Raw genomic sequence first — 140,816 nt, 5'->3', positions numbered from 1 at the left:
AGTTCTCCTCTTGATGCCTCCTTCTCCTTTTTTTGTTGGGATCTGCAGACTGTTTATTTTACTTCCCTAAGCATTATTTTATATTTTGATACACAAAATAAACCTTCAGATTGTATCTCTGTCAGAACACTGAAGGTTATGAGATTTTCAAATGTAAGGTAATTAAGTTACCCAATCCCTCACCTACCATGGCCTTCTCCTCAGGGCTGTGGCTAGGAAGATACTGTGCAGAATTTCTCAGTAAAACTACTAGTGTCAGGAAAAAAACAGTAGCTTACCCACAACAAATTCCAGCTGATGAGAAGAAATCACGTGTTATTGACTGAAGCAAGGAGAAAAGCAGGCTGTCTACGAGCAAACAGGAGATGACAGATCCCACAATATAGGAACTATGACTAATGTCGTGTTCCTGTGCTGCACTTCATATTTCAACTTTAAATTCTAGCTTATCATGAGAACTGCTGCTACTTAATGCTACGTTATTGCATATGTTAAGTTCATATGCTTGCTTCTCAGGTTAAAAAGAAACCAAAAAACTATTCAGATACTTATTAATGGGATATATGGTCTCTTAACGTCTGGAATACATTGCTACAAACAGTGACAGAAATCAATGAATTTAATGTAAACACAAGTTCAAGTATTCCAGATTCCTGAAGTTCAAAACTTTGCAATTTTTAATTATTTTCATTATAAATGAGCAATTGTGAGAATGGAGAAGGTTAAATAACAAATTCCTAATAAATGTCTAGTAAAAGAACAGCTGATCTTAGTTTATATTTTTGATAATCCACAAAGATTAATTTAAAAAATGCAGTAATTCTTTGTTTGCTATTTTCATTATAATGCTGAAATGTCTTCTTATGCCTAACCTTTGCCTAATTCATTGTGAACATATATACATATATATATATTCAAATATAAAACGAAATCTGGGCAAATGTTGGGTCTGCTTTTTAATTTCACAATGTTAATACTGTAAGTAATTTATCAAACTAGAGGTATTTGGCAGACTCGTTAGAGGTAGTGACTCAGCAGCTCAAATATGTCCCTGAAGCAATGATCTAATAGACAGGTTCTTTTGTGTTCTAGCTTACTGGATTCCAGTTCTCTGTGACTTGGTTTTACCATTATAACATCCCAAGACTGGACATCTGCCTTGGGATCTTTACGTAAAGTCTCAGTGGAAAAGTGTGTGGAGATGTGGTGAGTGCTACCTTGACTCTCACGCTCAGTAAATGCCATTCAGTTTATGGACAGGACATGTTATTTGACTGACTTGGAAAGGCTACAGCATCTATCCCATTAAAAGGGAGTCTGTAACATTAGAATACCTTCTACAAATAACAGTCTTGGGGCATTTGAAGTACTATGCTGGAAATATTAGCGTGTCAGTAGGCATTTCATATATCATATTATTATAAAAAAAAGAAGCCTGTGTTTAGGTAATTAGAGTGCAAGCTCTCTCTGCTTGCAAAACATTCTTCTTCCCAGTCTCTGCCACTATTGCCTAATTCAGTTTTGGAGCAGGATGAAAAGGGAAACAGTGCTTTGTCTTTGGACCGCAAAAATGACTCCCTAGTCATCCTTCTGCCCCCAGGCATGCAAGGCACCCTCTGCACCCACTCTGCGCTGGAATTTCACACATTATCTTTGCTAATAACGCCCATGTAGTCAATGGGGACTGCAAAGTCCAAACTACCATTCAAGGAAAAGGGTGAGTGACTAAGTCTGTGGAGTGATTAAGAAGATATACGAAATTTAAGAAAAAGCCTGCTGGAAAAAAAAAAGCAGAAGCGTTGAAGAAGGAGTGGTGAAAGAAGGTCGGATGGATAAAACCAAAAAAAGGTGGAAGCAGGAGTAAATAACAAAGAGAAGGGAAATGGAAAGTTTTACAGGATGAAAAAATGACAGTAGAAGTCATAGTTGTGGAAGAAGAAAAGAAGAAGGTAAAAGCAGGTACAGAGGGAAAACAACAAATTAAACGGGTAAACTTTAAAAATATGAAGGAAGTATTAAATTTATTAAAAGGATCAAAAGGAAATGGGTGTGGAAAAAGATGGTGCAAAACTTTGACTTGGATTACTTATACTGTAAACAAGCATTTTTTGAAAACATGTTAAGCATTTAGCTGGATTTTTTTTTTCCTCAAGTGGTGCTTTTATGTAGCACACATATTATGTGAAAATGTGTGTATGGAGATAATCCCAACTACACTACGGGATAAGGATGAAGAATATAAATCATTAAAAGCCATGAATTTACAATCATTACATTCTTCCTTCATTTTCTGTCCTTTTTTTTTTTTTTTTTTTTTTTTTTTGTTATGAATTTGAACGCAGGCATCCATTAAGCTAAGAGTGGAACAGGATTTGCTTTAGCCTGTCTGGAATGGCTCCCAATGCTGCTCGGTTCAATAGTCAGTATGATTTAAGTCTGAAATTCTGCAGAACAGCTTAGGTTCAGGAAAGCCCAAGCACTGCAAATTCCTACTAAAGTAGTGAGAAAAGAGTACTGGGTTTTGTCCCTGGGTCTTATCTAAACAGTGGTTCCTGTAGCATTAAAAACAATCTCCAAATAAAGTAAACTACCTTCCCAAGTCAATCAAGGTAGTTTACTACCTTGCATTACTGACATAAACATTTCGGAAGACAAAACAAGAAGAATCGTTGTCAGGGAATGTACTATTGTCAGGGAATGCAGGGATGTGACAAGGAAAGCTAGGGCACAACTGGAATTAAATCTAGCAAGAGATGTTAAAAATAATGATTTTTTTTCAAATATATCAATGGTAAAAGGAAGATTAGGCAACACGTGGGTCCGCTGGTGAACAGCATGGATGCCCTGGTTGTGAAAGACACTGAAAAAGCAGAGTACTGAATGCTGCCTTCGCTTCAGGGCAGCCCTTTGGAATCCCAGACCCTAGAAACCAGAGAAGGTGCCTGGAGAGAGGAAGACTTGCCCTGGGTAGAGGAAGATTAGGTCAGAGAGCACCTAAGGAAACTTGATACCCACAAATCCATGGGTCCTGATGGGAGGCACCCCAGAGTGCTGTGTGAGCTGGCGGATGTTATTGCTAAGCTGCTCTTCATCATCTTCAAAAGGTCCTGGAGAACGTGGGAGGTGCCGGAAGACTGGAAGAAAGCCAATGTCACGCCAGTCTTCAAAAATGGCAAGAAGGAGGACCCAGGCAACTACAGGCCAGTGAGCCTCACCTCCATCCCTGGAAAAGTCATGGACAGCTCATCCTGGCTGTTGTCTCCAAACATGTGGAAGATAAGAAGGTGCTCAGGAGTAGTCAGCATGGATACATCAAGGGGAAGTCATGCTTGAGTAACCTGATAGTCTTCTGTGATGGAAGGACTGGCTGAGTAGATGAGGGGGAAGCAGTGGATGTCATATACCTGAATTTCAGCAAGGCTTTTGACACTGTCCCTCACAGCATCCTCCTGGGCAAGCTCCAGAAGTGTGGGATAGATGAGTGGACAGTGAGGTGGATTAACAACCCGTTGGATGGCAGAGCCCAGAGGGTGGTGATCAGTGGTGCAGAGTCTAGTTGGAGGCCTGTGGTTAGCAGTGTCCCCCAAGGGTCAGTTCTTGGCCCAGTCCTGTTCCATGTATTCATCAATGACCTGGATGAAGGCACAGAGTGCTCCTTCAGCAAGTTTGCTGATGATACCAAACTGGGAGGAGTAGCTGATACCGCAGAGGGCTGCGCTGCCATCCAGAGGGACCTGAACAGACTGGACAACTGAGTGGTGAGAAAACTTATGACATTCAACAGAACTAGAGGTAATGACCACAAACTGAAACACCAAAAGTTCCACAGGAACTTAAGGAAAAAAACTTTCGACAGTGAGGGTGACAGAGCCCTGGAACAGGTTGCCCAGAGAGGTTCTGGAGTCTCCTTCTCTGGAGATCCTCAAAACCTGCTTGGATGCAGCCCTGTGCCACATGTTCTAGGTGACCCTGCGTGTGCAGGGGGATTGGACTATATGATCTCTAGAGATCCTTTCTAACCTAAACAATTCTATGATTCTATGATTAGGATCTATCCAGTACTGCTTAGCAGTGAAACAATTTTAGAAGCTGTGCAGTTGTTCTTAATTTCTTAAGTTTCAATGGAGAAGGAAAGAATGTTATCTGTTGCTTTTCTGGCAGCTATTTCATAAAATTTAGTTTATTCAAATACAGTTAAAAGCATAAGAGTAACTTAAGATGTCGTAACTTTAGCTGTAGTGTTGGATCTTGGGACAGCCTACTGATTTCAGCTAGTACTTCCACTGAAATCACCAGTGTAAATAATGTGAATTTGTTTTGCTTACACAAGCAGAGCTGATTCCCCCTGAGCTTGGAGGAAAGCTTCCCATTGCCTTCAATAGGCTTTAGATTAAGTTGTAAGGAGCTACACAGGATAAGTACTGGTGTCAATATCCGGTACTTTGCCAGTAAAACAGGGAATTTCAGAATGTTTAATTCCTGGAGGAGATAGGACTGTTTATACTTTGTTTATAACTCTTATTATTCCCCAAAATAATTCCCCAAAATAATTTTCAGGAAAAAAAAAAAAAAAAAAAAGCAGAGAGGAAAGAAGTGAAGCAAAAGATTGTGGTTTTTTTTTGCTTTTTTTGTTTCAAAACGTCGTCATTTGTTGGAAACTAATCAGTTCTAAATATTCTCTAATGTATTTACACTGCAAAAACTGAAACATAACACAGTGATAGTGTAGAATGCTTAAGTGTTCTAGACCCCAAGAGACCCCAAATTCTCTTAGATAAGATTCCTGACTGGATTTTGGCATGTACTCTTAGAATTCATTTCCCAGTCATCCCTGCCCATTCATTAAATGCTTGTTTAGAAATAGTTTGAAATTTAACATTTGGATGTCTTCTTCAATATAAAGAAGCCATTTCTCCCTCTTTTAAAAGCCAAGCAAGAGCCATTTATTGAATGCTAATTTTATGGAAGATAAATAAGACATCCAACTTCTTGCAAGAGAATGCAGGATTTCTATCAATAAAGATCACACTGTAGGTGCTAATTAAAGTAATTTTTTTTTGTGGAAATGCACCAAAATTCTGGTAATGTTTCTTTTAATCATCAATTACTTTTAATATTTATAATTTGGCTAAGTGGTAATGCTTTCTGAATTACACTAAATTTGATTTTTTACAGGGGATGAACTTAAAAATAAATGTTTTATATACTAGACCAGAATTGAAGACCTTGTTTTATTTTCATGGTGTAGGCTGGACATATATTAAAATTATCATATGAAGTACCACAAGTGTTTAACCATTGAGTTCTTTAGATCAACAGATTTACCTTTATTTTTGTCTTCAAGCACATTCTACTCAAGTACATATACAGATAAAAGTAGCAAATGTCAACATTATTGTACATTACATTGATTATTATGGTACACTGGTATTTTTTTTTCTTGAAGATACAATGAATAGATTTTTTTTTTTTTTTAACCAATCAACAACCTTGAACAGAGAGTGCCATAGGAAAGAAAGTTCATCAAGACTGTGAATTTCCATGTGTAGAGAATGGAATTTGTCATTTTCCGAACCAGAAAGCACATTCATTTTTACCATTGTCAGCAGTGCAAATACGGGCAATTTACATATTGTTGTTAGGCATCTGCAAAAAATGTGACCCATGAGGCTTTCTTCTTTTGAAAATACGATTTTAAATTTCCCACTAGCTCTTCTTAGGAATCAAATAAATTCAGTTGGGAAACATAACTACAAAATGTCTTTACTGTAACACATTCATCTCATCCTGAATCCAACCCTAAGAAACTAATACTGTGATAGACTCAAGTTGCCTTTCCATGAAATGACTAAAGAAGTCCTCTTGAAAATTAGAGGGGTCTATAATTTGGCCTAAATCATTGAACTTCAGCTAGCTGGGCAGAAGTTGCTGCAGGCAAGCTGGAAGCAATATTTCATGCTCTGCTTTTGTTAGTGGGTGGAACAAGTTTATGATCCTTGGTGAGACTGCAGGTCCTCCAACCTGGGCATCTTTTCACATTAAGTGCACAGCAGTGCACTTCAATTTCACTTTAAATGCACAACAGATCCAAATGCATGAGATTTATTTTGATTTTTCCTCGAGGTATTATTTCCCTGGCAACTCTTTCTCTTTTTTCTACTTGTTTTTCATAAGAAACAACAGCACGGGGTGAGTAATTAGTATAAAAGACTATGGAGACAACAAAAAGTATAGAATATCTGTGGAGAAAATTTCATGTATCATGGACAAAGATAGATTGGTGTATGTATGTATAAACACGCTCTCTTAATATTTATTTTTTCTGTAGATCCTGTATACACATATATCTGTATATACACTAGTAATTTATTAATTTATTGTTTGCATTGGGATTAAAGATAACTGACAACTCATAGATGTGTACTAAAACAGAAGAGTGCTGTATTCAGAAAACAGCATGGAAAAACAGTGTGCTGGAGTGTGCAACAGCTCAAATAAAATATTATTTTAATAAAGCAGTTAAGAACCACTTTTGTCTATATAGATGTAAATATATTATAGTTTATAACCTTAACTGTAATTTATACAAATATTACGCATTTAACTTACTGAAGTAATAAAAACAAATTTTGCACAGTGCAGTTGGTCAGATCTTCAAAACAACAGTAAAGTTGGAACATCTAGATGAGGATAATGCTGCCTAATGAAAAATGAGCTGGCTTTCTCATCTAATGCTTTAATCTTGTATATCTGCATATTTTATGGCTGCTTAAACCGCGTCTAATACACCCATTTAGTCTTCCCTTGCAAAGTCATGATGCAATAAACTTTCAGAATTGCCCTCTGATTGATGTATACTGAATTGGCTCTCCATATCTAAACAAGAGAAAGCAGCAAGCTGGGGCAAATTTGATAAATCGTATTAATATGGTGTACCCTCCATCTTCTTTCACTGCCCACCGCTTAACAGCCTCCTCCTTTCCCTCCTGACCCCCAATGTGTGGTGTGTGGCCACCCCTCCACCTCACTGTGCTGTCACCTCCCAGACCATCTCAGCACTGTTACGTGTGGTGTTCAAGGGAGCCCAGAATAATTCCAATCTTGAATCATCTTGCAAATCCGTCAAGACTTCAGTCTTTCCTCCCTGTTGTCTTTGTAAACCAAATTGCTCTCTGTGCAAGTGATGGTCTCTTACCTTCATCCTCCCTCTTATCCACACCTGCCTCAGACTCCAGTTTCTTCCTGAGGACTCCCCAAAATTTGTTTGAAAATAGGTCTGCTACATGGGAGAGGCAAGCTGGCTGTGCAAGGCAAAAGAAACATTACTAGAATTTGACTAATCTGAGGGCAGTTATTTGAGGAGACTGAATTAACCTCTGTGGAAGTTGGAAAAATGAGCTGTCATGGAAATATCCTTCCATGTAAAATTTGGAGCATAGCTGTGTGGTTTAGAATCCGGAAACACAGCAAAGCAAATAAACTATCACCAAAGAAAAGTTTGGTGGCTTTAAATCATGTATTTTCTTACAATGTTAAGGGATATTTGATCCATTGTGGGAACACTGTGGATTTTATAACTGATTGACAAAAACATAGAGTGGGATTCATTTCATCTACTGATGAAAATTATTTAACTTTTGGATGAACTATCTAAAAGTTTGATGTTTGGTCTAACCTTACTTATACTGCCTTATTCATTAGGGGAGGGAGAAGTAGAATAGTCATTATATTTCTTCTCAATGTCTATAATCAAATGGGAGGAATTACTTACTGAGGATGCAATGACTAAAAGACTGAAGACAAGTAGCTTGGTGTGGACGCCAACTTTTAAGTTGACCAATGCCAGATGAGATAATTGCCATATCTCTCCCACAAATTCATTACATTTTCCTTTCTGCTTTTCCTTATCTTAACCATTTCTTTAGAATTGTGTCCTCTGTGATATGCTCTCCTCTAACTTAGAGGCCTATTAATTGTAATGTTTCATGTTATTTCTCTATAAAGGCTGTTCAAAATTGTTATGGTTAACATATTGGCTGTAACTGGAAAGGTTTGGGCAGTGGGGGATTCAGGAGGCATTGCCTGGGAGCAGGCCATGAGATGCCTTGCGCCCATCACAACTGGGTCCATCACAAATGAGTTCAGCCAGCTCCAACAGGAGGACTGCAGCCCTCAAGGGGGACCTGCGTTGCCTCTTGCCTCTCATTTAGCAGTAGCCACGAGGATAAATGCAGGAGGCAAGCGCAAAGGGATGTTGTTGGGAACACAGATGGAGACACACACTCGGAAGGATACACTCCAGCCTCCTCCAGAGGCTCCTTCTCCTCCAGAGATACCACGCTGAAGCAGGGAAACGCGAAAGGACCACAGCCCTCAAGACACCAGTGCAGGAGCAGAGGAGAACAAGAAGTGAAGCGTGGTGGTGAAGAGCAGAATGATGCAAGGTTGAGGTGTGGCAGAAGGAAACTGTCTGCACCAGCCCTAGCCTTGTCACTGCTTGGCACACAGCACATGGGCACGGCCGAGGGCAACGTCTAGTAAGAACAAGGGAAATGGAGGCTGTAAAGGGGGAGGAAATCGAACTTGGACCTGAAATTGGACTTGACTCCAGGAAAGGAGGAGGAAAGGTGCCTCCCTAACTGTTCCTTTAATACTTTCTGATTCCTTTTTCTGAATACTCAGATCAGCAATTAGAAATTTATTGCCAAGTAACATAAATTAAGTAAAAATATTTAACACTGCTTTGCCTGAGACAGCTTTGAAGGCCCTTCTGGTATTTACAAACTGCAGCAAACAATTTATTCTCTCTTACCCTGGCTGTGCCTCTCTTAGTATTGTTTCATGCCAGGCTGTACCTACTTCCTACATGAAAGAATGCTGCTCCCTATGCAAAGGTAAGTCCAAAGGTTCTTCAGAAGTTTCAGGTACAGCTGTGACCATAGCTGAAAGCAATGCTGTGAAGTAATAGGTCCTTTGAGGAGCTAACTCACTGTTGATTTTGTGAGCTGTGAGAATGTCATTTGTAGACATGCTAAGTTTCACAAGCTGAGAACACACTGGCAAAATCTTCCTCCTTGCAAACTGGTACTTATTTTTATGAAAAGTCAGTTAAATTTTTCTTTTCATATGTGTGTGTGTATATGTATATACATATATATACATTTTATATTATACAAGCCATGTCATGTTAATTGGCTATTTCTCAAAATAATGAGATATATTTTTATATGGTATTGCATTTTAAATGCAAGATGATGAGCTGTAAAGTGAATAATTAAATTTGAAAGCAACGAACTTGTTATATAATTCTTGACACATCCTGTAATATGTTTTAAGACAAGAAAGTGCAGTTTCCCAGTGCAAACATTTACATAAGTCTTTATCTAATCAGGATCACTATAAACTAATGATTCACAGGTTTTATGTCTATACACTCTTATTATAATATACACACAACCGTACCTCAAGCAAACTTAGGCACGCAAAGTTTCACATTTACAAAGGGAGACCAAGGTAAACCTCAACAATGGAGAGTTTGTCTTTGAACTCACACAGTTCATTTTACTCCAAAAGAAATTGTTTCAAAATGACTAACCACTGTGCATGGCCATGGTTTCATACGAAAAAAAGTCTCAGGTAGGATACTGCAAAATAAAAAACAATAAAATCTTCATTTATTTTTGAAAATTTTGATTAGCTATCTTTGTTTACCATGTTCAACGTCTGTCTGCAAAATATCATTAATTCTGTTTTCTTTTTTTCTCTATATTGTTTTGAGCAATCAAATTTGCCTGCAGATCTGTCAGACTTTCCAGACAAAAATGTAGATTATCTCTAAGATATATTTCTTCTTCGCAGTCTGGAAATAGTTCAAGAAACATGTATACTGTTGCCTGCTTTGAAGCATCATGTTGGAGCAAAGCATGTGACTAGTGAAAACAAACAGATTCTGTAGGAACAGTCTACAGAAAGGAGAAAAAAAAATGTAACTTTTAATATCTCTGCAGAGAAAGACCTGGGTGTCATGGTGGATGACAAGTTGATCATAAGGCAGCAGTGTGCCCTCGTGGCCAAGAAGACCAATGGGATCCTGGGATGCATTAAGAAGAGCGTCTCCAGCAGATCGAGGGAGGTGATCCTGCCCCTCTCCTCAGCCCTGGTGAGGCCACATCTGGAGTATTGTGTCCAATTCTGGGCTCCCCAGTACAAGAGGGATGTGGAGCTGCTGGAGAGAGTCCAGCGCAGGGCTACAAGGATGATCAGGGGCCTGGAACATCTGCCCTATGAGGAGAGGCTGAGGGAGCTGGGCCTGTTCAGCCTGGAGAAGAGAAGGCTGAGAGGGGATCTGATCAGTGTCTATAAGTACCTCAAGGGAGGGAGTGAGGAGGATGGTGCTGGTGTCTTTTCACTGGTGGCCACTGACGGAACTAGAGGTAATGGCCACAAACTGAAACACCAAAAGTTCCACAGGAACTTAAGGAAAATTTTCTTAACAGTGAGGGTGACAGAGCACTGGAACAGGCTGCCCAGAGAGGTTGTGGAGTCTCCTTCTCTGAAGATCTTCAAAACCGCTTGGATGCAGTCCTGTTCCACGTGCTCTAGGTGACCCTGCATGTGCAGGGGGGTTGGATTAGATGACCTCTAGAGGTCCCTTCCAACCTTAAGCATTCTATGATTCTATGAATATTTGGACCAAAACCTGAACCTAGACACCAGAATTTTGTGGCTCAGTTTTTGTAGCAAAAACCCTATTCCTCCTTTTTGTTGAAATATGGTAGGTCTACTGCAAATGTTATAAGTTGAAACACTGGGAATCACATTTTTTTTATCTCTTTATGCTCAATATGTCTTTGCCAGCTTAGTTGATAGTGATTGCTAGTGTTTCTTCAGACAACCACTTCAACAGTTTGGGATTATTTATGCCCTATCTGCAGAAATAAAATACCTAGGCTTTAGTAAATCGGCCATCAACTGATTGAAAGATTTTTTTTTTTTTTTTAAATGAGTGCCATGGCCATTTATAGCATTCGTTACTTTGTCATCCACTTCTTTTCTTTTCTTTACTGAGAAAGAAAATAGACCACAACTTAATTCAATCACCAAATGAAGGTTGGAAACAGACCCCACGCAACTTCTGTATTTCCTTTCTCTCTTATGAATGATCCTGGCACCTAAACAAAGAAAACTTGAAGAGAAGCAATCTGGCTTTCATTTTTGGAAAATATAACAATAAGCCAACAGCATGTTTATGGAGACAATCAATAACATACCCATCTCCAGCACTGTTCTGGCAAGCGTCCTTTGTCTCCCTTTCCCATTACGTAGGGTCAGAATTCAAGACACAAATGTGCTTTTCACTTGGTTCTCCCTCTGCCCTCCCAAGCTTATTGCTTATGGTAAATGAAATCTCAGTCTTCAGAGTGGTTATGCCCTAAAAGAAATGTTGCACAGTCCAGATGAGGCTATTCTGATCCCTTTCCCCACACTGCTCCTGGGAGTCTGTCTGGAGCACCTTCTCATGATCATACATCTCTGCTTTAGTCTTAGTGCAGCATCAGCTTGTTAGATGCTGAGTGCAAGAAGCTGCCTCAGTGGGGCCTCATTGACCGCTCTGACTCACCTCTGTTCCTGCAATACCATCAGACATGGGCTCTGACCTTAGCAGACTTAAACCTAAATCTTCACCTTATATCTTCTTCTGATACTGATTACCAGTTCCTCATCCAATTATGAAGAAAAAAAATTAAACAGTACCTCCTCCAACCATCTTCACATTGTAGCTCCTGTAAAATTTTGGACTACTGGGCTTTGTGATAGGACCTCAAGTCAACTAGAAATTTTGAGGTAGATTTGCCAAAGTTTTATCTTGGAAGTAACATACTGAAAACCACAGTCTTCCTACCCTAGTCTTTGAAGTGCAAAATCTTTATCTCCAATTGCTTCTAGAACAGTAATGAGCTCCCCACTGTACCCCTTGGATGTCTATGAAAATTTCTTTTTTGTTATCTATGTGCTCTGCTATATGTCTAGTACCTGTTTTCCTTATAGTGTTGCAAAAATCTGTTTGCTTACCTACACTTTGTGAGCTTCTCCTTGTGCCCCTGTTTGCTTTCAATGATTCTGTGATCCTTTCTTTTGGAAAGATTTGTGGGCAGAAGTAGCAAGGTGAGCTACCTTCCTTTCTGCTTTCCAGCCAGAGTCCCACCGATAAAGCATATAACACTAAGCACTCCTGGGAAATCAGAACACCTTCCTTATCTGTACAATCCAACACTTTACAATCATTTTTCTTAAGAGAATCTGAAAACATTAGTAGCACATTTTCCTTACTCTCTTCTGATCTTCCCAGCAGTACTGTGATGACAGTAATGACATACAATCTCATACCACGCACTTTAAGGCATAAGAGCCATCTCTATTCTTTTCCCTACAGTACAATTTAAGAGATGGAAATGAAACTTAAGATAAGTAGAAATAACCATGTTTTTGACAGTAGGTGGAAAGCAAAAGAGACAAATACATGGTGCATTTTCTTTAATTCATCTAGGTTTATATTGTTCCTCCTTTTGGTGGAACTCTTTTTAAGAACTGGAATTTCCTTTGGAAGAGCTTGTAGGTAACTGGATTGCTGCACAGCAGTTGACTACACTATTTTAAACAATCTTTGTTTATAGTACCCACTTGCCAATTTACAAGTGATTTGCAGCTTTTTTCCGCTAATGAGAATGCTTGGTGCAGTCTGTTTCACATGGGCATGTACTGCCTGTCTTCCATTTGGAAAACAATTTTATAGACAGCACAATGCTTTAATTATTTTGCGGATTTCATAACACTCCACTGGAAACACTGGATGTGTATACACATCTTGTTTTATTTTTACTTTTTTTGCTCTGTTTTGACATTCCTAATTTGTCTAGACACAACATCTATACCTATTCATTAATCTGACTTTTTCAGAACCAAAAGCTACAAATTATTATTCATTAAAGTTTGGTTACTTTAATGCAACCTTTACATGTAAACTTTAACTAATGTAATCTTTAATAATAAAGAGATAAAATATGACAATCATTCCAGAGGTGAAGAATGGCCATTGAAATTCTAAATGAATGTTCTACTTTTTTTTTTTTTTTTTTTTTTTTTTGAGTAGAGGCCTCATTTGCAGCACTAGGCTATGTCACTACTGGCATTATATTGACATATTTCACTATGCAATTCTACAACAATAGAAAACATATAGAACCAGCCTTGAGGTCGCTCTGAAATATTACTCAAGTTACCTGAAACAGCTATGGGGTGCCAGGCTTCATGCAGTAAGAAGTCAATAAAAACTAGAGCGAGGACAACAGGTCCCTCCCAGTATGACTGCGAAATGCTCTGTGATGTGAAGATGCTGAAAGAGAAAGTTTTATATTGTCTGTCAACCTAACAAGGCTGTAACTGCTATGACCTCAGCATTGAGATTGAAACAGAAGCAAACAGACAGTTCCACAATCAGAAAAGACTTAAAGCGCAGTATACAATAAATTTTAAGAAAAGACTTATTTCTTATAGTTGATCTACCATTTCCAGTCAGTGTTTACAATGCCTCAATTTCAGGCAATGTTTCTAATTAAACCACTCATGTTCACTGCTTTTTACATATTCCTAAAAAATTAATGTTAGTGCATCTTGTTTAGAACTGCAGTACTAATTATAAAAAGGAGGCTGCAGTCCAGACAAAGCCAGTTAAATTAAACTTTAGTTTAAAAGACAGCAAATAAAGCTTCCAGCACAATGCTATGCAACTGAGAAAGTCAGGCTTCACTGGAAATCCATGCTACGCATCAGAAGTGTTCACACAAAATTGAAGGTGAGATAACTACAGATGCAAGTTACAGGACCCAGGAAAAAAAATGCAATCCCTTATATTTTTGGTGGTAAAATCCCGTCCTGTCCACTTCTTCCTGTGACAGATTGTAATTACAATTCATTTTTTCTTATTTAAAAGATTTTTTTTTTGAGCTAGAATGGACTATATTCTAAATCTAACAGGTGTCCAGGCATCTCCTGCAGGTTAGAGCTTTTGTGAAGTTTATAATAACTGCTGAATGGATACATTATATTATTACCTGGAACTGCAGGTTAGAAATGTAAGTTAGGAAAGATTATTGCAACCTGTGGTACCGATGGCAGTGAAGCACTCTGGTAGGGATTTTAATTGCTATATGAGCAATCAGAACTAGCAATGCTGAAATTCAAGCTGCCACAGTTTTTCTGTTATCAATATTTAAGAGAACTTAGATATGGCTACTTGTGTTCTAGTAGCACTTCTCACTTGAAGTTAAGCAGCATTCCAAAATATCTCCTTGCTTTGTGCATGCAAACAAAGAGCTCCCTTGGTGCTTTATTGGTTAGTCTGAAGATTCTGGATTTCAACAGCATGGGGAGTGGGAAAAGGATATTTACACTATTCAACTTTACACACTTAATGCACTTCCTTTCCCCTCCTCACGTCCAATGTCTGCCAGATTTATATTTGCTGCAGCTATACACTTCTGCCTCCTTCGGGAACAGAACACCAGAAAACAGCACATTGCCTCTAGGTTTCTGATAAGCAGCGAGGAAACAATTTAAATTTGTTTGGCAAGTACTCAGCTAATCATTTCTCATGAACGATAGCACTATTAGATTTTAAACACAGAAAAAGTGTTTGTATATAAACAGAAGTGTTCTGCTTTAAAATGTCTGCAAAAAAATACTCTAAGGATCAGGCTCTGAATTACTTCATCACTTTTTTTTTTTTTTTTTTTTTTCCCCCACACACCTTTGAAAAATTATGGTCTGGGACTAAAACATCAATACTTGTGGTGAAATAACAACTGAAGAAAACATTAGAGCATACCTTTTGATTTTCAGCCACACACAAAATTTATCTGCAGAAAGCTAACAGTGGCATCAAAACTATTACTGGGGTGCAGAATATTAATGCAACAACAAGGAATCTGACTTTAGAATGGACAATGTTTGATTAGTAACTACAAAGACACTGGAATTTATAAATATATTACTTTCTGTAAGTTTCCTGCACTTACAATGACAGTTTTCATAAACCACATATACCTGAAAAATTCCTCTCCTTGTTCTGAAAAGCATGGAGTTACATGGACATTTCTGCCTGGAACTGCCATACTTGGCAGACAGCTAATGCCAGCATCAGCTAAAATGGTAGACAGGTAAACTAGCATCAGTCTTATATTTTGAAAAGAGACAAGATTTAGATACATCTATCAATGAAAAATAAGCTCTTCTGCATCTGCACATATATTTCCAAATACCTTAGAAGCCATGAAGCAGCACAGGCTTCTGAAATTTTATTCTATACCATATAACATGGCCATACACAGATTTATTAACCCCACTCTCTCAGATATAAGAACTAGAAACACATCAATGACAAAATGGGTTTTCTAATTCTTGACTGGTAAAAAATGCTACATATTCACTCCTGCCTGATGTTGTATTCCTTCATCAGAACAAATCATTCTGTGTTCTTGAAGTTATCCTCTTCTTGTACATGTAATAAGTTTAATATAACCCTTCTTAATGCCTTCTCTTTTATATTCTGCTAATATATTCCAGTCACTTTAATCACATAATTCACTACAACTACTTCTCCCCAGCTAAGTGCCATGAAAGAAAAGAACGGAAGGGCAATTAAATCTCCCCCTTATTTGTTACATTTCAGAATAAACTGGTCTACTATCTGCAATCAATCTATTTTTTCTTGTTTTTATATAAAAACTTTTGTATATTAAAATAATTTAACTTTATGAGATTTCTATTACATTTGTTTGCAGACTCATTTTCACAGTGATAAATTCTCTGGGGAAGTGTATTTCAGACCCTAGTTTATTATAAATGCTTATAATAAACACGATCTGCCTAGGGAATGGGGAGGGGCAAGTCAAAAGCACAGCTGAAATTTAACACCAGCAGAAATGGTGTTTGAAATTATAAGTTTGAGCAGTGATGTAAAGAAAGGATTGATTTGGACTTTCTAGAGCCATGTACTAGTTGAATTTCAGGCACAATTTATCCTTTTTTTCTAATATCGGATAATTTGAGTGCTGTGTGGAACAAGCTATCTTTTGTATACTCCTTTAATGGCGTTCTTATATCTTCTTCTGCAAGACTTAGACTCTGTGGCAGGCTATGGAAAGCCAAATTTACCCAGATATCCTAAAGGCTCTCTCAAATTACTCGAACAGAATATATTGTTCCTCACTGTGTCTCTTTTTCAGGATAGGTGTCATTTATTATCTAATTTATAGCATTAGCATGCTTCAGGATCAAACCTCCTGCATTTACAGAAATATGCATGTTAATATAGAAATATGCCTTCAAATTTGGCAGCATTATGGAAAAAAAAAGGGCAGATAAATACTTGAAGGAGGAGTTAAAACAGAGGGCAGATTAGATTGTTCGCTGGAGTATCATATCGCAGCACTGGATACCAGCTCCAACCAGACAAGCAAAATGAGTGCAGTCAGCATTCCAGAGAATTTATTTAGCACCAAAGACCAGAATTTATGATGAAAATAGTGTTTGAAATGGCACATTCAGGAGTTTTGATTAAGAACTTATAACTAGCATTTATTTCTACTGCCAGACATATTTGCAGGAGAGTAAAAAGATCAGTTTGTGAAGACTGAACCTTTCCAGCATGCACATTTCTTATGGACCAATAAGGACATTGCAGTGCACTACGGGAGTGATCCGTCATCTCTGAAGACGGAATAATTTAATCTTTTGTAGACCAATAGCAAGCTTCTTTGGGAAGAAAGTAAAATATATCAGGATGTTATGATTATTATTTTTTATGATTAGTAAGTGAAATAAGAATCAATCGAGTCTTTTATGATTTTGCCTCCCTTTAACAGAGAACTCATGGTTCTGGAAAGTAGAGACAGAAGGGGCTGGAGTGAAAAGCTAAACATTCACGAGAAATAATTAGCACTGGAAACAAAGAAAAATCTTAATTTACCTCAGAACTTGCACTTAAAAATACATATATTCAATAGAAGAATGGCCACTAGTTGAAAGATAGACATAAGCATTTACTCACAAAATGCAATTAACAAATTAATATTAAAAGTTAATTGGAATTCAAAAAAATATAAAAATCCATCACTAATTAAAGGCTGCATTTTTTTTTGTTTTGGCCTCCATCTTAAGTTAGGGAGTATTCACAAAGTAAGGTATCAAAAGTAAATAGAAAAATACACCTCCCTCCTTCAGCTCCACTGTGAACACAGGAAACACAACACTCTGTCTAATCCTCCTGTCTCTGTTTTCTCCTAGTTTAGCCAGGAAGTAAACAGTATTCAATGTCTGTTGACTCCAAATAGGCAGGATTAGGAAGTCTAATTAGCCTGCAAAGAGATGATTAGTACTTTGCAGGCTAATGCACACTAGATGTACTTAAACATGTTAATACACTTCTTCAAAAGAGGAAGGGTGGGTTGCAAAGCTCTGGCATGCTTACCTCTTATTTTTCTCCTAATGCAGCATACTGTGGTCAGAAGTACTGGCCTTGGATATGCATCAGAGCAGCTTCCAAGATAAAATTAATATATACTTAAGTCTCATTTTGCTTTTAAAAAGACACTCCTGTTTGAAAGAAGTCAGCTAGAACCAGAGAACAGACGAGAAATAGCACACCTTTCAAAGAGATAAATCCCTGTGCAGAAAAGCAGTAACAGTCACACAGAGTAATGAGAGCTAGAACGCAGCTTGGTGAGGCTGTTTGACTGAGAGTCCTGCTTCTAACTATTCTCGTGGTTCATTTAGGCTTGCACCCAAGCATTTTGTTGTCCAAGAAACTTCCAAAATACAAAGAAAACTTGGCCAAAGTAGACTCTGTACTGCAAAATACCAACTCCAGCCTTTTTCTCTTTCTTTCTTTCTTTCTTTTTTTTTTTTAATTTTTTAATTTTTTATTTTTTTCTCTCCCTCCCATCTAAACCAGTCTTGATTTGCTGAATTGTCTATTTTGGCAAAAAACTGTCATTAGAGAAAATAACCAGAGATGTGTCCTGCTAAGAAAGAATACATTCTGAATTAAAATGGAAAGAAGCAATGAAAAAAATCCAACATTTTGCCAATGTGAAATAAAGCTAAAAACTTATAGAAAGATTCCAGTGTGCATTTTTTTCCTTCCAGTCATGTTTACAAATTGCTTATCTTGCATAAGATGCTCAAGAAAAACACATTTGAGATTATCTGTAAGGAGGAGAAAAAAAAAAAAAAAAAGTTCTGCTGACTTTAAGGAATGTTGATGAGGTACTGAAGTAAGTGAATCCACGGCTACGCTGCTTTGAACAAGAACACTGGATTAGTAGAAAGCAGTGAGAAGGTCTGGGAAATCCCTATTCCAGTAGAAAATACAAGCAATTACAAAGCATGCCAGCAACTTCATGCACAGGCAGAAAGTTACAGCCGTTTCTAGGAAATGTCCATATAGGGGTATGCCAGCTGAAAATTTTGACTTTAATTCCTAAGCAAAGTTTAGAAACTGCAACTATTATAAAGGCAGGAAAAAAATATTTGAAGAGACACACACAAAAACCTTTGTAGTATACATATATTTCTATAGTATGTGCTACACAGACACCAGACCCTAACATTGTAATGGGCAGAATCACTACACATTGACGAAACTGTGACCATACAAACGTTGAATCTGTGTTAAGAAACTTTAGGAGCATGTTTTAGTAGCTAAAATTTTCACAATAAATTATGTTGCAAAATTCTGATCCGCTTATCAATATTTTTTTGTTTACAGCATTTTTTCTTTCACTTACAGCAATCTATAAGTTCTGCAGCAGCCTCACATTATTTTTCCCCATTTCTCTTTTACATGCTTTGCAATCACATGTCACCATTTCTGATCCTTCTCAAAGAACCTACTGCCTTTGTAGCAATTATAAGGATTTGTGGAAATCACATTTGCAGATATGCCTATAATGGTAGACATCTGCACAAGCATATCCTATCTTCCAAAGAGAACAAAGCAAGCCATTCACCAGCACCTCGCACTAACTGACATTATGTTGTAACTAGTAAAAACAAATCAGGAAGAAAAAAAAGAAAAAAAAAAAAAACTATACACAAGACTGAATTACCTGCCATTACTGTTGCCACATTCAGGAGTGGGACTGAGTTTCTTTTAAAGTGTTTATGTGATTTGTTTATGACTCATGACAACTCCAGGAATGAACAAGCTGGTTGCTTGCATGAAACAGTAATTGAAAGCAGTCAGAGATAGGCAGGCAAAATATAAAGAACAATGATTCTTGCACATAAGTGTTCATATTGCAGAGACTTTTCTGCACAGAAGTCTGTATATTTATCAAAAGGTTTAATTTTATCCCCAGAAAAGTGCTTAATTTCACCATCTTACTGAAAGACCTTCTAAAGCTTAAGATTTTTCCTACCATCAGCACATCAAAATGACACCAGTACCATACAGGCACCAAGCATATTTTCCTTCAGCGGATGATTCCTCACTGCAAGATAACTTTTCTTTAGGAACCAAAACACAGCGAACATTAATGCATTGCTTCTGTTATCCTCCCAGGAGTCCTACAGAGTCATGTGTGAAAACCTGTTTGTGCAACTTCCATTTCAAAATCCTTGAAGAAATTATTCAGCAGCTGTGCAAATGTCCTCTATTTATAAACAAAGCCACTGAGTTCCTATTTGACCTTATTTAAGGCTGCAATAGACATGAGGATTGCTGTAGTAGGCTCTTGGTACCATGAATAAAACAAGCTTCTTCTACAGCATTTCTTTCTTTTTGTCAAAAGTTCCTAGATATTTGTGCATCGGTCCAAACATTTAGAGACTGCCCATTGAGTAAGTGCCAGCAGCAAGGCCTTTGTTTCAGAGTGATGATGGAGGAATCTCCCAAGGTGTAGACTGACTCAACAGATTTCCCTTGTAGAAGTACTCCTGTCAGTTGCATGCCAAAAATCAAGAAAGTACTAGAAAGAGGGGTTATCATCCAAATAAATCAATTTTTCAGCAAATAAGACTGCAGCATTTCCAAGGGAAAATATAAACAGGAAGAGGCCAAAGTTTTCTGTCCCAAAATTAATCAATTCACAGATTATGAGTTTAGAAACTACACGGTTGGAGAACTAGCAATACCCCAGATTAGGCCCTACTATCATTGTTCTAGCTATATTTCACTGAACATCAAATAATGTGCCTCTTGTTTAAGGTTTTTACCTCAGTGCAGGAAACACTTATGCACAGGAGTACTCGGCACTGGCTCACTTTGGACCATTCACACAGATGAAGTTACACAGAGAATTAAGTGTTTGTAGGATAAAGGCCAGATACGCACACAGCTTCTGTTATCAAAGGGCTGCTGAGCCAAAGTGCACTGATCATGAGTTGGATGCGTGGTTTAAAAATACAGCCTTCATATCTACACTGCACAAAGAATTTTTCCCAGGACAGTGGTTACTCAATTCACCTAGCACTGATGGACTGGTTGCCTTACATAAATGCATCACATAAATGTTTGGCAAATTTTACAACAATTTACAGGGTTTTAGATATCGGTCAGGTCTTGCAAAGCTGTATGTTTCAGTGGCACCACACTTTGGGGAAAAAAAATTAAATTTGGGTCTTTTATATCTCTAATAAAAAGTTTCATGTTGCAAGTTTAGAGGGTGTCAGAAAAACCTTCTCCAGAACTCAAACTGACAAACTAAAAATATAGCTCAAGAATCACTTCAACATTACAATAGAATCACATCAATATATTATTTATCAAGGGGTTTTAAAATATCTTAATACTCTTTTGTCCCTACTGCCCTAAGCCATTCTGTAATAAGCTCAATTTTACTTTCAATAGCTTATCCATCTACTTAAGTCATCTCAGCAGCATTCTTTTGCATCTATTACTGCTTAATAACATTCATCAATGAAAAAAACCAAACCCATTATTTCCAGTGACAGCTTACCAACAGGAACTGAAGCATTGTCTAATGCATTCTAGATTTGCATTATTATTATAAGTGTTAAATCTAAAGAAGCCCATTTTACAGATGAGTTGAGAAAAAGAGAGGATGATTTAACCAACCCAAGAAACCACTGTCAGAACTTGCAACCTCAAGTTTCCATATATCTATGAAGATTAGTACATCTACCGTTCTATAGTTTCTTTACCAGGGCCATATTTTATCAGTTAACAGGAGCTATAATTTCCATGAAGCATCAAATTTGATTCCAAGGAGGGTAAGACACTTGCAAAAGCTATTAACATGAAAAGCAAGATGACAACTCATAGAAACCACCCCCTCCCTACAAAACCCTATGCATGCAAAACTTGCCAAGCAATAGAGTAAATCAGGAAACATCGATCTTTGTATTTCTACTAAAAACCTTCCAGGACCAGAGCTAACTTGTTACAGCTTATCAAGGCATTACTGCACTTGATCATAGTTTTTAAGTGCACATTTCCTTAGAATTCACAATCTCTGACTATATGTTATTTCAGAAGACATGACTGCATTCCAGTACTACCCTCATCACTGAAATGTGACACCAAATGACGGAGGAGGTAACAGAAGACACTTTACCAAGAATTCAGACAATCTTTTAAGGTTGTAAGGTTTATCTTTTGTCCTTCAAATTTAGTTGGTTTCTGAACTCCAAGACTTGGACACTTTGCTAGGCCTTGTTTGGTGATATGACTCTCAAGCGTTAAGTTCCACACATCATTGTGCAAATACTGTAGCCATATTGTTGCTAAGGAGCCTTTGAAGCTCAGGAGGGAAGCAAAAACCTCTGCTTTTGCGCTGTGGTCCACACCTGGTTAAACTAAGACCTGTTAATCTTCCCAAATTACGCGAGAAGGTCTAAACATGTAGGCTATTACTCATCCTTAGCACTGTATTAAATCACAACAATCTCCCTTCTAGCTATCGGAAAACCACAAAGCAAATACAGACAGGGAAGAAAGGGAAGCAAATGAAAACAAGAGGAAAGGACAAAATCAGAAGGTAGCCTTTTAAGGACAAACTGTACGTCATACAGTTATTTACACGGTTTCATATGTTTTCTAGAAAAAGCTCCCCATTATTAACCATTAATTAATATATCTGATAATTTATAAGGAGCACATTCATTCTGAGGATAAGAAGATACCAGAATGTCTATTTTTCTTCCTCTTTAGAGCTAAATTTAAAGTCTCTGCTTTCATTGCCCCAACTACCTTATCTTTCTCCTGTATTTTAATTTTGTTCTACAGATCACAGCAAAAAATATTTTTCACATTTTAGCACTCTTTCCCCCTTAAGATATTCTATCTATCTTCCTGTAATCTTTCACCTTAAGCAGAATCTTCTTCCTTTCCATCTTGCAAGGTGCTAACCAGGGCCTGCCCCAGCAAACAGCTAACACGTCACTGTGGACACTGCCATGGTCTCAGGCTTCTGGGTGAGAGCCGCAATATTTCTTCCATGCTCTTTGGAGGTCATTTTTGTGCCCTTTGCCATTATGAACAAGGTGAGTTTTCTTTTTCTCCACTGGCACATTGCATTTATTCTCTTTTAAGTTGTTTTTGATGCTCTTTACAAAGTTCTTATAATTTAGGGCATTGTATTCAGAACCATCACTATAAGGACATTTAAATTCCTCACTCAGATAAAATGTTCCAATTGGCAACATGACAATTACTCCTTTCTTAACAATTGTGAAATGTCAAATACAAATTCATGTTGTCTTCACTTTTGCTTGACTATATTTGTGCACTGAAAGGTGGCAATACAGTAAGAGAGAGAGATGCATAGCTATTTTGCCTACTAAATTTGGTTAAAATCTAAAATGCAAAGAACATAAAAAATCTGACTTTATTGTGAAAAACAATTGCTGTCAACGTTAGGATGCACCAGTGGTTTAGGAACTTATTATAAAACTTTTAAGTCTTCCAAAATCCGGATATCCAGGCTCTGGCTCTAATTCCATAAACTGCAGAACAAAGAATATTTTTAAAAGAAGCAAGAATCACTTTATAAGTGAGGGTGCATTGCAATTGAAGCCAGACTATTACCACAATAGAAACTATATTTAACCTTTTGCAAATGTAAAAACTTCTTCTAAATTAACATGTATTTTTTTTTTTAAATCAGGCTCCTATTTTACTGTTGACATAAGAAAAAAAAAGAGAGAAAAACAAACTTGTTTGGAATACTAAACAATGAAAAGCTAACCTTTGGTACTGTATTAGTGCACTAAATACTTAGCATTAAATCCAACGCTGCCAGAAAGGTCTATATATTCCTGACTTTTCCAATAGTTGTAGTTAATGTAACTACTATATTTTTCTGGATGGCATTTGGATGGTTCTTGACTGAATTTACGTGAATTTTGTTATTAAGACACTCATCACTCACCTCCTGCCCTTTCCCTTCCCCCAGATCTTTATTGTTAATGTCTGGTAAATAATATAGCATCACAACTACACTTACAACCACATCTTGGAATATGATTGCACTTGAGTGTGTGCCTTTGAAACTTCACCTACAATGGACATCTGTTAAATTTCTTCCTCAAATGACTTGAACAAAGGAACACCTCTGGTATTAATAAATTCAATTAGAATTGATTTTTTTTTTAAAAAAGGAAAAAAAAAGGAAAAAAAATCCACTTCCTAAAGAAGTTGCAAGACACCTCCCAAAACATTTTATAGGAATTCTCTAATATAATATGGAACCTTCCCTGCATCCCTGGTGTAAAGAAAGCTTAAATTAAGATTAATTAAGAAACAAACAAACAAACAAAAACTTATGAATAACAAAAACTGAACAGATTTACTAAAATATTTTACATAAATTGCAAAATTGAACATGGAATATTTGGCAGAAAAAATGTATTTCTCCTTTTTTTTATACATTGAAGTGGATTGATAACTCATAATGAAAAAGAGAAAGGCCAACAAAAATTTAAGTGGAAAAGAGTTATCAACTGATATGTGCAAAGAAATGAGTTTCTACTGTAACTCTATGTGTTGGGAATTGGTTTAAGAGGGAGGTACAGGCAAGCACTTTAATACTCAAAGGGATGCAAAATCAGCGGTTCACCACTTTAAACTCACACAGCATTTAACAATGGGGCAATAAAGTCCATTGTCCGGCACAAATTCGAATTTATTTACCCGGTATCTACCTACCTTCTCCTGACTATTCTCCAACATTGATTCGAACTTTCAGGCTGACTCACTTAAGTTGTCCCAATAAACATAAACGAATTTGAAATGTTTTGCTATTTGCCATTTGCTTCAGGCACCAGTTTAGATGACAAATATTCAAAAAGTGTTTATTCACATAGCAAAACATTACAAACACTGAGTTTTTTTCTCCAAGTTGAATCAACTACAACAATAATTAAAATTATGTAATTTAGAACTTTATGTCAGAGTGGCACAAACTGTCTTGGCTTCCATGGAAAACTGAAGGAACTAAATTGCATCAAATGACAGCAGCTTAAATATCTGGCTTCAAACATGGTATGGTGAAATGACTTATGGTTAATAAATTAAGTATGATTATTAAATGATAATTACTAAACTAATTATGATTAAAATATGATGAAGACAGAACACATTTAAATAAAGTATGCTAATTAAGATACCATGGTATGCACCTAACATGGTAAATTCTCTTAAAAAAAGAAAACCCAGATAGTTTCTCCATGAAATACAAAGATTTTTATCTCCGTTCCATTCAGTGACAATTGTTTTATTTTTTCTAGACACAGGAAATTTACACATTTTTAAGTTCACACCATTACTTATGTCTTTTTCATTGTTGATTCTCTCTTTTTCTAGATGTTCAGCAGAAACATGACCAAGAGACAGTTAAGAAATATTTAAATGTAGTTTGTAATTTAGTTATTAAATGATGTGATAAGGAAGGAAATAACTAAAAAGGCAATTGTACTTGAAAACCTTTTAATTAATACAAGTGTTATACCTTATCTGGGCTATTTTATGTGTTATACAAATCTCCCTAAGTTCTTTTAGCTATTTTATAAATAAAGAAAACATATCTTCCTCCTGCAGGTTCTTGAGACTAAAATTGATACCTATGAACAGCTATATGATCCACAAAAGAAAGGAATTCATGATTGTTAGATTAATGTAATACATATTTTTAACACAGATGAATGCCCCCCATCCTCCTCTTATTCAAAAAGCAGCTTTTCATACCGCCATATAACCCACAGTAATATATATGGAAGAACTTCCAGTAAATCAGTTTGACACAGAAACTAACTGAAGGATTTAACTTACATGAAGTGCTGTACAAAACACAGGCTCACTGCCCAGGTTTATAGAGCATTACTGTCCAAAACATTTAAAATTCTAAACTTCCCAAACCAATGCAAATCTAATCCAAACTACCGCCCAGGTTAGCATACCATCCCACAAAACAAACAATACCAGACCTGTTTCATTTTTTAAATCTTGCTCAACTAAATGCTTTAGGATACATTAATGAATTTGACACTACTTTTTTCAAACTCTCTGTTAAATAAATTCTGCTTTCTTAACAGACAGGATATGAGCAGGTAAATTTAATGCATCCTTATATTTTGTTTGGTTTTCTTTTCCTCCTCTTATTGCTTTAGATATCAAGTGTATTTTAGTCACTGGAAAGCAGCTCTGAAGGATACACACACTTCATCTGGCAAATTGGAAAGAAAGACATACCAAATAATCTGACATTAAAATGCTTTACATAAATCAGACATGCTTTAGGGTGTACTCATTTGTTCACACTAGTGTTTTTTCTAAAAAAGGACTTTAAAAATCCATCCATTTTTTTTAACAATGAAGAACTCTATAATTACAAGGACAGACCTTATAAAGACTTGAAATTCAATTTCAAAGACATTTTAATTAATTCTGTAGTCCAAAACGTCTCCACAACAAAGCAGAGAAGAATAGTGGCTGGAAATACCACACTCTGACACTAACTCCAGAGATTGACTGCAAGAATTGCTGAAGAAATGGTCTGATACAGCCTACTAAAGAGATGCAACAGCTATGAAGTAAATCTCCCTGACATTTCAGGTTGTTTAGAATCTTTGTCTTCTGGTTTCAGGATCATCTCCGATGAGATGATCTTTCTCTTAACTACTCATACCTATACAAAGTTTTAAATGTTCATGCAAAAGGAGCAAGAACCAATATCAAGACCACACACTGCAGTCCATAAAGCTGTGGGGGAAAGGAAAACATCATCAAATGACTGTCTGAAGCATCAAGAGATGGCTTTCCAGCATACTTTAAAATGAAATATAAATGCCTGCAAGTCTTCCTCAACTTTGACCTGGATCTCAGATGATACCAAAATTATTTACATAGTCAATGTGGATCTGTCGGCCCTCTCATGTGCTCTCATTTCAAGAGGAAATTCCTAAACTTAGTTACCATTTTAAGATTACTATTCCTAATAAATATTTGCTTGAAATAAGGAAACCAAAATCAGATTTTTAACAGAACACTCATCTGTTCAAGATTTTAGAAATTCAGCATTTTCCCAATCCACTAGTCTAAATATTGCAACATGAATTCTAGCTCTTGAGCAGCGTTCACTCAATATTCTTCAGTATTTTGCTTATATCAATCCACTGCATCCATACTTTTCTAGTTCCACTGAGCAGAAAATGAAAACTGCTTGAGATTTCTACTGTACCATTAATTGGTAATCTGACATTGAAACACTGATTTCACTGTCATGGGCAATAGGATTGAGAACTTTTGTATAACTCCATTCCCCTAACAGGTAGAATAATAAACTGTTAGTTCTTTAGGCAAACGATGTGAATCTGTTGGACAAAGGCTTCATTCTCTGCCTGTAATGAGCAACTTGAGGGCCTTCTGTAGATTCTGAACAGCAGTGCTCACATCTTCATATTGCAAAGCACTGCCAGCATATTTGCAATATTTTTGAGCTCTGGCAAAGTCCTCTGGAGTCAAACGGACTTCCCCTGCAAAAATAAAATTATAGTAAAGTTATAATAAAAGAAATCTGATGAAATTTCATCTCAGATTATTCTTCACGTATATTTGCAGTAGTATTACAAAGACCAGGGTATGTTGTTTCTTCTGTTAATTCTTCTTTCCATTCATATAATGGTCAACTTTGCTGCTGCCATTTGAAAAACATAAGAGAACCTTTCAAAGCACTGGTATTTATATGACGCAGTGCCTTTCATGAGTAAGTCAATACCTTTGAGAAAGAGCTGCTCTTCACCTAAGAAAGCAAGAGAGTGCTTTTTAGTCACAGTAAGTTACCTATTATCATGTTACAACCTGCAACAAACAAGGACAGTGGTTTCTGTGTTGATAGTTTAATTACTTTGCTCTCTCCCTCAGGAATAATACACTCCCTGTCAAAAACTGTTCCCTCTGAAACTTTTAGATGCACAAACATTTCTCACTGGAATATTTATTTGTATTTCATTTCATACACATTTTACTATTTCTGTTGGATCCAATTAATATTCGTTTCCACTGTTTACACCAGAAACAACACTTAAGGTACTCATTTTTGCACTACTGCCAAATAATAGCAAGAAAAATTCTCATAGTAAGTTATAAAACAATTATCTGTCATTTATTAATCAGAGTATTTTCTTAAAAGAAGTTCAAACATTGGGAAACCTGTAGTGCTCACCAAACACACATACAGCTTTCTAAAAGGCCATTAGGGACTTAGGCCCCAAGAAGCAGAATATCTGGTATGTGAAGAGCATCCCTGATGCCTGCATAATAAAATACAGGTATGCTAATGCCCCTTCTTGCCACCAATTCCCTGGAAGTCCTGGGGCTAATCCCGAATGGGGCCATTCCAAAAATGTACGGAAAATTCTAAAACCTTTACTTGTATTTTCTCAGTGCAACTCGTAAAGGACATCATCTTATGAAGACATTTAAGTAATTACAGATAATATTAAAAATTAACATGCATTTATTCAGGAGGTAAACCACAAGTATTTTATAGACCATAAACAATTTCATAGATTAAGAAAAAAACGCATTTTTAAACACACCACAGATCCGAACATAAAATCAGTTAAGCTATCACAGCCTAACTTTCTAAATGTAAGCGAGTACATGAAAATTCTTAAATGCATTTTACTTGCTACAATTCTGATCAGCTGGATCATTTTGTTTTAAAATAGAACTCTGCTGTTAGCGAAACTGTGAGAACATTCACTGAAGAATCTCAGTTCTTATCAGAGAATGTCTATTATACTCACTTTTCCTTTTCGCAATCTTATTATTTAACATCAGCTTTTGAGCAAATAGAATGGAAAGTATGTGAAACTAGATGAGATTGCTGGTATTCAAAACAACCATAAACAACAGAAAGCCGGAGGGTAAGTGCTCTTAAAAATAAATTTTATCCATTTTTAAAATACACTCTTGACTACTTATTTTCAACTTTGATAAATAAATCTTACCACGAAATAACCGCCGAATAAAGGCACATGGCGATTGAGTGAAATTATCACTGCAATGTATAGTAATTTAATGTTGAATCTGCAAAATCACATTAAATCTCTCAAAACACATATACATGTGTAAGTATGCGTGAATGTACATATAAACACAAACATACAGTTAGGTTATTTTGTGATCTAAATAATAAAATCACAGACTAAAAGCAGTTGAGGTCAATTCATAACTACATTACTTAGCATATTTAAGAAATTAAAAAGAACAAGTTCCCCTCAAAGTTGCTTTATATTATGGTGCCAAAAGAAACTAGAAAATCATTCTTTAAAAAATGGTTAAGGCATCAGTCCAGTATTCAACTAATTTATTGGAAGGAAGCCTAAATTCACCAGTCTAATCTTATTTTTACAGTATGAGCTCCATTAATGTTTTGCTGGCATAACGCCTTATTTATTATGAAATCTACTTCAGATGCTATTATGACATAACTTGAAGGAAAAAAGTTAACAATTTTAGATTTATAAACCAAAGTTTACACAGTAAGGGTGTTGATCTTTTGATGTGCTTCAGCTCCCACTGAAGTCAGCACCTCACAAGGGACAAACAGAATAGAAATAAAATAACTCTCTGTTCTTAAGTTTTCAAAATAACACAAAACTTAACACCGATGACTATAGCCAAATCACTCAAAAAAGTGCCCATTTAAGCAACTAATTTAAACTTATATATTCTAATGTCTGAGCTCCCCAAATTCTTAGATAGGAAGAAGCACACTGTACTTATCCTCAAACAAGCCTGCTTCTGTGTTAATCCAAAACTACTAGCACACTGGTTATATTTATTACTGAAATGCGACAGTCGTGGAATCCATAACTAATGTCAAAAAGCAAGAGTCCTTTAGTTTAAGAGAGGAATACAGAGCGAAACTGAAAGGCAATTTGACTAGAGATGCAGAAAAACAGAGCACGAATGAAAAGCAGTTTTGGAATGAATTACACTGAGCACTGATAGCGATTTCTGTTTAGATGTTTTTCTTCTTTATGCATTTCCCAAAGACAAGGAAGTCAAGCTAAGAATATTGCAATGAAATCAATGAAATATGGTGCCTACAAACAGTGAGGGCAAATAGATTTTTAGAACATTAATTACTAAAGGTACTACTTTTTAAAAGTAAATGATTTCTAAAAACAGATAATCTTTTGTCCCATTAAAACAGTTAAGATTCAGAACGTAAATTCTTAAGGATTTCTTAAGATCATAAAACATGCAAAATATAAAATTATTATTTCTACTTTATGTATGGAAAATCAAACAGCTTTATACGTGCAACTCTATATTATGCCACCTGTGGAAGGAAGTATATGTGAATATACGAAAGTTTTATAAAAGCTCCATGTAACATGGCCATGAATGCTTTTAGTGTTAGCAAAATCTAGAGTGGGTTTTTTTTTTTTTTTTTTTTTTTGCACAAACTACACAGAGAATTGCATGCATATACTATATGAAGCTGCCACATAGCTCTACATTTAGTTAGTAGAGACATAGTACCTAGCATGGGTAATTCCAAAGGCTTAGAATTGTTTAAGGTTTGACCCTTTTAAAAGCTAAACACTAAAACCTGTTCCAATAGGACAGGACAAGTATTGAATGCTTCAAACTGACTGAAATCAAAGAAATGCTGTTACTTTAACTTAGTTTTAGTTCGATAATATATTCCACTCTTTCCCATCAAAAGTTATTCTCCCATCAGAGCATTAAACAAATTGCTTTTCCCATGTTATGGGAAGGAAAGAAAATATATAATTTATTTTAAAAATATACATTTGATCTTACTACCACAAACAGTCTTGCAGGAATATGTGGAATATCCTGTTTGGCTATGTCTATACTAGTACATTAAACTGTGCCAGGGAATGTGCTTCAGCACTGGGACTTGACTGTCTACACAGTTGAACTGCTGGAACAGGCTTCAATTTGGTTTTGGCCCATGCTAGCTAACACTTTCCTAAACAATTCCTGGGCACAACTTGTGGTTAGAGCAGGCTAGAGACCATTCAGCATTGGCAGACTTCATGAACTACCTTGTTTAGGAGGTTTAAAAGTTTAATAGTATTGATGTAAATGGCTCTGTGCCAACTGTTCTCAATATTAAATATTTACAGGTATGTTTAATTTATTAGTACAGACATACACATTGCATCTAAATCATGAAGTGTGTTTTTTTTTTTCTCTTCCCTGACTGTGTTGACTCTAGAGATCTATTGGAGAGCAATACCACTCCCTTACTGCCTCCCAAAGGAAACTATATTTCCATAGGTATGGTATACACTAAAGCTATAACCTCAATATGCAGTCGGGATCTAGCCAAAGTACACACTGGGACTCAGGAACTGGGGAGGGCTCCTGGGTCTTAGAGTTTAATAGGTCCATTATAAAACAGGGGCATTTCCACACCTATTTGGAGCACAGTACTGGTTGACGAAAAAAGGTCTTTTTAAGTAGTAGTTGGAGAAGGATGATTTCTGATGATACTCTTACATGGCTTGCTGAAGGGAAGATGTTTTCGGTAATGGTCTGGCATGTTTGGATGGGATACAGGATGGTCACAGGCAAAGACAAACACCTCCCTTCACCCTCAAACTTCCAAATTCTAGGCGTGTAAACAAAATTGTGTTTTACCAGATTGCTGTTGACTGATATTTTTTTCTAAAGCTTTCACAACCAAGGACTGACTTCTAAGGGTGCACTTTTGCAAAAATCCTAATCATAATGTAACACCTGTAGTACTGTTAGAAGAATCAAAGTTGTAGTGCATGAGGGAGAAGAATTCAGGCATGCAAATATTCAGGTCAGATCAAAACAGAAATTAATCACTATGCTAGCAAAGGTACCTCTTAATTACAGGATATCAGTTATTTTGAATTGTCACAAATACAAGGTTATCTTAATTCATTATTATCTATATTTACATATTTATTAAAACAGGTTATTATAGGTAAATGATTGTAGGCAGCACTTCACTGATACTACTCAGATACCTAATACTAGAACTTCTGAAATTTAATTATTAAAGTTTAATTAAAAATTCTGACTTTAACATTTAAGAGTTACATAAACAAAACAGTAGGTACATACAACTAGGAATTTCAGAGCAGTTATCCAAAAATCTCTGGATGATTGTCTAGAGGATCCCAATAAGCTGATTATATGCATGAAAGTTTTGCTATCAGAACAATAGGAAATCTATTCTCCAACGAGCAGTTGCCACATGCAAGCTTAATTAATGCATTCAGCCACTTTGCTTAAGGAGTTATGAAAGCCCTTACAATAACCCAAAGAACTTCAGCACTAACACCAAGATGAAACTGCTCAGCTATAAGTCTAGAAGTGATGTTCTATCAATACGTCAAACAGTAGGATAAGCCTTTTGTTCTTCAAGAGAAGAAGGTGAACGTGTCTTTATCAAAGGTTCTCTCTCTTATTTTTCTGTAATCTTTTAAAGACTTTTTCTATTAAAATGACTTTCTAATATAAAGGTGGACACATCCTTAATCATTCTTATGGCAATACATACAGACCAAGCTGAAACTGAATTCCAGTCATAACATCCTTCTGATTAAACAGAAGGCTTTTTCAGTCCATTCTTTTTAAAGTCTGTGAATCAATGGTGACATATTTCTCAAAAATCTTAAAGGATGAAAATCACAGGGGCAGAACGGGGACAGGGACACAAGACACACAAAAAAAATACCATTACTTTACCTGCAGACTGAGCGTTGTAAAGGGAAGGATCTACAAGAGGAATATTCTGTGGAGGAGGCTGAATGGTGTTACTTGTCACACCTGCAAATCAACAAAAACAAAACAAAACTTCAGTTATTTTGATGTATAGCTTTTAAAAGTAAAAAGCTGACAAATTAAAAAGATAAAAACACTACAGCTAAACATAATGACTCAATGATTTAAAAGCTGATAGCTTCCCAAGACTGAAAACTTGGAAGAAACATGCCTAAAAATAAACAAAAAACCACCCACAAGCAAAATAAAATCTCTGCAAGATTAGAAATATTCTATAAAAATAGTATTCAAGAATTTATCAGTACACTAATTCATAGAAATTTGATTTCTAGCATAGAAAAGAATTAAGAAAATATAGGTCCAAAGGACATAGGTTACCCTAGAGTATTGAGGAAATGAATGCTGAAGAAGAGAAGAATCTGAGTGAGTAATTTTATCTAAGTTCTGCCTCTTTATATCAGAGGACGGATGTCCTGTTTTCTTTTTAAAGCACCATGCTCGTCGTTTCATTCTAGAAAGTAATTTTCGTTATTACTCTTAAAAAAATGATGAAAATTAGGAAAGCTATCTAGATTTAAAAGGGGAAGGGAATTGCTAGAGAAAATAGTCCATATTTGCTGTAAAGCATTCCTGTGTCTATACATATTTTTGAAGTATGTCCAGAACACAGCAGATCAGCATACAGCTATTTCTTGAAAATCTGCTGCCTAGGGAGATGATAAAATATCTTTCCTAGGATATCTGTTATTTCATGGAATGAAGGCTGTGGTTAGAACTATGCAATGCAAAGAATTCATCCGTACCAGCAAGCTACATATTCTAGCTTTCATATCTGACCAATATAAAGTATAAATATTTACTTAGACTGAATTTAAAAAACAAAAAACTTCTATATTTTAAGGATTTCCCTTTGATTAAGCTTTAAAAAAGGGCATCCTGAAGTTTCCATCACATGAAGTATTCTTGAAATGAGAAAATAATAATAATAAATTTCATATATAAATACATCTTAAGCAATCAAATATCATCTGGACTAGAAAAGAAAAAGGACTTTTTGTATTTTAGCAACTGTAATTAAAGTCATCAGGAGATAGAAGTATTACTTGTTCATAAATCATCTACGTTTTTTTAAATACAGATGCTGGAAAGAACATTTGATTTCTAAAAACCATGTTTAGTCCAAAAATGACAGAAAGCAAAAAAGGGTTTAGGAACCAATATGTTTACTAAGGACAAAATATCCATTATTATTACTGTTAGAAGTCAATCACTCTAAAGTACTAGGCACGGAAAAGGCAGCATAAAGCAAACAGAAAATAAAAACAGTACAAGCAGCACGTTCATTATATATGTTCTATATATGTATAGATGTTCATAATCTCATTAGCAGATATATGGAACTTTGTAGAACTTCAATGCATTCCTCTTTATGACAAACAAAAATCCTGTCTGTAGAAAAATTCTCTTTTAGTCCATACATACTTCTGGCAAGTGTTCTAAAACATGAATTATGTATTTTAAATATCACTTGAGAACATACAAATATAAAAAGTAATTCCTATTGCACTTGTACAGTATAAATTTATGAGGTTGCTTCTGCCATAGAGCATATTTACTATTTTACTTTACATGTAATGGAAAGACGGTAATCTTGGAATTTTCTTCTGAACAAAGACACGTAATGGCTTTTTGGATGTAAATTTGACATACCTGTGTTATGAGGTACTTCAGCTGGTGTGTTGGCTGGGGCATGGGCACCTGGTGGTATATGTATGCCAGTGTAGTTACTAGTTGGTATGTTGTTTGCTTCATAGGTAGATGATGATGATGATGGTTGAGTCGTTCCACTATGGAGAGTAGATGAGCCTGCTTCTTCTCTCTCAGCATCTGTTAAGATGATACAACACAGAAATTACTGGAATTGCTTTCTTACAAGCACCTGAGAACTTAAAACTCCTATTTCTTTAATTAGAAAAGTTGCCATCACAACGTGGCTTAACCCACTCACTGTTGATTTGATGAAGTATAAAAGCAATATAACATAGGTTAAGTATTGACAGCTCACATACTTTTAAAAATATATTTTATTAAAATGGAAGGACCTCCTCATTACTAGTCTGACTATAGAATAATCAGAGTACTACAGTCCCTTCACTTCACTCCTTCACCCTGTCTACTTTAACAGCAACTGAAGGAGACAATGCAAGCAAATAAAGTAATAAAACACAAACATATAATAAAGAAGACCTTTGGGAATGCAATACCAAACAAGAACACTAAGATACTAAATGTTACTAAGCTGAGATGTAACTTTATCCAGAGTATTTAGAGTACCTACAAAAATATTCATGCTCAGTGCACAAATAACATGTTCTTAATGATCTAGTCTAGTTTACTGAATATTGCTTTACAGGTATCAAGACTAATGGTCCAATATTATTCTGATGACCTAATTATTCACTGAGTGATTTGTGCTCTTAGATCTCTGTTAAATCCAAATAAAGTTAAATTTACTATGCACATATCAGTCCGCATCAGTGATGTCAGATGGAACAAACACAGTTTTTGGAACAGGCTTTGCTAATTGACAGTGCTGGAAAGGGAGAAAAAAACAAATATAGAAGCAAAAGTTTCATGAGTACAGAATCTGGCAAAACAATGTAAATTCTTTATGAAATTCTTTCTCATCTTCAGTTATTCGAGACAGTGTATTATACAAATATCTCTACCACTTAGGAATAAAACACTTTTGTTATAAACCCATTTAAGGTCTTATGCCCTCTCTTCCCCTCTCAAAAAAAATCAGTTACTATCTTTACTAAATACACTCTAATTCACAACACCCTTAAGTATAACAAAAGCCTAGATGAGAATAAGACGAGTGGATAATATCACCAATAGGTCTTTTTACTGAACTTTAATACAGAGACCATTAGAGAATACAATCTTGTTTTCTATTGCAAAGTTGTAATAACTTCTCTTTATTCATAGCATCCTAGTACTAATAACAAAATCTGAATTCACAGAGCAATACCAAGGACTTCTGTTTAAAAGTGTTAAAAAGTCAAAGAAATATAGAAGCAAAAATTATAAGATCTGTCAAGTGCTGCTACTAAAACTGCACAGAAAAACACAAAACACAGTAAAATTAGTCTGACTCTTGCAAAAATTACTTTCACTTGCTGCATTATGTAATTCCCTCTAGGGTTTTATTAAGCTATTTCTGACATATGCAAACAAACATCTGGTAGATTTTCAAAAGGCAAAAGATATCTTAAGGGTGCCAGATTTTCCTCCAGTATTTTTGGTAGTAATTCATATTGTAATATCATCTAACATGGATGGAAGTAATATCAAAATGTTAAAACTGGTGAAAAAAACAGTAAGATTCAAAAATAAATACCAAGTATGGTATCTTTAAATAACAATGTAATGATGGGAATAACCCAGGGGTAGCATGATAGATGCTTTCAATGTTTTTGGTGTCCATGAAAACAACTGCTTTTAAGAAATTTCAGAAAAGAAAGTCAGGCTTAACAAAATTCAAGAGACCTAATTTACACAGGATTAATGCAATAGTTATGACAGAGCTCAGAATGCTTTCTGCAGGTATGGCTGCCCAACTCTAACACAGCTATCAGTTGTTATAGCCTGTTCAAATTGTAACCATGAAGTGGCAAAACTGCACTTCACCGAAGTTATTATTTTGGCAAAAGATGTAAAAATGCCTAAGTCAGAGAATGTTGGAGTGGGAAAAACATGCTTTCACTATACTTAATATCTCAATTACCAAAAATTACCGGTAAGTACTTGCATAGATGCAAATCTTATTAAATACATATTATGTATTTATTTGCTTGGTCAGGCCTCATGGCCTCCTTGTGCCCTAACCTCTCTCTTCAGCCCTATCCCGATTCCTCCCAGTCTCTGGGATTTCATATCCCAGACATAACTCCCTGCCCCATACTTGGTCTTGGGTCAGTCTTGCATTACCTCCCGGTCTTCTTTCCAAGACATTCCCAGGTCTGGCTCCAAACTCTTTCAGTTCTCCATGGCCTTCAGTCATTCCTGCACATGCTCTATCCTACCCTAATTTATTCCCAACACTTCCTAGTTTCACTTCCCAAGCAAGCCTAATTTCAAGGCCAGCTCTTCCCTCTGCCCCTTGGTTCTCTCTCTTTGTATTTACTCCTCAAACCTGGACTTTGTCCTTCTGTCCCTCAATCAGGAAGCCACTTCGTCTTCTTCTTATGCTAAGTCTAGAGACTAAACAAGCTTCCTGCTCTTAGTGCCAGTTTCCCATTGGCAGCAGCTCAGAGTTAAAACTGCACAAACAGCATAACCTCTACGCCTTAGGATGCTCTGTGAACAGGGAACCTTTAGGGAATTCAGCTGTGAAATGCCAGTAAGCCCAAGTATGTGCAAACTGCAGTTTCTCAAAGGCAGACAACTTGGACAAATCTTAGGCAGATTTTTCTTAGAGACAGGAAAAGTCTTTCCCTGGGAAAAAAAAAAGGAAAGAAAAAAAATTTAAAAAGCCCAGTAATCTCCTGCCAACCTTTCTGTTCAAGTTTCAAGCCTCTTTAGAGATCTTTCCACCTCTTTCTCTGACCACCTTTCAGAAACAATTTAATAACTTTTACTAAAATTAATAAAATGAAATAAAAAAAAATCTGCAGACAATGGTGGCCACGGAAGATACGAACTTAAAAGAGTTAAAGTCTGGCAATTCTACAAACAAGATTAAAAAAAGTGTTTAAGCCATTCTTAACAACAGTGCCTTCAAGAGGCACATTCATAGAAGAGCAATATGCTTTTAATCAGGCATACGTATCAATAGATTAGGCTTAACTGTTTGAGTTGCTCAACACATATTTTCTTAAGTGATAAATCACTGTGCAACCAGCAAATGTTAGCTGCATTAAACATAAAAGTAGCTTTGCTTAAATTAACACCCATTTATTAGGTGTTTAAAGTGTCCAAATGTCACCAAAGGTCGTAAATACTCTTTTTGCAAAGTAAATATTAAAAATAGTATTAATCAAAGATTAAAGCACTAGATTAGCACTAGACTATTACAAGATAGAGAACTTCATTAAGATATGTTCTTGTAATATTCCTGCAGTTCTAGTTAGCCTTTAAAGAGTAGGGTTTGCAATTTTCTTAAGAATGGAGACACGCCAGGCTCCAAAACACTTAGCTGCTTCACAGACAGCTTCAGCTACATTCGAGTTTCTTCTCTTGGATCTGGGAACCTCATCGCTTTGTTTTTGGTGCTTAGATCTCAGCATAAAGAACCCATGAGCTCTCTAGACTTTCTTCAGGGATAGTGTAATCCAAACTCTTTTTTTTTTTTTTTTTTTTTTTTCTCCTCCGGGGAGAGGTGGTGGACAGATGGGGAATGTGTTGGTGTAGGGGAAGAAAGGAGGGGAGAAGTTTGGTTTTTATAACCAAGCCTTCACCCAAAGATAAAAATGGACTATTCTTAAGGCTTAGTGGCATTCCTTCTTAACCCTCTGGACTAAATCCATTAACTTTCAGTAAAACCACATGATGTCAGTGATTTGGAGATAAAGTCACAGAAATAAGCATTATCGGAACATGTGAGACTGGAACAAATCTCGCTAAATTAACCTTTATGTCCTGACATCTGTTATGTTACAAACATAACAGATGTTTGCTTAATTTGATCAGAATTTTTGAAAATGATTCATTTATATTACTTTTTTTTTTGGAACTATGGAACATAGTTTTTTTTACCTATTATCTTACTATATATAACAAGACATACACACACAGTAAAACTTGACCATTTAAAGTCTTATAATCAACTTCAGCAAAATATCATTTCAAATTTGTCTTAATACACCATGTTTATGACTCTACTGCAAACTACAGTGACAGCAAAATTCCAGTGTATCTCAGTTTGGTATAGATCATCAGCGACTTTTTCTTTTCTGAAGTCTGTGTTTAGTTACTTATATTATTCTGTCAAATCTTTATTACCACTACAAATGGGCACATGATTTGCATGTACTGTGCAGCGGTTTGCCAAGCATCATCCTGATCTCAGTGTCTTTTGTACATTACAAATTATTATGCTTTAGAATGCCAAGGAATAACAATTGGCAGTGAAGGGGAATGGACGGTCTAGCATAAAGATGCAATTCTTGGGATTTAACATCTGCACAGAGCACTACATTGAAAAATGGCAAAATCTAGTTTTAGGGAGTCTAGAGTTTTAGAAGGGTAATGTATTTGCCATCATCTATTAATCTTAATTTAAAATAATTTTATTTTCTGCATTCTGCTAAAATGTTTCTCTATAACTTGAGATGTTGCTAACAGATGCAGAATGCAAAGCTCTCTGGGAACGCTGCTTTTTATGCATTTAAATATATGGGTGTGTGGGGGTGGGTGTGGAAATACAGATACATAAATTTCACAACATTAAGGGACTCAAAAACTTATTACCTGATTGTACATTATTCCTTATCCTAAGAGAGACTGTAGCAGATTCATGGAAATCATCAATATAAATGTAGAATATTATATTTTGTATCACAATATAAGAGGTGACATTTAATGCATTTTATGATAACTAAACTTTGCACATTTAGAAACTTTCTCATATTTGAAATTACCTATTTCACATTAGTACAAAATCTCACTTGATGACCCAGGGCTACTTTAAATTACCTTTATTTGTACTCTAGACTTGTACTGCAACTGCATTAATACATCACACATGTCATTTCAAGTTTCCACAACCGCATCCTAACAAAAGCATTCATAAATCCAACAGCATAAGTATATTAAGTATGCCTATGCTACTGTAAAAACGTCTCCAAGAGTTACAGTATGGTTTTCAAGAATCACAAAGAAAATAACACTTTGGAAAAAAATGATAATTTGTCAAGTTACACAGAGCTAGTTTTATTCTGTTTAAACAGATTTTTTCCACTTGCAGGAAGAGGAAGAAAATGAGCAAGTAGAAAGGAATGGGGAAGGTCCAGTCATATATTTGAACAATGCTGCTTTTCTTCCTATGATGCACAAAGAAAGAATTGATATTTTCCTTTTGCAGGAATCTTCTAATAAAAATTAATTTGCATAATATCTGTGCCTCAGTCGTGTAATGTATCATGGATACCTATGATACACAGTTATCTTTAAAAATAAAAAAGCAAAAAGCATTTTTCATTTACTTGTTCAGAAAAATAAGGGTGTGAGAAATGATGCTGATGCATGAAATGCACTTCAAAAAATAATAGTAAAAGTATATACACACACAGAGATATGCATATATTTTGCGGGCTTTCTACAAACAGGAATGTTAAAATTTTGTCTCACTTAGGATTTCCATCTCTGATTTTGTATGTAAGTATAATTTGGTAATGATATTTTTACTATCATTAGTAAATGTTTGTAATTACCTGCAATGAAGACTCGAGTTTTAACCGGCTTATAGGTACCTTTATCTTTCTTTTTTTTTCCCCCACCCTTTTCTTTCTTTTTTTTTTTAATCAATTAAATTAGGGATTAACAATAATAGATTTTTTTGGTACACATGGAATAAAGGTGACAAATTTATTTCATACTTCACTGTAATACTGCCTCTAAGATATAAATGATAATGCAATTATTGTGGAGAATCACTTCTCAGACTTTTTTTGGACTACATTTGAACTTCAGAAGCACTCTTACACTGTCCTCCTCCCTATTGATTCAGTCCTCACTCCCCAAATATATTCTTATTTCCATATATAACTGAACAATTTAGAATCATAAAGTAATGTTTAAGTCCACCTGTGTCATACAGATAGTATTTATTTCCTATCACCCTCTTTCTTCACAGACAAAGAGGAAGGAAGCATGAAAATACAACTTTACAGGAGGAAAAGTCTGAAAATCTGAAGGACAGAAGCTAGTATCTTAATGTGTCAATATGTTTTAAATAACTAAAAAAAATGTATAGAAAATCACAATTCTATTTGTAACATTGTTTTTATACTACAGGTTCAGACCTGAAGAGCAAAGTACAGACTCCAATATGAATGAATATATATGTTCATATTGAGTTCATATATATCATTCAGAACTTAATTCTGCCACTTCACTATGATGTTGTCATTCTGTTGACTGTAGATGCTTATTGTTCCTTTTAACTAGAAAATATTAAATAGAAAGCATGTTATTTTAATCAAGCTTATCCGAAAAGAAAGAAGGGATTATTAACTTAGCTATTCAAATCATGAAGTCCTGTATAGTATGTATGCTACGAGTTGACCTGTGGGAAAAAGGAATCATCCCTATTAACTAAACTGATTGTCATCAAATTAGTAAATTATATAAAAAGAACTAAGCATTCATAACACACTAGGCACAGAAAAACTACAAACAAATGTGTAAAAATATTTAGAAATGTATCCTTTTGTTTAATGTCACAATTACATACTGTTTTGATTATAACATATTTCTGCAATGTATTACATTTTGCATGCAATATCATTAACTCAAAACCAAAATCAGTTTATATGCACAGCACCATTCCTGTATCTGTTTCAGGATACACAGTTGCACACTACATAAAAAAGAGCTGTCTTTTTCAGAATAGGGTGAGATAAGATAATCATGCACTTGCCAGAGATAGACTGGGAAATACGCGCTCTGTTACTTCAGATGGAGACTCGCTTGCATCTGCTCAACTCTGGTGGTGTCAGTTTAAAAAAAAAGCTCTGAAGAAGAATGATGCATATTCCTTTAACTATTCTTATTAAAGAGTTAAGACTTCTAAATTAGCAGTGGAGTGTAGACAGGTCTTAATTCATTAAATAGAAGACAGTAAAAGTTACAATGTGGGAGGTTTCAAACTATCTGTTCTGAAAAATGTTCATCTTGGTTAAGTCTGTCACCAGATCGAATGAGAAAGTGTCAGAAAATCCAATTTAAGGAGAGTAGGCAAAATTTGTTTTGAAAACTAAACAATATTAACATAGGGTGTCTGTATGAACAAAAAAACAACACACGCATGCCAGCAAACTGGCAAAAGGAAGCATAAGATTTGAAAGGAGGACAGCAGGCAAGTTTAAAGCTATGTATGGTTCTGGCCTAAATGTGACAATGCCTTTTGGACAACAACAATATTCAAAATAATAATCTCTACTACAGAGGAAAGAAAAAAGATAGGTTTTATGAAATAAATCAAGTGTTATAAAATATATAAATCAAGTGTTATGAAATAAATCAAGTCCAATAAAAACAACAATAAAAGTAGCAGAAATGAATAAGCAGAAAAAAAGACCCACCATGAGCAAAACATTAAACAGGGAAGCTGCACTTTCTGTTAGATGCTCCCTGTAGAAAAGTGTATTCCACCATTTTAGTCTGAGCTCAGCTCATCTGCTTTTTTACCTACAGGAAGAAAAGTACGTACCAAAGCCTTCCCCTTCCATTCCAATGGGGCCAGGCTGTGGAGTCTCTCCATTCTTCAAGCAGTTATGGATGTACGCTGCCTTCCATCGGGCATACTTTCTGTGCTGAACATTCTGGGAGGATAAAAGGTCAGATATTTTAACTGCTCATTTCTGTGACTTAATACATTCAAAAAGAAATATATACAGGTCTTCCACCCTGGCAAGAGATTAAAAACTTAAACTAACTCTTAAGCTAAAAACCTAAACTTGCTCTGCTACTATTTGACATCACTTAAAGTGAAATGACCCATGGGAAATATTCGGTGAATTGAAATACAGAAAGAACTACTCTAACGGGATCTTGACAAGACTATCTACTGTAATGCACAGAGCACTATTATTTTACATAAGTAATTATTATAAAGAAAACTTCTTATTTCCGCAAGTATAGAGGACTATTTACTTCAGATTTAAATATCTGAAACTGAAAATCCTACTCCTCCTGATCAAAGATACTGGATTTTTTTTTATTGACATGTTTTAAATTTCAAAGAGATATTTAAAGTACGAACATAAAAAGGTTACTGTAGTTAGAAAAAAAAAGGAAATTCTGAAAGCACAGATTTATTGCAATCTCTCAATTTACTGCAATCTCAAAGACAGATAAGTCCAATCTCTTTAACTCGGAGAGGAAAACCATCAACACAAAGTCATGGCTTTCTAAAAGACACTTTCTTTTACCAATCTTTCATGGCCAGGTTGTGTTACAGATGAAAGCACTTTATCATTCACCAAAATCTAAAAGCCACAAACTGCGGAATTATATTTTCAAATAAAGGTTTTTTTTCTAAAAGAACATTATACAGTATTTGACATTACATACATTATACAGTATAATACAACTAATAATACAACCACTTACTGACAAAATAATTTTGTAGCTGTTATTCTAGGAAAGTGAAGATGCTGTATAAAAGCAGTTTTCACTTTACTTCATTTTTCATTTTATTTATACTATCTATAAAATGTTTGCCTACTAACACATGGAAACAGGAACATAAATCAAAACACTCTACAAGACGAAGAATATAAAACATAACAAAGTATGCAAAAAATATATTAAATTCCAGTATAGGATCTCAGGACTGAGATGCCATTTTTTTTCCAGAAATTTGCTTTCTACATGTACTTCTGTATATTGAACCCAGACTCTTTAGTTTTCTTTCTCTCCTAAGTGGCTGTAATGCAACTAATAAATTCAACGGCAGCTACGTAGCTTAAATTTCTTAAAGGTCTTTAAAGAATTTTTTGAGCACCACACCAAAATAATGACTTTTAAAAAAAACAACAGCAACAACCAACAGATGAACAGCTAAACTACACTGTAACTTTTTTTCTAGTTTCCCAATGTTGAATACATTCTAAATTAGTTAAGAAACAGTTTTTGCTCAAGAGATAGAATGCTACATGACTGAACTTCAATAAATATTTCTATTACTAAATACTGAGGACATTCTAAAGACAACCATTTTACAGACATTTACCTGAAGTGCTCTGCAGAACAATATAATGAATCAGAACTCAGATTTTACATTTACTACAGAATTTACCATTTAGGCTAATATCATTACTATACCAAACCCTTCATTGAATTAAATTGTAATTTACAGAAAATATTTTTGCAGAGTCAAAATTGTGTTTCAGAATCATTGTGAGTGCTTTAGGTAGTCAACTTATTGGTTTTCAATGGAAGTTTTGCAAGAGCACAGCAAACACTTTCCGGCCACCAATATTTTATCCAAGATTTAAATTAGTCAAAAAATCCGTACATCTGACAGTATTTCCATAAGTCTTCTCTAAAATGTGCAAAAGAAAATATATAATTCATGGAAACAACAACTAAAGCTATATTAGAGAGACCGCTGTCTAGAATTTCTGCTTCTGCAGTGAACATTTTAATTTACTGCATTAAAAAATGTAATCCAAGATTTATTATATAACGCGATTTTCTTTCTGATACTGATTAACAATGCACCTTGAAGGATTCTATCAAACAGCAGGCAAGGAGTTGAAAGCTCTTAGATTTGTGTGTCATTATACATCTATTGCAAAGCCTGCAGTACCAACACTGAGAATCTAAATTTTGTTGCTTTAAGGTTCTTTTTTTGCCCTCTCTCAATGATAGCACTGCTCTTTTTTTTAAAGACTACCCTCCTTCAGAAAGATTATTACTGAGGTAAATAAAAATAACTCTATTAAACACACAGCCTCATAATGACTTCTACACAGTCCTACATAGTATTTTAATAATGTCTGCACAAATAAATGAACTGATGAAAAATGAGATGATATCCTTCTTCTTTATAAATTAAAAGGCACAACTGTCCTTTTAACAACAATACAAAAGTGTGATTTTTTTATTAAAAAAAAATGTTAGATTGAAACAGTTGTAAGCCATGGAAGTCATAGAATCCAAGTGTTCCCACCTTGGCAAGAACTCTATCATTAATACCTATATTGAAGTATACTATTGCACTACTATAGATTAAGTACATCAACATCAAAACCACTCACAGTCACAGCTTGTTATACGTTTTCAAGTTTACAGAACTTTTCTAAGAGAATTTTACTAGTGGAAACACAGAAGTCTATCACTCAAGTATGTGAGAAATCAAAATATTTATAGATAACCTATGTGAATTTGGGCATCCTGAGGCACGTTAAGCATTATGTGGTCAACAATTCCTGACCTGATCTCAGATTATTTAGTATCATTGCTATTTCTTATTGTTTATATTGTTGTTATTCTAACTTTAATTGTCTTTGAAATATATCAATAACAGCTTTCTGTAAGTTTTTATCCTTGCCATATGTTTTCAACTTTTCCGCTACATTTTCAAATAAGTTTATCATTCTGTTAACTTAGCAAGGAACATAACTTTCACTTTCCAGAACACAGAATACTTTATTAAGAGTATCTGTTCCCACATATCTGAGACTAATTCTCCTGCGGAGCATGAATAACAGAGAAGCTGACCATGCAGCTAGTAGAAAAATCTACCTTATAAAAGATCTTAAAATTATTTTGGTGTGCCTTAAAAAAAATTATGATCTTGTTCAACCAATTCTAGAATATTGTTTTAAAAAAATAAACTGCCACAAAGAACACTAAAAGTGGGTTTGTGTTAGTTACTTTAGCGAATAAATTTTCTGAACTAAAATACCAATGTCCTAACGGACAGATAACAAATCAGTTTTTCTGAAACAAATGTATAGCCTTCCAACTTCACATATCACCTTTTAAAGGCAGGGTTTGTTGCAACATCAAAAGCATCTATTCCAAATAAACAATTCCAACCATTAGCACTATAAAAAGTTCTTCCTTACAGACTGAAAAAGAAAAAAGTAAAGATGGAAAAGACCAGGAACCTTACATCATTTTTCCCCATAGTCATTTATACTTGCTCAGTATAATGCTGTGTTCCATAATAATGGCTAGATTTTGAATTCGACACAATACTTGTCAAGTCAGGAAGCATCTGCTGATAGATCAGAGTTATCTAGTATTTCATATGCAATTTATATGAATACCTAGAAAAATTATTTGATTTACCAACATGTATCTCACCACGCAATTAAAATTGGTGGTCTCTGAAGTTCATACCTACAAATTATAACAACACTTTAAGGAACTAAAAAATTAACTTCTTGTGCTGCTGTGCTATGAAAAGCAGTCAACTAGTGCACTAGAATCCGTAACACTTACCTCTTCAGAGAGCTCCCCAAACACTGTCAGAACATCTATCAGAAGACTTGCTGTATAGAAGGACTTTATCATGTTTCTGTAAAAAAAGAAAATATTTAATTTTCTTGGTAATGTCAGTATTTTAGGAGCACAGTTTAAAAGTTGGCAGTTTAACAGTATACTAGCTGATTTAAAACAAATCATTGATTTTTTTTTCCTTTTAATCAGACATTTACAAACTCCCTTCACAATATCTATCCTGACTACTACACAGAAAGTTTTCAGTATTTCTTTTTTAGAATTGCTTATACATTTTACACTTGGTTTCTAATTTGTATCAGTCTGGGGCCATAGAAAGCTTGCCAGAAGGTGGACAGCCTCTTGAAGAGGGGGAGAAGGAGGGTAACAATGTGCAAAGTTAGGAGACAGAAGTAGCAAATGATGGAAGCTTCCGAAAGAGAAATGAATGTACAGAGTTTCTGCAGAAGCAGAACTGGAAGCAGAGTTTCTGTTTCCAGGCACACTAAGAAAGCGGATTCAAATTTCTTACAAATATATTATTCAGGCAACAAAATAAAGATTTTTCACCTACTTATGAAACTGCCCAGCTCTGTCTTCATTATCTGCATACAAAAACATTTTCAAAGCATAATTCTCCACATGAGCAGAACCAACAATTTCCTGAGTAATAGCTTCATTATCACCAAATTGCTTTTTCATCTGAAAAAAGTTGAAAAAAATAGACATTCATTACCTTCTTAGACTCTAGCAATTTTATAATCTAATTCAAATATAGGCTGCTGCTGATTCAGACAAATCCAAGCAAGATTTAGAAAAGGAAACAATATACTAAATATTTTACATATCTACAGCTTCTAACATAATTAAAGCTAGCAGCAGCATGACGAAGAGAAAAATATAATTTCTTGGAGAAAAAAATATTATGAATTAGTAGTTCTGAATAATATCTTCTAGTACAGAATAATTTTAAATGAGAAACTAACTTTAAAAATAAAGATAAAAACATGCAACTGTAATATTGTAAAAGAATTATTACAGATTTTTTTTTCCTTACTATCTGGAATGCCAAGAATCCTGAAGTCTGAATGGAGATTCAACACGCTTAAATTTATATAATAATTAATGTTTGTTTTACAAAGGTACTTTAGGTCATAGTTACTGTATGTCTTCTCTCTGGCAAGATATCCACTACAGCACATTACAACTTTAAAGAGTCCTAGCCCTACCTTGACTGGTTTAGTAACCTATGGATTTACTGGAATTTTCAGCGTAACCTGTGTATTGCAATTCAAAGATCTCTTTTCAAAGATGCTAGAGTACAAGAAGCCTCAGGTTTCCTAATAAAAATCTGTAAAGCAAATAATCCTGTTAGAGTTACAACAGGTGGATTTACAACTTCTGAATAGGCTTACTGTTTGCACATATGAAAATCTCAAGCTATCCTTAGAGAACAAACACAGGAACACTGAGTGATATTAACCTTCAGGTCTATTTTGCCAGAATATTTTAAAAACAATCTCTGAATGACAGTTATTTTTCATGTGTGAATGTGAAGAAAATTTAATCAGACCGCATTTCTGTAATAATTTTACATTGAGGCCAACTTTTCAATGCACAGAATGCTGCCAAGAAAGCTACTCAATTTCATTAGTGAAATATAAATATTCTGAATAGTGCTTCAAATGTACAGATTTTTGTTGAATTAATATTCTACACAGGATCTTTAAAAATTATTAGTTTTTTTAAAAAGTGTAATTTTGTTTTTTTCGAGTTGGGTGAATCCTAGTCCAAGTTGTGAAATATATGTCTGAAATGAGACACTAGTGAAGTTCATTGAGATGATACACCTTACACCTAAAAAATAACTTATCACTAGATTTGATCTGATGTTCAAAGGAGATCATTTCAAAAGCACAAATGGCACTCAGTTACATACACTCCTAAAAATATTAAAGTTGTCCAGTTTGTTTACTTCTGAAATAACACTTCAGGCAATCTGTAATTCAGTAATTCATTTCTTATGTTTTTAATTGAGTCATAATTTAAACATAAAAATAGGGTTTAATTTCAGTACAAACATTTATGTTAAATAGTTACCTATCATAAAAGCAAAGCAGTACTGTTACACAAAATATTTCTGTTGAACATATACATTTTAGATCCAAAAATCACTATGTGTAATTAACCACACAGATATGGAAACTACGAAGTATTTCACAATAAAAGCAACTGGCAATTTCTAAATATTTATGTTGTTTTATCCTTTGTGAGTACAAAATTCAGAAATGTTTCCAAGCTTCTGTCTATATACATGAAGGTGTTTGAAACCTTTAGCATAGACATGCAAAACCCCTAATTGCCCCCTGCAGGTTAACTGCAGTCTGACAGCGACCACTATCAAATTATTGCTGAAATACTAACACATCAACTTGTCATGGCGTCCAAGCTTCTAACTAGTGTCGTTCCCCGCCCATCCCCCCCCCCGCCCAAAAAATCTCCCTTTGAACCGCTTAGAAGGACCTTTCTCCAGCATTCCACAACTTGGCTAAACAGAATAAACCTCAACAACTGACTACAAAACAAACCATCTGCCAGCATGCACAAATACTCCCCCTTCTAAAAGTTGCCACACAGACAATCTCACCAGGAACTGAAAGACAAGACTTAAAACAGATGCCAGAGGGTTTTTGCTGCTTTTTGTTGTTGTTGTTTTGGTCTTTTCATATTTGAAATGGCAAGTGAACAGTGCAGATACGGTACTCCAGAAGCTAGTCTAACTGATCCAATAACCTTGAATAATCCTTAGGGAACGAGGCTGAATTTTTTTTGGAATTTTAATATCACCTCTCCTGTCACTCCTTCCATCTTAGTATGACAATCAGAGCTATGAAGATGTTGAAGTTTCATGAAACAATATGCCAATGATTCACTTCACTTTACTCTTCTGATTGCTAAAAATCACTGATAAAATGTAGAGAACAGGTACAAATAGAAAAGATTCACATTCATTTGGGAAAAAAAAATCTGAAGAATTGAAGTCTTTTTCACTAGTTATAAACAAATTCTTCAGGCATTAGTACAGTTAGATTTTGAACAGAAACACCAAGATTAAACAAAAAAAAAAGTACCTCTGCTCCATTTTCCAATGTTCTTTTCTGCTTCCAAAAAAGCTCTTAGACCTTAACGCTCATGCACTAGCTACAGAATACTAACATAAAACAGCTACTGGGGTGTAAACAGTGTTTGTACCTTTCTTTCTTAGTTTAAGTCTACTTAAGGTTTTGGGGGGTCCTCTAAAAGACTGTGACTTAACTACATTTTATCTGTACAGATAAGACTGTGCTTACAAGAATTTGTGTATGATCTGTAAAATCTCCAATCTCTAAAAGAAGATAGGATCAGAAATCTTAATCTCCCTAAGTACGAAAATTTGGAACAAAAACTACAAAAGCACAGAAGACTAGGCTAGCCTCTACTACAGAAAAGAGAATAATTCTCAAAGCTTAATGTAATCAAGGATAAAAATCAATAAAAAGGTCTTTTCAAAAGGATGTGTTTACTTCATAATAAATGGTTTCTCATGAGACTATATTTGAATACAATATCCTTGTAATTCATATTGCCTAAATGAAATTACAAGATAGTGTTGGCTGTAATGAGATATCAAGAGGAAGAAGAAGCAAGAGTGGGAATGAGAGCTTTATCTCTTCCATCTATCTCTTATTAGCTCTTCTCACAATCTATTATACGACTTGAAAATATACACAGTATGCCTGCATATAGAATATTTGCACCAAAGACTTGCAGAAGCTTAAGCAGAAATTAAAGTAACACCACAAATAACTTTAGAGAAGAGCAATAAATACTACTCACAGCTTCCAGCTGATCCATAAGTTTGGATAAAAATTTACGGCATTCTGGGGTTTTACTATCAATCTTCATCCCTGTTTGCATTGCATACAAACGACCTTTAGGGGAGACAAATCAAGATAGAAAATAAAAGAGTGAATCTACGGCAAAACTCAACATCAAAGCAAGCAACATCCCTCCCTCCCTCCCTCAATACCTCTGAAAGACAAAACCCGTCTTGTGGTTTAACATCGGAGTCTTCCTCCGATAGTGCTACTGAGCACTAGCAGCTAAATCTGAATATGCTCAATTTTGCAGAAATGTTGGAAAGTATACTTTTGAGTTGTATTTTTCATTTTTCACAATGAATATTCCTGCTGATTTCAAATTGATGTTTGCATTGCTATGAAACAATATTAACTGCTTTTGCAAAAGATCACCACCCACAGATAATCTGCAACACTCTCAAATATGAGCTTGAATTCAATTTTTATCCCTGTGACAACCATTTTCAAAGAATTCTTTATATATAAATATAAGCATACACATATATATCACGCGTTTATACCCACACACATATGCATGTGCATTGAGTATAAATTGAGTAGAAAAAAATGGAATTTCCTGCAGTGGGAGCTAATTAGTTATAAAATCGAACTTTAACAAATGGAATTAACCAATTTTTATTTACATGTACATGCATACACAAATGATGTACAAAACAGCCAACCCATCTTAGGTAAAACAAGTAGTATTAAAATAGCCCTACAACAATGTTTCCAAATTTTCATATGATCTTATCACCAAGCAATTAACCTCTTCCAATTAAAAGAGCAATCAAACTACCAGAATCTGAGTTCTATATATGCACATGGCAGAATTTGACATGCTTCAGGAAAAAGTGAGCAAAATCAAAAATCTATTTTTTACTAGGACTAGCACATAGAGAACTGTGCTCTAATGTGTCCAATAATGGACAGAAACATTCACTAATCAACTTGAGAACATTTTTCACAAAGCATCCATTCTACTAACTCATGCTCCTGATCCTAAAGGAAGTCTTACAAAACATCTTCAAATGCAGAGTTTTGGAACTAAAACACTGTAACTTTACTGAATATTATCTCAAACTAATTTTTATGGCATACCCCAATGCCCTTCTTCCTGCAAGCTGCAAGAGCAACAAATGCAATGTTGAAATTACATTTCAAAATCAAACAGAGAAATCAAACAGAGAAATGTCTGCATAAAAAGATGCAGGGTCATATTTAAAGCACTCAGTTTAAGCCCGCTGCCAATTAAAATATCACAGTCATACAATGAGGTTAGTGCTTAAAGTCTTCAGTCAAACTTATTGTAAAATATACACTTGATTGTAAACTTTTCTGAACACGTTTCATGCTATAGTTTGTCCCTTAGGAATTAACAGAATGGATATTAGAGAAAGGGAGACTGCTGACACCAGTTGGTCATCAACAAGACTCGTTTATTAGTCGTTTTAGCTTGCTTTTTATACATTTCTTAATTAACCTCATGCATATTACAAAGCTTGAGCTCATGATTGGTTGCTAACGGTATTTGGTTGTTTATTCGAAAGATAACTTCTGTCTGGCCAGCCCAGATTACGATCGATAAGCAAGCAGCTTCTTCATTCTTCCTGCCTTATCCCCTCAGGGTTGTTTACGAAACTCGCCAAGGACAGAGTGTCCTTGCCTTACCAGCACGTCCTCAGCACTTCTCTCCTGAGGCCTAATCTCCCAGAAGCCCCTGCTTGCTCAGTTGCAGGCCTGAACCAAAGTCAGTATAACCATACTCATGTCCACGCTCTCGTAGCCAATTCCCAACAATTAGATCCATGGGCCACCTATATCAGAATTTTTTCTTTGACAGATGCAAATATTAGACATTTTCAGAGGAAAATATAGGAACTGAATGTTAGACTGATGTGAGTTAAGGTGATATCAATTCAGAGTACTTTTGACCACTACTGGTCACTGACCACTACTAGATAGAAATTTCTGATTTTCATACCTCTTCCACAACTCATAAAAAAACCTACTCATACATAAATGGAAATCTTCAAATTTTCTTTATTCTTGAGGATTAACTTGATCAGTATTAAAAGAGCTCCTTATTTGTAACTGTTACTCTTCAACATTGTAATGTATATGAGGATTTTTTTTCCCCACAAACACTGCAAAAACATCAATGTAAATACGGGAAGTAAAAGTATTTTATCAAAAAGGGGTGTATTTAAAAGCCTGTGACATCTGTATGCTTTGTAAGCAGCCCTAAAAAGTCAGCCCTCTTCCCTTTCAGGATTTCGGAAACCAAACCAAGCAAAACTCAAAGACCCCTTCAGGCACTCCAATTAACTACAGCAGAGGAATGAGTTGAATGCAAAGAGCACAGGCCAAAGAACAATAGTTACAGATAAGAAACACGTTTTTCTTGTCTATATACAAATTTACACCACGGATGACTTCAAGCAATGTTCCTCACCAACACCATTTTCCTGTTTACAAAGGACTCTGGGATCAATGTGCCAAAGTCCTCACATCATGGAAGCTTGGAAGGCTGTTCTCTCTCAATATGCACTGTCATGAAGCTATGGAAGTGCTTTAGAATAGCAGCTCTACAGATATTACAAATTGAGACATTCTACATAGAGACTATTAATGTCAGCCAAGCTATGGTTAAATGCACTCCAACTAGCACCACCAGGGGTAGTGATATGATGCTTGTGAAAACTACTCTTGCCAGAACACAACCAGAAGCATTCAATATTGAAAGGGAATCTTCACTGAGGGAAACACAAAACATTTTTGATTCAACGACTTTGTTTTAATGCAAAACTAGGCAACCTTCAGGGCATAAAATGCAAACCACAGCCTGTCAGTCAAAATCATCTGGAACATCAAGTTCAGTTCATGAGATGAAGAAACTGAAGAAAACTCATCTATTCTTAAGCATACTCTCTACAGTCTGAAGGTCACCACACCACAAAATGTTGCTAAGAAAAACACTTGAACACTACTGCTGCACTTGGAGCTGGTCTAGGTCAAAAGCAGGTGAGAGGCAGGAGAGTTGAAATACTTTGTCAATAAAGAGAGCGAGTGAATCCAAAAGAAATAATCACTCAAGGAAGAGTAGCCTCTCCTCTAACATTTTAACTTAAACGAGTATCCCTTTGCCTTATTACAAACAACAGGAAAAGGTCTGTCCTCTACTTCTAACTCTTCACAATTTGCATATAATTATTACGTCTCATTCTTAAAGGAAAAAAAAAAAACCTCAAAACATTTTTTCTATGCTTGCAGCTTTTGTCAGTCTTCTCTACTCCCTCTAATTCTAGATGAAGGTGATCTGTAAGAACATGGTGTTTTCATTACTACTTTTGCAGCTTAGCTGCTCAAAGTCTTGCACCTATTTTTCACTTGTGTAGTGTATGGCAATACCATCCCCACAAATATTACAGTAAGCATATATGATAGTGACAAATATCTGCTCTGACCTACTCAAGGACATTTATTATATCTGACTGCAGATGGGCAAACTCACTTCAACACTCAATACTCAACAATGAGCAAAATTTATTTTTTTCTTATGTTAATATCGTCATAAAATTTTAAAGTGGCAACTCATGGTCAGAAAACTGTCTTCCCTGTTTATCTTGACAGTCTCAATGGCAAGGACCTCCCCTGAACAAGAATCTCTGATTGCCAAGAAAGCCAAACATTAAGTCAAGATTTTTCCTCGTTTCTTAAAAACAAACAAACAAACAAAAACTCTTACATTCCTTTAAATCCTGATATTCTGGTTTCTATAATCCTGCAGAAGCAATGGAATGCACTATTACTGTGCTTGCTGAAGCCATAAATCCTGTTTTAAAGCAAATAGTACAATTTGTAAAAGCACGGAGTTAATCTCCTAAATGCTATGGATATCACAGAACGAGATACAATTGTAATACAGAGCTCAAGAGTATCTCAGTCAAATAAAATGGCTTTTTTAAAAAGAGCACTTAAATTTTTAAATGACTTGAGACACCACTCAAAATACCACATCGAAATGCTTTTGAAGTGCTTTCGATCCAGAACCCTGACCAAGTTGAACACTGCATAAAGTGTCTGTCCCTGATGACCAAATAACACACTATATACCCAAACAACTAGACTTTCAGAAGCTACTTGCTTGCTGATCTTTCATAATTAAGTTCTCCTGTGACAAGCTGGACTGCTGACAATTAAAACCATAGGTTGTAGCTGTAAGTTTTCATGTTTTTAAAACCTAAACAGAAATTATTTGAAAAATGTAAGTACTCTTGGAAATGTCTTGTAATTCTCATTTCCATTCACTCTTTTTAATGAGCATCTGGAACACCTGGAAAGAAATAAATGAGAGCTATTACTGATTCTTTTTAAGCCTTTTTTATGCAATTGACTTGATCCACAGATACCCTGCTACCTTCCTAATTTCCCTTCCATTTAAATAAATCATACAGCAGAAAGGATTTTGATGTGGTATAGTAGTGCATGCAAGAAGCATGGCACTGAAGAGGTACAGGAGGCTACCTATACCTAATGTCTAAATATTAATGTCACAAGTAGAGCTAAATTCACTTTGTAATCTTGATGAGCAAAACCAAAACTGTTTTGCCAATTATTAACTAAAAGACAGTTTTTAGTTTTTAGACAGGGCATTTATCTTCAGATTCATAAAGACTTGGCAAGTAATCATTCCCAGAAAAATGTTTTGCCAAGACATCTACAAAATTTATGTCTTGATTTGTTGCCCTTAATCTTTGTTCAGTAAATACTAAGTGTGGGTGTGCTGGAAGGAATTATACAGTGAGCTTTACAGGAACTTCTCTGCTTTTATTTATGTCACGTAATACCACACTATTTTTCCTTTGCTAATACATAGCACAATTTCAGAGTATTTTGTCTTAGTATGTGCCAGACATTCATTCCTAATACACAGTAAGTTATTCCAGATTTATGTTTGGATAACAACTGAAACTCCCCCAACTCTAACTTTAAACCAACTCTTTGCCAAGTAAAAATACTGGAGAACAAAAGTTCCAGCCAGCTAGTATGCACAATAGGTTGATTCTATCTTCTAAATTCTATCTGGCTACCTTTATCTTTCCTTGCCTGGCAGGACTAATTTCTCCACAAATATTTAATTCTATTTTATTACAGAAAAAATATTAAGGACTGGAATGTTTTCAATACTTTTCATTGACATTTTCCATAAGTAACATAAAACAGTAACAAAATAGTTGCCATCACTTAATCCAGATTTTGCTTTTGGTTAAGTGATGAAAACTTTTTCACTCCAAAATTTATTAATCACTCAGGCTCTACAGCTTTCTCTTTTTCCCTGCTCTCAAACTACTAACAGAAAAACATTTGTTAACTACTTAGTACAGGCAAAACAACAGCTGAAATACAAATGTGTGGGAGCAGGAACTCAAACATGAACCTGAATTATACTGAAAAAAATGCAAAACTATTTTCAAAAATAATGACCCTGCACAGAAAAAGAAAAATGAATTATTCTTCCTTTCAGGAACATGATACAACATTTACATAACTTTCCTGTGCAGATCATAAATACATGCTATTTCTATATGGCCAAACCAAAGTTGTCTGAATTAACTGAATTAAAATACTTTCAAAATAGATTTAATATCACTGAAACAGACAAATGTTGGAGGAATGTATACATTCTCTACATCATATAATGCCAAAGGAAATCGGCAAAAGAGAGAAAGTATAAGATTGACAGCATCAACTTAAACACACAAGTTTTCCTTATGAAGCAAATGATTTTTAGGGACAAATGCAAGTAAAAAAATAAATTCTTCTTGAAGAGAAAGCTGGGAGTTGGTGGGAAAGGAGAACTACACAGGAATTTTATTAGAAACAAAGCAATAACCTCCTTCTCCCCTCAGATTTTACAGTATTTAAATCCTTTAAATCCTAAAAGTGATTACATGCTACATAAAGTGTCAAGTCAAAACAATTTCAAGTCAAATGTATGTCTTTTACCTAAAGCTACTGAAAACTACAGTAAACTACATTAAACTCACTATTATCTGAAGAATAGCAACTTGTGAAAGTAGCAAACTACATAGACAAAACAATGAGAAAAAAGAACTAAAAAGAACTTAGGTTATTAAGCTTAGAGGACAAAACAAATCTACAAATCTAGTAACACCTACTGCAAATCTTAGGAAATGACTGTTTTCTATACTACCATTCTTCAGAAAGCTTTAAAGATTAATCTCTTACAAAATCTGAATAGAAGGTCACAATCTCATCATGATGATTTGTCGCAATCTCATCATGATGATTTGTCGCAATCACAATGTTGCACAACATTACCAGTATTTTTCAAATGTTTCTCTTAATATTCTAATTAATAAAAATAAAGTAGTTTTTCTGTTTTAATTAGAAATATTTTAATTACAAGATCCATAGAGATTGAGATCTTAATAAAGCAAAAGGTAGTGTTATCTACTTTGGGCTAGTTACACTCAAGTCATTCAGACAGACTCTAGGCATGAGAACACAGATCTGCAGTCCTACAATACATGTTTTAGCTTAGTTTAAACTGAAAAACAAACAAACAAACCAACCTATTTCATCTTCTTGGACTACTCAGACAAATAAACAAGAGCATCCTAAGCGGCACACTCAGAAGCACACTCCTGATGCTAGCTGCCAACAGTACCCGGGGCAACAATGGGGAAAATGTTGTTGTCAAGTTGAAGGAGGTTGATCCTTCCCCTCTGCTCAGCACTGGCGAGGATGCAGCTGGAGTGCTGTGCCCAGTCCTGGGTTCACCAGCACATGAGAGACCTGGACTTGCTGAAACAAGTCTAGCAAAAGGCCAGAGAGATAATTAGGGAACAAGAATATCTCTCATGAGGAGATGCTTACAGACATGGGACTGTTTAACCTCAAGTAGAGACACATTGGTAGCATCTTATCCAATTGGTATAAATACCAATGAAGGAAGTAAGGAAAACAGAGCCAGACTTTTCTCAGGTAAAGGACATGAGACAACACACAATTTGAAATACAAGATATTCCATTGAAACATCAGTTTTGCTTTTTTGTTTGTTTGTTTGTTTTTTTCCTGCGAGCATAGTCAAACAATGGACCAGGTTGTGGAGAGAGGTTGTGGAGACTTCATCCTTAGAGATACACAAACCCTAACTAGCCATGTGCCTGAGCAACCTGCGTTAGGAACCCTGCTCTGAGTGGAATGTTGGATTAGGTATTTTTGAGAGGCACCTTCCAGCCTCAGCAATTCGGTGAATTAAAATGCTAATATCAGCGCATCTGTCTTCAGAAGCAAGTAGCAAAAGCTAAGACAAGGAAAGGCAGTTCTAGCTTTACTTTCAGAGGTACAAGCCAAATGAAGCTGCACCAAAAAATGTATGTTCTAAACTGGAAAAATATGCAGGACAGTATAATTACAGTCGACTGTGTACAATTTACCTTTATCACTTTAACGTAAACACACTTCATCATTAAAATTTTCATCTCTAAAATAGATGTGTTTTATTTTATTGATCTCATTCCTATCTCCAGAGAAGATTCTTTTTAACCTATTGCCCAAGTAATCACAGCAAATGACAGACGTACTAGTTAACATTACCTTTAACATTAGATACATAACACCCACAGACCTTTAAACAAACTGCATTTACTATTATTCCAGTTAATGCTCCATTTATTTTTACTGTGCCTCCACAGTAAAAAAAAAAAAAAAAAAAAAAGGTAGTAAAAGCACAACTTTCCTATTTTCAACCCTTTGAAAGGAAGAGAAAGAACAATCTGGGACTGAAAAGAGAAAAATATGTGCAAAGCACAGGAAGAAAAAGTGAGAGGACTGTTTTTCATTATACTCATAAAACAATCAAAACAAGCATCACTGTACACTATGAAACGGATGTCTACATCTTAAACATTTGACCACGACTGGTTAACTTATGCTGAGCAACAAACAGATTAAATCTATTTTTCAGTACATAATCTCTAGCAATAGGCTTTACATCATCAGCAGGGTTAGTAGCATGGGGAATGCTTTTTGCCACCAGCATAACGAGAATGTGACAACTTTTACAAAGGTATTAGATAAAACTAGTATAAAGAATGAATATTCAAGTAAGAGAGCTCAGGGATTTGATCTTATCAAATAAGGAACGTATTTAAATTATCAAATGCCACGGTTAAATACAGTCCCTGAGTATGTGCAGAATCTCTCAAGTGAAATAGAGAAAGTATCACTATTAATTTCCATATTACTCCTGAATTATATGCTTTTAATTATTCATTCAAAAATGAATCAAAAGCCATGAAGCTGTTATTATTCAGTAAGCAACTGAATAAATAACAGCAAAGAACTGAATAAATTAGAAAGTTAACTCATCTGTCTATGTTTAGCCATCTGCTTTGAGGATGAATCATTAAAAACTTACAGTATTTCAACTGTTGATAAACTACAATAGGTCTTCTACTACACAATAAATTTACAATTTCCAAGGTCTGCATTAAGTCATGAATTTTATTTTTTCATCTTTTTTGGGGGTAAAATGCAGGGTTTTAATGGGTTTGCTTTGAGAAACTCGTCTCATGGATATGAGTAAGCTTGAAAGCCACTCAAATTTTATATTGATTTCCATTAAAAAAGGACAATTTTTCACTGAAGTGATTGTCAACTAGTTGTAAAAGAAACGAGTCTCTTGTGCTTTTCTTTCCTGATGGATCCTACAAAAATATGTACGTCTACCCAATATGATATCTCAGAAGGATACCTGCTTTCTTATCTGAAAGATGAATGTGATTGCTGTGAGAGATTTCTTAAAACCTGCTTAAACAGATATTGTCCACATATTTCAAACCAACACCTTCTGATGTTTAGCAGACTAAGACAAAACCCACTACCACTATTCCACTCTTCAGATGTTACTAGAATTATGTATTATTTTATGCTGTGATTACCAGATGTCCAAAAACTATTTGTACTTTAAAGTGTCAATATTCCTTTCAATGCTTTTAAATTAGAATATTAGAATACCAACGAATATACATGAAAATGTTTAATAAACAGCACTATTAACCATGTTTGAAAAACACTTTAGCAAGAGTACTAAAAGCTTGAAGCAATTGCTATTAAGATTTTTTTTTTTTTGCTCTAAACACAACTGCTGAAGACAAAATTACCTCTCAAATCATGCAGTTTTTCAAAAAACAACTTTTGAGTTACACTGCCTCTGGCACATTTTTGTTATTGCACAGAGCAGAGATTTCTTATCAAAGGCTGCCTCCTTGTGTTTGCAAGGTTACATCTCTTGAAGTACTTGGTCACTCCCATTTAAGTTAACATAAGAAATGTATTTTATCGACCACTAATCATTTATTTTCCTTTTGCTGATGGATCTATGTGGCCTTTATAGTTATTTCCTTACACTTATTGAACCTCATGACAATTACTGAACATGCATTTGCTACATATTAAATGACTATGATGAATGAAATATTACAGCTGAGAAAAAGTATTATACGCAGCGGAATATAGTTAAACACATTCTTTTAGATCACAACAACTGCAAACACTTCATTATCTACAAAGTGTGTTTATCTTTCTTCAAAATAATTGTCTGCTGCTTATCTGAGTCAGATAGGTCATGTTTCGCATGACCCAATAAACAAACTTGGTTTTGTGATACATTCCGTAAAATCTAAGAAGTAAGCCTTTGAAATCAAATATATTTATGATATATTTTGCTGTCAGACGCCAAATATATTTTTCTTGTTTCTGTCAATAACGTGCACTACTAATAGCATCTAGGACTAAAAGGAAGTAACGGTTTTCCGACAGCCTATGAAGTCACAGATCATGTGATGATGTGAGTCTCTAAAAAGGGAATTAAGTATGCAGGGTCTACAAGGACCAGTACATACTACAATATAAAGCAACTGTGATATCTTACGCAACACAGCAGCATCAATGTTCTCCTAAACATTACTCTGTGTATCATGCGGACAACTGTGTGGCAGTTGAAAAATTACAGAATGACAGGATGGTTGAGGTTGGAGATCATGTAGTTCAACTCCTTGTCCCTTCCTCCTGCCCAAGCAGCGTCACCTACAGCACACTGCCCAGCACTTTAGCCAGGCAGCCTTTTAATATCTCCAAAAATGGAGACTCTACAATCTCTCTGGGCAACATGCGCCAGTACTAAGGCACTCTCACAGTAAGAAAGTCTGCCCTTACATTCAGTCAGAACTTAATGTGCTTCAGTGTGCATTTGTTGCCTTTCACCCTATTGTTGACCACCACCAAGAGTCTGGCCCTATTCTCTTTACAGCCTTCCTGCAGATACTCACAGCAATGAGTATCATCAATAAGACACATATACAGCGATAATATCTGTCTGCCATCAATTTTCTCTTCTCCAGGCTTAGCAGGCCCAGGTCTCTCAGCATTTCCTGACAGGAGACATGGTCCATGCTCTTCATCATCTTTGTAACCGTTTGCTGCACTTGCTCCAGGAGTGCCATGTGTCTCTTGCATCAAGTTGAGAACTGCACACGGTACTCCAGATGTGGCCTCACCAAGGCTGAGTAGACAGGGAGGATCATCTCCCTCAACCTGCTGGCAATGCTCTTTCCAGTGCAATCCAGGATACCATTGGCGTTGCCACTGACAAGAGCACACTGCTGGCTCACAGTCACCTTGCCCACCAAAACTCCTAGGTCTTTCTCTAGGGAGCTGCATTCCAGCAGGACAGTGCCCAGCCCATACCAGTAGGGGGGTTATTCTACCTTCAGTGCAGGACCCTACACTTGCCTTTGTTGAACTTCAGTAGATTCCTCTCCACCCATCTCCCCAGGTCCTTCTGGACAGCACAGCCCTCTGATGGATCAGCCACACCTTCCAGTTTTGTATCATCAGCAAACTTGCTGAGGGTGCACTCTTGAGAAATGCACTCTGCATCCAGGTCATCAAGGAATAAGTTGAACAGGAAGGTATCAAGTATTAAGCCTTGAAGGATATCACTAGCTATAGGAACTAAATGTCACCAAGTCTTTGTGCCACTGATCACAGTCCTATGAGTTTTGTCATTTAGACAGCTCTCAATTCACCTCACTGCCCACTCATCCTGCCTGTACTTCCTGGGCTTGCCTATGAGGATGCTATGGGAGACAGTAGCAAAAGTCTTCCTGAAGCCAAGATCACAAGAACCACTGCTCTGCTGTCATCTACTAGACAGTCATCCCATCAAAGAAGGCCATTAGATTTATTATGCATGATTTTCCCTTTGTGAATCCTTGCTGACTATGACTGATCGTCTTATTGTCTTCAAGATGTATGGAAATGATGTACAGAATGAGCTACTCCATCAAACAAATACAAACAACTGCTTGTGCAGATAATCTTACTTTGTAAACTAGAGATTAATGTTTATCAAATTATAGTTTCTTATCAGTATAACCCAGCAATAGTAAAAAAAGGACCAGTCCTGCCTTGCCCCTAAGTCATAGCATTTGGTTCCTTTTCTTTGTCTCTGCATGAACATAGCTGAGCTGGTCTGGCTGAAAAACAGATTTATTGTTGTGATCATATGGTTACATCAGTGTTTGCTTTGGAACAGAATATTGTTGAGAAAAAAGACTGAAGGACTACAATATCTTCTTTTAGGCACTGATTTATGCTAGCTTAATCCTTACAATGAACTACACCCAAAAAGTCAGACTAAAAAGTTCAAAAAGTATATGTAAATAAAATGTGTGCTAAAAACTTGAAATCTGAATGATGATTATACATCTCTGGCACCAGTAGATGCTTAAAAGAGACAAAATTAAAAAAAAAAAGCAGTAAGTAGTTACTCCTGATAATTTTATTGCTAAGCTATAGTAGGTAACATTTTAGATTTTGAGGTTGCAAATAAACGTTGCCAGAATTCACTTATTTACAGTATTTGAGAAGCTGCTCTTATTGTCAGAAATATACAAACAGAATTAAACTAAAACACACATAAGTGAAGACGCTAGTCAATGTACGTCTGTACTGAACTTACTACGTAATGAAGACATGAATATAATGACCCAATCATATGGCTAAGGATGGCCCACTTCGGGCAATCTTCCAAAGTCACATAGACCTCAGGCACTCTTATTTTGGGATTGATACATCCACTATATGACCAAAACACAGATATTCACCACCATGTGTGAGCAGGCTTGAGAGAGACCATGCAAGAACACCATCACATAACCTGTGCAGCCCCCTTCTCTTACTGCCATATGACACCATCGTTTTGGTCGCACAGCACGCACACTTCTAGGCATACATGTACACAGCAGGTAGCAGAGGCGAACTGCTGGTTCGAAGCCTCAATAGAGCGTCTTCCGGTGAAGCCTTTAATGAGAAATGGTGTTTTCCTTTAATTCTACTTAATATCTGTGTTGCTTAGAAAATATTATCTGGTATCCTCAAGCCTTTTTATATACCTACACTTACAATGATACAATCTACTTTTAAAGGATGCTGTTCTTATTCACAGCATGCCAGACATTCAACTATATATTATACATGCTTTGGCAATAGTAATATTAATAATCAATACTTCGGGATTCCAAACAATTGCTCCAAAACAACACTCAAAATTAAGGCTTCATGCAACTTTTTTTTTTTTTCTTTTTGCGGCACACAAAAACTTCAAACAATAAAATGTCTTCTTACGAAACGAAAATTTTTCATCTTAGTTGAACATATCACACCCTAAGGAGGAACTAGGTGTCATCAGTGGAAAACAGGTTTAGATAAAACAATAATGAAACAGTACTTTGAAATGATGTCAACAAGCACTGATTCTTATGCTTTGTGTATCTGAAAGAACAAAGAATTTATGCGTCTCATTTTGAAGAATGGTGTCACTGCTTTTTACTTTAAACAGTAATGTACCAAGAAGGATATCCCTAGAATGTAGTCTTCAGCTATATGACAGATATACGGAAGTACCCAGAAAGAAAAGTAAACACAGGATATCTATACTTTCAAACTACTTAAAGACAATGCAAAAGACCTAACAGAAAATACTAATACAGGATTCAATAACATTAGTGGGTTTTTTTTCTGTACTCAAATTTTAACATGGAAGAAAAATAGGGATCAACTACCAAGGCATTTCTGTTTCAAATTAAAATCAAAATAAAATTCCATTTCATTACTTACATTAAATGCTAGGATTTTTTGAGTATACATATTTTATATGTATATATTTAATAGTAATCATACATAATAGTTTGTAGCTATTTACAGCCAGCTAAACTTACAAACTTTCCAAGCGTTATGATGAACAGTGTCAAGAATTGAAGACAAATTGTATTTCTTAAGCAACTCTGGTAACCCTATAGAAAGACCCCTCAGAGACAGCACCCTGACAGTTACTGATTTAGAAGCTACGAATTAATTTTGAAGATCTATAGTAAGGCAGGCTTTTTCATCAAAATGAAGACGGGAAAACAAACAAACACAAAAAGCACAACTAAGCTGCCAGCCAGAGGTGAAAAGGCTGACTTAACAGGAGATAAAGTGAACATCGTTAAAAGGATTAAAGACACTCAGAGTAGAACTGGTTCCTGTGATAAGGGACAGACAGAAGGATGTTCCAGCAGAAGAAAAAGCCCAAGAAGTGTCTCGACTGTTGTTTTTTAGGCAATACTTATGAGCACTATCAACGTAGAGAAGGCTGCTTTCTCATATCTATGTGCACCACTCATACATTTAGGACGTCGGCATTTTCGTCAGGAGCACTAATGGGCATAATGCAGCAAAAAAAACGCACTCGGGCTCGCTGCCGAGATGGCTCACGAGGAGGGCCTGGGAGCTGAACGGCCCGCCCAGAGGTGGCACCTTCTCCTTTCCTCGCTACACTAGACGGGCGCCCCGCGCAACGCAACGCCCCGCGCGGAAGCAGGGAGGCGCTGAGGTCGGCGCGGCACTGGCGGCACCCGGGCGGCCGCTGCCGCGGGGACCCACGACGGGCCGGGCCGGCGGGGCGGGGCTGCGCCGCGGCCGCCTCACTCACAGTAATATGCCACGACCGGCTCACGCTTGTCCAGCTCCTGCGCGGTTCGCAAATGATGCTGGATGTTCTTGAACTGCGGCGGCAGTGGAGGGAGCGCCACGGCCGCCATGGCGCCAATGGCGAAGCAGGCCCCAGCTCCCCAACGGCCACAACGCTAACCGCCAACGGCTCTCCCCGCGCCGGCCACTTCCGCTTCCGCCACGGCACGGCGCGCCTGCGCGGAGGGCTGTGTTGCGCAGGCCGGGGTGGGGGGGCGCCCCCTACGGACGGGAGGGCTGCGCCCCGCGGGGCTGAGGGAGGAAGATGGCGGCGTGGCCCGCGCAGAGCGGTTACAGCTGCGTGCCCAAAGGCGGACAAAGAGCTACAATTAAAACCCGTTTGGGGGCTGAAAAGTCGGAATTCCATTTCTATTCCGTTGTGTCGTGCTAGTCTGTGCCCCGTGGTCGAGCACTGAGTGGCAGATGAGTTGTTTTACTCAGCAGCTGCCCAGGCTGCTCAGATTTGCCTCTGGTTGCACCATTCTGCCTGTGGCCTGGTTAGTAGCACTGTGCTGCGCTGCGCTGCGCTGCCTCCCAGCCAGCCTGCCAGCCATGGAGGCAGCGCTTACAGCAGAGCTGCAACTTCCCAAAAACTTTTCCTCTGAGAAGTCCCCAAGGCCTTGTGTTTCTGCTGAAAGGGAATTGGGATTGTGAAAGAAATGAGGACTGTTGAAATAAAGTGGTTTAGAATGGATCTTATAAACTGGCATGTAATTTTAGCGTCTGTCATCTCCTTCTGATAGTATAGTTAAATGATTTCTTAATTTCTTTTATATTACTTTTATCTCCTAACTTCCCTCAAGTCTCCAATTGGCCACCGGTGGCACGAGAGAGTGTCTGTGTTCCGGAGTGGAGAGCACGATGTGCCCTGCGGGGAGGGATGGCTGCCGTGTCTCATAGCTGTCCTGGGAGAGGGCTGAAAAGAGAATGGAAACGAAATTATGACCGAACGTAAGAAGGGAAGAGAACTGAGCAAGGAGTGGCCATGGGACTGGGATGTGGTGGTGGTGTACTCTAAGTTGACTGGCCCAAAGCAACTGTACCTTGGATGTAAAGGCAATCACCTCACTTCACTATGGTGCATTGAGCTCGTTTTGCTGCAGCTGTTAGGGGAAACAATTATAAGGCTCTTTGTTGAGTGAGAGCTGAAATGTTCATAATGTCTGGCTAGAGACAAAACTAATTGCAGACACAGGAACTGGGAATTGATTTGAATGGTCGCTGTGAAAATGAGTCAGCTAGAATAAGGTGGAAAACAAGGAAAAAGTCAAAAAAGCACTTAAAATGTAACCCTAATATAAGCAATGAAATACCTCCTGCTATGTCCCGAGAGACAGGACTCTGTGTATTCACTGTGCAAAGAAAGAGAAGAAAAGAATCCCCAAATTTATTACATAACTTCTTTTGTAATGTAAAAAAGCCTCAGGATCATTACAAATATTTGCTAAATATTTGAGCTAAAACCAGACAGTGAGGATACCAATGCAACACAGAAACACATAATGTTAACAGGCATATTCTAAATCTCTAAGCGAGCAAGCATGGAAGGGAGATGCAAGAAAGCAATATAAATGAGGATAAAAGTGATGAAAATTTGAAAGATTAGAAGAAAGAAATATTTGAGGACACTTGAGAATACAAAGCATACCAGAAAATAAATGGTAAAAATAGGAAAGAAAGTGTGTAGAACTATGGGGAAATGGTTCTTCACAAGGACATAATATCCCCATCAGCATGTTCCAGAAGCTAATGATGGAAATTGAAACACAGGAAGCTCTATCTCCATGTGAGGAAGAACTTTTTTTTCCTGTGAGGGTGACAGAGCCCTGAACAGGCTGCCCAGAGAGGCTGTGGAGTCTCCTTCTCTGGAGATCTTCCAAACCTGCCTGGCTGCCACCCTGTGCCATGTGCTCTAGGTGTCCCTGCTGGAGCAGGAGGTTGGACTGGATGATATCTAGAGGTCCCTTCCAACCTCAACCATCCTGTGATTCTGTGAATCAGGCATAGGAAAAAAAAATGCACTAAAAACTATGATGTGTTTTAAGTGAAAAACTGAGACTGAGGTCTTAGAGAAGTTTCACAGGACATGAAAATATCTGCATCTGGTCTGTTTTAGAAAAAGAACACACTTTGAAATGCTCCAGATTTTGAACACTGACAGATGAGTGAGCAGTCCAGTCCTTTGAACCCCTTAAGGCAGGCTCAGCAGTGTTCTTGGTGGTCATGGGGAAGTCTCCCATCGGGACTCAGGGTTCAGACACTGCTCTGACTTTTCTAAACTGTTTTGAAACCTACCAAAGAGCATCAAGTAATGGAAATACCAAGCCCCAGGGAAAATACTGACAAGGTTGTGATTAAGTTAATTGTATTAAATGTGATTTGAATGCAATTGGTCACATCTGCACCTGGAGTATAGAAATAAACTCTGATCTTAGTAGTAATACTTATTTTCTTTTGTGTTTCAGTATTTTGAATACTTATTTTCTCTTTTGTGTGTGAGTATTTTGCGAAATACTTTGAGAAAAGATGAAATCTAAAACAAGTAATCTCATTTATATGACAATGGCTGCTTGTGTAGGTTAGAATTACAAGACTCAGACCTTGACTTTGCCAGGGACTGCTTACCTGTACACAAGGGACAGTTGATGGTGAAAGGCTTTATTTGATTTTTCCAGTATTTTCCAAATATTCCTGAAAGGATCCAAAAGCCAGCCCCTCGACCTCCATCTTGCATGCTTTTGTAGTAAATGTTGCCTAAACTGTGCTTTGTTTGTTTGTTTGTTTGTTTTCTACAGAAGTTAAAAATCTTTAAGGAAAAGAAAGCTGTCCTCTTCTCAGTGTGACAAACTTCAGAAAGTTAGAAAAGCACAAGGAATACCATGCTGGTGTAGAAAGGCTTTTGGAGAATATCTTTCTATTTGATGCTCTTAGATGCAGCATAAATGTGAAAAAATGCTGCAGGTAAGAGTACAGTCACCAATTGCGATGTCCACAACACCTGAAGTGTAGCAGAGACAGTTTTTCCAGATCATTTACAGTGGATTGGGACAGCTAAAGCTGGAATATAGTACAAGTTGATTTTTTAATTATATTTAAAATGTAGAAACACTTCGGTGACACAGTAACTGTAAAAAATCACTGTTATGTTTTGATTTGAAAAGCTCAATTGCTTTCTGAAAGATGCTGATAGTTGTTAGAAAGGCTGGAAAGCACAACTCTGTATTTTTTCTCAGATATACAGTTATTAAAAAGAAAGTAGTAATAATCTCAATCAATTATTACTTTTTATGAGGAAAAAGTACATTGATTTTTGCTGATTATTTTCTTAATATTGAATTTGTACAATTAAAAAAAGAGGGAGAGAATTACCTGAGGAATGATAGACCTTACCTAGTGGTAACAGAAAAGATTAACCTCCCTCTTGCCTGTGTCATAGCTGAAATGCAATGCCACACTTCCACAAGCAGCAAAGCACAAAGCACCAAGGCAAAGCATATAAACTGAGTCAAATAAAAGAGTGTGGAACCAGCCAATCACTGCTGGTGGCCTAAGCTGCAGATCACAGGGATATTTGACAAGAAATCAGAAATGTTGGAGGCCTAGTCTTTTTTTCATTATCCAAAATACTTATTTTATTCCACTTGTTTTAAAAAGAAGGGAGGTATATACCTTTGAAGGCTGGAGCAGATCTCTCACAATGATGGCTTAGAACACTCTGTTGTTCCTACTAATTTTAGATAAACATTATTTTATTCAGCATTTAGCAGTTAATCTGTTTAGCCACCTTTATCTGTATTCTGCCATTACCAGAGGAAGCTGGATCCTTTGAGCAAAAGGATCATTATGTTATTCTATTCATTTACTTGACATAAAGTAACAGCAGAATAATGACCACCACACCATCATCAAACCTAATGATATTCCTGAAAATTAAATTCCACCTTCTCCAAATGGGACATTTCTAGCATCCGGGCTGGTTTGCGTGCGTGTGCCCTCCTGGCTTGGTAGCACCGCTGTCGGGTGGTCTGTTTGCAAAGCCCTAAATTGCTCCCTGCCAGAAGCACAGAGCAGTCTGGAGCCGTGCAGAGCGGAGCAGGAGGGCAGGTGGGGATGCTTTGCTGCCCGAGGAGAAGCACCAAGTCTCAGCTCTGTGTGGCTCCTGGCTCAGTGGTGTGAGTTATCCTTATTGGTATGACATTACGAATTTTCAGCACTGTATATGCACAGAAGACTTCAGAAGAGCTATACATGCAAGCATATACATGTCCTCAACTCTTATGGTAAACAGAGACATAGTACCCAGTGAAACGCTGGAGTGTACCACAACTGCATTAATTTTGAAACTAGTGTGAGCTTTATAAGAAGATGGGGAGTGGAAGGTGTGGAGATTGAAAAGCAAATGAAGAGAAGAATAAACTTATTGTTCTTGCTCATATACAAGAGCTTATTTGGCATTTTGAGTAGGATTAAAAAAAAAAAAAACCCAACAGCCAAACCGAAAGAGCTACATTTACTTTTTCCAAAATCATGAGACAACCTCCTTCACAACTGGCTGCAATGTGACTTCAAGCTGAGAGTCTTCATTATAGAGTCACACACTCTATAATGTATGTAAATATGCATAGAAATATAGGCATGGGAGGGTGAAGATGAAAGTGGAGCATCGTTTTTTGTGTAGATCTTATATCTGCGATGACCAGTAGAACATACTACAAAAGCTACATAATTAGAATAACTCCTGTAAGGCATCAGAATGTTCTTTGTCTACAAAGATTTTGTCTACACTCAGTATCTACTTAAGTATCTGTGCACCAAATAGATTACAAGGACTGTGAAAAGCACATCAACATGTGTCATTTACTACAGCTCCTTCTTCAGATAGTTAATTAGATGTCTTGGGTGATTGTAAAGGGTGTTGTAGCAGTAAGTTGTGGCAAGAGTTTTAACATTTTGAATACAACCTGGTACTCCACTGCCTGTTGGAAATGCTAATGCTTACATATACTGAATGGACTAAAAGATATCTTGCAGTGATATCTTACAGTGATACGTGATATGCAGTAAAATACTGTCCTTTGTGAAGATATGACTAACTATCCTTTAATTTAAAAAATGTAATTAGCACTATTTTTTTTTGCTTGTTATTTATTTATTTATTCTGGTCATAATATATGTAGAGCTTAATTATCATCCAAAAGCATTTTTAATGTTCTCCCAATACTATGAAATTACCAAAGTAGCTTAGCATGCTGAACTCATTTGTAGTATCAGTAGTCCTTAATGATTTAAACCTTTTAAAATATGAGTTACTATTGAAAGACCTTTTTTCAAAGTACTTCCAAAAAATACCCATATTGGTATTTCTTACGAGCTCTTTAAGGAGAAATATTTGAAAGGCTGCTATGGGAAAGCTTAAAATTTCTTTATTTCTAACCTAAGATACATATTTCTGTTTTATTATTGTTATACTTGATGTATGATAATCATTATTTTTCATTTTTCCATTCACATTTACCTACAATGATCAGTAAGGTTAGTTCTGAAGTATTTGCTTTCTTTAATGGATTTGATTTCTGTAAATAGAAGCTGTATTTTAGGACGTATTTGGAGTAGAAAGCTTATGTGGGGCTAACAACTCCTTATCTGACTGAATCCTATCTAAGACCGTCAAATTGTTCTTTTTTTAGTAACATGGAAATGTTAGTGTTCATCTTGTGATAAAGATGCTAAGAAAAGAGTTAGCTGGCAATGTTCTGCTTTAGTTTTTGGAACATATAAGGAATACAGATGAATTTAAATAAGAATTGAATTCTGGAGAGGTTGTCATAAGGACCTGCTATGTAGCCCACTGGCAGTGCTCAAGACCTGCTGATCATCATGGAAGGTTCCCTGATAAAAATGTCAGTTTCTCAGAAATAGGTTCAAATGAGCTAAAACACAGAAATGTTATGTGAGCTAAAACACAGAAAGCCCTTTATCTCTGCACCGTGCAGAACCTAAACCCAGTGTTGTCTCTCTTGTCCTGATGTTCAATAATGTGTTTCACGACACCACACTAAGGGAATAATGACTTTAGATGGGAATAGAATAAGATGTTACTGTGCAGTCTTTCTGAATGCAGTCTACTAAGACAACTCCAACTTTCCAAGCAATTCTTCAGGGTTTTCTTAACAGAAAATCATTATTTGCTTTGAATTTGAAGAAATGACTGTTTGTTGGTTGTCTATTGTGCACAAATAGGATAGAAGATATTGGTACCACACTTGTGTCTAAGTGAGTCCTAAGCCCAGCTTTTATCTCATGACTGCAGGATCAGTAAAGTGCCATTTAGCGTTTTAATTAGTTTAAGTCTTACTGTATAATCACGGTGAAATAAATAGAAGTTAAACAAATGCATAAGGATGTACTTGGGCTTGGACTTTTGCTGAATAGACATGGAATATCTGTTTAACATTAAGAATGCATTTAAGTAGCCACATCTAGTTTGAAAATAAGCTGATGTCGCCAAGATAAGTTTCTGTAAGTCTAAAGAGAGTGTGCATGCCTAAGTCTTGGAGAGCGGCTGCTCATGTCAGCTCTCCACTTGACCTAGCCCTGGAGGCAGCTGGGTTTCCATTTTGGTTGGCAGAGTTCCCTGCAAGTCAAAGCTCAGGCACTCCCAGAGGTCACTGCTGGCTGCAGATTGGTGCCTAATTCCCAAGTAACCTCCAGTGCAATTCAGGACTGAGGTGGCAATTGCCTCACCTTTGACTAGGGCTGTTGAAACTGCTTCCTCAGTCCGTTTTGGTCACCTGCTTGTTTATGTCTAGCACAAAGAGGAGCAGGTAGGGGCACAATTTTCAGAGATTGTGTCTAGATGCAAAGGTGAGAGAAGGATGGATAAAAGATCTGACTCACACGGTTATGGTCTCAACCATGGCACTCAGTCTGGGGAAATGTGTGTTCATACTTCACCTTTTTTTCATCATAGTGTTAAAAAAGGTGTGTAATGTAAAATGAATATTTTGAAGGAAAAAAAAAAGTTGAGTTCACTGTGGCAAGGGATAAAGACTGTGTTAAACACATCAGGCGTCTTTAAGTAATTTCTTAGAACTTGTTCCTGTGCAGCCACAGTTAAACTCAACGCTGCACTTTTGAACTACCTAATCTGATAACTCATGTTATTTGTAATACTCTTGAAAAAAATCCACAATAGTTCTTCTTTCCATGGTAGCTCTTTTTGCATATTTTTCCCCACTGCATCCACTGGCATTGTCTATTAGATGATTAGTTTTCAGTGCTATTGTACTAGTGCAAATGTCTTAGAGGTTTTGTTTTTAAATGTCTAACCTTAGAGTCCTTAAAGTCTGGCCTTAGACATGTAACTTTAAAGGTTAGAGGCTTTCTAGCACAAAATGTTTCATATCTGGGATAGAGAGCCCATGTCTCCTTGTTTCTTTTTAAGGCACGACTCACATCAGGCTTTTGAACACACACAGTCATTTCCAATGACTGTATTTGAATAGATACAGAGATCTCTCATTCAGTTTTCAAGCTTGAACACTTAATTACAAGTGATTGTAGGTTTTCTGAATTTTCTTTTTTTTTTTTTTTTTTTTTTTTCTGTGACAGATATGCTTGGATCTTCATGGGATTGCATAAAGTTTATTGTGACGTGCAAATCTCCAAGCCTTGGAATCAGCTAATGCACAGCTGTGCACAAAGGCACAGGAGAGGAGCCCTCGTCCCTGTTGGAAGCAGCTCTCAGCAGAGGGCGTTTGTGAGATGTGTGACGTTACTCATTCCTGCACAGACTGATTTTGCATCTCTACGTTTGGGAATTACTGATGAGGTACATTTACCTCCCACGATTACAAGCAGACAGAGTCCCTGCCCGGAGATGCTCCCCCTGCGCTGGCTGATTTCATGTTATGCAGCTTCTTTCTCACTAGTGAGGAATACCTGTCACTATCTCTCCCTCCTTTGCTCCTGTGCTGAATATTGCGTCACAGCTGCGTGATGAGATTGTCCCTAGACTATAATCTGAAATAACATTCAAGGAGATGGATGCACTCTTTTGTTTGAAAAGTACATGATGAACAATTTGTCTGCAAGGATTTGAATTCCGGCTGTTTTATGTCAGGGTCTGTGGATCTTTTACCTCTGCTTTTCCCCTCTGCAGGAAATTATATTCATGCTGGTTAAGTATATTCCCCTGTCTTTTCACAGACATCCGTTGAATGACATCAGAAGCATAATCTAACTTTCTGTTTCCTTTGAGCTGGAGGCACTCACAGGCTTTAAAGCTTATTTCCTTGCCATTCAGAGTTTTGAAAATGCACAGTAGGTAAAATGAAGTGCTGGTGAAATTCAGGAACGTAAGTTCCAACTTAATACATTTCTATTTCCTCTAGCTTGGAAATTCCATCTTTCACTCTAAAGAACAGGTATAATTTGCTAGGATATCAATTGTCCTGGAGGAACAGGAATTTTGGAGTGCTACAAAAAATAAGGGGTCTATCCGCTTCTCCCCACACAAAATGAAGTTTATTCAAATAAAAGCTTTTAAAATGTTGTTCTGTCAATATTTCTGCAAGAAGACTCAGCTTTTTGATCTCCCAACTAAATCAATATTTAAAGAGATGTTGCCTGTAAACTATTCACCCAGTGGGAATCCTATTTATTGACACAAATCCATTTTCAAATAAATAACTGAAAGGATCACAGTTCATATACTGGGCTGACATGGTTAAAGCCACATATTGTTCTAACTGGAGGGAACTAAACAGAATGACTGGTATATTTTTTGTAGGAACCTTAATATCAGTGGTCTCAAAAAAAAATGCATTCAGTGAAGTAGAGGATACCAACAATTCTGAAAATTACCCAAGCCGAAAGTGTAGGTGGCTCAGGGAGAGGTAGCTGAGTTTAATATAAGGCAGAGGAAAACATCTTCAGCTTTGTGTGAATTCCTATCAGCTGCCAAGTAGTAAATGTTAAGACCGGCACTGTGTTCCCAGTGGGATTTCCTGGGTTTTCTAATAAACTAGTTATCATCATAGGAATCAGTAATTTACATAACTGCAGTGAAATATATATGGAGGAAAGTGAGAAGAGTCAAAAAAATCAAACAACAGATTCACGGAAATGTGACTTTTAAGAAGTAGTAGTACTCTTTATTTAATAATCTTAGGACTATGAGAGGTAATTTAAGATAAAACATTGATGTCTTAAGTTCAATTCCTCTACTAGATAGCAGGCTTTGGACAAGTCATGTTACACATATATTACACACTTTGCCCCTGGCACTTTAATCCACATAAGCTTGTCCTTCATGTCTTCATTTTTGTTTCCATGCACTGTCATATGCCCATAGAGCTTCAATGTTTAAATAACATGAACGAGCAAGTTCACTGCAAGTTCCTACATACTTCTTTTTGGGAAAAGGAAGGAAAAAATATCCTAAAAACAATAACAATGTTTCTGACAAATGCTGCTGTTCTTCTGCTTTAGCTCTTTGTATTGAAAATATGAATCCCTTAGATTTGCCCCTTTTCTGGCATATTTTTCTGGAACCTGGATTCATGGATTCTGATGGAAACAGATCGGACCATTTGAGAAGCAAAGATATGTTCAGACACTAGGAAGAAAAAAAAAAAGAAGAGAAGAGAAAAAAGAGAAGAGAAGAGAAAAAAGAGAAGAGAAGAGAAGAGAAGAGAAGGAAGGAAGGAAGGAAGGAAGGAAGGAAGGAAGGAAGGAAGGAAGGAAGGAAGGAAGGAAGGAAGGAAGGAAGGAAGGAAGGAAGGAAGGAAAGAAAAAGAGAAAAGCAGGGAAAGAAAAAGAGAAAGAAGGAGGGAAAGAAAAAGAGAAGGAAAGAGAAAGAGAGAAAGAGAGAAAGAGAGAGAGAGAGAGAAAGAAAGAAAGAAAGAAAGAAAGAAAGAAAGAAAGAAAGAAAGAAAGAAAGAAAGAAAGAAAGAAAGAAAGAAAGAAAGAAAGAAAGAAAGAAAGAAAGAAAGAAAGAAAGAAAAAGAGGGAAAGAAAGAAGGAAGGAAGGAAAGAAAGAAAGACCCTGCTACCTCATGGAAAAGAAAAAGACTCTGTGGACAAGTGTTACACTTGGAAGAGACAAGCAATGTTTAACGTCCGTTTTCATTTACCATTCGCGTAGTAAAGCATGGATAAATTGCACAGCCTATCGCCATTTCCATAGTAGAGACTAGTGCTAGACTTAACTTTACAAATCAAACCCTAAAAGTCTAGGGCAGCGAGTGTCTTTGAGCAGGACCTATTCAGAACAAACAGCCGGGCGAGAGAAACTAAATCCTTTCAGCCCCTACTCTGTCTCTACAAATCACCCTGTGTTTCAAGTGCTTTCAGAAGGTAAAACTGAGAAGATCCGTTCCTGGAAAAGACGTTTTCCCGAGGCAACCCCACTCGCCGCTGGACGCTGTGGTCCACTCTGCAGTTTTACAGCAGCTCTCCTGGGCGCTGGTAGCGGTGGGGACGCGGGCTCCGGAGGCTCCTCGCCCGCCGTCCCTTCCTCAAGGGGGAGAGGGCGGCTCCACAGCCGGCCTCTCGGGGCCGGATGATCGCATCCTCCTTGCGCTGCAGGAGGCTGGGAGGGCTCCTCCCACCGCCAGGTATAAACGGGCTGAGTGAGGAGCGAGGAGCGCTCGGATCCAGCCCCTCCGCGGGGCAGCGCGACCGTCCTCCCGCGGGGCGTTCAGCTCCGGCGCTGCTGGACAGCGGCCGGCGCTGCGCGGCCGCGGAGCGGCTTCGCTCCGGCGCGGCGGTGCCCGTCTCGGCGGGCAGGGGCTCCCGAGGCTGCCGCTGCTTTCGTGGTGTCGGCTTCCTCCGAAGTTCAAGGTTATGCCCTTGTGCCCATCAGGAAAAAGAGTTTGGCAAAATAGCTGGAAGGGAGCAATGTATTTGCTTTTTATTTTCTCCGCCTTTTCCCGCTGCACTGGCAGGCTTCCTCCTCTGCATTTGTGAGGGAAGAAAATTAGGCAGAGAAAAAGGAGGAGGAACGAGGTCAGGAAGGAAAGGAGAGAAAGTTGGCTTGCTTGCAGGGAGGTGAAGCTTTTCAGTGTTTCCCGCTGCATTTTTCACTGGAGTCCATTTTTTCACAGAGCTGGAGGATGGAAGGAGAGCTGCCGTCTGGTTTCACAGCGATGTCCCGTGGGGAGAATGGGAGCACCCCCTCAGAAACAGACACAGTCCTGCTGCCTCCTGCACGGGGCACGGCCATGCTCACCATCCGCTGCGTGATCCCCTCGCTCTACCTGCTCATCATCACTGTGGGCTTGCTGGGCAACATCACACTCATGAAGATCTTCATCTCCAACAGTGCCATGAGGAGTGTGCCCAACATCTTCATCTCCAGCCTTGCTGTTGGTGACCTACTGCTGCTGGTGACCTGTGTGCCTGTGGATGCCTCTCGGTATTTCTCCGAGGAGTGGCTTTTTGGGGAGGTGGGCTGCAAGCTCATCCCTGTCATCCAGCTCACTTCCGTTGGGGTCTCTGTCTTCACCCTCACTGCTCTCAGCGCCGACAGGTAGGAAAGCCGGGCTGCCCCTTCCCAGCTCTCTGTGGCTTGGGCTGAGGCTGGCCGGAACTGGCACAAAAGGTAAGGGACCCCCCCGACAAGTTTTCCCCGGCTTTCAAAGTCCTCACTCTGACGCATGAGCTGCTCACACTGCTCTTTCCCTCACTGACTGATTGCCTGTCTGGTAATAAGTTAAAAGGCCTCTGGAAGCAGATGCATCTGCAGCACTGACTTCCAAGGCACAACCTGTGGGAACTGGAATGTAGTCCTGGCTTCCAAGCTACACTGACATGTCAGGCAGACATGTCAGATGACATGTCAGCTGACATGGCAGCTACACTGACATGTCAGATATTTTTAATAGGTTTGTTTCTTTCTACAGAGAAAGTGTCTATGTGTGTGTGTGCGGAAGTCTGCATATGTGTGTGCACCTTACCAGGATAACAAGTCACTAGAGGTGACTTGTTTAGCTCTCTGAATTGAGATCCACCAAAATGTTTTGTTCTAATTATCACTCCTAAACTTCCAGATCATACTATGCATTTCAGTTTCTCCTGACCACATGGGAAAGGGAAAAAATACATAAAGAAACACTTCCACTTCTAGTATCTCTCAATTTAGGAAGAAACAAAGACCTGTACCCCAAGCTTTTCCTCCCAATTAATTTAAATGGACATACTTAAGGGTCTTCTATTAATTGGAGAGCTGTGGGATTGTGCTTCAGACTGCGAAAGACAAAGTATTAAAATGTAATTGACAACCTTAAATTAAATTAAATTAAATTATCTCTTTTTCCCCGCTTATCTAAACAGTTTCATTTCAGACAGAAATGAAAATGTTAAATTCCTTCTTTATAGGAAGTGTCTCTTTTGTTGTTGTTGTTGAATTTTTAACCAAACAAATTTTTGTTACACTGGCCTGTTATGTAAGGACTTAAATATGATAATATTTCTTCAAGCTTACTGTAAAGACTTCTTTGGACTTTTAACTCTTTATTTACGGAGTATGCTCTCGTGACATTTCTTTTTTAAAGCCAATTCACTAAATCGTTTGATTCCATCTAGGAGTACTATTCAGTGACCCTCAATTTCAGTAGTATTTAAAACAGAATCTGTGATACTTGTGTGTAAAAGCCTTATAATATATGTAGATGGATTCAAATTTTTGAAGAACAGATCAAAGAAATACTTTAAAGTGTTTGGGAATCCCTGATTACTTCAGTTAAGAAGTATACCTCAAACTGTCCTTGGAGAACCAAGCAAATCTTGAATTTTTCTTTCTGCTTTATTGCCACCGTTTAGAAGTGTGATTATGGAATCTTATTTCTAATGGGAAGAAATTATTTGCAAAGAAAATCTTATCTCTAGTTTAATACAATGAGAGGAAATAGTGGTGTCTGCGTGTTTAAGTAGATTTGAGCTTCCATTTTTGCCTTTTGTACCTAATTTTGTATTCTTGTTTTCAAATCAGTTAAATTTTAGCAGCTAATAATGCTCAATCTGTGTACACTGTATGCATTCAGAATTGCATATTGTAGACAGCAGCTACAGATGGTCTAATGTGATCATATAAACTTATAATAAATATAAGCTCCTCCAGCATTTTGGAGTCCACACTATATACAAATATCAGAAATGACTATATTAAGGACTTAATATCAGAAATGACTATACTAGGGACTTAAAGACTCTGTTTTTATACTCAATAACTGGAAAATTAACAAAAGAGGAAAAAGAAATATTGTTCTCCCATTCAGAGGGAATAACCATTGACTTACATGAACCGTATCTTTTTGCTAGGGAGTTCGATTCTCAGTGAAGCTGGCTGGACTGTTGGGTTGTCTTAATGGAATTTGAATTGGAATTTTTTTTTTTGTACAACTGAAATTTGTGCTGAACTAAAGAAGAGTCATTGGTGCTGAGGGTTTTTTTTTTTTTTGTCACACTAGTTTGTAGTTAGATGCTAACAGGGATCATCCTGACAAGGTTTAGTTAGGGAAAACAATATGCATAATTATGTTATCAAATAAGAAGTGAATGCAGCTTCTGAAAGCAAAGAGGTGGTGAGAAGGTAAGGCCTGGCTTGGGCCAGTAGCATCCCTGAGTAACTGAAGCTACTATGGGAATTGTAACTGCAACTGGGAAGCAAGGATATGGCTAAAAAGGTTCTATTATATTCCAGCACATGTTCTGTCTGGTATGCAATAATGTCCTCTCACTGACAACTTTCACAGAGAGTGTCCAAAGTAAGTTTTAATATCATTAAAATTGTTTCTATATTTTACTTGTTATTGCACAGAACTTTAAAGAAATGCAGACATGGATTACACTAAAGAAGATATTATATATATATAATAAATATTTATTTTTTGTTTCAAAGTGGAAAATAAAATTCTTTCTAAAGTTCTACAGGCATAAGCACTAAAAAGACACAATAGACAAATATTTAGTGTCCTATATAGTGTGCCTACCTGAATTAAGAGAATGGAGGATGTCTCTTTCTACAGTGTTATTAGCACTTATATTTAGGAAATTCTTTATTGGAAATTTTGTATAGCAAATTACAGGCATGTGATATATATAGCAATAATTGTTCCAGTAGCAATAATTTCTGAACTACCATCACCCACCAAAGGAAGCTGTAAGAAAGAAATGATAGTACTCCTTGAATATATACCTTTTCTAAAGTTATTTCCTATGGCTTTTTGTCACAGATGTCCCTTTCAGCATCACTAGCTCTTTCAGTGTGACTAACATTCACTTTCTGAGAACTTCATAAACTGAGTTTGTTTATTTTTGTGCATGGATACTCTATGACACTTATAGCAGTGCTTCTAGACTTCCCTAGGAAACACTGTTTAAAGTTAAAATAGGCAGCACACAGTGCACCTGCCTAAAATCTTGCCCCCATTTCAGGCAACTGGTGAGAGTGGTGGAGACTCCAGTCTGGCGGTAGAGATGATGCAGGGGCGGTGGTGGTACTGGCAGAGAAATGCGTTGGTGTCAGAGGGGGAAGCAATCCTCCTCTGGCAGGGTTGGTGGTACAGGAAGGCTGTGGAGGTTCTGCTGCACCAGCTGTCACATATCATTGCCACGTGGGAAAGGGAAAAAGAACAGCATTTCTTCTCATTGTGGCCACTGCTGCTGTTCATTTTCCTCCATTGGAGAAGCAAGAGCACATCCCTATAAACCTCAATATTTCTTTGGTTAAAATCCCAAGACTTATAGGTGATGATATATGAGAAAAAAAAAAGAAAAAAAAAAGAAAGGAATTGAGGTACAAAAAGAAGAAAATAGGGAACAAAAGGGGGACAGGGACCCCCAGAGCTGTGGTAGGAGAAGGAAATGGAAGTGGTGTTCCTATAAAGATTCCTTCTCATGGTGTTGTGGAGGGCTGTTTTTGTCAGGGCTAATGGGTGTTGGTGAAAAGGTCCTCGGACTAGGTGTGCTCTTGGATCAGGAGGTAAGTGGTGAGAGAATAATAGGCAGAAGGATTTCAGTATGACACACTTGAAGAAAAGGCATGCCAACATCTCTTTCTTACTAAAGAAAGGGCACAGTAAGGAATGAACCTAACTTGAGCAATGCTTGCCTTGAACCATATGATGAACTTGTCCACTGCGTCAAGGAGACTTTTTCAATTACAACCATAGTGCACCTTGAAGTTAGCTCAGAATAATAAAGTGAGGCTCCTCACTCTCTTCTTGGGGTAAAAGATCTTGCCAATTGTGGCAGGAGAAGGACTAGGGTGAGGAAGTGAAGAACTAGTATGAAGACATGTTTCCAAGGCGGTGTTCAGAGATAGAGGGCTGGATTTCCCATAGTTTGTTGTGTGGAGAGGTGGCTGGAGAAAAGTCTTTTAAAACTTTTAGACTGCCACAGCACACACCTCCTAGCATGTATTCCTCCTAAAAAGTGTGACAAAAAGACAGCCTGGAATACTTGAGTAATCTAATAACAGAATTTTTCACTAGTGACACCACTACATTTCTATATTTTAATAATAAATGTTCTACTTAAATAAATAAATATGGTTCCTGAGATATTTAAAAATGTGTTCTGTAGGTTTAAATAGCTGAACTATACGATCCAATTATTGTTTTAATTTTTTATTTGTTTTAATGTTGGAAGATTGCATTTTGTAATGCAAAAGCATAAAGATACTCAACAAAAGTTTGATGCAGGTTTAATATTATATTATCTACATCTTGACTTCAAAAAACTTTACCAGCTAAGTCTGCATGTATACTTTCTCCTGTTTTTCTGGAGACTCAAGGAAATAGTTTGAACACATTCAGAAGTATGAAAAGGGTAATGAGTTTAGAATTTTTGGTCAGAAAAAAAAAAGCCTTTAATAAAGATGATTTATTGCTCCTCTTCAGAATTCTTTTAAAATGTTGATCTTTTGGTTTGTAACATTGTGATTTAGGCTGAAATACAGTGATGAAAAGCCCTTTAAATCCCTCATTCCTCATTACATGCAGTGGAGCAGCTGAAGCAGGAAGGTGTACACGGTTTCCTTTTGAAATCTAACATCCAACATTTAGGGATAAAAAAGCCTTGAGAAGGAAAGTACCATTAAATGACATCCTGACAACTACTTATGATTAACCAAGCAATAAAGAAAAAATAATCAAAAGTAAAATGAAAGACTAACTGAATAAAAGGAAGATAAGGGCTTGATTGTACATAATAAACTGGCAAACAAAATCATATGGAGTCTGTAAGTAAAGAAGATATTTTCTACCATTCATAACATTTTAGCTTGAACTACCATTTAAAAGAACTAGCATTCATTTTTCAGACAGTGTCAATTGGATAACTGGGATTTGCTTGTATTGTGCTATTACCTCTTCTCTGCCTTGTTTTTTAGATAAACTTAGTTCAATTATCTGTTCTCCTTCTTAGGAGCTATTCAAAACCCAGCTGGATAAGATCCCATGCAATGTGCTGTAGGTGATCCTGCCTGGGCAGGGTGGGTTGAACTAGATGATCTCCAGAGGTCCCTTCCAACCTATGTGATTCTATGATATTAAGATTTCAGTAGGTTGAACTTCTTCCAGAAATAGTAGCAGCATTTTTTTGTCGTTACCCTCTATAATTGGATGTTACTGACTTAGTGAAACTTTTCCCTGCTAAAATATTTTAGTTACATTGTTTATAACCATTTCATGCAGCTTGATTGAATGCGATGAGAAATGCTCCTGAAAGAAAAGGGAGATGAGGAAAAAACAAAACAAAACAATCAGGAGAAAATTTATGTCTGGATTAAATTCAAGAATTATCTGTGCTGGGTTGGTTAAGTTTTTCTAAATCATACGATTCCAATCAGCTGCTGGAGAAGTTTCTCTTGTCACCATCTTTATGTTGTTGAAAATGGTTTCTTAGTGAATACCATTTTCCTTCCAAATTAGGTATAATGGTGTTTGTGCTATTCTCAGTGGTGTTTATCCTATTATCTAGCCTTGTGCAAATATCTGTTAAGTCTTTGCATATGTCCTTTGTATGCTCTTCATAAGACAACGGCTTAGTTCTCAGGACTGAAAGTGAAAAGTAGCTATGGCGTTTATCCTACTCAGTGATCAATACGGTATCTTTGTTCAATGCGGTATGTTTGTTGTACTTGAGAAAGCCAGCTTTGCTTTGACTAATGTAAATAATTTGGATCTTGCTAGTGTTCTACAGCCTTTTGTAGCTTGCAACCTAAAACCCAAGAAACTGCTGCAAAATTATTCCTTCTCTTTCCTTGATCAATTCAGTAATAGCCTGTGCTGTAACAGAAAAAAATAGCTACTGAAGAACAGAATCAGCTGGATTCCTATTGGACAGGGCTGAACATACATCTCCACAGATTTATTTTCCTACCTCTCTTCATAAGATGATACATATTACTACCTTATGCATGAGGTTCTTTGCAATGGGTTGAACTGGATTGGACCATGAAATCCTTAAGTCTGCATTTAGCAGTGCTCAGAAATAATGGGGATGATCAAATACATTCTACCAATGTTATCTGGGGAAAATATTTTGCTTGTTTTTTTCTGATAGTAAATTTGTTAGGAAACAAATAATAAGTTTACTTAGCTTCTATACATGTGCAGAGTGATGGATTTCTCGTATGTCCTTCCCCAAAGGGGACAATTTCATTGAATTTTTGTTCTAAATAGTTTAATTGCAGCTTAACTGATATATTCTCATATTATTTCTGCTGCAGGCAGGCACATTATTCTAGACTATTCCTAGTGTTAAAAGTTTCATGTGGTTTTTGTGGTTGTATGTGTACTAATGAAGCAAGTCATAGGCAATCATAACCTCTAGGCCTAAGTATGCACCTCCAGCAATAACTTTTAATCCCTGCCCAAATCCAGCCAAATTTGACAAAATACTTTCAGAGAGTAAGTTTTTACAAGTTTGTGAAAATTTGCAAAGACCAGAGGGAATATAATTTGGTGTTCACTGAAGAAAAAATTGTTTTGTAATTATTTTCCCCACATGCCTTTCAGAGATCAGAGAACACAGGCAGACAAACAACTCATAGGAGTGTAATTTGTTCTGCTGCATATGGATTTAATTGTGTATTTCTTATTTGCATAGCATATGCACAAAAAAAGTGATATGTGCATACATGAGAAAAAAGGATTAATGTTATTCTATCATATTATCATTATATTTTCTATGATTTTTTTTTGTCTTTCATATCACTATTGCAAATACTGTTTCACTTCTACACCTATTTTTAGTAGGATTTTGATTAGGGTCATGTTCGCTCTTTGGCTCCATGTTTGATTGTTTGTTTTATGAATATTGTTATATTCACTTTTTCATCTTTAATGTTTTTACCATTACTACATGGTTTTTTTCCACCTACATTGATTTCAATATGAAAAAATCATCAGAATTTATGAATAAAATGGAATTGGATAGAAATTTAAAAGTGTCAGAGTGGCACCTCCTAAATAAATGCAAATAAATGAAATGGCAGCTTTTACAATTCAGGATTTAAGATTCTTTGTCTAGATTCTTAGCAGATAAAATCTATCTCTTTCCCTGTTACACTAATAGAGATTTGGTTATTTAATTCTTCCTGGCTTGTAGCATTTCTGAAAATGAGCTGACCATGTAATATTCTCCTCAATAGCAATTTTATCTGCCATAGGCATGGCAGATTAATTTATTACTAAATTAATCAAGGAAACAGAAGGAATAGTTTTGTAACAGTAGTAAGTGTAAACTGGCACTGAAATGTTTTTACATTTTTTTTTCTGCTCCCAGGTTCTTGAGTTTCTGTAATTGATACTTCTTATCGACCTTCTGCTCCAGCACTCATGATTTTTTGAGGGCTGATCTTTTTTCAAGTACTTAATCAGTATATGCTGATCCCAAGTGTAACATATGTCGGACATGCAGTACGCAAGGGGAATTATATCAGATAAGCATGGCCATGGTGCCCAAAGGCAGGGGCACTAATGGATTTGGATTAAACCAATTTTGGGAAATATTTCTCTTTCACTCTACAGTGCTTTGATCCCTAATGGTCCAGAATATAAACTCAGAAATAATAAGTCAGGGTTAGGCAGGGTTTTCTAAGAACTCTTTTTTTTTTTTTTTTTTTTTTTTTTTTTTACAGTAGAATTATATTGAGGTGGAAATAATATGACTAAATGGAGAATAGATCGCTAGAGGACAATCCAAAGAATAGGTAAAATCTCTGGACTAAATGTTGCAATGCCTAGTCTCTAAAATAGGCGTTGATCTTCCCTTCTGTCTATTCAACTCACTTGAGTAGAATAAAAAATCCAGACTTACACATCAGTATTGGGATGACTTAAATGATTCAGAAAGTCAATAAAACCCAAGAGAAAAAAAACATATGCTGAGCTGCCAAGTCTGGGTGTTTATAGAACACAGCTTGGTAGGATTAAGATCTTCTCTTGAGGAAATGTTGATTTTGAGGCATTGGCTCACAGCCCTGGGCACTGCCCCCTGGATACCATGGCTGAATACCCTGATGCTCCCTTTTTACTTGGTGAGGTGGGTACCAGAGCCTTCTTCACTGTAGCTGTTGTTCCATGAAGGATAATGAGCTTGGTGTGCATCCTTTAACCACTCCCTTTCAATCAGCCGTCTTGGCTTCCCTCTGCTCAGTTTCAGGATCATAATGATGCCTGGATGCAGATGAGTTGGTCAGTCAGGAGAGTTCTGGGCATAGACAGCAGAGGAAATACTTGTATAATTTTGAAGTCAAGGAGAGAGGTACACAGGGCTAGAGTAGGCCAGCCATTGAGCAAAGCTTTCTGGCTGGTGTTCGTTGGACCAGCCACCTGACAGTCTGTGTCTTTTGCTATATGTGTGTGTACATACATGCATGCATATTTAGCAGTGGCAAACATAGACCTGGGCACTGGCAGTCGGCTGCCTGCTGAATTGTTAGAGCTGCCCATGGCCAATCAATATTCTCCTAAACAATTTCTGGTTTGGGAAGAAACGCGTGCCAGGGTGATTCCCAACAGAAATGTAAACAGTATTTGTTTGAATGCGTTGATCATGTCAGGGAACACTAGAGAATTTATTGGATTTGGGTATCGAGTACCTAGTCTCCTCCACCTGTCCTCCAGGCCCAAGACCATATTCTGACTCTTTTTAGCTTACTAATCTAGTAGCCTAAGTTCTCTATTGAATCTGCGTCTTAGGGCAATCTGCCTCAGGAGGAGAAATGGACACATGAATGGTGGTCCTTTAACTAATGCAGTAATGACTACACAGACATATACAAGTAGCAGTAAAAAGTCAGACTGCAGGCAGTGAAGTAGCCTTAAGATTTATACTAGTTTGTAGGAAATGTAGATAGCTAACATGACACCTCATACAGCTTGGCAAGAGAAAAGGACAGCAAAAGAAGAGACGATAAAAAGGAGGAAAAACAGAGAAAACTCTCCACTGTGCTCTGAAGTGCTTGTGAAAAGAAAATACATTTCAAAAAAAAAAAAAACCCAAATCCTGGGAAACTATGACATTGTTTGTTCCCAGAGAGGAACAATCATACAAAAGACTAAATTACCCTTTTTTGTTGAAGTATTATTCATAGTTTCTGAATCAACAGAGCAGAATATTTAGAGTGGAAAATATTTTTTTCCATTAGGAAAAGCTTTGTATTTTCTTCCTAAGAAACACAGAACATAAGCTATTGATATTCATTTTAATTGTATTTACACATAGTCTGCTAATCTTCATTTCAAACACTGCTCACTATATTGAGCTATCAGACATCTGAGGTGCTCATTTCTGGTAAATACAATTCTCTATAGTGAAGAAATAAACACAGACCAAAAATGTTGGAACTAATGATAAAAAATTTAAGAAATCAATTTTAAACTGCAAGAACTTTAACAAATAAATTAATTATATTGTAAATGATGTCCTCAGCCTTTTTGTATGCTTTGAAAGAAGTTCCCAGAACATCGGGCATCAAATGATTTTTCATTTTTCTTAACTAGATAAATTGTTCTTCTCTTAATGATGCAATTAGAATTAACAGAACTAGCCATACAGGGAAAAAAGGAATTGGCCCTATCCAAAATTTCTTTCTAGCTCAATGGTGTGGACTATATCTTGACACTGTATAAATACAGCTAAGCTAAATGGTGTCTTTCTGTATTTGAAATCTTCATGCAATGACATAATAAAATGCTGGTACAGATATGATCTTCATAAATATCTTTTGGATGCAGAAAAGAAGCACTGCAGCATGGAGACTTCCCTTAAAAACAGAAGCTTTATAATAAAGCCGTGCTATCAACCTCTCCTCTTCAAATTCTGCTTTAAAACAAAATTGAACATAAATCAGGGTAATATGGATCTATTTTGCTAGAATTAGGTCATTGGCAAGGGTTAAAATACATATTTACTATTAACATTGGACACTGGACTCAATAATCTAAATTTACTAGACAAGTTATGGATGGTAGCATCTTTGCTTTTAATAAAAGGGGAAGAAATCCTTTACTCTCTGTTCTAGTTTAAATGCTAATCTGTTTTAATAATTTTAAGTCTGAAGTTTCTGGAAAACTGCAGCATCTGTGATTCTGTTGCTCTCTGTCGGACTGATGGACTTTGCAGATTGTGAAACTTAAATGGACTTTTCTTGGGGACTGATATGAAAATTACTCTTTTTTGTATTCGTACACCCATATTGCAAATGGTTTCTTGGAAAATTAGATGAGGTAGAGGTTCTGATTGTGAATTCTGACCCTACATGTGTCAATTATCTCAATGGTAGAAAGACTAGGAAAATTCTGGCATTGCATTTTTTGCCAAACATTTCCTTATACTGCTGCTGCATGAGGCAGGAAGGAACAGAAATGTAATGGATTGATGGAAGAATGTTATTTTCATTTGTTATTCGGTGCTGTCTTGAAACCAGCTCCTTCAGATGATTGAAGAACATCAGAAAGCTTGAGGTTAATAGACCTGGTGCATTTTTAAGTAAATGATCTAATGCAGCTGTAAAGAAATAGAGGCAAAGCATGTAAACATGCTCTATCACAAGATCTACTTCAAGTAGGTCTTGAATAAGAGAATAAGAGAATACTCAGAACCCAAGGTAGCAGCAGGGCATGAATCCTTTGTACGGAGAGGAAGTAGACCTTTAAGTAGAGGGAGTTACAGTTTTCAGATTAAATCTTTGATATTGGCCCATTTCTTTGAAGTAAGATATTTGCTTCCTGCTTCATCCAGTAAGGAACTGTTATCTCTCACTGAGTTTAAAATAGGAAGAGGTGAGATATGTGGTGTTTTGCTAACAGATCTACTAGTTTTAGTCTTGTGATAGTATTTTAAAGTTTTGTTTTTGCTCTCATATCACCCACAGGAATGGAAATAAAAACAGCAAGAAGCACATATTTGGTCATTCCCAGAGGTTTTCAGTCCCCTAGGAGACCCTATTGCGCTTAGAGAACTATATGTCGTCAGACTGGTCCGTCAATATTAAACTTATGAAATGAATGAACTAGTATCCTATTTTATGAAACTTCATTATTACCATTTTTTTAATTTGCTTGCTGAGGACACGTAGGAAACTGGGTGATAAATGATGATCCTAATTGTGATACGTGATTATCAGGAACAATCATGAACAAGAAGAAAGTCCCTGATTTAGAGAGTTTTTAAGTGCGAAAACAGCAGCAGATGCAGACAAAAGAGGACAGGCAAATATTAAAGCAATTCTGGTTAACATGGTAAATTATAATCATAATCCAACCTAAGTATTATCTAGTTATTCTATTTTTTCTTTTGCTTTGTCTTTATTTGTTTTTGAAAGATATTATAGTTACCTATGTTAGCAAATGAGGCAGCATTGCCATGGAGGTACAGTTTAGGAGGAAGTGTGACTTCTTTGAAAGTTAAGTATTTGGGAGGGCGAGTGACATTATGAACTCAGCAAGGACAGGAATAGAGCTTTCCATACTTACTAGAAGCTGAGAAATATAATTATGCATGGCTTTGAAAATAAAGATGGGGAGGGGTAAATAAGAAATACTGGGGTTTACAATGTAACAACATGCCATATATATTTCCAAAGAAAGAGGATACTTTATTTCAGAAATTTTGGATTTGCATGGATGGAGATTGCTTTGTTAATAGACTGTACGGTCAAAACCAATAGCTTCAAAATGGGAAAGTATGTGCTTGTGTCTGTTGGCAGAAAGTATAGTTTCAAAGAAAATAAACTTATTATAAAAATATTTCCTGAGTTGGGATGCCTTGACGATAGAGGATATCCTTGACAGAAGATGCAAGAAGACACGATTTACATGAAGACTTTTAATTAAAACCAAATGCATATTTATAATTATTTCCTGATCTTCATGACAACCTATAATTTTCTTTTTTTTCCATCTGTTAAGTTAAGAAGATGAGTTTTGCTCACTAATTTGGCTAAATAATTTGTCCCCTTACTTTGGTTTATGACTGTTATTTTTTTTATAGACAAGAGGCACTTTGTCATTTGAATAGTCAGCGGTATGTCCCTTACACTGGTTCGATACAAAGGAAGAGGCTGGGTATTCATTTGTAGAACACGTCTAATTTCACTCAATTTACATTTCGTTTTATCTGTAACCTTTCTTTCTACTTTATGTCTTTTCAGAGATATAAACATGACAGATTTTGTAAAGTACTTAGTACCTTTTCGATCGCATTGACTTAGAGTACTGAAGAGGGGTGAGTCCAAGGAAAGAGTGTTATACTGTAGTCAGTTAAAGTAGCATATAGAATTTTGATAAACCTAAAAGAAGAGTTTTTCTGGGCTAGATCTGGCTATGTTTGTAAAAGATAGCCCCCTGCTTCAATGTCTTCAATTCAGTAGCAGCTCAGGGAAAATAATGCTATTTACTAACAGTAATACATACTGAAACACAAATATGTTGCACATTTCTGGTTAATGTAAGGGCCTCTGAAAAAGCCTTCCATTTAGATTTAACCAGACCAAATTCCGCTTAGACAATAACAAAATCAATTGTCGCTGTTCTGGGTAATAGGCCTATGATCAAAATAATTTGAAATATTGTCATGAGAAAAGAGAAGGAAAAAGAAGTTTAGTAATAAAGCATATGATATTTATCTCTCTCCCACCCTACAATAAAGATTATTGAGCTAACTCTCCCCCAGCCGTGAAAAGTTTTAAAGAAATTAGCAGATGTCAGTATTTGACGTCACCCCAGTTGAATGAAATGAAATAGATAGTCTGTCTTTATGTAATGAAATCAACACAGACATCAATAGGAAATAAATTCTTGACTAATAAGGTTAGTTTATGCTAGCGATACTTCAAATTTTGTGTAGAAGTTTCTATCCTTGCTCTGATAATATAAAAGATTTATTTTATGTCTTGTGGTCCAAGGAATTTCTCACTATGTACCAGAAGAAATGGTAAACCTAAATTATCAGAGAGAGTTTAATGAGTTTAATTTTCTACTAGATGATTTGGATGGTCCAGTAAAAATCCTTTCTTTGAAATCAGAGTAAATATGGACACAAATAACAATTATTTTTCACTATTTAGTTCTCATGGATTGCCTATTGCTAATTCAATAGAACTTGTAAATAATTCTTCATTCTGTATATTAAGGGTTCCTGATTAAGGGAAGTTCCAATACAATTTTAGCTCAAATATTCTCCAAATAAAAGTTTTTGAATCTACTGACAGTACTCTGCTCAGACATAACCATGGCAGAGTCAATTCCACCCATGATTTCCAGCAAGCTCCCAAGTTGCTGCATATATATATTTGCCACAGCTCCTTGAACACCTGGTCATGGTGTTGAGGGGCTATGAAGGGGCCAATCATCCAGAAAGGGTGTCTAGAATCACAGCTCCATTCCTCAGCATTACCTTGAACAGTAGTATTATGTCTAGCCACAACTCAAATCCTGGCGTCTATTTAGACATCCATCCATAGCCATATATGTGAGTTTATGTGTGTGTGTGTGTATTAGAATCTCTCTCAGCCCCTTCTCCCTGTTAAACTTTTATTTAGTGGTCAAAGAGAAATCACTTTCTCATTTTTACAAACCTCTGAAATTTCCTATCAGTTGAGAACTAAAAATAAAAAAAATTGAAGGCACAAAAAAAATCAGATCAAGCAGCTTTCCAAAATAACACAGCCTAGATAAACTGAAATGTTCTATTCAGTAGCCACAAGTTTTTAAGAAAAATGTTAAATGATAAATAATCTACATTTTGAAAACAGAAGTTTTTCAAAATTGGAATTAAAAAACTAAGTAAAATATTAAGATCATTTAGAAATATTTAATTTAAAGGTATTTGGCTTTTTAAAACTGACCTTTTTCTGTGGAGACTCATAGTTTATTATCAACTTCTGCAACAACAACAAAATATGTATAAGAATGCTTGCTCAGCTTCTGCTTCTATTCTTTCATTTTAATTTGTTTCTGATATGTCAGTCCTCAGCAATACTTACAAATTTGTCAGCTCTTAAAGGTATGTACATAATTATATATTATGGGACAGTTGCCCCAAATGCAGTATACAGCAGCAGGTTTCAACTATTTAATGTGAAAATGTTTACTTTATTTAAGAGTTTAATACTTCTGTAGAGGCCATCGGGAATTGTACCTGCCTGACTTTATAAAGATGTTTATATTCCAAACACAAGAGCCTGGATTCTTTGTGTGCAATCTGCATATGCAGAGATGCTGAGGTGGAAAAATAGGAGCCTCCACAGCAGTGGTTATTGCTAGTCTGACTAGTTAATGCTGGCTAGCTGATTTCTGTCCTCTGCTGCCAGGCTGGGGCTGGTGAGGTGGGACTGAGGCTGCATTTGTGGAAGATGTGACAGGCAGGAAGGAGTCATGGGCTGTGGGAGCCAAGGAAGAATGTGGCAGGACAGCGATTTTGAAAGGTAGGGTGTGGGTATGAGGAGTTGCTGAGAGGATTTGGGGAAAGAAAGAATGGAGTCATGGCTGCTTTTACATTTTCATATGGCGCTGAATGGGCACAGGCGGTATCCAGGGCTTCTGCTGCCCCTGCTTTGAGTATATACACAAATTAAGTTAGAGATTTAGAGAATGTAAGTTAGAGATAGACTGAAAAACAATAACATTTCAAATAAGAACAAAATACGTAAATGTAAAAGTGGCCTTGACCTACTCACAGTTCAGCCAAGATAAACCAAAGCCCTAACTCAAACGTATGAAGTGGCCTTGGACATTGCATGCTGATTTTGAAATGCTACCTTCAATTTATGTTTGCATTTGATCAATTTCAGGTACAAAGCAATTGTAAATCCCATGGATATCCAAGCATCCAGTGCAGTGCTATGGACCTGTGTGAAAGCAGTTGCCATCTGGATAATCTCCATGCTCCTGGCTGTTCCTGAAGCGGTGTTCTCTGAGTTGGCCCACATCAATGAAACAAATAATGCCACTTTCACAGCGTGCATACCTTACCCCAAGAGGGATAACATGCACCCAAAGATACATTCCGTGCTGATTTTCCTAGTGTATTTCCTTATCCCTCTTTCCATTATTAGTATCTACTACTATCATATTGCAAAAACTTTAATAAAAAGTGCTCACAACATCCCTGGAGAATACAGTGAACATTCCAAAAGACAAGTAAGCACTTTGCCTTTTATTCCCTGACAAAGATTGATGTACTGTATACGCTTAAGAAGTGCAAACAGTTAACAAACCCCTATAAAACTATAAAAACTAAGAAATACTGATTATTGGATTTCTCAGAGTTCAGAGCTTCCATGTGCGTGAGCTAAACCTAAGATTATCTGAAATATCTGCACTGTTTTAACTATTATTCAGTATGTAAGCCTATTATGTAAATGAATGTGAGCAAGGAAAATAAATTCAATATTAATGAATATTCCTATGATAAAAGGGAAACAGGAATTGGCATATTTGTTTGTATGTGGCAGTATAGCCATTTCTTGTGTTGTTACAAAGGAGGAATTTTTTATGTTAACTGTTGATGGCTCTCTCTATATGAAGCCATTCTGGGGAGAAATCTTACAGGAATTTTTTGAGAATTCTCCCTATTATATCTATGCTTGGAAACTGAAAGACTGACAGGCAGGGAAAAATTTTCTCATGCAATTTGGTATTCCTTTAAGAGCAAGGAACATTGAAAATAGGAACACAGAACACGAGTAGATTTTTTTTTTTTGTGACTTTCTGAGTAGACCTTTCTTGGATACAATCCTGAATTCAATTACACTTTTCTTAATATCCTTTCTATGATAGATGCCATAGATCTCAGTTTAGGTTCTGTGTAACTTTAAGACAAAACATTTTAATAATGAGCTCCAATGTAAAGCACAGCAAGCAATAAGATAGCAACAAGCTGTTTGTTAACAGAAACCTTTATATACAGACAAAAGCAAAAAACACACAAAAAAGTGAAAATTTTCACAAAGTATCTCAATCACTTTACAAAAATATTAATATTGATTTTTAAAAAAAACCTTATGCCAATTAAGATAATTTGAAAAGATTTTCTCTGCTGGTTTATTTTATTTTATTTTATTTTATTTTATTTTATTTTATTTTATTTTATTTTGAAAACTTATCACTCACTGAGATCTTTTTACATGTGTAGACTGTATAGAGTGTCTTTTAAAAAGAATGACTACATTTCCCTGAGTCCATTTTGGTCAGCATTTCATTTCCACTCTAGCCTGCTTCTTGTCAAATATGCATGCGTATTGGCACTTCATGGAATATTTTATCTTTCTGTGAAATATAGAGTCTTTTGGCTGAACTCTCAGGATGGAAACAATGTTTAATTTATATCACATTTCTGAAAGCACATGTATTTTCAAAATAAGAACATATTTTTTTCATTTTATTTAATTTTTATTTAATTTTTTCTACTCATAAGAGTAGAAGAATCTGGTGTACTTATGTATCTCCCAGCAAGGAGAAGTAAATTCAGGTTATTGCTATCAACTTAAATTTCTCTAGGCAATAGCACAGAAGAATAATATTCACACCATACCTTTTAGTCTGCCTTTGCAATCTGGCCCAGTACAATCCCACCAAATTAGAATTCTAGAATTTTATACCCAATTTCCTCATATTTTCTGAAACCCCCTGGTTTTAGTTTAAATAAATATACTTTCTTACATTTATTCCACGGATTTTGAAACCATGATGAATTTTTCAGCTTAAAATTGACAACAAGTAATTTATTCTAACCATTTGTAGCACTCTAAATATCTACACTGTAATCCAGTTATGCTCTAGCAATGCCGTTAGGGCGCGTTTCTTTCATCTCATTATTGATGCTTGCCCAAGCCTTTCAGCTTACCCTGGAATTAAGTTGCACCAGACTGCGCAATCTGTCTGATAGTTCTCCTAGGAGAGAGGTGCAAGCTGAGACCTTTCAGACAAAAGGGGATGTAAGCACCATCTTGTGGCTAACACCCTAGGTGTCTGATAATGTCTCTACATTGCAAAGCCACCAGTTTCTAAATATTCTCTTACTAAAATTAAGTTTCTAGCCAAGCACTGAGATTCCATCAGAAAATTTTAGATTTCATGGCACCCTTTGGTGTGTTCCTTAGGGCTAAAAGTCTTGGTACACTTGGTATACTTGGTACACGAATTACTCTTGCTGTACTTATCCATGGACCATATAGAAAAAGCAACCTTCTGTAACTGTGAACAGCTAGAGCCTTTCACTGTAAATAAGCTAAGAGAGGAAAATAAGAGTAAATGAGATAGAAAAAGTAATTCACCCCCTAAAGGAAGTTATTTTAATGATTTTATTTAAGATCATTGTTAGAGTTAATATAAAGTGAAATTCTACATTTCTTAATTGTCTGTTATGTCAAATAGTTCTATTCATTGTTGCTCATTTGTGTTTACTTTTTTTTTTTTTCATCTTTTTTAGATGGAGACTCGGAAACGTCTAGCAAAAATAGTTCTAGTTTTTGTTGGCTTCTTTGCTATCTGTTGGTTTCCTAACCATGTGCTGTACATGTACCGGTCCTTTAATTACAATGAGATTGATCCATCCGTAGGGCATATGATCATTACCCTAGTGTCCCGAGTGCTAAGCTTCTGCAACTCCTGTGTCAACCCATTTGCACTGTATTTTCTCAGTGAGAGCTTTAGAAGACATTTCAACAGCCAACTTTGCTGCAAGAGGAAATCTCAGCAACAGAGATCTGCCAGTTACTTACACAACTCTTCTGCCATTCGAATTACTTCCCTGAAAAGCAATAACAGGAACACAGTGACAAGCACAACACTCCTGAATGGACATAACTCCAAACAAGAAATGTCATTATGATTGAGTAGGTGTGACTTGGGAACAGATTTGAAATTTTACTTTGTGGTGTGTAACTCCGTTTTGGATCTCTCTATAAATTCTGGCCACCTGCTTCTCAGTACAGAGGATCCGTTAAAAGTCTTTCTGAATTCTTTTTGCATCTAATCTCACTTTCAGAAAGAAATGGAACATGTGTTGTTTATTGAGAAGACTAGACTGGCTGGCCTCAGATTGTTCCTCACAAAAGATGCTAACATATATTAAACATAAAAAAATGGTGTGAATATTAGTATAGCTGTTCTAATGTTACTTTAAAAAGTGTAGACTTTCTGATCTGGAAAATATGTACTTTTAATATTGATTCTGACTCATGTCTTATTGTAATAGATTTTGCATGATTTTTACCTGTGCTCTTTGTACAAGCATTATTCATTAAGACTAGTAAGCATTATGCGAACCAATTAAGGAGGCATTTGAAGATACATATTCTAGATTAAGATAAAAAAAACTAAAGGATTGATGGTGAGATCTTCCCCTCATTTAAACTTCTATTGTTTTATTCATTAGAGAAATTTATTCTGGATAAAATTTTACTTTTTGGAGATTCTGTTTGTTGTTTATCTGATAAAATTACGTTCTCTTTCAATATTAATAACTCGAAGAAAAAAAGTTTGGAACATGCAGATTTTCTGGAACTCAGTATTTAAAAGCTCATTTTTCTGTTTTTTTAAGTCTGCAGTACCATTATTTTAGAGTGTATACTGGGTGACGTCCTACTGCTACTACGATTTGCTGCTACTACTGATCTTGCTGAAATCACTACATAGCCAAAGCAAAACTAAATGAAATGGGATGAGTGAATATTAAAGACAATATAGTTCCAGGTGGCTTTTTCAAAGAGGATCTCTGTCAAGGCTTTCTGTAGCTACCATGAACCAACTAACTAACAATAAGGTTATTTAGAGACTTAGAAGCTAAGTCTTATGTAGGTTACTTATATCCTAGAAGTTAGGTGCTCAAGTATGCATCTATATTAATGTTTGCTTCTCAGAGCGGTCTCGGAGCAGAGAACCCAGTCTTCTAGGTGAAAACAAACTGAAGGATGCAGCTGACATGCACACCTAATTTACTCTGTCCACTCATGATCATTCAGGCTGTGGGGCTAGACAAGCTTTAGTCTGAAGTAAACTCCCAGTGATTAAACTTGGGTAGTTGGACATGTTCCTGTGTGCATGGTTTACTGGTATATGCATAGCCTAGGTACTGTTGAAAAGCTCAGCCTTAAAAGACTTTTTTTTTTTTTTCTTAATGAAGACCCTGGTGCATAAATTGACTATGCATTTCTGAAAATTCCAGCTGCCTAGAAGAGGCATTTCAAAATGGTTTTATAGTCGTTTTATAAATCTTGTGAGTCTCCCTACTTCCACAGACTGCATAGCCCTTCTTTTTTGGTTATGGAAACAGCTGCCCCTTTTCTTTGTCACTGTTCCCAGGAGAGCATTTTCAGGGTACACTGTCAGTGCAGAGTTGGATTTAAAACAGCAGGAGATGGCAGGTGAGGCTGTGGTTACAGACATCCAGAACAGACCTGCTCGATGGGCTTATGGCTCTCTCCCCTTATTCACATTCTCCTGTTGGGGAAGTTCTTTTGCAAGGTTTGCAAAGCTGCTTTCCAAAACACTCAAAGGAAGGTGGTGCAGCTGTAAAACTTCACATTTTTTCATGACTCTTTGTTTTCTTTGTAAGGCCAAATCTGCATCCCAGTCCGAATAAGTTGTTGAGTAGATGCAGTGACTGAAGTTTGTTGCTACAAAAACTCATGCTAGTTCAGGTATATGAGAGTTTCTAACCAGTGTCAGGGCTATACCAGCTCTTGCTGAAAGGGCGAATCATGTAGGAGCTGATTATTCCCTTCCCCCTCCGCACCTTGCACTATTCTCCGTGCCAGGCAAGAGATTAGTTGGGGCAGGGTCTTCTGCGGCTCAGCTCAAGAGAGGTGAAGCTCACAGAGCCTTTTTTGGGAGAAAGGTCAGTAAAGGCATAGAATAACACTTTCTGGATGAAATATTTTATGGCCAGTTCATAAGCCAAATGTAATTTTGAATAGCTCTTTCTCTCACATTAAATAGAACTGCTCCAGGATAGACCTGTGTCTGTCACAGTGCTGTAGACTACACTTTTGCAGTGAAAAATTGAGCTGAGTGGTAAGAAGGACACTGGAAGTATAGATCTTTTTTTCAGGATTAGTTGTTGGTCTGATAATTTCAAAAGCTGAAGTGGTAATACAGTATCTTATTAATGAACTTGCTGTTCCATTTTGTTTATGACTCTTTTGAACTAACTGAAGTTTAAGATTTTGTTACCTAATTCCTTGATATATTCAAGGCTAAAACACATTTTTTTAAAACAAGATTTGTGCCTTAATGCTTTTGGTAGTAACCATGTCGATTAAGCTACTTACCCAAGAAGATCAAATCTTTAGTATTCAACAGAGAAAATAACAAATTGAAGGTCTGAGTGTTGTTCAGTGTTGTCCAGTTGATAAGACGTGTCATGTATGTGACATAGTAAAAGATGTGAAAAACATTCAAATGACTAAACTTAGGAAGTGAAGTGCAGATAAGACCGTCTGGCCTATCTGACTCCAATGGCTCGGTGGCTTCAATTGCTGCTTCGAATCCTCTATATTAGGGGTTAGTCTGACATGATTTTGTAAATCTGGCTGGAGTAATCCAGGAAATTGTAATTTTTCACAGCCTGATATTGCCTTATTGCCCCTTCTCCTCCATTTTTCCTTTTCTTATTTTGCTCCAAGACTTAATTCTGTGCGAGCTCATACACTCTCAGAACTTCCGTTTAGTTTTATGCCATCAATTCCTGGATACCAGCCAGAGTCCTTTGTTCCTTTGTTTTGGTTAGTCATGCATCTGTTTTAGCCACAGATATTTTACTCCCACCAAACATAAAAACTTAAAGCCTTCCTTTCTTAGTTCTCAGTAGTGATTACTGTCTGTAATCATGTTTGCCTTTCATTTCTGCATTTATTTCTTTTTGGCTTCCCACTGCTCATTTTGTCTGGCAGTCTCTCTACACATCATAAAATTTCGTAGAACCTTTAAATTCATCTTATTTTTTATTTCCTAAAGGCATTTGTCTAATGTCAATGTTACCAGAATATAGAGGTGTGATACTGAAAAAAAAATATCTACTTTATAGTAGATTTGATGCTTGTGCTTGATTTATACTCTTATCAGTAGATGTTTTAAGCTGGTATGTGTGGCATGGACAGCATGAGTCCGACTTTTGGCAGAACTGCCCATTGTTTTTTTGTTGTGTGAGGAAGGTATTCTGGGATAGGCAATAACTTCTTTTTGTCAGTGTATCAGCGTATTTTTGGTTCATTATTTCCCAGACCTCATTCTCAAAGCTTATTTTGTGTAAGTAAGTAACCTGGATTGTATATGCCTTCTCTATGATTCCTGTAGCATCGCATGAGGAAATTGTTTAATCTGTTTGGAGCTTTGCTGGGTGTATTGCTACCACAAAATTCAAATTTTGAATGTCTCTGTTACTGTGCTTTAATACATATTGTATACAAATACAACTGTATGTATATATATATGCATGTCTATTTGCAGACAATTCTGCTAATAATTAAATATATGGTTGTAGAATGCAGTATATGAACTAATTACTTCTAACTCTGGAGTCAAAGAAACAAATAGACCTGTGAATGAGGTCATGTCTATTTTTCAGATACAGAACTGAAAATTATGCCAAAACAATTGCTAAAATACCTTTTGATTCTTTTTGTTTTCTACCGTAGAATTTTTTTTTTTAATTTCAGATACATCAGTTATTTTCAATCTTTCTCTCTGGAGTTTTGACTTTTTTTTCAATAATGTTGTTTGCAACCATTGAGGAAATTACCCACATCCCCTTATCACAGCCCTGCAAAAATGAGAGAATAGAAGTAATTACAGTTTTCTCTGTGCAAGGTACTTTACTTTTTAGACTAGTACTTGCCCCAAATAAGTTTTATACCGTCATGTTCCCCTGCTCTGCCTGAAACAGAAGCTGTAATGCTGCCTCCCGAAATGTGAATACTTTTGGACTGTGAAGTCGTAATTGTCTTCAACAAAACATATTTCACTACAATACAGAGAAATGTATTTCCTTTATCTATCCCACCTGTCCCATGGATCTTTCTCTAGACTTTGTGAAAACAGATTCACAGAAATATAAACGTCAAAGGAGTAAATTTGGGAGTTGGAGAGGAAAGGTTCTTTATCAGAATTTAAAGATACTAATCTTAAATTGAAGATTTGTTGTGGTTATTTATATGTGGTATTTAAAGATACTAATCTTAAATTGAAGATTTGTTGTGGTTATTTCCAGTATCATTTCTGTGTTCACTTATTTCTCAAATAGGAATAGAATCTGACGAAGACAGATGCATCCTCTGTGTTTCATTATTATCACTTTCCTACAGATTCAGCAAAGGAAACACAGAGACTGCAATCACGTTCCAGTCAGGGAAGGAATAACAATGCTTTAAATCACCTTTGTACCCCCAGGAACTGTGAGGGCTCCTGTGCCTCAGGTTAGCGTTGTGTCTCTGGTTCCTCTAATAGTCTTAGCTTCTGGACCACAGCACTGACAAAAAAGAAGGCAAACCTGAAGTTATTGGTGCTTCTCATTTCCCCTTCTTTTTTTGAATGAGACATCACTGATATTACTTCTAGGACAACAAATTCTTCTATTCCCATATAGCATCTATTTATTCATACACAGGCTAAATCCTAATGAGCAAGGGTCATTGTGAATCTGGAATTTCCTAATTTTGGAGTGCTTCATTTTGCTGCTTAAATAATGACCTTTTCACATTTTCTTTGAATATACTATATGATGTCTACATAGCAAAAGGCTTTTGTGGATTTAGAACATACTGCTGTGGTATTTTCTAACATATATTTTAACAAGACGTAATCAAGAATTGAATGCTGCAGAACAACAAGTGTTTGCATAGAAGGTCTTACAGTCCCATGTCCTCCTAGGAATATCCATTAGTTTTCTGTGGCAGTGCTCAGAGTGTGGATACAATTATGATGCAAGAACATACAGTATCAGCGTTTGTCGACATCTAGTTGCAGACACTGAATTGTTGACAGTTTGCAAGAAATTGTCAAACCTACAGTCAGACTGTATGACTAGAGAAGATACACAATGAATGTATTTTTAAGACTTTTATATATCAGAAGAAGAGAAGAGCTAAGAGGAACTTTTTGATGTAAAAGAGAAAAACTTTTTAGATCTTAAGGAGGCACGGGCTTAATTAACTTCATGTCTTACTGCCATTTGGCTAGTCTGCAAAATCTTATCCTCATGCTGATCATGCAGAAAATTAGGTGTTTTCTAACATAGTTTGCTCTTTAATGAAAACTATTTTGAAAATAAATGAGCTCTAGAGAAAATAGCTTCACCTAACAACCTGACCTAAGTATAGATCAAAATTTACTCATAGGACATAATAATTGTTTAATTAAACTTTATCATTAATGCTTCCTGTTAGACTTCAAAAATAAGCAGTCATGTCTGCTTTTAACATGAATTTTGACTGAAAATTTTACAGTGCATAAGCCAAGGACAGTTTTTGTACACGAAATGTCTCTTCAACTCTTTTGCCCTGTTGATCTTCTGTGTCTCTTATCTTGTGTTGCCACTTGTATGAGGAGAGGGTAAAGATGATTTTCTGCTGTAAGTAGTGGTTATGTAATTTTCTAATAAGAGGTGGAATCATATAAATTGGGATATTTTCTGCTGTAAGTAGTGGTTATGTAATTTTCTAATAAGAGGTGGAATCATATAAATTGGGATAGACTCAACCTCACAGTAGTTTACATTTTGCACAAATTGATGTATTGACCTATAGTGCTAGATGGTGACTCCTCAGAGTCTGTGCCTGCATGGCCGTTGATCACAAAGCACAGGGTCAATCTCTTAACCTCACTCATAGCAGCCCTTGAAGTCTGCAGGAACTCCTTGAGAGAAAAATGCTAGAGGGTAAGAAATTAACCTAGTAAAATATCACTGTTTGCTTGTCCCTGGACCCATAAGAGACGGCAAATCTTGCGCCGGTTCTGATCTACAGAGGTACTTCAATCTGGCCTAAATCCCTGTGTATACATAGGCATCTGTCCACTGGCATCACTAGCTGGAAAACCAGCTCAGGAAGTCTCAGAGATGCAAATGGCTGGATGCTTGGAAGGAGTGGTACCACACACATGTACCCTATTTTTATATCCTTTGCTAGGCATCTGTTTTTGACCACTGTAGGAGATACTACTTTTACAGACTTTTAGTTTAATTCAGAACAGTGAATTTCTTTATTTACTGATGTTATACATTAGAGATCTTAGGCTTCACTTGACTCTGTAATAAGTGGAAAGCAGGAGGTTAGAAACATTAATTGGTGTAACTGAGTACAAAATAGGAATTTTGCACCATATTTTCTGTGAAAAGCTTTCTGTACTAAAAAACTAAGATGATGCTGATGTATATCTTTACTCTCTCCTTTTTACTGTTTTTAACCTGAACTTTAAGACTAAGAAATTTAACATAAAATTATGCATGCTTATTCTTGGCAATCTAAAGCCATAATGAATATTTAATTAAATAGGAATTCATGCATAATTTTATTTAAAATTCTGCTCAAGTATATGTAAAATTCTTATTTTGCAGTAGGCATACTGTTCTCAATGAACTAATAGGAACTGCATATGAATACAGAGATGACAATAAGATAGTTATTCAACAGACTAATGGATAATAAATCAGAGCATACGAGCCTGAGTGTTCATTGCCTCAGCAGCTACCTCAATTCAGTATAATTGGGTTCTAATTAAATTTTGCTTTTAGAGGAAGGCTGCTGAAAAAAGAAATCTTAAGAGCTTTATTTTTCAAGCTGAGAATATGTTGGCAAGTGTTCATTGTAATAAGTCTGTTAAAAATCTGTTTGTTCATTTCACTTGGCCTCTGTAATTCCCACAGAAGGACACAAACAGCAAAGACCATCTGAAAACCCAACGCAGATGTCCAGCACTATGAATTTCCCTGGAATTGTCTAAAAAATATAAATTCATCCAAAGAAAATAAATGACATAAAAAGTTGCAGTTTTTTTTTCTATAAAATGTCTGTTTTTATATTAAAAGAAGGTCATTTTAAAACTATAAACAACAATACCAATCTGGTTTTGAAACTAAGCAAAAAAGCAAAACAAAATGAGATTTTGGTTTTAAATTCAGAAATTTATTTCGTTTGAGATATGGAAGAGGAGAAATGATTAAAAATGCCCAATTAATATTATCTGTCATTAGTTTTAGATCTAGGGAAATAAGTGAGTTTCCCTATGGGTTAATGATGAGTGGAACAGGCTAAACAAAACATTGAGTTCTGAAGGATCTGTCCTGTGTCCAACATTTTGCTAGACAACTCCATAATAAGCTAAATTATGTATGGATGTTCTTTACTTTGAAGGATGTTGCTCTGAGCAAGCACAACATAATAATTCAGGTGAAAGTGTGGTAAGTAAAAATGGTTATTCCATTGGTTTATAAGGCAAAATGAAAGATACTTTCAGGTAAATTCTTACACACTGCACAAGTGAGATCAGGGCACATCAGAACTTTTCAGTTTGTTCACAGAACTTGCATGAGGACAGAAACTTCAGAAAGTTTTAAAAAGGTTTCCTTCTTAGAAGGATAAAAAGCTACACAGAAGATATGGCCCAGAGAATGGTCTTGACTCATACAAAATTACAAAATTTCTTTGCATGTGAGTTTCGCGAGCTCTTCTTGAATCAAGGACTGTGCAGAATGTTCATCAAGAAACAGAAAAGATTTCAAGTTATATGAATGATATGACTTTTGAATATTTCTGCATTTAAAAAATATAGTTTATAAATTTTGCCAAGGGTATAAAAAACATTACAAGTGATGCAAACGAATGAAAAAATGTTGACTTTTCAGTGCATTTATTTTTCAATTTCTTTGCTAAATGGCAATAGCTATGAAAAAATAATATTACATAACACCAAAGTAATTTACATATATATGATGCCATTGAGTAGACAGACATTTAAGCCTGCAGAAGGTTTCTCTGCCCTTTGGAGAATATCCTTTCCTTTTTAGGTCTGATCAGAAGTAACTAATAGCTAACAAACAGCACAGCACTGATCAGAATATTCAACTTGATACAATCCCACAAAACCAAACAAACATCTGTCTTTAGAGAAAGCAATGAAGACACCTGTAAATTTTAATAGTGCACTTCATCCAGTATGTATCCAAATTAGGCTAGATATGTCTCCCACGCAGATGTTCATTCTAACTGCAATCCACCTCTCCTAGTACACGTGTCTAACTCCCCTTTTACAGACTGCATTGCACTGTAGATGTCTGTGCCCTTATTTGGGGAAATGCATATCTGGAATACCTGGCGCTCCAGGTTACAGGACGTTTAGTGTTGCACTAAAGGTGCTTGCCAAGCAATCACAAGTGAGCAGTCTGGTTTCTGTGCACAGTGCTGCTTCCTCATCATCATCACCATAATCATCTTTTGCAAAATCAGGGTGGAAACCCTGCTTATCAAAAATCAGCTACAGAATTCCCTTTCCTGCACATTACTGTCATCAGTGCTGAAAGCAGGAGCTTTTTTTTTTTTTTAAATCTCAGGCATCATTGTATCATGACCACAGTGTTTCATTCACTGATTGTACCCTACACAGTAGCCCCCTTTCATAATTGGCACTCAAAAAGGCAGCTTGGCAAATCCTGCGCTTTCCTGCACAGTCACACAGCTACTGAGCCTGCATACCAGGACATTACAGTGACATGCGCACTCGGAAGAAAAGTTGCTGTAACTTGAGATGGAAAAATACAGAGATGGAAAAATACAATGAAGGCAAAGGGAAGGAACCACAGGGGACACTCCTAAAGTTTCCAAAAACAAAAGACATCATTATTGCAAATTTTGACTTGGTTTCATTTTGGGGCTTCCAGTCCATGGGCAGTGGGCATGTACTTCATTCATCAAAGTCTTCCCTGTATTTTCTCATGATGCTGGGGATTAGGGCAAATGAAAGTCACTGGGGCACTCATCAGTTCTCCCTGGCAAGAGAGCCCAGGAGACGCCCAGGTACTGCCTGACATGAGCAAAGAGGGGGAACCCTGCAAAACATGCCTCATCGGAGCGTTTGAACAGAGATAGATCTTCACTTGTACATTTTCAGTACACACTTCTAATTGTACAATAGGATGTCAATGCTCTGCACAAGGATTTTCCATTCTAAATTAAAGTATTCTGATAGTTAGTGCCTTGGGAAACATCTGATTTTCTCCAATTTATGCTATGGTTGTTAGGACAGAGAATTCTTTCTCCTTACTTAAATTCAGTGTGCTTTTCAGCTCCAGGAAATAAAGCAAAAAAATCAAAGCCAGGAATTAATCTTTCATATTTTTCATTCCATAAACGTATTAAAAGAAAAGAAGAAGAGAAATATGATTTTCACAGTCTGTTGTTATGCCTCCAGGCTATGCTGATAAAAAGCATTTTGTTTTTCTTCTCCCTTCTTGTGGAAGTTCTAGTGTTTTTCCTTTTGGAAATGCTCCATGGTACGAACAGCAAGTTAAAACCACTTCTTGAAGTTGGGAGATGAAAACAGAACAGTAACTTGATGATACTCATAAGACTGTAGTTTTATAGAGGGAGTAAAGGAGACATCTGAGACCAGCCTTTAACCCTTAAGAAGCAGTATATGAGACTTTACAGACTATGCAGTACTAACTTTACCTACAGAAAGTTTATGTTCTTTAGGAAGGCAAATTATATAAGCTGTCTAGAGGCTACCATCTGTGATATGCCCTATGTGGCTGCTGGGGGACACAGTATGAGCCAGTCTTGTACTGATATAATGCTGGGATGCAAGTAGAGATTTCACGCAGTCCTGAAAACTGGAAAGTGCTTAGTGATACAATTATTCTTACAGCACCAGCCCCATTAGAAAATGAGTCAGTGAGGCTGGTTTTAAAACAGTTACTGAATAGGTGGACTTCTAGTGAAAAAGCAAATTCTCTTTTTTTGTGATTCTCTTAAAAAAGCAATAATGGTAGGACTTTGTGGTAGGAGCCTACTGTGATTTGGATGAGCACTTCACAAATGATATGGCAGAGAGAGAGGAAGGTAGATGAGAAGGTAGGTAAAAGTATTTTTAAAGTAAAGTCTAACATCTTGTATTGACAGAAAAGAATTTATATTTGTTTTAAAAGCCTTACTGAAACAAGACACCCTGAGTAGCCAGAAAATTTCAAGGACAGATCATATGCCTGAAATAACTCCCTAATTATCTCAGACAGAAAAAGCTAACTCAGTATCTTCTTACCATTCAAAAACTGCCTGTTACTGAGGGCACGCAAAATATTGACAAACCTCAGTCTTCCAGTGCATGAAGGTGACTGCCTTTGGCAAGCCAGGTCAGTCTGACTTTGCTCCATAAAATCAGCCTTGAGAGCATCAGAGACCATAATTTGGTCCCCATCTTGGCCATAGGTTGAGCACTTAGGCTTCAGGGCAGAATATGCTCAAGGCTCTCAGACCTGCAAGATGTGAGGACACCAACAGGATGTCTGCAAGCTGGTCCTCGGCCCTCTGAGGGCTGTGTGGGCAGGATGAGCAGACCTTATACTCCCTACAAATATCTGCTACGTCTCATATTATGCACAGATTGGAAACTGCCGTATCTCCCTTTACTCCTATGTAAGACCTGAGAGTCACTGATTTCCTTTGTTACCTTTGAGTACATCTTAAAAAAGAGAATCCTGGTCTATGTCAAAAGTTCAAAACCTCCCATAATACACACAGAAAAAAAAAAAAAACGCTATTAGGAGACTTAATACTAAATATATCGTCCAAATGAAAATGATAAAGCTCAATGGCAACTCTTTGAAAAGTTGTTAATTTAAAATATTTATGCTCTGGCTCTATGTGCTTGTATAACTGTGCTGTGCTAGTCATGTCTGTGGCCTAAGGCAGATTTAGGTTTGTTTTAATGTGGGTTGTTGTAAAAATGTTCCACTTCTCCAGCATAGTGAGCACTGACATGACAATTACAGCAGTGCTGTCTTTTCTGGCTGAGATGAGTTTTAAGATAAGTGACTCTCCATTTCATTTCCTCTTCTGTCTTATCTATTTATCCTGTAAATATGTGTATATGCAGTACTTCTTTTGAAGGTGTCTATTCTTTGTTGGTGTTTTAAGCACTAGTATAAAGAAAGCACTGCTAACAAAAATACTGCTGTGTTATCTACTTCTGAATTTTGGGTGCAATGTTAAACAAAAGTTTCATTACATCCTGCTCAAAATATCTGTTTCATAACTCTTACAGTCTTATCTGCAAATGCTGATGTATAAAATAAATGTTTTTTTTGTACACTCTATGACTCTCAGTGGTTTACAGACTGAGATAATACCACAATAAGAGTTGAGATCCTGAATCTTACTAATCTTGTGGTTTATTTCTAAAAGCACATTTTATAAGCTCAGACTTACTGTCTCCTGCACTGAGCAGACAAGTAGATGTATCATCAAATTATATTGACTTTACTCCCCTCCCCTCCCCTCGTGTCTCATTCACCTCCTTTTTTTACCTATATCTCAGCTAATTTGAAATTTGAGCCATGAACCTTAGCTCTCATTTGGAAGCATTTTTGATAAAACTATCAAAAAGTGTGTTGCTTGGTTCCTCATTCCCTCAAGTCTTTTCCTTGGGTAAAGGAGATAAATGAACTTTTGTGATGCTCCTCAGCTCCTCCTTAATTTACAACGATGTGATTGACTGTAAATAGCAAAGGCTTAATCCATTCCTCATGAACTGATGTTGCAGCAATTTTGCAAGCCACACATGAAGGAGTAAGCATGTATTTGAGGTGTTAAAAATCAAAACAGATACTTGTGAGGTAAGTAGACAAGAAATGAAACTTATGAGCAGAGTTTCCATATCAAAATGCTATTCACCTATTCTAACCAACCATCTTTTTTTTTTTTTTTTCCCCTAGTGATTGATGATAAATTTAAGCATGATATCTCTCTAATTAGATTCCTGATTAATATGCATAGATATGCTCTCATCCTAACTGCATCTGAATCCCATTTCATTTATCTCTTTAAAGAGACATATTCCAGTAAGGCAACCATGGAAGCCAGTAATCCTAGTAGGTGGTAAATCATCACTAGTTTACCAACACTGTACTGAATCAGAAATGAGCCTTTTCTAATAAGAGCCAAAACTCTCTCCTGATCATCCTGGCCTTTGATTGAAAAATGAGAGTGAACAGGGTGGGAAAGAGAGAAAGTGATTAATTTTCTCATTGACAGCTATCTAGATTAGAGTAGAAGACGTGTTAGGAGAGACTAGATATGGAGAGCAGAGAGGTGCAAGGAGGGGCAACACAGTAATGGGAACATTAAAGGGCACATGGAATCCAGCTGAGATAGGCAGGCAGAGACCAGACACTGATTCAGGATCAGTTTGTAGCCAAGGCACCACAGCAAGTGAGGCAGCAGGAAGATGTGGAAGAGGGAAGTAAGAAATGGTGTAGGGAAGATGAAGCTACTTAGTATGTTTGTCACAAGGCTGCTGGAAACACATGCCTTTTGGCTATGCTGAAGCTCTCACGGCTGCTCTGAATACAGCTGCAGTAGGAGATGATGGCTTAGTGATAAAATTGTGAAGCACCTATGGGACTTCTTCTGGCAGCTGTGGTTACAGATTAATTTGTTTTCAATTTACTGTGAATGGTGTTCTGTTAAAAGATCTATCTGGAAAGCAGGGAGGAAGGTTGCTCATTTTGAGGCCCTGGTGTGTGCCTCAAGCAGCCCTCTCTGGTGAATTCTTCATCTGAAAATAAATAGACAAACCTAGGGAGGAAGGTCTTCTGCATAGTCTCATGGACTAGGCAAGGAAACAATGTGAAGAGATTTGCTTTCATAGATTTACTTTTAATCTGTTTCACCTAAACTCTGATCTGAACTATCTCTATGTGAAGAATTATTTTTCACATGGTTAGTGTTTCCTTCACTAATATTACTTAACTGTATAAGCAGAAAACTGATCTGCTGATCAGAGACCAGCTGGGCAATCCTAACTGCTGGCTGACTAGGGAACCTGCCATGCTGAATGAAATGGTAGGAAGTTCACTAGAACTTGGTGATCCCAAATTTTGACCTAATGAGCTAAATTTTAGGCACTGTAAGTAGCAATTTTGCATTCTTTAATCTCCCCTCCCCCCCTTTTTTTTTGAAGGGTAGGGCACAGGTGAGCCTGGGGATGGTCCTTCACTGCCTTTCATTCCTACAGTGCCAAGCTGCAATGCCACAAGTTATTTAGACCACAGAGATTGGCTGCCCTTGTACAAATACCTGACTAATAGACACCTATCAGGCCGCTAGCTAATAGGTAGCAATTATTCTTTGGACAGTGCTTTGTGGGGTCTCCTTTCCATTTTAGCTCATTTATTTAAGAAGTACAAAGCAGCAGAATGCAGTTGCAGATGAAAACCCATGTAAAGTTGGTCTTGCCAGACTCTTTGCCACTGCTAGATGCAGTGAAGGAAGGTCTCGCATAGGGCTGGAGTGTGGATAATGACTTTTCTAGCTGCCAGTATTCACCTATGTAGCATTAATGTGAAGAAAAGTATAACCCTCTACATGCAAGCCTGTATTTTTTTGGGGGGAGGCAGGAAAATTATGTAAAGCAATGAAAATGTAGTGGGCAGTGGAATGGATCTATTATTTAATAGCAGATTGAGTTTGAAATTAAAGATTGTAAGTGTTCATAAGACACTTACATAAGTGTCTTCTTCATATTCTTTATAAGTTCTCTGTGCCTCCACTGTGTTGGATTCTTTCATTCAAAAACTGATGCTTTGGTTGATGAGTGATGATCTGTGACCAGGACAGCCTCAAAAAACAACTGAGTACAAAAGGATCTAACAAGTTCCTCTAATTGACAATGTATCTATTACTTTGTAACAGTGCTGTTGTCTCAAACTTCTTTTTCAATTTCAAAATTTTAACACTTCAAGCAAAACCTCCAATGAAAAGAAAAAGATTCCTGTTATCAAAGCTCAGAGAATTGATCTGAGGAGAAGATAAATACTTGCTGGATAGAACTAAGTCAGGCCACTTATTTACTTATTCCAAAGGGGAATTCACGGTTTTGTAACAAGTCTTTCTGTCTTGGATGAACTATCTAGTGACAGAAAAAAAAATCTTGCTCTATTTAATTCCAATTATTTTATTTGTTTCTTTACTATTGTGAAGACTTACATGTTGGGACCTAAGATAAAGCCTCGAGTTGTTAATGAAGGCCACTTTAAAGCATTGGGTGACATAGGTGTTAAGTGAGCAGATTTAGAAAATATTATCAGGATATCAGCTCAGGATATATTGCTTTCCTAACATTCTTTAATGCAATCTGCTAATTCATAGGACAACTACGACACTACTTTTCCGTCACTAGATTAGTTGATGTATTTCAGCTTCCACACTGTGAAAATGTCATTTTTTTCTCATGAAAACAAGACTCAAGGAACTACTTCCTCAAACAAGAGAATTTAGACTTTTTTTTCTTTTTTTTTTTCCCCCATCAAATTGATTGCAAATGATGATCGAAAGATGGGCAAACGAATATTTGGTAATGTAATAAGAAAGAGATAAATTGATGGATATGCAGTTACAAAAAAGAGAGAGTGAATATAAATGAAATATCTTTCATTTAGATCTCAATATGTAGATCTGCTTGGATGAGTTAACAGATATATTGCCTTTTCAGCACAATATTGGTTCATAATAATATTAAAAACATTTGATTTCTCTGACTGGGAAGAAAGCCAGTTCTACTCACAGGCACAATAAATACTGCTCTAATCTCCCTTCCTCTGTTTTATATCTGATATATTAGTACAGCAACATTTCAGCACTGTTTAGTCACTTATATGCGTTGGTAACATGGCACTGTTCCCTTACAGTATATCTTATTTTATTCTATAAACACTCAAAATGGCTACTTCAAACGCATTGTTAATCACCTTATTAACCACATTGAAACCACATAGTTTTTGAAAGAGCATGAATTTGCTCGTATTGCTCAGTACTATTTTTGTAACTTAGAATGATAGAAAAAGAAGAAAGGCAGGCAGAGAAAAAACAGAGAAAGGTTAGAGAATAAAATAAAAAATCATTCTAATAAAAGTATAATAAAATCATTTTTAAATTCATTTTATGTATTTTAATCTATTCTATTTCAGTTGGGGGAAATCTTCATATCTCCTTCTAAAGTAATGGAGTTATATAATTTTATGTCGGTTTAGGCATAAGGTTAAACAAGAAGGAAGACTAATTAGCTTAAATAAATTTAAAGGATTTTGCTAACTTCCAGAATTTTTTGTATATTAAGGAAATCTCAAATGCTGACTCTTTGTAGAACGGAGGTAAAAGGACAGAACTGGAGAGCCCTAAAATAATGTGAACTGAACAGACTTTTAGTGATCGGGTTAGTCTGTTCTCTTTCATAGCAAATTCTACTATCGATATTTTGTCTCTGACAAAGAGATATGAAGTCTAGCTTCAAACAAAAAAATAAACCCAGTGGTTGTGGTCCCATAATGTGCCTTGCTAATGGTATTATTTATCACGTGATTGATACACTAGTATTACTAAGCTTCCTTTCTTATAACTAACCTGAATATTTCTTCTGCCTATTAAGAAGAACGTACCTTATTTTGTTTCCCAAGGTAGAATAGATTTTTGTCCTATTTCAACCATTGATTTACATTTTTTTTTTTTGTCAGAATTGTCCCCATTCATTTTTTCTCTGAATAAAACATTAAATGAAGTCAGAGAAGTGTCTCTCCAAAACCCTGTGATTGCTTTCTCACTCCTTAGGAAATTACCATTAGGATTCTGCATTACATTAATTGAAATATTGACTTAGAGTCCTCTTCTATCTTCTTGAATACAATTGAAAAAAAGAAAGCAGCTCAGAGGAAGTTAAGAAAATATTATCATGATTTAGTTTGGTTTTCACACTGGACAATCCCAAAGTGGTTTATGTATTGATTTTCTAAAATGTCACTCTAATGAAAAGCGAAGTGCAGCTATGAGCAGAGTAAGCCATTAAACATTTTTAAATACCATGAAAAATCTATTACCCCATCCCAGAGCCTCTTGAAGTCTCCCAAAGGGGATGTGCTTTCAAAAAGAAAGTCAGTTTTATACAAGAAACCCCTTGCTGCACTGACAAAGGAGTCTCCCATGAGTTCATCTGCAGTGGCAGATACAACTATATGCTTTAAAAGTTTATATTCCTTGCTATTCAGCCCAGGAACATATATAAGATCATGAAATTGATCCTATGATTCCTAAAGAATTGTATATGCTGAAGATACGTATATGCTGCTTTCCTTTTTCATTTTCTTTTTCTTTTTGTTTGTTTGTTTGTTTTTTAGATCCTTGTAGTATTGAGCTGTTTTTTTTTTTTTTCTCCATGGGGCTGTAGTTGTTCTGTCCCCCTCTGCCCTCCTGCCAAAAGTTTTAGTCTTACACGCTTTCAGTAAGACCTGGAGCACCAGGAAGAGTGCTCACATATTACCTCCTGATAGCTTAGACCTCATTTCCTTAGAAATTTCCCAAAGAAGTATGAGGGAAAAAAGGAGGAACACAGTAGAAGTAGGACACAATCACTCATTAAAAAGTCTGTATTTCATTAAGCCAGGGTTTTAAACTCTTCCCTTAACTCTTTTGAAGCAAAAGCAAATGGTCACCCTGTGTTTTCTTCTGTCTATTGCTATTGACCATGTCTAGGTGTAAATAGAGTACATGGTAGCATATTTGAGGTTTTAAAATGTGAATGGAAAAGATATGCATGGCTTCATATCATTTCAAATCTGCAGCTGTAAAATGTGCCTTATTTTTTGAGCAAGTATTTTAGGCTAACATTTTAGCAAAGCTGAGTATTTATGAAAGACATTAACAAAATTTTCTCTACAGTAATATTTCAGACAAATTCATTCTCTTGAAGCAATTTGTTATAAAATAAACATCAATTGGAGTGCAAGAGTGTTAATTTGTACAGCCAAATATGATTAAAAATTAAAAAAAAATGGGGGAGTAAAAATATAAAAGTAAATATGTATATCTGTACATCTGTGTCTTCATCCTGTATCAGAGGACATAAAAGGAGAAGCTGCTCTTTCATTCAATATGTGCATATATACATATAGCCTGAATTATGTCCTGTCTGTGACCAAGTTCCTATTTGCTGTAAAAGTATGAATAATAGACACCTCCAGAATTAAAAAGAGCCATACAATCATTACTGCAGATAATTAATAGGACATCAGTTGACTAATTAAAACAAATCCTTAGCATTTTGATGTTCAATCTTGGTCAAACTAAAAGACAGAGTTTTTAGTCACATTTCTGGAATTGTTAGCATATTGAGCTAGTATATTTGTTATAGTTCTGTGACTGTAAATTGTCTAAAGTAATGGCAACAGAACATCAATATCTGTGACTGAACAAAAAGAAAATCCAGAGTGTCTTATAGTGTCCTATGAGTTCCCATTCCAAATCTGGTCATTTGTCTCATGAGAGGGGCCAAATATCCTTGACATATAGAAATGTCCATACACCCTCACTTGGAACCTGCAAAGAATGTAATTTAGATTCTTTGACTGCAGCATTTTCCTTCTAAGCTGAAAAAGAGCTCTGTAGAAAAACTGTATCTCATTATTTTCAAAAGCTACAAAGCAGCAGCTCTCTTTGCAATTGAAAAATTTGTTTCATCATTTTCTTTAAATGCTGTTCATGAAATGGAGACATTTAACAAGTGTTATGCATTAATCCAGGAATTGGCATTTTAGATAGATTATATCAGGTTTATGTGTATCAGTCAGTGACAACAAATGTTGGCTCAAAAAATATTCCATAGAGACAGCAGCTTATTTGTTCTTTTCACAGAATGCAAACGTTCAGTATTTGAGTGAAAAAATGAAAAATTTGAAGGTTTTTCATGGTATCTGATTGATTGTTTTATTTTTCTTAATAGTGCATTGTGTTAAAAGCAATTCAGAAAATCACATTTTATTGCATCTGGATCCAATAACTTATTTCTTTACTTCTTGTTTCTGTCTGTAAATAAGAGAAATTAGAATTTTGAGGCTTATTTTGGTTCACCTTTATAATTTTTTTTTAGGTAGAGTGTCCTGTGTTGTATTTGATTTTTCTTGGTTTTGTTAATGGAATAATCTTTGTTACAATTTACCACAGCATTTTGATAAGGAATTATTTGTTTTAGGAAAAATTACACAGGGTTTTCATTATTGTCCTTTTGCATAAAGCCACAATCCTCTCTGATTTTTAAGACAATGTACTCAGCAAGAGACTGAAATATCACAAAGAATGATCTTCTGGAGAAAAGAAGCCAAAACAGATTTCCCTTAGCAAAAGGCTTTTTCCCACATAAGCCTATACAGGCTTATCATTTCAGAAGCTGTTGATAGGGTTGAAACAAAATTAAAGACGAAAAATGTTAGTTTTCAAAGTCTGCAAACAAAGGTGTGATGATGTTTTAAATTATGATTTAGATTCAGAATTCATCTGAATTAATTAAGAGATAAAGCTCACATGTAAGTAAGTATGAACATTCTGGGGTCTGCTTGTGCTTATGTAACAAATGTGTTACTCCTATGTAAGTAGGAGGGTGCCTGGTGATGTGCTAGTTTTTGTGCACTGTGAAAGATATTTTCCGGTAACTTTCCCAGTTCCTAGAGGCTTACTGAACTGGAAAGATATTCTGCCGTGCTCGGTATTATTCCCTATACTACCTTGATAAATAATTCTGACATTTTTCTTATAGACAGTGTGTTATAACACTGGCTTCCTCTTCTTGAAGACCAGACAACATTATTTTGCTTGAAGAATCACAGTCTCCCTGGGGATAATAGAAAAAATTAGTCTAGATTCAATCCATAAAAAAGTAACGAGAGAGAATATGGCAGCCACTGCAATTTCCTCCAAAAAAAAAAAAAAAAAAAAAAAAAAAAGGCTCAGGATTGAAAGAAATCACATCTCGCTTGATAAAAGCAAGAAAAAGTCTGCAAAATACAAAACTTTTCCCTGGTAAGGAGTTTGATAAGTACTTTGTGACCTTCAGATCAAAAAATTACATTTATAGTACTAACAGAGCATGTGATAATCATATGAGAGCTAACCTGAAGCTCTCACAGCCTGTCATTAATAAGAAATAACAGGACAACTGATTTTCTAGAGCTGATATTTCCACTGAGAATTTTCAAGGAACAGTTTTCAGTTTAGCATGATTCAATATTTACATCAGTAATCAAGAAGTAGATAAAAATAATTCTTAATAACAATGTAAATACTACAGAGTAGAAAATGATGATGGCAGGATAGTCATACAAATATATTTCAGAATTTTTATAACAGTAACAATCCAAAGGGAAAAAAAAAAAAGCAAAACATAAACATAACTGAAGACAAAGCTGATGCTGCACATCCATAGTAACAGAATGCATTTCCCAAAGAGACAGGAGATTGAAAGTAAAATTATGATGTTTTATTACAGAAAAAAGCACAATGTTAGCTTTATTTATATGAGGATTGAATTAACAAATAGAAATATGGTTTTACCTTTATAAATGATTTTGTTCTTTAAAAGAAAGTACTGAATCCTTTGGTTATGCACATTTTAAGAAAGATGTTGGAAAATTGTACTTGAGGATGTGCAAACACTAGAAGTATTGAAAGGTCTGTAACATATAGCTTTCTTTTAGAGACTGAAAGAATACTTTGTTTACTACATCAGAAAGTACACCAGAGTGGCTGGTGGTGTGCATCAGTTGTATAAGTATCTTCAGAAAAAAAGGGCTTGGCTTATTGAAAAGCTTTTCAGCTCACTAGAAAAGAAAACATGATCAAAGAAAACATCATCTGGAATGAAAATTGAAAAATTCAGATGAGAAGTCAGTCAGTGATACAAATGACCACAATAATCAGCAAATATTAACAAGAACATACTTTTATTATCATAATTATTATTGCTTAAGGTATTCAAATGAAGATTAAATACTTTCTGAAAAAATATATTTTGGTTAAATTAAAATTATTGAGATTAATATGAGAATAATTGGGAGAAATTCAAGATACACTAGAAAACAAAGAATCTGATACTTTCTTATGATCTTCATGTTTTGAGTCAATATTTCCATGTTTACCATTTAAATCAGATATACTGGGCATGTAGTAGAAATACATGGAACAGACCTAAGGTGTGATTGTGTAGAAAGGAGTAGTGATGGAAAGGAAAAAATCTACTTTTATATGTCTCATGCAAGACTTTTATCTCTGTTTTCTTCCCTTTGTCCAATACTCTCCGGGGAGTTTCCTATCACTAAGGCTGTATAGAGAAGAATTTTATTTCCAAACCTTTGATAGCACTTATAAATTCAGCTGATGTATTTAGAAAGCATATTGGAAATGCCTGCTGCAAAAGCAGGGTGAGGCTGTTTCAAATATCCATTCAAAAACAGCTGTGAGTGATATATAATATAATCTAGAGAACAGTAATAGACCTCAGTGTTCCTAATTTCCGCTCCAACATGCAGTAAAATATAATTTTTAAAACCAAAAAAATGAGCAGATGGACAGTCATAAAAAATTTGTAATGAGCATCAAAATATTGCTGATAGCACTGAGATTCTGTGACCATGGTTTGGTGAGTAGAATATTTGCAATGCAGATGTAAGCTTTATTCTCTCAGAAAATGCTTTTAGATCGGCCTTGGACAATTCCTCCACCACCACTTTTTTAGCAAAAAATGTAGAATGCTAGCATGTTGATTTTCAAAAGAACACCCTAGGAAAAGAAAGCTATCCTAGACAAGCAAGTAGTGACCTAATTACTTTATAAAAGTTTAATACAAGAAAGGCAATCATTTTGGAATAGGAAGTCTCATTTCCAGACTGGGAGTAGCCAGTGATACCTAGAAGGTTTTTGTGGTTGTGATGAAACCATCTGATTAATTTATCATGTTCAGAAGCAGCAGATATCATGGAATATTAATGTTTAGGATTACTGAGAGCAGGATGGTACTACAAATAGTGGCCAAAGCAGAGATCTCCTAAGTTAATACTGATATTATGGATACTATGTTCACAAGGCGTGCAAAAATTAATTGCAGGTGCATTGCATTGCAGGTCAGATCCAGAAACAGTCAAGAAGCGTTGCGTCTAGGCAGTGTGTATTAGCTTAAAAGCTGTGTTATATTAACATAGCTTCTTGGGTTAGGCTTCATATGGTAGCAATAGTTTGAGGAATCTGTTGGCATGAAACATCTGGAACAGTGTGTTATACTGCAGCATTTGGCTCATTAAAATTGTGTATGTGCCATTTCTTTCCAGATCTTTTCAAGAAAGAATGCTCACTTGAGTCCTTAAGCATAACACTGTATCTAATCAGAATATTCAAATATAGCAGTGGAATAAAATATTGGCAATTAAATCATATACCCATCTGATGCTGGGAACCCTGAGATGATGCTGCATTGACTTCTCAGTCATGACATGTACAGATTGAGCCCTTGATGAGGTTTGCCAAAATCCTGCTCTTTAGACCTCTTAGGGGATTTTCTGTTCATCATTCCTACTGTCAAGCCAAGGTCCTCCCCACAAGAACATGCTGCTTCACTTTTAGATGAGGACATGCAGATAGTGTCCAAATGGGAGCTGTCAGCTGGAAACTCCTTTAAAATTAACCAGGTGAGTTTGTCTTGCAGCTAAGGACTATGTTCAACACAGCACAGTTGTGGGTCTTACCAGATCAACTGTTATGTGGATCACTAAGGCCTCAATATACAATTATCTTCTGGTTAGGACCACAACTGCCTGCAACTCCAATACTAAGGGAGAAATTTCCTTCTTGGATGCTCAAGCATGTAAAATGGATTGTTCACAGTGCAGCTTCTACTTGAGAACTGTTTATCTTTATCACATACTATGTAATATATGTGCCGTTTATTTTTAGGTCAATATCAGCATTTGTGTTTTTTACTAGCTCATTTTCCTCGATTTCTCTCTTTTTATCTCCCTGTTTATCCAAGACAGAGACAACCCCAAGGCTTTTAAAGTAATCAGGAAGACTTCTACACACAACAACAGAACATGAATGCATGTCTAAGAGTATTTCAGAATGAGTCTTCTACCCTGCTGAAGCACCATTTAACCCATGGCATGTGAAATGCAAGCAAAGATGGTACAGGCTCCATCAGAGCCATACAAAAGGGCATTTCTTCCAAGTGTGCCATTTGAGTAAATTATCTGTCATGTTTGGGGAGACGGTATTGAATAGGCTGAGAACATACAAAGTATTTTCTTTTCTTGATGGCACTCCAAGTTCAGTTTATAAAACCATTAAGTGCTGGTGGAACTATCTATCTGTTTTTGCATGTCTTTGAACTGAAAATATATCCAGAATTAGCTCTGATTTGAACTTATTTCAATAAATCTGCTTGTGTTATTTGCCTGTTCCAGAGCCCCATGCTTCTCCAAATAAAAATTGAATCATTTTCAAAACAGTTTTTTTTTTTTCTGGTTTACCATTGACCAATTTTATAAACTAATTCTACTTAAACATAACATCTTAAATTATGTGAAATAATTTCTAAGTAGAAGTTCTGATAGGTACATCCAGAATGGGAGTGACAAACCACTTTTTTTTTTCTTTTAATTGTGTGTAGCAAGAACAGCATCTATTTATGTCTACCTTCTTAAAAGTTTTTCTTGAGGATCCTGATATATCTGCTAGCTCTCATCATCTAACTTTTTCTGGTGCAAAGGAAATGCTTTATCAACCTACTCTGCAAAAAAAAAAAAAAAAACTAGTCTAATCCTCCCTACAAGACTAAAATTTGTGAAATTGGTGGCTTTGGTTGATTGTCAACAAAAACAGATGTGTCAGATTTCTCTGTGATTACGGACTGATTAACTATAACCAATATAAACAACTTTGCACTTTCTGCATTTCAGCTGCCATTTTCTCTGTCATGCTGTATAGCATATTGTCTGCTTGGATTTTAAATGGCTTATGAAACAAGATCCTATTAAATCTGTATGCATATTGATCTACTCTTCCTGTCTTGTCATGTTGTCATCTCATGATAAAGGTATAGACACAGCTGAGGGAAGGACTGCTGCAATTCTAGATACCTGAAGATAAAAAAACACTTTACCCATGTGTGAGATACTTCTCTCTTTTAAGCATGAATAAAAGCTTCTATTGAAAGGATAGATAAAGCCAAGTTAGTGGTGTTGTGAATATAATTAGAATCTAAATGATACCTACAGAAGTGCAACAATTTGCTTGGGCGGTTAGCCTGAGATAATGTGCTTCCCTGCCTGGGGATGTGACTCCACAAGCTCTGTATTTTGAATAATATTATCCATATAATTAATATAGATTGAGGAGATGTCCAGAATTATAATGAATATGAAGTAACTCTTGTGCTGAACAGATAATTATATCAGCAGGAAAGAATTAACCAAATTGTGTTGGGTTTTGGCAGGCACTAATATTCAATTTCATTTGTTCCTAGCTGGTATTGTGCAATCCAGTCTCCAGAGATGAGCAGACATGCACAGTACGCTCTGCCACCTGGTTCACCATTTTATCATACATTGTGTTTCCTCTATGGCAACAAGCTTGTGGTGGTAGCAACTCAGCAGAAAAACTCAGGAATGAAATTTATCTATCTGGACACGCAGGGAGGTTTTGAACTATTGCAATATTTTTAAAAGTTCATTTTTTTCCTTCCTTCACATGCATTTTAATAAATCAGAAGTCTCTGAAGCCAAGACATTAGAACTCAGCAGGAAGCTCATTATTCTGAGTCCAGCTATTATAATTTTAACCTCTTCTAAACGGTTAAAACTACTTTAAGTGCACTTCATCTGGGAACCTTTTGATATCAATAGTCTGTCCAATGTCTGTCACTGTACTCTTGGCAATTTCAAAGTACAAATTAGTTCATGACTTTCCTGTATGTCAAGGAACTAAATATTATCATAAGTGATAAAATACTTCTTAAAAGCAATGCCAAGAAAACATACTTCATTAGGTAAATAGAATATGCATACATGTTACAAAGACACAAAAGTCTCTTCCAGCTTTACAAAATTCCTAGAAATGGGTATTCTTTATAATAAATTGTATCTTAGAGTTTTAATTTAGACAATGTATGTGATTTAAATGTCACATGATTTACTTGATCCAAATCACAAGAAGTTCTATTTTGCCTTTTGAATGAAAAGAACCTCTGCATAAATCATTGCTCCCAAGTTATTATTTAACAGATAGGAATTTTTGGCAGCACAGATAATAAAGGGCAGCCATAGATTAGTTATTTAATTCTTATTTTCCAGTTTCTTACATGAAAAAGATACTATACAAAATTAGCCACATGAATTATACTTCTAAGAAATGGTAGTTAAGTCTTCAATACGTAAAGATTTTTTTTTCTTTTGTCTCTCTGGGTTACAAAAGAATCTTATTTTATGATCTCACAAACTTCTAAAGACTGTCTTGAAAGTTACTCTTACTTTCTTCACAGGAACAATTTTTCTATTGGTGAATAGTGATGTCGTTATTCTGTTAATGGTAGCTCTCAATAAGGAAGGAAAATGTTAGATCAAGAATGAATATAAGATTGTGAAAATTTGTGGAAAAGATACATGTATCATCAAGCTTCATTACTCTTGTGGTCAATTCTCTTCTCTGATACAAGTTTTGCCTGTAAATCTTGGCCAGCTTGTTGACTTTACACTTTTCCATTTTGGTTCTTTCCTCAGGATGGTAATATCAACATATCACTGAAGTGACCTTTACCTCTACAGCAGTACAGGCCATATATCTGCCTTAAACAATCAGTTTTTACCTGTCTCGCATACACACAGTACTCTCCTGCCTCCTACCTCTGCAGTCATTTTATTCAAATCGTTTCTTGTGTATGGATTTGCTATAAGGCATCTTCAAGGAGAGAATGACTTTTAAGAGGAGGCACCTAGTTCCATAATTAAAGAACAAATCCACTGCCTTTGGTGAGATTCTCTGTGTGCTGCCTATGCTGTGATTGTTGGTGGCACTTTGTCCAAATGCTGTATGAAGCTGATGTTGAACACACAGGGCCAGGAATAGCTTGTTATCCTAAAGAGAGGTGTATGGAGAGGAAAGAAAGCAGAACCATGACTTCGACTAGTTTTCATTTACTCCTTCAGCTGTTGGAAAAACTGATGCCATCTTCACTGCTCACTTGAACAAATACTTAGGACAAGTACAACTGAAATGGAAGCTACAGCTCTGTCTTTCTTTCCAGTTGGGCCAACTGAGTGAGTGATACTGTTTTAATCAATACTAACCAGTACTTAACCTTATTGAGTTCTCGTACTTTTTTTTCAATTATGACAATTCAATGCAATTAGGATCTGTAATTTGCTGACAGCAGTATGAGATGACTTTTTGAAGAGGTAAGGCCACCAAACAGTCATGTAAAGGTCTTTGGCATTTGCCTGGATGACCTTACCTCCTGGGTGAGAAACTGGGGGTTGTCCATGGCTAAGAAGTTATCTAGGACAGCAGGTTAAATACAGTGTACTATTTAAAAGTATCTATTTCTGTTTCTGTTTTGAAAAAAAAACATACTTGGCTATACCAAGTGCACGTACTCCAGGCCTATCACCAAGATCTAAGATCAGCAGCCCAAATAAATAAACAGTAAAGAAAACTACCAAGAAAGAGGCACCATGGAGGCATGAAAGGAAATTGAGAATACTTAAGCGTGAGAAAAGAAGCAATTTTTAGATGTTTAGACTTCTGCCTACATGTCAAGACTAGTAAATTACTATTGACACAACCAAAAGTCATTGAAGAAGGGAATTACCACACACAAGTGCAACAATTCTTTCTGACAAGATTGATGGCCTCAAGAATGTAACATAAACCCTTATATCTACAAAATACGCTGAAAGTGAAGAAGTAAACAGAAAACTGTCATCTTTATGTCCTTATATCATTATATCTATATTCTTTATTTCATTTTAAGTAGAATTATTTGTCTTTTTTAAATGATGAATATCTATGGTAGATGAAAATTCAGAATTATGTCTGATCATACCTAAGCTGGAAAAATCAATCCTGCCTCCCCCTTCTTTCTTTAGAAGATATCTACTCTTTTTACCTAATGCATGAATATTATAATCACACCCCACAATTCTCTCATTTTCATATCAAAAAGGTAGGGTAAATGAAGTATAAGAAACTCATCATGTCTTGCCTATCAAGCATGACTAGTGAGATGTTCTAAAGTATATATGAAAAATCTGCCATTTTGTTCTTGCCAGGAAATTATTGTGCAACAGTTTGTAAAATTTTAAGTGCTTCTTCCAAACAAACTAACAATGAGAAATGAAATACTGAAGTACAATGAAACAGAAAATACATCCTGTCCTATTATGAACTACTTGCAGTCTTATCACTGATACTGTCCTAGAAAGATGGAGAGATGTTGATTTCATCCAACACTGAGTGTTCAGATTTTGAATGTCAAACTTGAAGCATCTTTAGCTTATTTCTCACTGGTGCAATAAAATCAAAATCAGAAACCTGAACAAATCTTCTGTGGTGTATGTTCCACTGACTTGGTTCTGTGGGTCTATCTATTTCCATTACACTGTGATAGTCATTTTTTTGGTCACCAAACAGTGACATAACCCCAAACTTCCTGTGTAAAAGACCTATAGGATGTCTTTTTTTTTTTTTTTTTTTTTGGTGGGTGTGTTCTGTAGGTTATGCCTGGACTTGGGCATCAGGACAATTCACTAATATCAGGCTTGGTAGCCTGTGGTAGGCTGAGCTGAGGATTTGGATTCCTTGTCATATCTTCTGTCACCAAAACCTCATTGCTAGCTGTATTACTTTGCTCAGGGTGCGAGCTGCAATGGAGCATGAGCCACAGGAGGTTAAAAGGCCACAGATGCACCATATCATTCAATTACCCTAATTTGTACCCTCATCAGATTTTCTAGGTGACTGTTAATGGGAAAAAAAAAAGAAAGTGTTTCATTCCAAATCCTCACCTAATGGAAATCAGTGTCTCCAATGTGAATAAAGCAGTGCCCAAGTGTGCTGGCCCATTCTGACTTCTGTTTCTTGAAGTATATTTTTCTCCACATTAATGTTAAGGCCTCTTCCCTCTCCCTGCTGCTATTCTCTACATTATCAAAAGCACATTTTATTTATGTTCTAATAACTTCCTGGATAATTTGATATAATGTATCCCCAATGTAAACTTGCATCACTTGCTACTTAATGCAAATAACATAACTATCATAAGCCATGCATAATTTTATGTAAAGAACATTTAGCTGGCTATTCTTAGTATCCACATGAAAAGCCTCTTGAAAGCCACAGAATATGTCTTCTGGGCTAAATGTTGTTATACATCACAGAACTACTTAATTGTATAAAAGAGGGCAAGGGAATATATTTGCTAAATTTAGAAGAAACACAAGAATTTTTCTAAGCACAGCTTCTTTCAAAACGTATAGAGCTTTTGTGCTTTCTACTGTTTGAAGAAGTTGCTATGACGTCTGAAAACATTTTATTCCTTTGTTGTCTTTATATGTAAACTCATTCCATGGCTTGATGTAGGGCACCAAAACATTGTTCTGGTTGTACAGGAAATTATTAATTTCCTCTGTGTGATTCCATTTTTCAGATACTTGTTTTGTGATTTCCAGGCTCTGTTTCTTTCTTTTAGTTTCTTGACTATTTGTAGGGGAGGTAGGGGAAAATGCTCTCTCCTTTTATTATACACTTCTCTTTCATTATTTCTGCCCTGTTACCTTTGTGTGTCTCCTGTCTCACCTGGGTCTTTGGCTACTCTCTATCAGAATTTCATTGATATGAATTTTATCTTATGAAAGTCTTTTGAATTCATATTTTCTCTTAAAAGAAAAACATTTATTGAATTTTAATCATTTTACTAGTGAAATAACAGATTTAACAAATAAGATTTAACCTTTAGACATTTTTCTAACAAAAGCGTTAGAGTGAGGGCAACATCTTCTTGGGAAATCAGTAACTTTAACGAACATGTGCAATTCATTACCAGAACCAGAGCAAAAGATTGAATTTATTTGTTATCTATTCATCTAAGGTTTTGCTAACCTGTCTGTGTATTTCAGTTAAGCCAAAAGAAGCTGAGAGTCCCTGCCATTTTATAGAATTGGGTGTACATGCAAAAAGCCTGCATTCAGGCTGCTCACCTCCCTGCCTTATCCTGCATGTAGAAAATATAAGGGTCTCTCTGGGAAAATAATTTTTAGGGTGTCTTGTTCGCCCTGTGTCAGTGAGGCATCAACTCAAGGGCGGATGGGACAGAGCTTCAGGGAGCACCAGAACCCCTGAGTAGGAGTAGGGACAGGCAGTGGGGAAAAAGTGAGATTGGGATACCCAGTTTCCAGTCAAGAGAGACCCCAGAGCTGACCTTGAGGAAAAATACAATGTGGTGAATTGTCTTGTATCCTGACTCAAGGTACCAGTGTGCAGACAAGTTTACATCAGTTACTTTTTAACTACCCTCACATGGGAAAAAATGTCGAGCCATCAAGGGTTAGGTCAAAAGATATGAATTCAATTTAGCATGTTAAAAACAGTTCATAATGCTGAAAATATTATGTAACCTTATGCAGTTTATGTATTGTTCTGCATTATAGGGAGGTGAACTGCACTTCTTCATTTATTGAGAAGGTCCCAACACCCAGATGTCCTGTCAATTCATTCTGGGAGAAGAGTAATGAAAATTTATTGTATAATTTCCTTTTCTTTTCACTCTCCATTTAATGATGAAATTGAAACAAATACTTTGTGAGATCTCCTCTAGTTAAAAGAATTAGAGATACTGCTGCAGTGACATATTGTTTGCCTGTGAAGGAGGAAATCAAGGACTCACTGGGCAACAAAGTCATTAGATGGCACTTCAGCAATTTTCTAACCCCTTTTTTTTCACAGTAGATTTTGTGTAGAGAACATATCCTCCAGCTGATCTCTTGTCATTTTGTTTGAGTCTCAAAGTAAATGGTAAAAAGGAGACTCTCTCCCAGATGCATAAGTGGAGCCAAATTTGACAGAGCTACTGTAACTCCGCATTCCTGCTCCTTCAGAAGGCAAAGGCAACAGCTGGGTCACTCATGAAAGATTATGTCTCTTCTTGGGCTTGAGATATTAAAAAATATTCAGCATCCAGTGTAGAGAAGTGAATTATTCCCAGGAAGATTAATTCATTTAACCAACAATCAAACTAACCAAATAGTCATATGAACATAATTTAGTATATGAATTTATTCAGCATAAAGAACGTTAAATTCACTGTTATGGTGGTATAGTTACTGAAAGATTTCTCTTCTATGGCCTCCTCCCACTCAGGGCTATTAGTATGAAAACAACAACAAAGAAATTGAAAGCATCCATGTAGTTGATTACAATGCACATTCATTTTGTTTATCTATGTGGTCTCTTGGACACTAAGTTTCTTACTTTTGCTTTTTTTGTGTGTTTTTTTTGTTTGTAAAAGTTATTCTTAGTATAGTAAACAGGAATGGATCTTTCTTCTTCTGAAGTAAAAATGCCTCTGCCAGAAGGTTTTTAATCTTAATGAAAGGCTAAAAACTATTCCATGCTGTGATCTGTGAAATCTTTACCTTAATAAATCATTTCTACATTTGCTATTATATAATTATGTATTTCAAGATCATCCAGCACTGAGATACTTTCTTATCATTTCTGAACTCTTTTACTGGTGACATTTCCTTTCATTGAAGATTTTATACAATTTAGTGGAAATGATGAAATTTTTTTAGCTACAGAAAACAGTCAATAAGCTCTCAGAAACTGTCAGAAGACAATAGAAAGGACTGAAACTAGACAAGAATTAATATTGCAGAAAATGCTGGTACTTAGTTCGCTTATCAGCTCTTACAGAACATTTAGTTTCAGATGAGGGAAGCAAATTTATTTTTTGCTTTCGCTTTTAATGTTTCTGCTGATTTACGATCCTTCTTTATTTGTAACAGACCTGAGTGAATGTTTGTGTTCTACAGATGTGCCATACATCTCTGTGTACAAATGTTTCTTCCCTGGCCAGGCTTTTTATCTTTGGTGAGTTACTAATGCCCTCATACCTGATGGTAACAGTGTGTATCATAAAGATGTAGCTTCAAGATCAAGCTTTATTTATACTAAAAGATAGTTCAAATTATTACATTTTCACAAAACATTATAGCTGTGCTTTTTCCCTAAAAATAATCTGGGGGTTTAAGAGAGGATTTAGATGACATAGAGAAAAAAAAAAAAAAAAAAAACTTAGAAAGTTCCAGATAAGCATTTGTTAAAAAATAACTCCAAGTCTTAAGTACAGAGCTATTTCTTAGTGTAATGGCCGTCATGTTTGCTGCAGCTTGTAGCAAGCAGTGATGTTCCATATTGACATCACGGTCTGACTATGGTACTCCGCTACAGTCATTCCATGTGCCAGGAGAAGTAAGTATAGGGTCATCTTAATATTTCCTAACACTTTTCTGGAACCCTCATGAGATTGGTCAAGCCTATATGAGGAATTTCGTTCTTCCAGGGGGTGCCTGATCAGCTCCTGTTATAACTGCATTTCCTGGGAACCGGAGAACTGCTAGTGTCAAGACTGAGACTTCTTGTGCCGCAAATGAAGAAATTTACCCTGTCCAGTATAGGCGCAACTTGAAGATGAAGAAATATTACAGATCCCTCTGTCTTTTGGTAAAGATATACACTTTTGTTGTATAACCTTTGCTGAGACTAATAAGTGTTTGTCTATTGGGAAAAACCAAGATTTGTAATATTATTAAGCAGTATTTCAAAACACTAATTCATCTTGGCATATTAGTAATTGCTCTAAAACAGTGTTTCACATTATTATTTGCCTGCTGTGTTACAATTAGCACCATCCTAACAGCTTCAAGAGGCAAAACTAAAGCTGAACATCTGAGCCTAATTGCCATCCATTTCACACATTCCAGGAAAAGATACTTGTTGCTTTTGCCAGAGCTGAGAGCCAATAGAATGGCATGCATAATGGTCATTACAGTGTGCCAGTCCTATAAATGTAATTAGCTAAAAATGAATGCAATTTGATTTTTGGAGAGATAGCCATCTGAGATTAAAGGGCTGTTGAATTATGTTTGTGTGACTGTTTGGAAAAAAGAGAAAATTCATTTGTTTTCTTCATAGTTTCTAATTGTAAAGAGATACAAGCTTGATTTATTTTTGTCATTGCATTTATTATTAAGTGCAAACATGACACAGAAGGTAAATCAAGGGAGCATGAAAAAAAGTTATTTGTATTGCTGTAGTTATAGTCTCTCATCATTCTCTTATGCAATGATACACATCCTACACATAATGTCTTTCTGCAGTTATTTGGGCAATGGGAAGTGGCTTCCAGTAAACATTGTCAGACATGAAAATCTTGATTCTTGCTTATCTCAGGTCCTTTGTGAAGACTTAATCAAACAACATCACTGAAGAACATTTGAAAATCTGTATGGGAATTTTCAGTCTCGGTCTAAGAAAAGAGGAGCCTTGAAATAGAATTCGTCCTGAAATTTATTTATTTATTATGAGGAGCAAATTCTTCATTCATTTTCAGTAACAAGGATTCCTGTCACTGGAAAGAATACTTCCCTCCCTTTTACAGTCCACTTCTGGTAATAGACATACTGTTCTTCATGATGTTAGCCTTCAGTCCTGCTCTTTTCATTATTCTCCTGTTTGCAGATTTTCCCTTTCTCTTCCCTCTCACAGTTTCCAGTTGGTATCCTTGTGCTCTGATATCTGCCTGCTGCACTGACATTTTTTTACCAAAAGGGCAGACAAGTCTTTTTACTTTGATGCCACATTTTTTTCCCGTAATTTCATGACAAATGCTGTTTCAAGGTTGCCATTTAATTAGATTGAATTTAATTGTTTCCAGAGACAGATTCAGATGATCTTCAATGATATTCATTTGTTCCTAAAGACAGGTAAGAAAAGTATGAAAATATCATAAATATGAGGGAGGTTCTGTTATCTTCAGCACTGGAGTGCGTTCATGGGAGGAATCGGCTTTTTGAAGAACGTATGAATGCTAGAACGATATTCTTTTGGATCTGACATGAGTAATAAGAAATTCTACTAAAAAAGAACTTGGGAACAATTTTTGCATCTTACATTGACAGCTGAGAGAAGCAAAATCTGAGGTAGAGATACGTGAGCAATGTTTGAAGAATAAAAAATAGCAGGAAAATAGGAAACAAACAAAAAAAAATCATGACAATAGTATAAAGGTATGTTCAAGAAGGTACCTCATGTTCTTAATCGATTTTAAAAAGGGATAATGATCAATAAAACAACTGCAATGCTTCTAAACTTATTTAAGAAAACAAGACACTAAACTGGAATAATCTAAAGTATTGATGCAAAATAGGGTAACTAGATGTTGTGGGACTTGCAAAACTATCCCCTGAATGTCACTGAAGACAGTGAATCATAATGTATGCATTAACCAGTGAATTTATCTTGTAAAATGGTAGAAGGTTTCTAATTCCCTTGTTTTGGTAGAGAGGAGCAAAATCTTTAATTGTTTTAAGAAGAAATCAGAAAAACTTCCTGGTATTGCTGCACATAACAAGAAGTATCTGGGAAAAGTCCCACATTGTTTCATTTTCCACAAACATACACAAAGTCCTGTTTCTTATAGTCATAAAAATCAACAGCTGGAAATCCACCAAAATGTTTCTTCAAATGATTCTGTGTCTAGGAAAATCCAGTTTTCTCACTTAGAACTTATTTGGTCCTGGTTCCAAGCCTAGACTTTCCAATTATTCACACATTTATGCATAAGAAATGGACTGGCAGAAACTTCAGTAGATTTCTCGAATTTTTTAGCTTGGGTATGAATGAGCTTAGCTTTCTATAGCCCTTATACTGCCCAGTGCAGTATAGCTATACTGCATTGAAGATCTTGAGAACAATATACATGCTTTAATCCTGATCTGCAGAAAAGCCACTAGTAGGAAGACAGGATACTTAGAGGAGGTCTATTCTTCAGTGCACAACTGTAAAAAACTTCCTTTTCCTTTAGAGCTATTTTGACCTTCAGCTACACTTCCAGGCTGTCTCCATCTCACACATTTGCCTTTCTGTTTACTCTGTATTTCCTTCTTCCTTTGCAGCTTGGCAGACCCTTAAATCCACATGCCTTATCTCTGAAATGCCATGCAGATTATTATACTGGGCTGCCCATTCATTGTGTTTACTATTTCAAAGAGCCCTAATTGCTCCATCTCTTGAGCCAAAAGCACAACTGGTATGTGTGTATAAGGCTGAGTCTTTAGTTCTTATAGAGCCAAGAGTCTCTTGAATCACAGTTATTAGCGGCTTTCACTAAAGCACTATGTAGAGTAAAAAGTTACTTTTCTGTCAGTTTTTATTTTTTTGCCAAGAGGCCACTAATTATGATTACAATTTTTATGAGTATTGCAAGAAAAAAAAAAAGCCTGTTTAAATTTCTATTGTTACTTAATTTGTAAACCTACTCAAACTGGCAAAATGGATTAAAAGAGCACATTTTTGTTCAAATAGCTCCTACTATAAATTGGAGATATTCCAAGCCTCCTGGCTTTTCTGGCACATGAGGGCACTTCTGCCTGACAGTTCCACTACACTGTTATTAATTTTCCCACAACTGTTATGACAAATTGGAAGGTTATGTAAAGACTGAATTGTTCTTTCTGGGTTACACCTGTTTTTTTTTTTCTTTTCCTTTTTTTTTTTTCAGCAGGACTGTTTTTTATTAAAATGACATTTAATATCAGCAGCAACTTCTCTCTATAATATACAGTACAACCATGATGATTTTTCCAAAGTGACTACTAAGCAGTAAAACAAACTCAAGGAAACATGGCATGCCAGTAGCGTAAAGTGTTCTGTTTTGATACTGCGGATGGAATACATGGGGGCGATGGTCAGAGTGGAGCAAAGACTCATAGCTCTGTTACAAACTGGGACGGGCAAAAAAGGAATGGGTAAACTGAGGTTACACAGATCATCTTAAGAGTTTTCACAGATATTATTAGGTGATTATTAAACATTTATGTTACTTCTATCAACAAAGAGTTTCAAACCACATCTTTGGAATGTGAATTTCAAAGAGAGCTGAAGACATCCAACATTTCTAAAAAATAAGGCCATTCATTTAAGTTTCTAAATACCTATGATTGGATTAGAAAATTTGAAATGAAATATCTTCCTAAAAATCTGAAGTCAGATTATGTTTGTGATTGCTGTTTTACTGCTGAGGCTAACTTCAGTGTAGATAGCCCCTGCCTCTGTCTTGTTTCCTATGCATTTCCAGTGCATTTGTATGACAGAAGTGCCTTGGTGTATCCTTAGCTGGTAAAGCAGTCAGATACCTGGTGTTGAAGTAAGAAATGAAATATCCCCAGATAACTGGAAAAACAATGAAGTCTTTCTAGAAGATAAAATAAAAATATTATGAGCATGTTTATGTCATTGAATACATCATTCTACTTCTACTTTGAAGTGCGTAGAAATCTAAGGTAGATTTGTGTGATATAGCACTACACAGACTTAGAAGCTTTGGGCTAGAAACAATGTACTTGCACATATGCACAGGACAACAGCTACTACACAAATACATATATACCATATCTAGACCATGGATAGGTCACGTGTGACCAAATGAATATCATTACACAATAATTACCTCTTATGGGTTGTAAGGAAAGAGTTAAATTTACCATGTCTCTGTGTCCTTAGTAGAGCCAAGGTTTGGTTGTTTTTCAGTTCCATTGTTTGAACCTTTGAAAGGATCACTGAGCTTAATAAATCATGTAATGGTACAAACCTCTTCAGTTTCATTTTCACAGAATCACAGAATGGTTAAGGTTGGAAGGGACCTCTAGAGATCATCTAGTCAAACCCCCCTGCTTCAGCAGGGACACCTAGAGCATGCCGCACAGGGTTGCATGCAGGCGGTTTTTGAAGATCTCCAGAGAAGGAGACTCCACAACCTCTCTGGGCAGCCTGTTCCAGAGCTCTGTCTCCCTCACAGTAAAGAAGTTCTTCCTCATATGGAGATTAAACTTCCTATGTTTCAACTTACACCTGTTACCGCTCGTTCTGTCACTAGCCACCACGGAGAAGAGCCTGGCCCCATCCTCCTCACAATCACCCCTCAGGTACTTGGACATGTTGATCAAATCTCCTCTCAGCCTTCTCTTCTCCAGACTGAACAGGCCCAGCTTGCTTAGTCTTTCCTCATACGATAGATGCTCCAGTACCTTAATTATCTTTGTGGCTCTCCGTTAGACCCTTTCTAGAAACTCAATGTCCTTCTGGTACTGGGAAGCCAAGAACTGCACACAGTACATGGGGCCCAGTACTGATCTCTGGGGGACACCACTGGCCACAGGCCTCCAACCAGACTTGGCCCCATTTATCACAACCCTCTGGGTTCTGCCATCTAGCCAGTCCTCAATCCACCTCACTGTCCACTCGTCTAGTCCATACTTTCTGAGCTTCCCTATGAGGATGTTATGGGAGACTGTTGAAAGCCTTGCTGAAATCAAGGTAGACAACATCCACGGCTCTCCCATTTTGATTGTCTTTAACAAAATGAACTCAGCTAAGTTTTGGGCAGTTAGAATGATTTCATTTCAATGTTTACATTTTTTTTTCTCTAATTTTTTAAACTAACAAACACAGACAAAATTCCTGATAGCGTACTTTTCACTTTATTGCAAGTAATGCACGTGATTTTCTGAGTGACCAAGCCAACTTAATGGAACAGCTAACTTTTGTACTTTCAAATTAATTGAATTATTTTGCAGTTACCTACTTAGGTTTATTTTAAGTAGAATTCAAACAAATGCTCCTTTCATAGAAGAATTTACTTTAAATAACATCTGCAAATAAACACACAGTCCCATGGACTCCAATCTCTGTTCCAACAGACTGTCTGTTTTGCCAAAATTTGATTAAGAAGTTCCAGTTCTGGTTAAAAATTGCTAACTGATTCTGTGGAGTTTCTGCCTCAGATGAAGGCGAGTATAATCTTTGGCCTCTTTACAGAAAGTGACATCTGTTTAGGTTTTATGATTTCAACTTGACCAGCATAAGCACAGCCAGAATTTTTGCTGATGCCAGAGGAGACTTTAAAATTTAAAAAAACACAAAGTGTCAATTTTGCAACAGCATGCTAGCAACAACATGGTAGCTTGAATTTTTCTGAACTTCATTTTTTCTGCACGTAACTAGGAGCATAAAATGGAGGAAAAGTGGATGTTTTGTTCTACTAGGTGAATCTTTGAAGAGTCTTTTGCCCCTTCTGAGAGTTACATAAAGTAATGCACCAATAAATTTAGGACCCAGACAGATATTATAAAGAATATGCTACTAGGTGTTGGTGAGAACACTTCCGCTTAGCTTTTAGCTGACTCTGTGAATCACAGACCCAGCATTGTAATCATTTCCTCTTTTTTTTTTTTTTGAATCATAGCATTGTTGATATATTGAATAACTACATAATTAAATCGATATAATAGACCTAAATTTATTTATGCTTTATCCTCTCCTTAGATCCATGCAAATTCAAAAGTGATTAATTTAAAAAGTAAAGGTAACATTATATTTCTTACTGCATTTGTTTAGTTAAATATATCATTATAAACTATAATAAAGCTATTTGTTGAAAACAATGTCAGAATGGATCAATAGTCACAGATCTTGTGTGATTCATTAAGCTATTGAACTCAAAGCAGCTAATGAAACACTCCAGTAGCCAGTATATCCTGATTACATGTATTCCATTAACCGAATCATTTGGGTCTTATTATGTATTGGTCCCACTGCCTTCACAGTGCATCAAAGTTCCTTTGTGCTAAGCAGTAGAAAGTTGGAGACATAGAAAGAGTCACTGCCCTACTAGAACTCGCAGTCTAGAATTACAGTTAATTCTAGATGTGATAAATACAAGGAGAAAGGTAACAATTATAATAAAGAAGAAAAAAACAGTATTATTATAAAAAACACATTAATTTATAGTTATGATTGCCTTGAAATCATGAAACAAAAATCAGCAGTATGAATTTCCCTATTGAAACTCATGGAAAGAATGCCACCATTTTCCATGTTTCCAGATTTCCATATTCCTCCTGACACAGTAGAACATCAAAATGTAAATTCACTTGTAAATTCATTTTCTAGCATGGATCAGGTAGAGAAAGGCAGCTCCAGGATGTGTTGCTTTGAAGTTGCTATATGATTGCTGCAGTGTAGTATAATTCACAATAAAAACTAGTAAATTATTTCTATATTTGCTTATTTAAAGAGTAATCCTGTGAAACTATTTCAATATCAAAAAGGAGATTTTGAAAAAAAAAGGATCCATTATACATCACAAAAAATCAGATGATTTTAAATTACGTAGTTTGAATATATGTAAGCAGCAACGACCCTCTGGGGTAAAAGCCCTCAGTTATATAATCTTTGTGGAAGAAAGAGATGATTTTTAAGATAAAAGGTATTATTAAATAAATATCCAGTGCTATTTGAAAAGATAATATAATATTAAAAGTTCCTTTAATCACAGTTTGTTGTGATCTCTCAAATTTATCAGCATTCTGTGTGTAAAAAAAAAAAAAAAAAAAAAAAAAAAGGCTCATTGGGAAAAATAAACCAAGAAAGCAAACAAGAGGTTAATCTTTTCTCTGTAGACCAACTCTTGAGTTTTCAATTTGCTAGCTCACTGATTTGTTAGCTCGATAATTTGTTAATTCATGTGTCTATGAGCAAAATTGTTACCTAACCTGTGGTGAGAGAGCTTATCCTTTCTCCTCTGCTAAGATGAGAGTGGGAAGCATGGAAGTCTCAGCAGCTGGATCTGATGGATCTGCTTGAAAGACTGCTTGGGTGAGCAACCACGTATTTGCCCCTTCTATCTTGGAAGTTTGGTCAGTACCATCCTTAGAGAGTCATTTCAGTTATTTGCATAATTTGAAGAATTTCAGTCTTATCAAATGTCAACAAGCAGATACTTACAAAACTTCAAGGATACCAGATATCTTCCTGTCCTTGAGAATGTGACATATATGCTGCTCTTGCTTTAGGCAGTTGGTAATTTTCCTGGCATCTATCCGGCCTTAGCACAAACCATGTAACAACACAAACCCTGAAGAGGTGTGATTGAACAATTATAGTAATGCTATATTTTTGTTGAGCGTTCCACAAACCTTCCATATTTCACCATGGTGCTTTGCTGAAACTAATTAGCTCCTCCTGTCTGCACTGGAAATTGGAATCTGCAGCACAACAGGGATATTGCTCCGCAGTTTTCCAGACTCATGCTTGTGTCTCAGGATGCTCTCTGCTCCCCTCTCAACTGTATCTCTCAGTTTTGTCCTGTCTGCACACTCTCAGTGGGCACACTATTCATGTTGCTGTGAAGCAGGTGTGCCACAGCTGTTGTACCCAGGTCGAAATGCTCTGTAACGGAGTAGAGAGAAGTTTGTATCCTCAGAAATCTCCCCTGGGAACATTTAGGAAGATAAAATAAAATAAACCAACATTGTACTTTGGGTACTTTGGGTGTTTTCTCAAGGACTTGGAAGGTGATTTAGGCTTCCCACATCTTTGATGAGGATGAAGCATGGTTAACTGCACTTATGGAAAGGCAAGAAATCTACTTAGAGCAAGAAAATACTTCAGGGAGGTGGCAGAATTCAGACTGTGAATTCCCTCTAGCATTATTTCATTTACCCTTGGCTTTAGGAGGGAGCAGGACAATCCTTACACATTTGCAGGAGAGCTTTTAAAATATTCTTATGGATCTGAAGAGAATACATGGATTAAGTAGTATCGGGATAATATGCAGTGCTAAAACCACTAGAAGTCATTAAAATGAGCTCTGGTGTTGGAACCTTTAACTGTGGGTTGCTAACGTAGTAAGAGGCAGGCTAAGAGAGGTTAAAGACCCAGAAAGAAAAGGAAAAAGGCATTTCTAGATTGCATCAAACTTTATCATCAGCTTTTAGCACACAATACACACTGAAAATAACCAAATTTTCTCAGAAGTAACATACCAATGCAACAACTTTCAAGGATCAGTTGTCTTTTCAATAGGAGACTAATTGGATGCAGTGGATGGAGGCTACAGCAACAGGTAAGGCATTAAAACCCAGCTGAGCAGTACTGAAGCAAATGGTTGACCATTTGCTTTGTGCATAAGGGCAGAAAATAGATGAGATCTCTCATAAAGGAATAGTGAAATTTCATGTTGAAAGTTGATAAAATACATTTATAATCTAAATTACAAACTTTTTGAGATGAGTGTTCTACAATTAATGGTCCTTCTTGGACGTTCTCTTTCTGATCCTTTTTTTTTTATTATTAGCCTGATGCTGGCCTAGCCTTTATTTGGAAGTCTCTTCTAACCCAAAACATTAATAGTAGGGGGATATTCTTTGGGCATGGTGAAATTAAACTCTATTAGGAATCCAGAAACAGGCCTCATATTTCTTGGATGAGTGCTCCAGCGATTAGGTTTTCTACATGTGTTATATGTCTTCTTCAACACTTCAACGCTTTTTTATCTCAATTTCTTCAATACTTCCATATTTTAAGAGGAAATCTAATTGTCTTCTATTCTTCCTACAGGGGATTCAGGTGATAAAACTGGTATTGTGAATTAGTTCCACTCCTGGAACTGAGTATCTAACTTTTGGGCACAGCAGTGCTGATTCCCTCCTTGTATCTGACTCAGTGTGATTTTAGATATTTCCTTTCCTAGACAAGACACATTTCTCCAGTCCATTCCTTTTATTATTCTAGAAAGACCAAACAAGTTTTACAGAGATTGTCAAATGTTTGGAAATGTTTGCAATTTATTGTAGAAAGGACAATAGATAACCTGAAATGCTCTTTTTTATAGCAGGCTGGTGATTTTCTCAGGCTTATCCCCATGCTGAATTCATCACAATATATTTAGCTAGAACTCGTCTGCTGAAAGGACAACCAGTCTTGTCTGAGGCTACCAAGAGACAAAAGCAGCAGTATTATCCTTGGTAATTGATTTTCACGGTTTAATCACTGTCACAGGAAATTATGCTTAATTTGTTAGTTTGAATTTGTCTGGTTTCTACTTTCAATCATCAGTTTTATTATGCCTTCCTTCACTTGATTAAAAAGCTGTTTGGTGACCAGTAGTTTCACCCTCTAACAGAAGATAAACTCTATAAACAAATCATAGCTCAATCACCCTCTTTAGATTTCAAAGCATTAATATTTTCTCTGGTCCTTCATTATTTTTTCTATCCTGTTCTCAGCAGTGTCTCCAGTTTCCAACATCCTTCTAAACTTATGGAAACCAGAAGTTAGTGTGTTGCTCTGCTTTCAATATAATCACTGTCATAGATCTATTACTTTGCATTTGCTACGCTGAAACATCATGCATAGGTAGGTGCAAGCAAATCCCAGCATTCTCTCTACTGCTCTGTCCTCATTGGTGTTTACAACTTTGTTAATTTGTCATTTGTAGATATTATTGGATTGTCTTCATGATGTACTTTGTCATCATTGAAGTATTGCGAGATTTCCGTTTTATTATCAAGCACTGTAAATGCTAGAAAATGCTATTTTGTGATGATTTCTTACTGAGAATGGCATTTCACCATCTCTTGATTGATTTTTAATCCACTTAATTTGTGTTTCATTGACACTCCTCATTTTTTAATCACTGTTGTACAGCACCAAGCTGAGTGTGTATCTTCATCTTATACTCTGCCTCTATCATCTCTTACACAAGTGAAATCTCCTTGAAGGATGTTACATTGTTTGACAAGACCTGTTTTCCATCAGTCTGTGCTCACCAGCATGAATTACATGTTTTCTCTCAAATTCTTTGTGAGCTCAATCTAATTTGTTATACTTTTACAGATACTGTAGCCAGACCAAATGCGAGTAAAATGTGAATAAAGCTAACAAGTTGTTCCTGCTTCAGCTGTTGCAAGAGCTGTGTCTGGGTTTTCTCAGCAGTGTATGCTCCCTCGTGGTCCTGCAGCAAGCACCATTCCTCAAGTCCAAGCCTCCAGACAGCGGCAGCACATGCAGGGGCTGTCGCAGGTTGTGGCGCATGTTTGTCTGGGGAGTGCAATTCGGCATCTGGTCGGATGCTCCTGTCATCTGTTTCCTTCCCTGAGAAAAAGCAGTGATCTCAGCGGAAACAAATCATGGGTGAGCCTGGACCACGACTGCTAAATAAGCTGTTAGTTCTAGCTGGGAACCTGCCCAGTATTCCAGACTTTACTAAAAATATATATCAGCAAACTAGCTATCTCATCTGTCAACTCTTTTCCAGCTCTTGAGTATAAATTATCCATGCTTTCTTAGCTTACACTTTCTCCACAGTACACAGAGGTCATTAAAATCTTGCTTAATTATTAATAGAATGAAAAGCACTTCAAGATTCACATGTAACATTACATGTGCCATGTGCTCTAGGCATCCCTGCTTGAGCACGGATGTTGGACTAGATTAGCTCTAGATGTTCCTTCCAACCTCAACCATTCTGTGATTCTGTGATCTTCTTGCTTCTTTCCAAGTACAAAACAGAAATATTTATCAAACTGTTCATGCCTCTATGCATGATGAAGTTCTGGCTGTACATTCCCTCTTCAGTTGTTCTGACTTATTTCTTCTTTCAAAGAATACATCTACAGCTTACTATAGCGGTGTAAAAATTAAGCAACTTGTCTTTGTAATCTTGAAGTCTGAAATGCGTTAATGTTCAGCACCTTTTCTTAGTACTTTATACAAAAGGAATGTTTTCTATGGCTCTACTTTGAAGGATTTTGCCTATTATATTCATCTCATTTTAATTGGCACTTTATTTTCCTATGCTATAATGAAAATATAAGTGATAATAACTATCATTTTATTTCTTGTTGAATGTGGAATGAATGCTTTCATTCTGAAACCTTAAGAATATTCATTTTTAGGATTCTTTAATCAAAACATGTCAAGCCTGATTTTGGTTTCACTCACAGAATAAGAAAGAAAAAAAACAGGGATATTATCCCTTCTCTAAGGTTTTCTATCACAGTAAATGCAGCCCATTGCCATATTGTTTTAAATTTAGTGTACACAAGGAGATAGCTTTTTACATATAGGAATCTCCTGGAAGGTGTGAGTATCAGGGAGTTTACCAGGTATCCAGACACAGGCAACTGGATTCCTTGGAAGTTTTATACCTTTCTGTTTGAAGTGATAGGGTAAAACTAGTATTCTTGGATGTCCTTCAGATCTTTTTAATAAGCTGGGTTTGCATGCAGTGAGATGCACCGAGACAGCCAGGGCTTTGCCAATGACTGCTTTTGGCACCTTTTCTGTGGTGATCTTGTATTTTGGGGGACAAGTGTTCTCCAGCATGTCATCCTCTGTTTTCTGTTGGATCCAGTCTGGATCTGAAGCAAAATGTGACAACAACATTAATGGTGCAGCCGTATCTCACTATCTAGGAAGATGCAATTTTTACATCGTTATTCCTGAATCAGGGTAAATGACATGATTTTCTTTCTTCTTGTGTTCCTTTACACACAGGTGTCTATACCAGACAAGGACAGTGTTCTTTGCAGGGAGGAATACATGGTATTTAACACATCCAAGGTTGGGTCAACTGGGGCGAAGGAGTTTGACAACAGAGAGGATTTTTATTATGACTGGTTTTACACCACCTATACCAATGATGTTGTAGAAGGATTTAGATTTTTTTTTCTTTATTTCAGGTTTTGGGAAAAAATTTTGAAGAAATGAAATGCTGAGGATTCTCCTTGGAAAACAGATCTTCCAACATATCCATAAAAATCTTCAATGCCCATATTCTAGTCCCTTTAGGAAATTAATACACAGCTGTAGCCACTAAGAAAATAATACTTTTTTCCAGCCCATTGCGTTTCCTGGGATTTGTAAACTGCATTGCCAAGCATATTAGAATATTATCTGAAATAAAAAACTATTAGTGAGTGTAAAGAACAATAAATGGGAAAAGGAACTCTTAACATACACTTCTTTCTCAAGTTTTGATTAAACTGAGGAATTTTACTCAGTCTGTTTGAAAGCCTGTCCCTGACCATGTTTATAACTACATACAGAAGAATAGTAATAATTGAAGAAATATTTAATGCTTTACATAGAATTTTCTGTATATGAAAAGGAAAATGTATTATTCAAATATAGCTTAAATAACATAGCTCTTTATTTTGCATTTCTTTTATTACACTTATAATACATTTTAGAGCATTTTCATAGCATTTCAAAAATAATAGAGATACTGAGATGAAACAGACAGACATAAATACAATTCAGTACTTTTAATATTAACAAGCACACCAAGATAGGAGATGGGAAAAAGTTCAGTGTAAAGTAAATCCTTTTTTTTTTTTTTCCCCTCCCTTTTGGTAACAGCCTGAATAGATGAAATAGAGCCCAGGTATTCATAATACTGTTTTTGTTTCTGTGTGGGTGGACATTGTACATTGTAGTCTACTTTTAGTAACTTTCTGAAACATTCTGAAGGATTAAGGATTTTGATGAAAGTTTTAATAAAAATATTTCACTCTTCCTCTTGGTTGATTTTTGGGGAAGTTTGGGTGTATTTCTTACTATGAGTCATCTAATGTAATAAATGGGCATTGAATTATTCATTCTTCCAAACATTGAAAATAATTTTGTAATTTTAAGTAGACTGAAATGTATTTACTCTAGCTTAACCAAGATAGATATTTGATTTCTCCTAAAGCACATTTCATAGAATTACACAATCAGCAAAACATCCATCTGGCTTATCCTATGTGTATAAAGATAATCAGATCTGAGTTACCAACAGTTATTACTAATCTATTAGCAAGCATATTTTTCACCTGTGAACTGCTACTTACTCTCAGGCTTGACAATCTAAATATACATAGCTGCCTCATCTCCACTTTGATGTAATGGAACACACTGAATATGTTCCATTATGTCTTAGATTAACTGAAGCCTTGCAAGCTTTACAAGGACTAGTCTACATTTATGACTACCATGAAAAGAAACAGTCCTTAATACCATACCAGAAACAAACAAAAAGAGAGTGAAAGTCACAAAGTTATTATCACTTTATAGCTGTGGAAACAAGGAAAATAATTTAAAGAATTTGGCACCCAAATCCTACTGAAATTCAATGAGACTTGGACCTCTCAGGTTCAGGTAGGAGTCCGAGTTTTGGAGCCATTGTTTGAATAGATTTTACATATTTAGAGAAGACGGGCGTATAGTCAGATGCTCAAAATCATGCTGATTGTCTAATATGCACCGAAATCCTCACATCAAGTGGGGATCCCCACAAAATGAATACTTTGACATTAAGATGTTAAATGTTATGACATTATCATGAACTTTTTCAATAGGAGCCAAATGATTACAAAATTAAGTAAAATGTTTGAAATTCTTTCCTACATTTATCTCGTATATTGTAGGCTGGTGATAAATCCTAATTTTCTGTCCTTTTATGAATACTTTGACAGTTACTTTTATTCAGGAGATAAAATATCTCACAGTAAATTATTGTCTTGAGGCTACTATAGTTGTCATAAATCTGTCATAAATATTATATAAATAAATAAACTTTTTTATTCCCCAATGAGAAGAGAGTAGACAGAGAATCAAAAATATATCAGATACTAATCCAAAAGCATGTTTACCTACCTCAAGTTCCTGTTTTTAGTTTTTCTCTTGTTATGATTTTAAGGTCATAATATCTCTTAAAATACTAGAATTAAATTCAGACTAAAAGTTCTGCATTAGTAATACAAGTTCTGTTTAATCCATGAAAATAATTATTTCCTCTGCATTTGTTCTTTCTCTTATAAATTCAGTCAGCCACCTCATTTCATCTAGCAGTAGAGATAACTTAAAAAAAAAAATAGCCTCCAGGAATGGCCTTAATTTTCTAATTGAAGACAATCACTCAAGTCCTTGCATTTCGGCCTCTGTGCAATTTTGAGAGAAATAAACAAATGAAGATATTTCTAAAAGTTCATAAATTTCAAGTCAGGCTTACTGCCTCACTCCCAGATTCTGCATTCTTAAAGAGCTTGAGGACGAGGACAGTATGAATGCTCGTTATATGGTGCAGGGTTGTCATGCTTTGCTTTATGTAGGGGAAGAGACACAGCAATGCACTTAGTGAATGTTACTGACAGCTCTCTGCCTCTTTGCTATGGACTGCCTTGAACCTTGGAAGCTCTTTACTTTCCTGGAGCCTTTTGATAATACTAAGCTGTCAGGTTATAGGGATTGCAGTCTCTTAAAAGCATTTGAATTGGGTCCAGTAGACTTATCAGAATTGGAAATGACCTTTCTATAGATACTTAAAACCAGATTCATACTCACCAGTGCTATATGATCCCTGAACTTGTCAAGGAATTTTATACTCTGGATAAAAAAGTAGTTATTACATCAGTACATTTTATTAATTTTTGGGGGCTTTTATGTGTGACAATAAAACTACAGCTACTTTCAAATACAGTGACATTTCTAGAGAGAATTTAGAACAAAAATACCATTTAGAATAAACAACAACATTAATGGTGAACAAAGTCCTGAAAAGAAATGTTTTCCTAATATTTGTGCATAACAAACAGTTACAGCAAGCTTTCTTCAGATTCAGATGTTTAATTTTCATTGGTTTTGTTAAGACAAGGAAAGGGAAGGAAACTCATGTCATACCATGATATTAAAGATATAAAGATATTCCAGCAGACACTGAGTAGCTACAAAAAACTGAAGACCCAACATTCTGCACTCTCTAGATTAAATACCAGTACTAAAGTCATTTTTAAGGTCCTTTGTCAAAGATTATCATATGCAAGCGACAGAGTAATCCAGTCATCCCCATTCTGTACAATAATGAATTGGGCATCTGCCAAATACAAATGAACTAAAATGATCAATATTTGTTATGGACAGGGCATAATTTGTATTGCATCATTGTATTTGCTAATTGATAAAGTAAAATATGCTAAAGTTGGTGTTCCAATAACAGGAATTTACTGTGAAATAATGGACCCTGATATAGATGACAAGGTACAAAGTCTGTGAATTTTAGTGTAATTAATGAAACAAGGAGGAACAAGGAAAGTAACTGCAGTAACTGCAAGCATAGGTTAATTATAATGATTAAACTCAGTTTTTGGTTCAATCGACAATACTGTGGTTGTCTGAAAATTCACATAATCATACGTGTCAGTTTAAATAGTCTAAATAGTTCATACTCTCTTGTACTGCACATATATTTTCAAATATCTGTTAGCAAATTAGTTTGAATGACAATCTTTCAATTCCTAGTGAAATGCATTTGCTGTGCCCATTTGCTGGGCAGATGTCAGCGCTCACTGCATCACCTTTGGTAACAAGTCACAGAGAGAGCTTGAAAATCTCAGTGCTACACTGTGCACTCTGCACGTGAAAACAAAGTAGGGACGCTGTTACTCTGTGTGGTGCAGTCAGAAAAGAAATTCTTTTCCTCAGCTTGGAAAAAAAAGGAAACAACTGTCTAATCTTGAAAAGACTTTATTTTTGCCATACTCAGCAAAGACCCTTTCAATATGCTATCAAGGATACAGAGATGTTTTTGCTGACTGCATGAGGCTGAGGCTGAAGCAATAATTAAGTAGCAGGTATGGAGGGACGTAAAGAGGGCAAGTGGGGCCAAGAGAACCTCTGGGAGTGGAGGCTCTGTGGAGGCTCTGAGCCGGCCACTGCTTGGACCCAAGTTGCCCTGCAGTGCCATCCTGACTCATAAATTAATTCAGTTCATTTCTATATCAGCAAAACAAAACCTTAAATTATTTCAAATACTCAGCTCCCAACAGAACCAGTTAAAGAAAATGATCATTGTAAAAATGATTTAATAACACTGCTGCCTCTTTCCCAGAGACTGTCAAATGGCTCCTACCCACATGATCCTACTGTGATAGCAGCTGCCTAATTAAAACTGTGCAGCTCTTTGAAAATGGAATATGATTTTCTTCAGATGATAGGTACTGTTTTAAAGTATTGTATCACTCTGCTATTTCCTAAATATTGCTTTTGTTTGATACCTATAGTACTGCATATAATCATTAAAAATCACATGATGCCCAAGGAACATATTCTATAAAACCTGAGTGATGCATTTTTTCTTGCAGAGTACTTGCAGAGTTCATTGTTGCAGCCACACAAGATAAGATATAAGATAAGAGATAAGAGTATGAAACCTGCCTTGCCAGATGCAGTTTTCCATGAAATATCTTGAGCAATTTGCTCAATCATCAGGGTAATTGTTATGTTGCTTCTACCACAGAAAATCCTTGCTGTAAAGAAAAGGTCATAAGGATGGCAAACAACTCCATGTCTTCCCTATGTAAATAAAAAACATATGAAAAATATAGCCTGTGAATTGCCTGCATATATAAGCAAGAATTGTGAGGAATTATGCCTCTGTTTAACATATAATGACTTGTGGTGCCTAACTGGTATAGCAAAACAATTCGTTGTTAAATCTGCCCTCAGCATTCAATCTGTTCTGTCGTATATAAAGCATCTGGGAGTGGAACTCCAACTATTTAATTTTTTGAATCTTATTGGCACAGAACAAAATGATTGGGATCTTTCATATGTTAGTCAAGAAGT

The 140,816-nt window shown here is 36.2% G+C and overlaps 2 protein-coding genes across 3 annotated transcripts; one reads left to right on the top strand and one right to left on the bottom strand.

Annotated features, from left to right (window-relative positions):
* Nucleotides 1–26,890: 26,890 nt before the first annotated feature.
* On the bottom strand, nucleotides 26,891–63,609 carry VTA1 (vesicle trafficking 1). 2 transcript variants are annotated; one of them, XM_088529695.1, is made up of 8 exons: nucleotides 63,471–63,609; nucleotides 49,379–49,473; nucleotides 46,077–46,204; nucleotides 45,506–45,581; nucleotides 41,760–41,871; nucleotides 34,034–34,210; nucleotides 32,288–32,368; nucleotides 26,891–27,051 (listed from the first exon to the last, which is right to left on the bottom strand). In XM_088529695.1, exons 1-8 carry the CDS (start codon nucleotides 63,577–63,579, stop codon nucleotides 26,906–26,908), a joined length of 924 nt encoding a protein of 307 aa, XP_088385821.1. In that variant the 5' UTR covers nucleotides 63,580–63,609; the 3' UTR covers nucleotides 26,891–26,905. The 2 variants fall into 2 exon arrangements, with proteins under 2 accessions (XP_088385821.1, XP_088385820.1); XM_088529694.1 differs by having other exon boundaries at nucleotides 34,112–34,210; nucleotides 63,471–63,587.
* Nucleotides 63,610–74,625: 11,016 nt separating this feature from the next.
* NMBR (neuromedin B receptor) lies at nucleotides 74,626–92,857 on the top strand. The gene is made up of 3 exons (XM_010213097.2): nucleotides 74,626–75,041; nucleotides 89,817–90,165; nucleotides 92,456–92,857. The coding sequence occupies exons 1-3, from the start codon at nucleotides 74,626–74,628 to the stop codon at nucleotides 92,855–92,857; spliced, it is 1,167 nt and encodes a 388-aa protein (XP_010211399.2).
* Nucleotides 92,858–140,816: the final 47,959 nt, after the last annotated feature.

The sequence above is a fragment of the Tinamus guttatus genome, unplaced genomic scaffold, assembly GCF_059628265.1.
Source record: "Tinamus guttatus ecotype Peru unplaced genomic scaffold, ASM5962826v1 Tinamus_guttatus_pri_ptg000336l, whole genome shotgun sequence".
In the NCBI taxonomy this organism is placed as follows: Eukaryota; Metazoa; Chordata; class Aves; order Tinamiformes; family Tinamidae; genus Tinamus; species Tinamus guttatus.
The sequence above is the reverse complement of the archived record's forward strand: the minus strand, read 5'-3'. Positions and strand labels throughout refer to the sequence as shown.

Excerpts from the sequence above, each read along its gene's own strand:
- VTA1 (XM_088529695.1), bottom strand. The coding sequence starts at position 63,579 with ATGGCGGCCGTGGCGCTCCCTCCACTGCCGCCGCAGTTCAAGAACATC. Across the intron at positions 41,872-45,505 it reads TTGGGGAGCTCTCTGAAGAG|AATGTTCAGCACAGAAAGTA; the intron begins GTAAGTGTTACG and ends TTATCCTCCCAG. Across the intron at positions 27,052-32,287 it reads TTACAACGCTCAGTCTGCAG|GGGAAGTCCGTTTGACTCCA; the intron begins GTAAAGTAATGG and ends TTATTTTTGCAG.
- NMBR (XM_010213097.2), top strand. The coding sequence starts at position 74,626 with ATGGAAGGAGAGCTGCCGTCTGGTTTCACAGCGATGTCCCGTGGGGAG. Across the intron at positions 75,042-89,816 it reads ACTGCTCTCAGCGCCGACAG|GTACAAAGCAATTGTAAATC; the intron begins GTAGGAAAGCCG and ends GATCAATTTCAG. Across the intron at positions 90,166-92,455 it reads GTGAACATTCCAAAAGACAA|ATGGAGACTCGGAAACGTCT; the intron begins GTAAGCACTTTG and ends CATCTTTTTTAG.